Source organism: Haemaphysalis longicornis, unplaced genomic scaffold (genome assembly GCF_048455015.1).
Source record: "Haemaphysalis longicornis isolate Haplotype H1 unplaced genomic scaffold, Haemaphysalis longicornis Haplotype H1 scaffold_4, whole genome shotgun sequence".
Taxonomy (NCBI): Eukaryota; Metazoa; Arthropoda; class Arachnida; order Ixodida; family Ixodidae; genus Haemaphysalis; species Haemaphysalis longicornis.
The window spans coordinates 154737994-154882172 of NW_027526361.1; the positions used below are offsets into that span (position 1 = coordinate 154737994).

At 44.9% G+C, this 144179-nt stretch overlaps 2 protein-coding genes across 2 annotated transcripts; both read left to right on the forward strand.

Annotated features, from left to right (window-relative positions):
• The first annotated feature begins 21841 nt into the window (after nt 1-21841).
• LOC144180054 (uncharacterized) lies at nt 21842-91905 on the forward strand. The gene is made up of 3 exons (XM_077708462.1): nt 21842-24410; nt 87977-88031; nt 91571-91905. Exons 1-3 carry the CDS (start codon nt 22155-22157, stop codon nt 91903-91905), a joined length of 2646 nt encoding a protein of 881 aa, XP_077564588.1. The 5' UTR covers nt 21842-22154.
• A 4993-nt stretch (nt 91906-96898) lies between these two features.
• Nucleotides 96899-98998, forward strand: LOC144180055 (uncharacterized). Its single transcript, XM_077708463.1, has 2 exons — nt 96899-98859; nt 98963-98998. The coding sequence occupies exons 1-2, from the start codon at nt 97039-97041 to the stop codon at nt 98996-98998; spliced, it is 1857 nt and encodes a 618-aa protein (XP_077564589.1). The 5' UTR covers nt 96899-97038.
• The last annotated feature ends 45181 nt before the right edge of the window (nt 98999-144179 follow it).

Sequence of the window (144179 nt, forward strand, 5' to 3'; positions counted from 1 at the left end):
TATTTTTTAGTTCGATAAGGAATGGTTTATTTACCATAATTAGTGCGAATTGTAGGTGGGGGAATTAAAGGCTTGCGTTGGGTATGTGGCTGGGTTCGTGGCAAGTACGTTATGTAGGCGGTTTTTATGATGTGTTGTAATGGTTTGAAGTGAGAGATTTCATCAGCTATAAGCACGTTACAGTTTATAAAGAGTGGGTCTGTCCTTAAATTTTGTTTGTTTCCCTGGTAGTTCTCACGTAGGAAAAGCATTTTTACTGCAAAATAATCAAGCTAATATAGTTGTAGGCTCTCCTGGTTCTCCATAATAATATTCCATAACTCAGTCTGGAGCAGAAAAGAGAAAGGTAGAGTGTTTTAGTGAGGTGGTTATCGGATGTTAAATTCGGTAGATGCTTCCCGGTACTCGTGAAAACTCCGCTTTAAGTTTGTTAGCGTGAAATGATCGTGAAAGCTCCCCAGAAAACCAAACACCAAAAAAGTTTTGATGAGCCACTTGTTCCAGTGCGTTACCTTCATACGTTAATTTATAGGGCTGGAATTTTGTATACGTGCTGGCTTAAATATGATGCACTTTCTGTTAATATTATTAAGGCTTAACTGATTTGTTTCTCACCACTGTGATAGCTAAGACCGGTCCGGTGTCCTCAGTGGTAGCGTAGATTAGGTTGGCTTGCTACACAAACAGTTATTGGCCTACGACGTGGGAGGAATGAGGCAGCTCTACGTTTGTCGATTAGGATAAAGCTCGGGTCTTTCCAAATTCCAATCAGGGTAGGAAGTATGCTTAGTCGCAAATAACAAACAAACGCGTTTGTTTCGTGCACTCCATGGAGGGCGTGCAGCTTCGCATGTCATTCGTTTCCACAGAGTGGAAGTGCGCTAAGTTTTTAAAGCGACTTTTTTACCTATTCCTCCCAAGGGTCCTGTCACGACCGTTAATATAAACACAAAATTCTTGCGACCAAATAAATGAAGGTACCGGAACCACTAGGAATCAAACTTGGAAGGAATAGAGAAATGGAGCGAGATCCCGTTGTCTTACCGATTGAGCTACGAGGGCATGCGGAGACAGCGGACACAGACGGTGCACTCACCGAGCAGACCTGCGGGTTCGCCCCCAGAGTATCGCTGAATGCCACGTCATAAGGCCACGCGACCTCTCGCACAGCGGTGCGCTCAACCGACGGCGCGTCTAGCGGCCATGTGCTCGCCTTGCGCATGCGCTAAAAGTTATTAAAAATTCAAGGAATCTCGCGCCAATGCATGGCATCTCACTTCTCGTCCGTCTGTTTCGCCGATCACCTCGCCACCGTCGGCGGTGGCAGAGACGGAAGTGAAGTGAAGTCGTCTAACAGCAGATGTGAGCTCCTTTTAATTTTATAAAAATGTTTGCAGTCATGTGCTTCACCAGTACAGCTCAACCAACCACCATTCATGAATCATGCATTAATTTAACGTTATCAAAGAATATCTCTTTGAAGTAATAAAGGATGTAGATAAGTGCATGTCATTTGTCTTTGCAGAGCCACGTGTGTGAATTCAAGTGGCGTCGCATTGGTTATCGTTGTGGGTGTCGTTTAGAGCTTCGCTTTCCAACCAACTTCTCAGGGTGGATTTTTGCGCATTTTCTTTTTTATGAACTTTACTGCCTATCAGCGACAGATTGCAGAAGAACTGTAGGGTAACCCGCAGACGTCAGACGGGAAGTGGGCTTTTTGAAGCTCTTCCACGGCGTGTAACACGATTTTGTCAGACGACGTGTAAAATAGTGCTTGCCGATCCCTCCTCGTTTTGTCAGCTTTGACTGCGCAGACTGAAAACTTTAAATTCGCTTCAGGCTACGCCGGTAATGGACACAACATACGTGATTGGGTGAAAACAAGAGCCTTAATTCAAGGAACTTCATTGTCCACTCACTGAAAATTTTATGTGTCAACGCGACAGGAGCGAGACACTTCTCAAATTGTAACCGACGAAATCATTGAGTCGCAACACATAGTTTCACTGAATGACAATTGCGTTTTCAAACCTTCTGTTTCATTAGCAAAGAATGAACTGCAATTTTTATCATGGCCGTAAGCTTTATCACGCACGTGCGCTCCTGTACAGCGGCCTTATCACACGGCATCCTTCTTCCCCCGAGGCTTTTAAAGCGAAAGCTTTCTTAGCGGGAGCGATGGCGTACTGTCAAAAAAACTAATGCATTATCCTATAAACCGGTTGCTCGGCCGCAAAGATCTGTATAAATATGTAATATATCTGACAAATATCTCTATAAAGGTCTATCATCCCCACTCGGCGGATGAGGGCGAAGGGTGCGAAGTATGGGGACTCGAAATGACATCCAAGTTGCGCCCCGAGTGACATCCGAATTGCTCCCCGACCGTCACTCGATTTGAGCCGTGAGTTGCACCTTGATTATTCCCTAATTTAAACTCACGGCTCAAACTGAAAGACAGTCGGGGCACAAATCTGGTTGTGTGTACACGGATGGACTCGGACGGGCATTGGGAGGTCCTATTGTACTCCGCACCATTACAGGAGAGGGAGTAAGCCATAAAAACATGTAATTTTAAGAAAATGTCTTCGACCGAGACGTTTCATTTACAAAACTAAATCCAATAAAAGCCATGCCCCGCTAGAACCCTCCATAAGCGTTACGTTCCCAATGTTGTATTTTCAAAAAAATGTTCCCCAAGTTTTTCTTCACACTTGCGTCATTTAAACGGCGCTTAAGCAAGAAAAGTGTTGGTCAAACAACAAAATTCCCATAAAGGAAACTTATCTCAACATCTGTGTAAAACTCCGATGGAAGTTGTAAGAGGAATTTATCACCAAGCTACCATTTTTATCAATTTGGGCAAAGTTTGCCTTCACTGCCAGTGCACAAAAGGACGCAGCAGCCAATCAATATCAAAAACTTTTCAACAAGCGTGAGAAGTTTCATGGAACGTTGTTGTGTCAAAAAACGCCTTGCGATCATGATGAATTATGAAAAATTGCCGTGGTAAATATAGGGCCGACGAGCGACAGAGACGGAAAGATGCCGAAATGAGAATCGACGGCACTCTTCTCGCGTTGAAACCACATACTAGGCACAAAAATGCTCGGAAAAATTGGTAGTAGTGGAAAACCTAGACACGAATGAGTATCTTATTATCCGGACATAATTTTGTTGCTTTGCCTTGCCTAACTTACGCACACAAAAAGCAGAGCTGCTGTGAAATCACTTGAGTTTTAAAACAAACTTCCCAGAAGAAGATAAGAATCGGGAGGTATCTCTCAATATTTTCTTTTTTCAGCGCTATGGCAGAGCTGGCGCTATCAACACTGCACACTTTTTGCCAAATATGTGGCTGTCATAAAAGATCCGCCTTGCCTTCGTTGTGTTAAAAAACAAAAAAGCTACCTTTGAGACATTGCAACACTGGTATCTCAACTGTTGTTTTACTAATGTAACTACTTAAAGAATTAAACAATTTAGAAACATAAAATCGTAGTAAGTATAGCCGTAGCTGACAACGCACAGGGTTCTTTGCTTCCAATTTTAATATTTTTGGCATTGTTTCGTTACAAACGAAAACCAACCACACAAGAGCAGCATCTTTTTGTGATTTTTCTCAATTTCTGTAGATTTTATGTGCTTTAAGATTTATATTAATATATTGTTTCCAAGCATAAACTGCCCAGCTGTCAGCATAGGACGAGTTATCGTAGAGTACATGACAAACTTTTTTGTGTATAATTTACTTTATAAAATATATTGCGTAGTATATTTGAATTATGGCAGTTGGCGGGAGAACTACTTTCTGATGAGAGAAGAACATGCGAACTACAGACATTATTCATTTGAAGCGGCGACTGAATCGTGCGCCTAAAAGAACGCCAAAGCGAAGTGCCGAAATAGCTACCTTCAGCCCGCAAGTTAGAAAGGAACTAAAACGGGCAAAAGCGACCTTTTTTCAAAAACACTGGTGAATTACTTGCAATACTCGCATCAAAAATTCAGCACCTACTCATGGGACTCTACGCGCAGCATTAATCAAATCAAGGTAAACGTAAACGTCTGTAAGATGCCAGTTTTGATCCCTCAGGCTTTTAACAAAATGTTTAGTTCGGTATTTACAACTAGCAGTAATGGGCACAGCGCAGATACGAGATATGCTTTGTCGCTGTGTGGAGATACAAATGATATTGATATTTCCCGAGAAGGCATTGAAGCGCAGTGGTTATAATTAGATACCAAAAAATCTTGTGGCTCCGATGAAATACCTAATTAGTTCTTGAAGCGCTATTGGGAATGGATATCCCATTTTTTGTCTAAAATTTTCGCGGTGCCATTACGCACTGGAGGCGTACCACAAGACTGCCTCCTTGCCCGCGTTGTAGCTGTTTTTACAGCGGGCAATAAGTTATCGCCGGAAACCTTCAGACAAATTTTTATTACATGCACCGTCTGTAAAATGTTGGAACACACAATATCGAAACATCTAGTTGAATACATTGAAAATAACAATTTATCCTACGAAAAGCAGCATGGTTTTCGCCGACGCTTGTCGACAGTAACGCAGCTTTCTGAAGTGTACCATGTATTCGGCGTCGCAATTAATAACGAGCAAGAAATTGATGGTACAGCAATTGATTTTCAATGTTTTTTGATCGGATGTCACATAAAGTTATTAAGAAATTATATAAACTTGGAGTTCATTTATTTATTTTATTTATTTACATACTCTCAGGGCCATTCAGGCATTACAGAGAGGACAGGGTACAAAATACAAAAAAAAATAATAAAGTAACAAGCAAGAAATGGATGAAAATGGCAAACGATCTCAGGTTATACAGCCAAGAAGTCTGTTTTTGAAAATGGAATGATCTGTGATTGATACAACAGAGGCCGGAAGGTGGTTCCAGTCCCTGCTGGTTCTGGGTACAAAAGAATCATAAAAAAGGTTAGTCCTGCATTGGGGTGTGCCAACTTTCAAATCGTGGTCTATGCGAGATGATAGGTAGCTGGGACGAGTGAAAAGACTTTCTTTTAGGATTGCATTGGTATAAGAAATTTTATGAAAGAGTGATTAACGAGATAGTTGTCGGCGGGACGAAAGATCTGGAAGATGTAATGAAGATTTTATTTGCGTGACACTAGCTAAACGGGAATAATTTGAAAGTATAAGTCGTGCTGCGCGATTCTGGAGTGCTTCGAGTGTGGAAATGAGCGTGTTAGTTGGCGTATCCCAAACTGATGATGCGTATTCTACTTTTGACCGCACTCGCGTTTTATAAAACAACAATTTTAGTGCGGTAGGGGCGAGAGAAAAGTTTCGACGAATAAAACCAAGCATCCGGTTGGCATTGCTGGTTATGTTCTAAATGTGAGTGTGCCAGGTGAGGTCATTAGTAATGTAGACACCAAGGTATTTGTAACTCTTAACGGGGGATAAAGGCAAGTCATTCAGAGAATAAGCGGGGTCATGAAGATTAATCTTCCGTGAAATTCTCATTGATTTGCACTTGGAAGTATTATTTTCATCATCCAGCGGTCACACCATGCACATATGTTGTTAAGGACAGATTGAAGGCAAGAGACATCAGATTGGTTAGTAATTTTTTTATATATTACGCAACCATCAGCGAACAGCCGTATGGAAGAGGAAACAGATTCAGAAAGATGATGAATATATATGAAAAACAGAAGTGGGGCTAAAACTGACCCCTGTGGCACACCGGACGTCACTGGGTGAAGGTTGGATTGGTAACCATTGACACTGACATATTGGGTACGGTTATGTAGGAAGTACTCAATCCATTTAAGTATGCTCGCGTCTAGGTTAAGTTTGCTCAGCTTAAAGAGAAGTTGATTGGATACGGTGTCAAAAGCTTTCGCAAAATCGATGAAGATGCAGTCAAATCGTGATATAAATTCATGCGTACCATACAAATAGAAAACAATATGTCCAAATAGCTGGCGGGCGATCACCTTTTCTACCTGTTTTTCCGGGTGTGCCGCAAGGGTCGGTTTTAGGACTAATTTTGTCTGTTTTGTATGTATATTACATTGCTAATGACATTGATTTTAACCTTGAATTACGTCTGTTTGTGGATGATTGCCAGATTTACTGTCGCATTAGGAACGTTCAAGTTTGAGTGTTGTTGAACGAAAGCTTTCAAACAATTTACGACTGGTGTATTACATGGGACAATAAAAGTAATTTTGATAAATCGGCTTACATGACAGTATCTAACAAATAAACCCAAAAGCATTTTACTTACACAATAAACAATATTCCACTTCATCATGCCAGTAAGCTTAAGTACTTCGTGGTCACAATAACGACCAATTTGAATTGGAAAGAGCACATTGATAAGAACTGCGGATCTGCTCAACGCAAACTTCTTGCGTTAACGTGAATGGTAAAAGATGCTACTCTTGAGGGACCAAGCTCAAAAAGTACCAATCAAGTATACGACCTACAGTGGAGTACGACCATACAGTTTGGGATCCGCACAAAGTGGGTTTGTTAAATAAATCGGAGCGGTTTCACAAACTAACCGCACGGTTTATCGTCGATGCTTACCGAAGAACGCAGTCTGTATCTGCGTTATTATCTAGTGGCGGTTTGCCCGATCTCGCAGTGCGCAGAAAAATAGCTAGGCTGAAATTGTCCTATCCACTGTGTAATGATAAATTCAAATTAAATTCCAGACTATATTTGCACCCTTCAGGGCTAGTGTCGCCATGAACCAGAGTGACTCTCATGCAGTGATGACGTATCTGCCAGGTGTAGATATCTTCAAATTTTCTATTCTTGATAAAGTTATAGTTGAGTGGAACAACCTTGACGCACATGTATTTATTGATACACACACAACTGAATCCTCTGAGCGTAAGCTGTGATTATGTGTTTTCCAAACGTACTGCTTGTGTATCGCGGAACTGGTGTTAGATGTTTGTGAAAAATTATTTTCCCCCCACCATGTAAAAGCCCGCAAGGGCTAACAGTATCAGTAATAAAGAGACATAACACTTGGATCATGAAGAGTAATTGTGAACTTCTTGTGGCAGAAAATTGTAGTAACGTTCGTTTGTGTGGCATTACTTTTTAGCAGTACACCATAAAAACTATTAAGCTACAAGAACAGACAAGAACACGTTAACGATACAGCTTTTAGTTGGATTTGAAATACAATAAGACCGGTTACAAGCTCGAGCCCTTCACTGTACTTTTTATTTATTTATGGAGGACTCTACCCTATTTTTAGGACTCTGCTTTTATTTGCTTATTTACGAGTGGCTGTCAACGCACTCGTCAGGGGTCCACCGCCAAAGGTAACACACAAACCTTCGTCCCCTTTCCCACTTCTCTATACCCTCACGCCAACTAATGTGTTCACCCTCTCTAATGAAGTTCTCTTGCATTATCCTATAGTTTTTTTATTTATTTTGAATTTTTTCAAGTACCCTGATGGCCGATGCAGTATAGAGCTATAAATTTAAATTCCTGATTACATATAGCATACAGTGTTAAATCTCTAGTCACACAAAAAGAACAAATTGCACAAGAATTCACCTCTAAACAAAGTCGAAACATTTGTACACGACCTGTCGGTAACTACAAGAAGCCAGCAATGATCCTATACAGTCGGTCAATTAGTGACAACTGGCAAAGATATTATTGGTACATAGCTACAAGAGTGCTTTTCATTGCTAAAAACAAATCGAAAAGCATTAGTGTCTACAATATTCGAGTTTGCCATCGGAGGGCCGTTAAAGTCACGTATTGTTAATGGAATAAATGAACAACCGTATGAACATGTGTAATTCATAGGGAAAGCAACATTAAAAACGTTATCCCAAGGGGATGACACAAAACGTTATGTAAAAATAAGGTGATTGCTTTAATAAAAATTATGAGTTCCCAACCAGTTTTTAGCATACGTGGCCATACGAAAAAATGAAATCGGAACGTTGCTAATTCCGTCCGTTTAGGATGCCCAGAAAAATAAACAGAAGTAGTTGCGCAGACCATCGGAATAAGGTCGTTCGTAACCACAGCGTTACACTGTTTGCGAATAGAAGAAAAAAATGACTTCGAATGTAAAATGAATGCAGCATTATAACATATACATGACAACTAAACGTCGTAACTGGAGACCAAAAATTAAACTGAAGACGTTCTTTGGCTGTTTTGACTTAATACTTATCTCTGCACAAAAAATGCATTATTTACACTAATGCTATTCTTTTAATTCAAGCGTTCTAACTTTCCACATGATACTTTTCCCATCGTTATTGTACTTTTCGCCGAGAGTGCTTGAGATGGATTGCTGGTCATTACTTTTCTTGGCAAAGCCAGCCCGCCAGTCTTGAGGTGGTAAAAAGTAATTTTCAGTGTTTGTGAAGTGTTTCGCATTTTCAGGAACCTTCGAGAACCAATGACACAGGCTAATTAACAGCTCTCGAAAATGTTAAACGATGGTGGCCCTTAGTCCTCAATTGAAGCTCTGTCACTTGTAGGGGTGCTTGATTGATGGATTAACCTTCTTATTAATCTCAATGCTGCAGTCGCAATTCATTTTTCAACCGGTTAATCGGTTGAAGTCATGTGAGCGAGCTGAAACAAGAGTGTCATGTTGAAATTGAATTTGTGCGAGAGCATACCGATTGATTGAATAAACTTAATTCAAGACAGCATCCGCGATATTAGGGCGTCCGCCCGGTGAGACGGGTCCTCTGTCCAGGATGCCTTGGAGGTCACCCGTTAGCGTTGCCCTCACTACCAGCATGCGCTGGGTGGAGGTGTCGGGGCTGGCCAGCACCACCACCCACTGCTGTGTGTCAATGTTGGGGAGTGGTGGTTGGGCAGCGTGTTGAGGATCATATTCCTGTTGGAAAGTCATGCACTTCTCCTTTTAACGCTGACGATGGTTGAACGCGAAACTCATTCTTCGGTAGGACGATCCGCATTCCGAGTATGTGCTACTATGGAGGTGCGCACCGATTTTCTAGAATACCCACAGTAGCTCTAGGGTGTGCAGTACGTAGGCCTAACATTTGGATTTGGGATGTACGGCGCGAATCGGTACCTGATTCTTGGCGTTAGTTTCGACCATGTCGAAATGGAGCCATTAGATAAGTGCTGGCTTCACAACGCGGGGACCAAAATTCTATTTCGGCAGAGGATAGCGTGTTTTTTTTTTCACTTCACCCACGATAATTCATCATCATCTTCAGAGAAATTTGGCTTTCCTGCACGCCGTATTGGCGTACAACGGCATTGGTGAGGACACCAAAGCCTCGCCTTAATAATTTGTCTGACGTCCCAACACAACACAATGGGCAGTGCTTATTCTGCTATTCTGTATAAGAGTGGACCTGGAGACGCTCATGATTATGATAGGGATCGCGAAAACTGGACAATGTGCAACGTTTTTCTATGATCCGGACCACAGGGTAATGTTCAGGTTTGTTCTTCCGACCATACCGCAGTAACGTTGATCCTTATTCCTCTATAGCGACGTAAAATATACCAATATACAATTGTTTACATAAATAATGCGTAGAATTGACTTAAGAGAACAAGTTACGGCAAACAATTCACTTAGAGAAAGGAAACATCATATTGGCTGGGACTCGAACCAAGGCGGGATCGCCAAAACTGAAGGCTCAACGAGTGCGCCACGGAAGCCGACGAGGGGGGCCCCACTAGCAATAGCTGAAACCAGAACATAACCTTGCGGTCTGGGCGCACAAAAAAGCTCAGCAATATTTTGTTGTCTGGTACAAAGAATAGGCACAAAGAAAACGATGCAAGTATGCTCGAAGATAACAGTGAATAAAACCGAAAGCCTATATGCAAAACAGACAAGAAAGTGGATAGTCTTAATACCAAATTACACGGTAAAAAAACCGGCGAGTGGGCACTCGCCCAATTTCCCCCATTTCCCCGAGGGGGAGAATGTGAAAGTGCGAATGCACGGTTGTCGGCCCGCTTGCGGCGCTTGCGCTCGGCCCCCGCAGCCCACCGCCTCGCCGCCTTCTCTTCCATCTCTTCCACCGGGTTTGTAGTATCACGTGTACACCACGCAGTTATCAAGCCGCTATAACGCCGCTGAGTCGCCAACGCACGCCGCTGACGACGTAGTTTGAATGCGTTAAAGATATAAGGCGCGTTGCTGACAATATCAGCGTCGCGTCCGTGGCTTATTCGGTAGAGCGTCGGGCTGCGGCCCGCAAAGTCCTCGGATCGAAACCTGGCGCCGGATGCTGTTTCTTCTTTAAATATAGAGGAGCACTGCGGACGCCGACGCCGCCGACGACGCCGGCGGTGGATGGTTTGGGGTCGCTTATAAAGTGCATTCGCACTAGATAAAACCGAAAGCCTATATGCAAAACAGACAAGAAAGTGGTAGTCTTAATACCAAATTACACGGTAAAAAAACCGGCGAGTGGGCACTGGCCCAATTTCGCCCTTTTATAAAGTAACTCTGCGATATGTTAACTGCGATCATCTTGCGTCTTCTGCACAGTAGGCGAGTGCCACTGCTCCTCATTCTAGGAAAGTGTGAGTGGTGAACGCGGTGATAAGCGTCTCATCGGCGTCAGCGCCATGGTGGTGACTTGCATACCTCATCTTGAAGGTCTGTGAACTGGACGACGAGCACATGTATGCCATTTATAAGTTTTATATTTAATATTCTTCTAACGGCATTTTTCTTCGTTGTTGTTATAAACCAATGCAAGCCATTATTAGATCAATAACGGATCAAAGAGAAGCAATTATCCGAATTAAAATTTTTACCCGGCGCCAAGCCCCAGTCACTTGTAGTCCCTGCGACTTTGTATAACCTGATGACCACTCTCTGAAATGGGTTATTATTGACGTCATCTTCAAGGAATCGTCAACTCTATTTGCCCGGTCAATACGAAAAAACACAGCTAAAACGTTTCCTTATAAACTGTGGGGCCGGTCGAAAGCGGCACCCGTTACCCCTTATTGGTGCGTTTGGTGTCGCCGTTATCAGAGAAATGTTCTGTCGACCAAGGCAACGCTAAAGCCAGCGAATTCCACCTTAAAATAACGGCAACGAAGTGATATAGAAGAGAACGCGACAAGATAAACGAAGAAACGTGCAGCGGAAGTGTGGCGGGAAGAGAGTATTGTGAGAGGGCGATGAGAAAAGCAAACAAGAAGTGTAAATTGTAACACGACCGCACAAAAAACGCGGACTGCACAAAAAAGAGACCTAGACAAGCGCAGTGTAACGACGTAATTAATAACGACTACTTAACTTAATCTCTTGACAAACTTGCAAACACAGATAGGAAGAAACGTTCAGTGAACAGACACACCGTGTTAAAAAGGCAGGGTTTACAACGACGATGCTGCGAACAGTTAGCGAAAGGCTATTAAAACGAGTAAAAATGGAGGACAAGTAGAATAATAAAAGAAGTAAAACATGAATGTGTTTTTTCTGCGGAAAACAAAGTTTAACTAGCTACCCCAGCGGTTAACAGACTAAATACGCAAGCATGCAGTAAGGCTAATAAATGTACTACGCGTCACGCGTACAAATTTTTGAGCTGCAGAAAAAAACGTTGTATATAAGATTCCGTTCCCATGTGGGCGCCAATACGTCGGTCAAAGGAGTAGATGCACAAATGTAAGACTCAGAGAACATATTACAGCCTTAATGGTCGGCCATACACGCATCTGGCTGCGGATAGTGCACAGCGCCCAAGAAGCAAATGCGGTTAATGCTTGATCAAACGACGACGGAGTCCCGCCACCAAAATAGGACTACACGGGAGGTAGCGGAATCCTGACAAATGTCGAAAATAACAAACACGCATAAATCAACCTTCAGTTGCGCTGTACGATAAGAAAATTAAGTTGTTAGACTCCGCTGGTCTTCGTGTCTTTTTTGTTCAGTCCTTGTTTTTCGTGCACTCAAGTTAGAGTCATGAAGTCTCACCAACTAGCCCGCGCTTCAGTGTTAAAAAGTATAGAGTTCTTGATAGGTATCCCCCTTTCGGGTCATTTTATACTACAGCCGGCCGCTTTACAAAGGACGTAAGTACGGTTACATTTAGAGTATTCGCTGCATAAGGACGCTGGTAGTGTTTCATTCTAGTGACAAAACAGTCTGAAAAGAGAATGCGTGGCGGAATAAATTTTAACTTCATCGGGTGGACTAGGACGTGAGAGCCGTAGCATCAATTGTTCCGAGAGGGCGGTCGAAGAATTTGTCGTTTCAATATGGCACATCACAAACGGTAGCTTGTTGTGGATTCTGTATTGGCTGCTTTAGGCTTCAGGCTGATTTGAAGGCGTATATATTACAGTCGCCAAACGTTTTTTTTTCGATCTGGATGGTAACCGCCGACAAGTCCAAATAATCGGGAGTCCAAAAAAAAGGATTCACTGAAAAACAAAACCTTCATTGGTCCACCGGCTGGAAAAACGTACGTATGCGCGTCTGCACAACGCACACCTACCCGCGAATCAGCCCGCCTGTATTTCCGCTAGTGCTTGTCCGTTACTGTAGGTAGACTGGGGCACTGTAAGGGCTCGAATAAATAAGGGGCGAATAAATAAGAGGGGAGTGAGTGTTTTGAATTCAATAAAACAACGACGGCCTCGTTGAGCAAGACCGGTGATGAGCAAATGGAAAAAAAGCTACCAAATTGGAGAAATTGTAACAAGCTCCTCCAAAGAGCTCCTGAAACTATCAAGATCGTTCAATGAACTACTTACAATCAATTGGGTAATTTACCTTTCTTTTTAATTATGCTGCAGCAAATTTATTTTCCAATCATAGGTTCAACTTACCAGGGAGTGTATTGCGCTTGTAATGCGTCAGAAGCAACGGTACACGTCGTCTTGACACGATGCTGGCGCTGCATGGGTGCCACCAAATCATTGTTTCGTACAAAAAATTATGTTTTCATACGTCATATCGAATGTTTGTGACCTATCAGCCTGTATTTTGAATGTGGTGCATTTCCAGCCGCGTTTTTTTACTGCCCCTTATTGTCAAGTGATTGCGTTGTCGGGCACCTAATACACCTATGGCCCAAACTGCCTCTCACGACGCTAAAACTTCTACAAAAGTCCGTATTACGCACAAAACGAAAACATATTAGCTCCGGAATGAAGTACAAGTTAGTATAATAAAAGCCCAATAAACTCAAGTAGTTGAGTACCTGTTTGCCGAAGCAACCAGCGCTGCAACATTCGAGCTACAGTGGAGCGATAGAGCACCCTCAAAAAAGCCACATTGCCCAAACCTCGCCTCCTTGCTGCAGCTGCCAAAGCTGGGTACGTCACCCTAAATGTAAGCGAATCGCATCAATCGCATTTTGAAGGCACTTTAATGCCGCCTTGAAATACGCCCATAACGTGTGCAGGCGGGTACAGAGCTCGTCTCTGCTCTCGATACGCTCAAACTCGGGCCTTCTGGAATAGCACCCCCGTTTGACTCCTCACTGACATAAATGCCATTTATATCGAATGCCCAAGCATGGTAGCTCATGTATTGCACAACCTGAAGCCTCAAAACTGTAACTTGTTTACGCCGTCAATAAAAAGCAATGAGCGCGGTTCAACAAGCAACTAACACTGTTCAAGCAAAAGACAACTGTGGTGTGAAGGTCACATTCCTTTCGAGGATTGTGACTTCGTTGATTTTATTTTTCCCTCTGCAATTACGTGAATAACATAAGGGGGATGAACGTAAAAAAGGTGCCCTTGGACGGATTGTAGGCTACGCTGTGGGCACAGAGTTACTTCTAAAAGGATTCTGGAATGATTGATTGATTGATTGTGGGGTTTAACGCGCCAACGCAACGCAGGCGATGAGGCGCGCCGTAGTGGAGGGCTCCGCATTAATTTTGACCACCTGGGGATCTTTATCGTGCACCGAAATCTCCAACACACGGGCGTTTTTGCTTTTCGCCTCCATCAGAAAAGCGGCCGCCGCGGCCGGGAATCGAACCCGCGACCTTGTGCTCAGCAGCGCAACGCCTTAGCCACTGAGCCACCGCGGCGGGTATTCTGGAATGTATTTTCCGGGTCTGTATTATCAGCTAACATTATACGAATGCTGAGATGCTTGTAAATATAAAATACGTGAGATTGCGTAAATTCTTTGTAGTGTCAATAAAACGTTTTCAGAATACAGATTGCAGATACAGGCAGAAGTAGCAAAATACTTCCTTTCCAGAAGCCCAATGACAGAATACAATTTTAGGCAGCGGGAACTATTAAAAACGAAACACATATGTTCCGATGACAGATAAAAGGTGCAGATAGAAGGCACAAAAATCAATCACTGATACAAATGAGTCGTCAAAAAAATAGGCAATTTTGTTTGGCGCCCAATTAGGCGGCATTACCATGCTTGAGAACGAGCAGCATAAAGGTCTGTGTAGGCAATCGTCTGTTTCCTCGACGTTTGCTTTTCGGGCAGTTTTTTTATCAACCACTAATTCTCTCTAATAAATACGATTAAAGCAGCCAAGCTGACAATAAACACAATAATATTGTAACCAGAAAAAATGGCGCGGGAAAACCCGGCAACATAGCTGATTGCTCATGCCGTTCAGTCCTTAGACTGAAACACACGCCGGGCAGCGTGTTGTGCGCAAGTGAGACAAGCCAACTAGTACAGGTGCTATCGTTTCTGCTTAAGGAAACTCCAAAATATCTGTGTAATTTTACATACACACTTCTCTTAACAGCAGAGTTCGGGTAGGTATGCTTGCCCGCAACAATGAAGGAAGTCTTTAGGGTAAAGTAATGATCTCCATGATGTTTTGCCCTACCTTTTGAGCTCCGGAGACGTGTATCCAACCTGCGCGCCGAAGAGTCCACTTTGTTTTGCCATTTGTGCCAGCACTTAAAACAGCACGCGTACTCCTTCCTTATGGTAACAATTACCAACACGACGGGTACCGTGATGCCGGGTTAATCTGACGCTACCACCGAAAAATTGTAGTCAGGTGCACTAAAAATGCAAGCCTATACCAGAGTCAAAGCATTGAAGGACTCTGCCTATACTAAAGGGAAAGGTACACCTCCTAACTGCTCCTACCTGACTGATGTGGTGATCAGAGTTTTGACAGGGTTTGGAATTAACCAGAAATCTTGAACATATACTGATGAAATATACAAAGGCAGTTATTTATAGCGTTCGTAAAACACCATGTGACACTGAAGGAATGCCGCTGAAATGTCAAACTTTCCGAACGCCCTGTGTAGAGCTGACACAAATTGTATTAAATCTTGGATTGTTACACATCAAATGTATTAGCTTGCATTCTTTTGTTCCGAAATCAAAATATCCTGTTCCTTTTGTGTGAAGACGATAGTTGTATATAAAGTACCCAAATCATTTCCGGAGGCCTTGAGCTGCTGAGCCTAAGAACGGGGGATCCATTTCCGCCCGCGACGTTTGTTTTTCTGGTAGAGTCGAAAAGAGAAAACGCCCGTGCGCTCGAAATTTCGGCGCGCGTTAGAGATCTCCACGTGGTCAAAATTAAACCGGAGCCCACAACTACGGTGAACCTGATCACCTGTGAAGCGTCAGGCAGTTAAACATCATAATGCAATAAGTAAATTATTGGAAAGTGCTGGCAGTCGCAGATTTTGTACCCCAGTTAAAAGAGTGGGTGCTTCTGTCCATCCCATGTTAAAAACTGGCGAATGTAACCGCGATCGAAATTTCGTTGCTCGCAGTAGCTAAATATAATGGATATTTACTGTCCCTTTTACTGAAAAAGATATGGATCTCTGTTAAATTTCTTGTGTTCTAGGTGCGAGCATGCGCCATGATGTTTGGGTTACACATGTTGCACTAAACAGAACTGGACGTCAGGGAAACTTATGGAAACCTCTGCTTTTTGCGCATAGTATTTGTATTGGGGAATACACGAAACACTTTGAGGATTCGTCTATTGGCACACGTTCTTTTGAATTATCTGAAGGCTTCACGATTTCCTTCTCTAGAAGCAGCGCGACTTCTAACATTCATATAGGTTGTCAACGTTTTCATAGCATCTCTTAGAAATGCCTACACACTAATCGTATGAGGGTTACTTTCGTAAATCTGAATAGAAAATCAGTAAAATGTAGAGCTTAGTGCAGAATATTTCCAACGAACACGCCACAGGAACAAGGAAGACTTGGAAAAGCGCGAGGGAAGAAGGTCCGAAAAAACGTTTGCAACACGCCTGAATTACTGCCTCCTCTTTAGAAAAAATTCGGTGACAATAACATGAATGGGTTAAGCAAAATCAAAATGTGGCAACGAAAACTTATGACCTTAGAGTAGTTTTGCCTGCTCATGGGTGATAAAAATCCTGCTAGTGCTGGTCGAAAATGCAGACCTTGTTTGCTCAAGCACGGCGAGTAAAATAAACAGGTGAACAGAGATCACTCCTCTCGGGCTTCAGATACCCATGCCTTCATTTCGAGGGGTCTTTGAGGCCACCAGAGTGAGTCTCTTTGCGGCCGTCTCTTTCGTTGCGTAAGAGGGTCATTTGTCATTCCGCTCAAGTCAGCGACACCAAAACATTTGTCAAGCTGCGTTGGGGCCCATCGAGAGGGAAGACGTTGGCTCGTTTGACTTAGGCTGGCCGGCGCGGAAAATGGATCAGTAAGAGTACGCAGAAAATACAGCCATTGTTGTAACAGCCTTCGGTCTCGGGGCTTTCGTCTTTTATATCAGTGCCTTTTTGTTATCAGTTTTGTTGACACTCCACCATAGCAAATGGAAGAAGAATTAAGTCTGGAAGGCGTAATATTTCTTATTCGGAGAACGAGGTTTTAAGCTTACATCACCTCCGAAAGTTCGAAACATGGCATTTGCACGCAAATATAAGTAATCAGGGTATCCTTTTGAGCGGAAGATTTGTTCTGCGACCAATTATTAATTGTTGCTTTTATTTGAACCTATTTACAATGCACGCCAACCACGTTTACAAGTGATACTTGTCCTTTGAAGTTTGTAGCAGTTCCCGAAAATATAACGACAAGGGCTTCACTTGACGGTTAGCCATAACACGATAAAAACATTCGATATCTAGAAGTTAGAAACTAAAAAGAGAGCTCGCGAAATTCTAGCCGGAATAGTAATAAAGAAACATCAAACTCTGTACAAAAGTTATTATTCAGCGCTGATGATTTGTTGTTCAGAAACCGCAACGCGGAACGGACTTGAGGAAGTATACCTTAAAGTTTTTGCGAACCGCTGTAATCGCATTAACCTTTCTCTTCGCCAATGATGAGCGCAATAAATCGAGACAATAAACGGGAGAGAAAAAGGGAGGACGGCGCTGCTCTCGCTATTAAATTTATTCTGGAAGAAACAACTGCTTATATTCATGTTTCAGTCGTCCACGCAGCGCTAATTTATAGGAAAACAAAACGAACACGATCACTGACACGGCGCCGCAATCGTAATCTGTTCATTGATATTGCTACACAAGGGTGTCATTTATGTATGCAAATTCTCGGCCGTTCAATACTATGGAGGGCATGATGATGCAACCGTCGGCAGGTTGTCTTTTATGGTACGCCTTGATTACCTGCCTAGTTGTTTTATCACTGTATTTGGACTTCACCGTGGCATCATAAAAAGCCAGCACACGGCCGCACGTGCCATAGTGTTTTGCGAAACGACGGCGCTGATTCTCATGCTGTGATCACTGGCTCTCTGACAACCTAGCGTTTCTGCAACTTCAGGGTTGCCCCACGCATATGTGTGCACACCGAACTGGCTACATATACAGACCACCGCACACGGATGCCAGGAATGCAGGTCTTGGTGCGGTTATTGTGCACTGGCAATATAAGGTGCCGCGAGAGTAACTGAATATGGGAACAAAACTCTATCGGGGTAGAGAATAACTACTTGGCCACCCATAAAAAATTCCGTGCTTTACTTTTGGCCCTAATTAAATTTCGAGCGTACCTGCATGGTCGTGCGTTCACGGCCACCAGTGACCATCATTCTCTTTGCTGGCTTACGAACCTAGAGCCTCCATCTGGCCGTTTAGCATGCTGTAGTTTAAGACGCTCAGGATTTGACATGACCGTCGTATCTAAATCCGCAACATGCCATTGAGACGCACACTGCCTCCCAAGAGGCCCCATTGCCTCTTCCCCAACCTACGACCACTACGGCAACGACGCTGAACGCATGGGAGTTTTGCGGCACACCCCGTTCTGCACAGAAGGGTGAGGATGCACAACTACGTCCTCTCCTTGATTTCCTGGAATGCCGCACTACGACAATGCACAACATATTTGCTAGAGGGCTGACAGCCTTCTGTCTGCGCAATGGTGTACTATACAAAAATGTCCCCTGTAATGGCAACAACTATCTGCTTGTCGTTCCCAGTCCTCTCCGAAACCAAATTTGCGGGCCCACCACGACGAGCTGACCACCACGTACTTGGGTTATCCACATACGCTGCCTGGCATTAAGCAAAACTATTACATGCCCTAGCTGTGGGAAATTGTGCGGTGCTATGTGCGAACCCGTCGCGACTGCCAGCGACAAAAAGTACCGCCTTGTGGGCCTGACAGACGGTTCCAGCTTATTCAGGTTCCAAGCACGCCCTTCAGCAGATACGCATAGACTTTCTCAGTCCATTCCCAACTTCTGCAGCTCGGATCAAAAGAATAGCAGTTGCCAGCAATTACCGGACCCAGTACGCCAAAAAGAAAGCGTTTCCGTGAGCTGCAGCCCGTCATGTTTCGCAGTTTTTTCTCACGAGGAACGTGCTTCGCCATGGTGAATCCGCAGTAGTAATTACCAGCCGTGGTACGGCCTCCACAGCGCAACTTCTCAAGTACATATTTTTAGTGGCACGTCTCACAGAAAGGCAAGAGCGTACCACCGTCAGAAAAACGGCCTAAAAGAACAACGATGCGGAAAACTTGTGGTGGGAAGTGGTCTTGCATTTTACTGAAAATTTGCCTATAATACTCCCGGCAAGAACCGACGAAAATGACGCCATAAGCACCCCTCTATTATGTTTGTTCGCACTGCTCTACAATATGGCCCGACGCCATTCGCTCACCTCTACAATACGGCTAGACAAGAAACGACGCAAATGGCACCATTCGCACCAGCCAAAACGCTTACCGCCATGCTGCTACCGGACCACAATAACGACCAAAACACCACTGTTCACGATTTTGTGCCTCGCGCCAAAAAAGCGCGTCACTGCGGCAGTGGTTGCGGTCCTAGTGCACGCTTTTTAGCCGTTATTCTACGTTCCACGGGAGAAAGGATGCCCTTGGCTGTCATCTGCCGACGAAGCTATTTGCTGCGCGATACAGCTCGTGTACCTTAACGGTTCTCCGCCGGGTGCGTCGTGGCCCTGTTGCATGCCAACGGATCCAGGCCAGAGCGCCTGCGCCGGACCATCGCTGCTTTAAAACCTCCCGTCGGCTGGACAGCATCATCACAGCGGCAGCGGTTGCGGTCTAAGTGCGCGCTTCTTAATTCGGTCTTCTTCGTTCCACAGGTTGGTCGCTATTGTATCATAACTTGCAACTTCTTGCCGGTCTCTTTTGTATTTTAACACACGTAGCTAATGAAAGCATTGTGATGACGTAATTGCTTTCCCGGCGTCGCTAAATCACCACTTCTCCATCATATGTGTCAGAGAAACTTGGCTGAATTGAGTTTATAGCAACCTATTATCTTTTTCACCTTATACAACAGAATACTTTCACCACAGCGACAAATGCCATGGCAGTGCAGCTGTGTTTATTTCCATGGAACTACAATCATCGATGCGTGTGCACTTATCAAATAATCTAGTAAATTTGGAGTCAGAGTGAATTGAGCTTGACGTCTCATTTCTCAATGTAGATGCCGAAAGCTTTATTGTCGGGCCAAATTATCGCTCTCCTGAAGGGGAGCGGTAAATCGTCATCAACTGTGATGAACACCACTTTCTGATTTTTTTTAGAGTTAAAGCAGGTTTTGCACAAGCTCTCAATTGAACGAAAGAACATCATTGTTGTGGCTGATGTCATTATCAATATATTAAACAATCAAAATTCATCACAGACTGTTTATACACATACTTTGAATGGAGATGGCCTTAAATCACTTCCTGCTATAATGACTAGACAGTATATAACGCGACAGGATGCATTAATTGATCATGCGTTTGCCAACCGCTTGGTTAATCCTGGATCCGGTGTCCCTGAAGTTTCAGTAACGAATGATTACCCAATATTTAGTCGTATCGAGTGTAATGTGAAAAGTCAGGATATGCACGTTAAAAGGAAGAAATACCGAAATGGCTACATTTTCTAATAAAATTGGCAATTCCAACTGGTGGGCCATTACGCCAAAAAAGAATTCTGAAGTTGCTTTGGAAATGTTTAGTAACATAATTTCTTACGCCATTTCTGAATCAACCACAATAACTACGAGCAAAAAAAGGTTTGCTTCACCATGTCCATGAATGACCGATAGTCGTCTGAAATGTGTGCGCAGTGAAGGAAATCTTTACAAAAAGACAAAAAAAGGTAATTGAGTCTGACCCTGTTGGCGCGTTACAAGCGCTGCTGGGATATTATGAGTAGCCATCTTAAAAACGCTCAGAAAAAATATTATGAAAAAGAAATTGACCGTGGCGGCAATGATTCAAAAAAGCAGTTGAAAATAATTAGCGAATTTTTAAATAAAGCATTCTCAACCGCCCCTCCCCCTTGTGGGTTCAGGTTGGTGAGCAAATGTTATATAATCCGCCAGCCATTGTTAATGCCTCCGTCAATTCCTTCTATCCTGATCAGGCAGTTGTGTCCCTTCCAATTGACAACGCTTATCACCGTCTGCTAAACAGTTCCTTTCTCAGTCCAGTTTTCCGAAATGATGTGCGCATGACCATTCTGAGTATAAACAACACGGGCGCTGGTTTAGACAACTTTAATTGTTTTCATGTGAAGCTCATAGCACATTTTATGAGTAGTGCACTTTCCCACATAATAAACCTTGTTTTCAAAACTAGTGTCTTTTCTAGGTACATAAAGATAGCCAAAATAATTTCTGTTTTCAATAAGGGTAGCGAAATTTTGTCAATAAACGACCGCAACATTGCTTTTCTATCTTTCTTCAGCACATTAATTGAAACATTGTTTCTTTTACGTTTCGGCTGCTAATTCTCAACATTTGGTGTTTTGTCATGTAATCAATTTGGCTTTCGACCTGGTTACTCTGCTGAATTGGCTCTCACTACTTTAACTGATCATCTTAAAACAGCTATTGCTTTAGGTAAATTTGCCAGTGCGCTGTTTGTTCATTTTTTTCAGGCGTTCGATTAATTAAGTCACGACATATCGTTTGCAAAACTAAACAATATAGGTGTATGTGGCCACACGCTTCCTAGTTCACAGGTACTTGTGTGATGGGGAGTATGTGGTCTCTATTTTTGACACTGATTCTTGTTCTAGACTAACATTAGCGTCAGACAGGGATCAATTTTGGGACCCATTTTATTTGTCGTATAAATTATTGACCTTCCAGACCAAACGCAACATTCCAGTTGTAGTTTTTACGCTTATGACACGACCATTTACTCTTCCAACACGTGTTTCGATTCGCTAATATGTCACTTAAATGCTGGTGCAGCTAAAACTGTTAACTGGTGCACTAATGATATTGCCGCGAACCATACATTGGGCTTGTTTATTTGTGTTTTGCTTTTACCGCAGGGCTGCGCCGGTCTGTGTTATCTCTGCGCCAAGGGAAGCGCGTGTTCCATTCTTTCTTTCTTTCTGTGCCGCATGTGTTATCTGTTGTGATAGGGAGAGCATTCCGATCTAACGTGAACAGCCCAGAATAATCTTCTTGGATCTACTATGTTCTCGATGTGAATCGACGTTTCGAGAACCACGCGCGCCGAAAGATAAAAAGCCTGCAGTGCGGACGCCGGGGCATTCGATTCTGCGACGCTCGCCGACGCACGTACGTCACTTTGTTGACCACTGCTTCGCCGCCTCTGTATTCTTTTCAGTTGTTAGGGGAGCGCAAGTTCGCTCCAATAAACTTGTTTCCTTTCCAAACAACTGCTTCGTCCTTGGCTACGTGACATCTGGTGGAGGTGCGGGGTACGCACCCTTCATGCCCACTACAACCTCTGGAAGCCGCCAAGCCAGTCCAACAAGAGCCAGCCTCCGCGTGCAAGATTTACCACCCGAGGTCGGTCTACTACCGGAGAAAGCGAAGAAGAAAGACTTCGCAACCAGCACCATGCCCAACCAAGCCAATCCTCCCGTCGTTCTGCAGCAGCCACGGGAACCGCCATCATTCCGAGGAGCCCCCGCAGAAGACCCAGAAGAATGGTTGGAGAAACTGGAGCGCGTCCGGAAATTCAACAGGTGGGACGACGCAGAAACCTTCCGGCATGTTTTCTTTTACTTGGAAGATTCGGCTCGCACTTGGTTCGAGAACCACGAGAACTCTTTGACAAACTGGGCTCAGTTCAAAAGCGAATTCACTAAGACCTTCACTACCGTCGTGCGGAAAGAAAGAGCCGCCCTTTTGTTGGAAACGCGCACGCAACACCCCAATGAAGGAGTCGTGATCTTCGTTGAGGAGATGAAGCAGCTATTTCGCCGCGCGGACCCCGCAATGACGGAAGAAAAGAAGTTGCGCTTCTTAATGCGCGGAGTGAAGGAGGAACTGTTTGCTGGACTTGTCCGAAATCCGCCCAAAACCGTCGCCGAATTCGTGACCGAAGCCAGCACCATTGAGAAAACCCTCGAAATGCGTGCTAAGCAGTATGACCGCAACTTTGTTGGCGCGGCCAATGCGAACGACTTTGGCACCACGCGGATCCCGGCCGACAGCCTACGCGAGACTATCCGCGCAATAGTGAGAGAGGAGCTGCGGAAACTTCTCCCAACACCGCCGCAGCCCCAAGTCGCTTCCCTCACCGACGTGATTAGAGAAGAAGTGCAAGAAGCGTTGGGAACTTCTACGCCACCCGAGGTACCCCGAGAGCCACAAATAAACAAGCCCAATGTATGGTTCGCGGCATTATTCGTAACGCCAAGTGGAACGTGCACATCACGCGTCACCATAGGCGGCACCACGTACCCTGCTGAGTTCGTTATTTTGCCTAACTGCTCCCGCGACGTAATTCTCGGAATGGACTTTTTGACGGACAACGGCGCAATAATTGATCTGCAGACCAAGTCGATAACTTTTTCCTCCGATTACTCCACGACGCCGCAGCCGAACCCCGATCACCGTGTTGCTGTCAGGATCGCCGACGATCACATCACCCTGCCACCCCGGGCAAGCTTGATGATCGCCGTCTACTGTGAGGATGCTGCTTCTGACATCGACGCTATCGTAGAGAGTGATCGAAGGTTGCTTCTCGACCGCGGTGTCTCCGTCGCAAGAGGGATTGCGCACTTTAAGCAACGCCAATCTCACGTTTTGGTCACTAATTTCACCGAAGAGTACCAGCATTTAAACAAGGGAGCTGCAATTGCGTTCCTCGAAAAAACGCAAGAAGCAAGTGATGTGATCGCGGTCGCCGACTTTGAACGCACACCCGATGACACCTTCAAGCTTCCGCAGCCCTTCGACGTAAATCCGGCGCTACAGCCAGAACAACGGAACAAATTATTGGCTTTGCTGCGTCGCTATAGCGAATGTTTTTCGTCGAGCGCAAAACTACGTCAGACCCCTCTAGCGAAGCACCGAATAATAATCGAAGATGGAGCCCGACCTACCCGACAGTCACCGTACCGCGTCTCTTCACACGAACGGGAAGCCATCCGGACTCAAGTCGACGACATGCTCAGCGACGACATTATACAGCCATCGAAAAGCCCCTGGGCTGCGCCCGTCGTACTCGTAAAGAAAAAAGACGGCACATTAAGGTTTTGCGTGGACTACCGGCGACTGAACAAAATCACGAAAAAGGACGTGTACCCCCTCCCCCGAATCGACGACGCCCTCGACCACCTCTGCCACGCGAAGTACTTCTCATCGATGGACCTGAAGACCGGCTACTGGCAAATTGAAGTGGACGAGAGAGACCGAGAGAAGACTGCATTTATAACCCCAGACGGCCTATACGAGTTCAAGGTGATGCCGTTTGGGCTGTGCACAGCACCAGCGACGTTTCAAAGAGTCATGGACACTGTGCGAGCTGGCCTTAAGTGGCACACCTGCCTCGTATACCTCGACGACGTAGTGGTATTCGCCCGGACTTTCGACGAACACCTTGCAAGGTTGGAGTCTGTACTCGAGGCCATTCGTACGTCGGGGTTGACGCTGAAGCCTGAAAAGTGCCGTTTCGCATACGGGGAACTCAAGTTCTTGGGCCACGTCGTCAACGCCGCGGGAGTCCTACCTGACCCGGCAAAAACTTCAGCCATTGCGAACTTCCCAAGGCCGAAAGACAAGAAGGGCGTGCGAAGATTTCTCGGGCTGTGCGCATACTACCGGCGCTTCGTCGCAAACTTCGCACGCATTGCAGAGCCACTCACGCGCTTGACGAAAGATAGCACCCCTTTCAGCTGGGAAAACGACCAAGAAAAAGCATTCTGCGAGCTGCAAAAACGCCTGCAAAGCCCGCCCGTGCTCGCTCATTTCGACGAAAATGCCGAAACGGAAATGCACACGGACGCCAGTGACATAGGCTTGGGTGCCGTCCTTGTCCAAAAGCAAAGCGGCTGCGAAAGGGTAATCGCCTATGCCAGCCGTGGTCTGTCGAAGGAGGAGAAAAACTATTCTGCCTCTGAGAAAGAGTGCCTGGCTATTATATGGGCGATTTCAAAATTTCGCCCATACGTGTATGGAAGGCCATTCAAGGTTGTAACAGACCACCATGCGCTGTGTTGGCTCGCCAATTTGAAGGACCCCTCTGGCCGTCTTGGGCGGTGGAGCTTGCGCGTGCAGGAGTTCGACGTTACAGTCGTTTATAAATCCGGCAGGAAACACTCCGACGCCGACTGCCTGTCCCGCGCCCCCGTCGACCCACCACCACAAGACTCTGATGAAGACAGCGCGTTCTTCGGGATCGTGACGGAGAGCGACCTAGCCGCCCAGCAGCGTGCCGACCCCGACTTACGCGTCATAATCGAGTACCTCGAGGGATGCAACGTTGCCGTTCCTAGGACCTTCAAACTCAGCTTACCAGCATTCAGCCTGAGAAACTCCGTCCTTGTGAAGAAGAATTTCAGCCCCGGAACAAGAGCGAATTACCTTCTCGTCATCCCCGCGGACCTTCGTGACGAAATTTTGGAAGCGTGCCACGACGACCCGTCTTCCGGACATCTGGGCACAGCCCGCACTATTGGAAAAATTAAGGCGAGGTACTACTGGCCCGGCCTTACCTCTGACGTCACCCACTACGTCCGGAGCTGCCGTGACTGCCAGCGACGAAAAACGCCGCCGACAAGACCCTCCGGACTTCTGCAAACGATCGCCGTCCCATCGAGACCATTTCAACAGATTGGAATGGACCTTTTAGGCCCGTTCCCTACGTCACGATCACAGAACAAGTGGATTGTCGTAGCGACAGACTACATGACGCGCTACGCAGAGACCGCCGCTCTTCCGAGGGGGACTGCACAAGAAATGGCGAAGTTCTTTATAAGTCAAGTTGTGCTGCGACATGGAGCCCCGGAAGTCCTAATCACAGACCGCGGAACGGCATTTACTGCGGAGCTGATGCAAGGAGTATTACGCTACAGCAACACGGATCACCGAAGAACGACGGCGTACCACCCCCAAACGAACGGACTAACAGGACGTCTGAACAAGACAATCGCAGATATGCTGTCAATGTACGTTGACGTTGAACATAAGATTTGGGACGAAGTGCTCCCGTATGTCACGTTTGCGTACAACACGGCTATCCAGGAGACGACGCAGCTGACGCCGTTCGAGCTTGTCTACGGTAGAAGGCCGACTACGATGCTCGACGCCATGCTTCCGCACGTAGAAGACGACGACCTCAACGCCGACGTCCACGGATATCTTCAACGTGCGGAGGAGGCCCGCCAGCTCGCTCGAGTTCGTATAACGGACCAGCAGCTGGTGGATGCGGGCCGCTATAACCTCCGACGCCGAGACGCCGAGTACCAACCAGGGGATCGTGTGTGGGTTTGGACTCCCATTCGACGACGCGGACTCAGTGAAAAGCTCCTGCGACGGTACTTCGGACCCTACCAGATTCTAAGACGTGTTGGGCAATTAACCTACGAAGTGATCCCCAGTGGTGATTCCGGCACATCACGACGACGCACGCGACCCGAAGTCGTCCACGTGGTTCGCTTAAAACCTTTCTACGGACGATGACGAACTTTTATTTTCATTTGTTCGGACTGTCGCTTATGTTAGCATCGGGTCGATGCAATCTTAGAGGGGGGGGGGGGGGGTAATGCCGCGAACCATACATTGGGCTTGTTTATTTGTGTTTTGCTTTTACCGCCCGGCTGCGCCGGTCTGTGTTATCTCTGCGCCAAGGGAAGCGCGTGTTCCATTCTTTCTTTCTTTCTGTGCCGCATGTGTTATCTGTTGTGATAGGGAGAGCATTCCGATCTAACGTGAACAGCCCAGAATAATCTTCTTCGATCTACTATGTTCTCGATGTGAATCGACGTTTCGAGAACCACGCGCGCCGAAAGATAAAAAGCCTGCAGTGCGGACGCCGGGGCATTCGATTCTGCGACGCTCGCCGACGCACGTACGTCACTTTGTTGACCACTGCTTCGCCGCCTCTGTATTCTTTTCAGTTGTTAGGGGAGCACAAGTTCGCTCCAATAAACTTGTTTCCTTTCCAAACAACTGCTTCGTCCTTGGCTACGTGACAATATGCTCAATATTATCGGTAGTCATTATATATTTGTAATTTTTTTCATCCCCGCCCAAACCTGTACCAGGAAAACCACCCATAGTGGCCTTAGTCTGAATTTGCTTCATGCTATTGATCATGCCACATGTCTTGGAGTCGAAATCGACATTCATTTGAAATTTTCAAATCACATATCCTTATCAACCTTTAAAGCGGCGTGTGGCCTGAGAATACTAGATTGAGTTTGATCCTATTCTAATGAATGCGTACTAATTTCACTTCACAACGCATTCCTCCACAGCCATATTTCATTTTGCATTTCTTCTTGAGGCAGCCCATATAAAACTCACTTCGCACCTCTGCAGCACACACAAAATCAAGCTATATGAATAATTACTTACAACCATTTCTCATGTGATGAATTGTCTTTACTCCGAAGATTTAATATCTTGTCAATTGGTGATTTAAAAAAAGGTTCTCTTGGCGTCCTACCACTTAAACTATTTGAAGGAAAGTTACCTATTTTGTTAATATCTAAAAACCGGACTCCGCAGTTTGTGGCCACTCGATGCTCACACACAATAACTATCTTTGACCAAAACCTAGGACTAACATAGTAAATATACTTTAAACTTTTTGGCGACATCATTCTGGGATTCTATACCCAAACTATGCAATGGTGTCCTTCAATTTATTTAATTAGGAGCCACCTTCGCCCCATCATTTTGGTATTGTGAATGATATTATATACGTATATAAGGGGTATGTGTATGAATATCACCTTTATGTACTTTTTCGTCTAATAATTTTGATTGTTATTAATATATTTCGCTTTTTCTGTTCTTGTGTTTGTATTTTGTAGTACTTTGGATTGTTACTGCTGTTAACCACTGAAAGTGTGTGCTATCACTATGTGTAGCATCTATGACTACCCAGTCTATGACTATGGGACCACGTATAGCTTTTTATGATCTGTAACATTTCAACAGCAACAATAAACCGAAATCTAAACTGAAACTGGCACGCCAGCTAATACAATAGCACCAGCAGTGCGATGTCGCTTGAGACGATCTCCGGCAGCAACACACCACCTATTCTCCAGTTGACCAGGGCTGAGCGTGGACTCCAGTCAGGCGCCGCAGCAATATTATTTAAAAATGGCGATACTGCATACCGTACTAAAAATGCATTGAGAAAGTTTGTACTGATGTTTTCACATCCCGATGGGCTTACTGACAGAGCAATATACCGCGAAGCATTGCTTCAAATTTATGCTCCCAGTTTGCAGAGCAACGCTGTTCTCTAGCGAGTACCCGCAAGGTTCTACCCCAATATTCTGTGGTAGATGCGGTATCCAGCTCGAAATCTGAATTTGTTTATTACTTGCAGGGAAGCAATCCCGTTTGAAAGTCTTAGTTCTACAGCACTGATTATAACGTGGGGTAAACGCTGCTCAGGGAGTTTTACGTCATTATCATAATCAATTGTGATTTTGTGCGGACTTGAATTGTGCCATATGAATTCTTACTAAATGGCTGAAGAGCAAAGCTCGAATGAAAAAAGTCCACATGAGCGAACCAATTTATTTAAATTAAATTTGGGGCTTTTTATGTACTTCCGTTTGATCGGGGCGCATTGCAAACCTGTAAAAGGAACGAAACATGGCTATTTACAATTGCCCATAAAGCAGGCTTCTGAGATGGTTAGGTTGATGGAATTCGGAAGGACTACAGTAGTATCTTAACAGATTCGGAAATGGGGCCACACGCTTAACGGCGGATTTGGAATGCTGCTGGAATGGCTTTGAAACCACGACATCGCTTCATTTAAAATTAAACTGCGACTAACACATATTTTTTTAAGGCCGAGGTAAATGTTCACTGCTCTGCACCGACAGAAGTAGGTGTAATGCTACTCGTCTACTTTTCTGAGCATAAACCCTTCAAAATTATTTTATTTTTATTTTATTTTTTTTACAAGTACCCTAAGGGCCGAAGAATTGTAGAGGGGAGTCGTAAGTACAAAAAATAAAAAAAACGGTGAACAGCGAAAAATACTGGTACATTTAAAGTAGTATCAAAACAATAACAGTCGACAAAGAAGTGGATTTATACAGTGCTAGTCCAAAAAATACAACCAGGGTAATTGTCAAGAAAAATGTTATAGAAAGCTAGGGGTTTGAATTTCAGTGGTGACCGCAGACCTGAATTTATTAACGGCATCTATAGCAGCTGTGGTGGCGGGAATGCGGTTCCATTCAGTCGACGTGCGTAGAAGAAATGAATCAGTGTGAAAAACGACCGTGACACGAGGGGACAACCACTTTGTGGGCATGGTCAAGTCATTCAGACGCGTAAGTAGGGGCACAAATGAATTCTGGTTTCAATAGCGGATGACGGTAAATTTCGGGCGAGAGACACGGGCGAGAACGTTTTCTACGGAGCGCTAAAGCTTGTAAATTAGGTGTTGATTTCATACCAAATTCTGCTGGCAGCTCTAGTGTAATTGCAAAGAATGAAATGGTTAGAATTGTTTTGAATCATTTCCAGTTTATGAATAAAAAATGCGGGGTCAGGATCATGGGTTCAGGCGGCATATTCAAGCTTTGACCTTATAAGCGTTTTGTACAGTAGCTTTGTGAATGATGGGACTTGGGAGAAGTTACGTCTTATAAAGCCCAAGGTACGGTTAGCGTTAGCGGTAATGGGATTGATGTGCATATCAAACTTCAACTTATTAGTGATATGGACTCATAAATATTTATATTACGCGTTTGCTTGTAATGGTATCCCTTTAACAACGTAAATAGGAGTTGGCGTTGAGGTTCGAGTTATTCTCATTGCCTTTCATTTAACAGTGTTGAGCACCATTCGCCAGTTATAACACCATATATTATCTAGGTCTGCCTGCAGGGTAGTTACATCGCTGCTATTTTTAATTTCACGAAATACAACTGAATCATCAGCGAACAGAAGAATAGGGGATGAGAAACAATTAGCAAGGTCATTAATATATATCAAAAATAATAACGGGCTTAAAGCTCAGTCCTGTGGGACTAGAGATGTTACTACTACAGGGTAAGAGTTGAAATTGTTATCTCAAACAAATTTGTGCCGTTTAGTAAAAAAAAACATTCTATCTGTTTGAGTAAACTGCTGTCGAGTTTTAGGCTACGAAGCTTTAGCATTAGTAGTCGGTGGCATAACTAGTCAAATGCCTTCGACAAGTCCAGAAATATGCAACCTGCGGAAGAACGCGCGTCAAGAATAACATACATTTTGTGGGTAAATGATAAGAGTTGCGTTTCTCAGGAATGGTGTTTACGAAAGCCAAGTTGAGCAGGATGAAAGAAAGAAGTAGATTCGAAAAATCGGACGAGGCTAGAGTAAATGATGTGTTAGAAAATTTTACAGGGGATGCTGGTGAGCGATATCGGAGGATAGTTGCTAGGTTATACCATGCTACCGAATTTAAAACTGGAACAACCTTAGCCGTATTCCACTCAAAAGGCAACAATCCTGATTCTAAGCATTGTTGAAAGAGCCTAGCAAGAAATATCGAAGAGTGCTGGCATGTGCTTTTTAAAAACTTCGCATTGATTTCGTCAATGCAAGAAGAAAAATACATTTTCAAAGGATTAATTATGTGCACAATGACTCCTGCGCATATCAAGAGAGGCAGCGTAGGAGAGCATTCGTAAACGGGAATCTCTGGAAGTTGACAGGCATCTGTAAATGTGCGGTGAGAGAAATTGTTTTTGATAGATAAATTTAAGGGTGTTGGACGATCCTCGTCTGGAACCTTGTTTCCGTCACTATCTATTAACGAGATCACTTTACTATCAGGAGAAAAGACTACCCTCTTTAATATACAAAATTCCAAAATTTTGGGGTTTTCTAACATACAGCGCAGCGTGTTTTGTAAGGAGTTAGCTTTGGCGGTTTTAACAGCAGAAGTGTATGACTTAGACGCATCATCATACGTCAGCTTGGCTCATTAGTTGGGGATTTTTTCGCGGACCGGTAAAGACGTTTTTTTCGGCTTGACAATTGACATTCCGGTTGTCCTAGGGGGCATTGGGATTTGAAAATATTTTTCTTAATGGTATATATTTAATCCTTAGTTCGTGCACCTTTTTATTAAACATATCCCAGTTGTCTTGAACATGACGTGCTGGAAAGCCAGCCGTAAAGATACCAAAAAACTGGGCAAAGGTTCGGGTTAATTGCTTCAGACAGCGGCGTGGTAGTCCCTAATAAAATTAGTGGTGTTTTTGGGGGGTTTAACATTGCCACTAACAGTAAAGTTCAAGAAACAATGGTCACTAAGGCCAGAAATAGATTTTATATCTGAAGAAAGGTCAGGGGCTGTGGTTAACACTAAACCCAAAATGTGGCAAGCAGTCGCTGATGTCGTGGTAGGCTTAATGACAATTTGAGAGAAATTGAATACCGAGTATATATGAAAGAAGTCCTTGGCCTGTGAAGGACACGATGGGAGAATGGCTACGCTGCATTGCTGGCCCATTGAATATATAGAAAATTAGTCTCCCAGAAGAAAAACCGGAGACGTCGGACAGCGGGTGATGACCGTATCAATTACGTCATGCAGCTCGTCAGTAAACGCGGCTGGGGCACTGGGGGGCCTATAACATACTCCAAATATTTTTTTCTACTGCCGGTTTCAATGAGTACCAAATTTGTTTCGAGAGACGAGTAAATATGTATCGGTGATGACGTAATTATACTTTTTACAGCGATAATTATTCCTCCTAGAACGGTCTTCAAGGTCGTTTGTGGCATAGGCCAGAGAATCCTGCTGTGTAGCTAGGTTTGAAATCTCAGGTCTTGCGTGAGACACTTCTGCGGAAAGACTGTCAATTACCAGCGATTTTTTCAACGTTGGTGAGACTTCCACTCCTGTCATCTAATTTCAGCCTAATGTCATTCTTGCAGTATTTTATGTCGCGAACATTTCGAGCTAGTTCGTCATGCCTTGCCACCTGATCAAGCCAGCCAGCCAACCTGAATGCCTTTCAGCAGCCGTATGATTTCGCAGAATTCCGAGGAACTTCGGGCATATTCCATAACTTCAGGGGCGTCGTCGGTTGCGATCACGTCTGTTCCAGAGGCAGCATCAGAAACTCCCGAACGTAACAGAAGAAAACCCATATAGATACACTCACATGCCAAGTCAAAGAGAACTTGTTTGCACGGAAGCAACACTAGACCAACATTTTTGCTCTTTTTAGCGTACAAGAAATGCCTTTCACTAACCTGCAAGACGTGAAATTTCAGAACGTCAGCCTGAACGCACGGTAGCTCCCGTGCCCACTGAAGTGCGGCTGAGATGGCCATTGGTTTATATACGGAGCTTGCGATGATGGCTGTGTCGATGAAGTAGCCGGGGGGTACAGCCATGTGAAGTAGAGAAATATTCGGTTTGCTTCTCTGTAATATTTCATTGCAATTAGGATTTGTTCCCCTTTAGGTCCCAAAAAATAGTAAAGGGACGGTAAAAACAAATTCAAAGCTCCATCTTATATCACTAACCTCAGTGTCAAAAAAGTCCTTGTATCTCAACTTTCTATACAGAATGTTTTAAGGGAGAAAGTGCTACTTTTACACAGTGTAAAAAATATTGAGTGCGTGGTAAAAGCATTTTTAGTTAAAACCCATTGGCAGGTATGAAACAATCCCAAATGTTTACACAAACACAAGCAGCGGCCTGTTTCAGGCCCATTCTGGCACAGCATGATTTGAAGTACACTTACAATTAGTAGAGCATAACAGCAACAAAAAGAAACATTTGTACATGTATGAACCGTGAATACGAGAAGAAAAAGACACCAAATTATAAGTACTACCTTTGGCATGTATTCTAAACTCCCCTCGAAAATTTATTTGTGATCAACATTTTGTGCATAAAATTTATTAAAAGACGCGGCAACATGTTCGATACACTTTGCAAACCGTAACCCGTACGACAAGTAGAGACCTGAACGTGTGCCGGGTTTCGGCTGGCATAAGCAGGTTCATTCGCACATAGCCTGGTAAGCGTTCGTACATTATAAAGCCCCTTGTTTTATCTCTTGTGCACGCGTCGATGAGCCTCACATAGTACATATCAAATATCTCTGTAATGTTATGCATTTCTAAAAGTGTGGCCTGCATGCCTATAACCAAGATTGTGATAGGAGCGGAGCGCTCGTTTCTGCAAAAACAAAACTTTCTGTGCTTATTTACCATAGTTGTTGTTCCCCACACTAAGTGAGCATACTTCATGTGAGACATAAATAAGGAATTATTTAACAGCATTTTAACTTTTTTCGGTAGTAAGTAGCGGTGCCGGATGATGATTCCTGCAATTTTTAAAAGCTTGCAAACAACTTTATTAACAAGCTCTTCCCAGGTTAAGCGGCTATTGAAGATTACACCCAACACTTCAATTTCTTCCAAAACATCTATGGTGTCACGACCTAGCCGTACATGAGTAGTAATCACACCTGGTTTGTTTCGCAGTCGAAAAACACTGCCTTTTATTTTTTATATCTATTTAACTTGGTAATTTCAGACCAATGTTGCACTTTTTTTACTGTGACGTCGGCTGCTTTAGTGGCATCCTCAATAGACTTCGAGGAAAACAACAAAGTGGCCTCATCTTCGTATAATATACATTTCAAATTGGTGACAAGTTCTACAATATCATTATTATACAACTTAAACAGAAGCGGCCCTAAAATAGTGCCTTGCTGCACGCCTATGAGAAGTTGTTTAACTGGTTAAACAAGTTGTCTCACTAATACCAACCCAACCAGATTCGCTGCAAACTACAATTACTTGCTTCCTTCAGTTTCAACAAATTATGGCAAAATGACTTCGCATTTTTCCGCTATTTCAAGCTGGAATAGTCTGCCGGATGCAATTAAGTCACTTTCTTCTTTATCGCTATTTAAAAAGCAACTTAAAGAATTTCTTTTCCAGTTTTGATTCGTTCACAGTAGTTGTACGAATGTGTAATTTTGCGTGTGTTTATCTTTTTTGTTGTTGTTGCATGGTTGTTCGCGGTTTTATTGAATATGTGTGTGTTTGTGGTTTTGTATTGCTACTAGGATACAATTTTTTTTTTCTTCAGTGTCAGCTACATTCCCATTCACTTTGCTCATTTTTTTTCCCACTTTCTTTTAAACGTGCGCAATACTCGCCCTTTGAACTGCGTTAGTTTTTGTCCTCTCTTGGCATAAATTCTTTAGAGATTTCGCTTAGACGCACTATTTCGTCTGTTCGTTTTTCCTGCACATTCTGAACTGTTGTTTTGCTTTAAATTGTGATTTGAAATGCAATACAGTGTAGTGCGTCCAGTTTCTCCTATTTTCCTTTTTTTTTTCTTCGTTCCATCCTTTTTTTTCTTTTCTTCTCGTTCTTTTCTTTTAATTTAATTTAGTCTGTCTGGTAATGTTACATCAGTTCTTGGATTACATTGCTCTGTTGCCATTTTGGCTCTGCAAGTGCAACTCTGAGACTTGTGATTATTGAAATTGTCTTTAGCTGCTTTTATTGTATTTTTCTATGTAATTATGTATCGAGGGTCCCGGTGCAGTATCAACTATGGGTACCTCGTCTGGATATATCTTCACATGTAACCTTCTTCTTTTACAATAAACTTCTTCTTCTTCTTCTTCTTCTTCTTCTTCTTGGTGAATGGTGAGTTTCAATGCAAACGAATTGTGTGCGATGAGAGAGATATGATGCAGGAAGGCTTGGAACTGAACCTCTGAAACCATATTTTTCTAGTTTACATGGAAGTCGACTGTGGGTTGTGGTATAAAAGGCCTGCGAAAAGTCAATGAACACACCCAATAGAACTTTCTTTTCTTCAAAACATCGCAAAATGTATTCTTTCAGGTTTAGAAGAGCTGCCTCTTTAGATAACCATCAAAAGGCGTTGAAATAAATTCGGGGAGGGAAAATCTTGCAACCGCTCAACATGATTCTTTGTTCTAAGCGGCTACGGTTCTAAGAAGACACCAATGCCCATAGCCATGATTTTTGGGTGAGATAGCGACTGATTCACCTGCATATGCGAGAATTTCTTGGTGCCTCTGGGTGTACCTGTCATTGCGCTACTCCGTCGCCTCTTTGAATTCTTTCTTGTTTTTTTTTGTAGTGGTGTTACACATTCACACGTATGCACCAGCGGTCCTCTTCTTTTCGCTTCTTTAAAAACTGGAGCTAAGAGTAATGGGAAGGCATGGACGACACATACCAAGTACTGTGACTGCATACTCCACAGTTACAACGTTTTTGTTGTGTGAGTATTGGTTCAATCCTACACTGATTTGTTTTTGCCTAAATATACCTGTTGAGCGGCCTGGATCCCCTTCAAAGGTTACAAAACCGTGCCATAAGAATTATAAGTCCCAGTAACCACAACGAGCCAAGCCGGCTGTTATTTCGATAGCTAAAAATACTACCCTTCGAACTTTTGCGTGAATACAAGACGACTGTTTGTGTAATAGTATTGTAAAATACAATAACCCATTTGATGTCTCGTTATTTTATTCCTCGTTTGGCCTTTTAGAAGTCTCACGTTCGGTAACTTTAACTTGGCACCAAGAAATAACGTGTATAGGGAGAGCTTATTGCAATCCACAGAAAAAAAAAAGTGGAATAGTTTGCCCACTGAATTGAAGTGATCACACGATGCTGCGGTAAAACAAAAAAAAATCAATTCTTGATCAGGCTGTAACTGCTTCTTTTTTTTCTTTGGTGGTAAACGTACTATTTGTAAATTATACACTGGCGAATCGTGTAAACCTAGCCTTTTTTCCTTTTCCTAAAACCCGTGATAGTTGTCGTGGTTTTTTGCATTTTAACTGCTGTTTTTGGGTGTGTCCACAAAGTGATCTGTCATAACTTTTTGATTGTATTGACACATGTAGTTTGGTTTTTGTGACCCGATTGGTTAAGGAGCGAAAGGCTTCTCCACTCTGTAAATGAGTATGCTCATAAAAACGTGGAAGTATATATTTACGGTGTCTGTATAGCTACATCTGTATTATGTGTTATTGATATTTCCAGCTTCTGTCCGTTACTTTTCTTTTTGAACCCTGCACTAGCTTCTTGCTTTGGGTCTAATTAGTGTTTGTAAACTTCATGTGACAAATGCTAATAGACATTCAATCAATCAATCAACCAATAAACAAATAAATAAATTATTGCGGACACCGTTGCGGAGGCCCACTTCCCTTCTACTGAGCACGTAAGCCATATACTTGTGTTGTATTTTTGTTTTTCCTGCCAATGGGAACTTGGAAGTTTAGGTACCATATTTAGGTCTATTTGGCGGCGTTTTACTCGCGGCCGTGAACTTTGCATTTATTCGGTTTGTTGCAAATTGTTATTCTAAATATTGTTACATGACGGCAGGACGCAGGAAATGAACCATGGAAGATGCGAGTGATGTATTTACACTATACTACACGATGTCGGCCATGAGGAAGCCCGCCCAGCTGGGTCTTCGTCTTCTTCTCTGGAGATTGGAGATTGCTCTCCTCTTTTTTCCGTGACAATATATTTTTCACCTTAAAAAAGAACTAAAATCCACACTTACGAAGAAAAAATAGCGTCGTTGAAGTAAAACACGAAGAGTTCGCTCATCACTCGCAATTTTCGAGCTTAGTTTGGTGAAAAACGCTTAGGGTAGATACACACGAGAGTCATTGGAAGACTAAGGCCCATGAATGCGTTTCCGACAACCAACGTTTCCCAAAAAATATGATTACTTCCAAATTACGGGTATGGCATGCGTCATAGAACCATACATGCTCAGCACACATATTCGCCAAACATGTCAGCTGAAGATCAGAGTACATATTTTCTAATGTACGTAATTTTATATATATATATATATAAAGAACAGAGACCTACGGGAGGACGGATTCCGTAAGGACACATATCAAAGTTGCAGTCCTTATTGCCAGTGCTATTTGGCGTTTTAACTGTGTTTTATAGTGCCGAATGAGGTATGATTGCCTTTTTTTAACGCAGGAATAAATAATTGAAAATTCAAGTCGAGAAAAAATGCGCCGTTTTTTCCGGAACGCCGTTTTTCCCGTTTCCGAAAAAACGGCGCATTTTTTCTCGACTTGACTTTTCAATTATTTATTCCTGCATAAAAAAAGGCAATCATACCTCATTCGGCACTATAAAACACTGTTAAAACGCAACACAGCACTGGCAATGAGGACTGCAACTTTGATATATATATATATATATATAAGGTAAACGATTAGGCTAGTGAAGGTTAAATAGTAAAAAGGGGCGCAATAAAAAACATAACAAGTTTACTTCGAAAACATAACTTTACATCGACGTTTCGGACGGGGACTGTCCTTTATCAAGCGTAATATTTTACAGAATGGAAGCAGTTTATATACAGTTCAAGCACTTGAGGATATATATATATATATATATATATATATATATATATATATATATATATATATATATATATATATATATATATATATATATATATATCGTAAGGAAACGAGGGGCTCGTTGAGGAAATACAGAAAGATGCGTCGGCAGTCTACAACACCAAAGGAGGCATAGGGGAGTGGTTAGGCTCTTTTATTTATTTTTTATTTTACTATGGTTAATGAAGTTCACTTTTTTTAATATACAGAAGAAAGAAAGAAAAACACGCGCCCAGAGTGGGGACCGAACCCACGCCTTTCGATTAGATCTCGAATGCCTTACCAATTCGGCTATCTGGGCGACTGTGTTTGCCTTCATTTTCTGGGCTATTTATAAGTACTAGAAGTGTATCTGATGCTTGAGGGTGGTAACCAGCGCCACTCTGACTACACGGGGAGAAGGGGACCTTCTTTTCAACCCCCGGGGCGTGACTCCAACGTCTACAGCCTGTCATGAGCGGGTAACTGGCGAGAAGCCCTCTTATGCTACCTAGGCATCAAGTCTGCCATAACCGAGACCCTCGCTAGGCTTTCGCAGAATAATATAGTAAGGAAATGAGGGGCTCGTTGAGGAAATACAGAAAGATGGGTCGGCAGTCTACAACGCCAAAGGAGGCATAGGGAAGTGGTTAGGCTCTTTTATTTATTTTTTATTTTACTATGGTTAATGAAGTTCACTTTTTTTTAATATACAGAAGAAAGAAAGAAAAACACGCGCCCAGAGTGGGGACCGAACCCACGCCTTTCGATTAGATCTCGAATGCTTTACCAATTCGGCTATCTGGGCGACTGTGTTTTCCTTCACTTTCTGGGCTATTTATATGTACTAGAAGTGTATCTGATGCTTGAGGGTGGTAACCAGCGCCAATCTGACAACACGGGGAGAAGGGGACCTTCTTTTCAATCCCCGAAGCGTGACTCCAACGTCTACAGCCTGTCATGAGCGGGTAACTGGCGGGAAGCCCTCTTATGCTACCTAGGCATCAAGGCTGCCATAACCGAGACCCTCGCTAAGCTTTTGCAGAATAATATAGTAAGGAAATGAGGGGCTCGTTGAGGAAATACATAAAGATGGGTGGGCAGTCTACAACGCTAAAGAAGGCATTGGGGAGTGGTTAGGCTCTTTTATTTATTTTTTATTTTACTATGGCTAATGAAGTTCACTTTTTTTAATATACAGAAGAAAGAAAGAAAAACACGCGCCCAGAGTGGGGACCGAACCCACGCCTTTCGATTAGATCTCGAATGCCTTACCAATTCGGCTATCTGGGCGACTGTGTTCTCCTTCACTTTCTGGGCTATTTATATGTACTAGAAGTGTATCTGATGCTTGAGGGTGGTAACCAGCGCCACTCTGACTACACGGGGAGAAGGGGACCTTCTTTTCAACCCCCGGGACGTGACTCCAATGACTACAGCCTGTCATGAGCGGGTAACTGGCGGGAAGCCCTCTTATGCTACCTAGTCATCAAGGCTGCCATAACCGAGACCCTCGCTAGGCTTTCGCAGAATAATATAGTAAGGAAATGAGGGGCTCGTTGAGGAAATACAGAAAGATGGGTCGGCAGTCTACAACGCCAAAGGAGGCATAGGGGAGTGGTTAGGCTCTTTTATTTATTTTTTATTTTACTATGGTTAATGAAGTTCCCTTTTTTAAGTGCGAATGCACTTTATAAGCGACCCCAAACCATCCACCGCCGGCGGCGGCGGCGGCGGCGTCCGCAGTGCTCCTCTATATTTAAAAAAGAAACAGCATCCGGCGCCAGGTTTCGATCCGAGGACTTTGCGGCCGCAGCGCGACGCTCTACCGACCAAGCCACGGACGCGACGGTGATATCAGTGTTAGTGACGCGTCTTATATCTTTAACGCATTCAAACTACGTCGTCAGCGGCGTGCGTTGGCGACTCAGCGGCGTTTTAGCGGCTTGATAACTGCGTGGTGTACACGTGATACTACAAACCCGATGGAACATATGGAAGAGAAGGCGGCGAGGCGGTGGGCTGCGGCGGCCGAGCGCAAGCGCCGCAAGCGGGCCGACAACCGTGCATTCGCACTTTCACATTCTCCCCCTCGGGGAAATGCGGGGGAATTTTTTTTTAATATACAGAAGAAAGAAAGAAAAACACGCGCCCAGAGTGGGGACCGAACCCACGCCTTTCGATTAGATCTCGAATGTCTTACCAATTCGGCTATCTGGGCGACTGTGTTTGCCTTCATTTTCTGGGCTATTTATAAGTACTAGAAGTGTATCTGATGCTTGAGGGTGGTAACCAGCGCCACTCTGACTACACGGGGAGAAGGGGACCTTCTTTTCAACCCCCGGGGCGTGACTCCAACGTCTACAGCCTGTCATGAGCGGGTAACTGGCGAGAAGCCCTCTTATGCTACCTAGGCATCAAGTCTGCCATAACCGAGACCCTCGCTAGGCTTTCGCAGAATAATATAGTAAGGAAATGAGGGGCTCGTTGAGGAAATACAGAAAGATGGGTCGGCAGTCTACAACGCCAAAGGAGGCATAGGGAAGTGGTTAGGCTCTTTTATTTATTTTTTATTTTACTATGGTTAATGAAGTTCGCTTTTTTTTAATATACAGAAGAAAGAAAGAAAAACACGCGCCCAGAGTGGGGACCGAACCCACGCCTTTCGATTAGATCTCGAATGCTTTACCAATTCGGCTATCTGGGCGACTGTGTTTTCCTTCACTTTCTGGGCTATTTATATGTACTAGAAGTGTATCTGATGCTTGAGGGTGGTAACCAGCGCCAATCTGACAACACGGGGAGAAGGGGACCTTCTTTTCAATCCCCGAAGCGTGACTCCAACGTCTACAGCCTGTCATGAGCGGGTAACTGGCGGGAAGCCCTCTTATGCTACCTAGGCATCAAGGCTGCCATAACCGAGACCCTCGCTAAGCTTTCGCAGAATAATATAGTAAGGAAATGAGGGGCTCGTTGAGGAAATACATAAAGATGGGTGGGCAGTCTACAACGCTAAAGAAGGCATTGGGGAGTGGTTAGGCTCTTTTATTTATTTTTTATTTTACTATGGCTAATGAAGTTCACTTTTTTTAATATACAAAAGAAAGAAAGAAAAACACGCGCCCAGAGTGGGGACCGAACCCACGCCTTTCGATTAGATCTCGAATGCCTTACCAATTCGTCTATCTGGGCGAATGTGTTCTCCTTCACTTTCTGGGCTATTTATATGTACTAGAAGTGTATCTGATGCTTGAGGGTGGTAACCAGCGCCACTCTGACTACACGGGGAGAAGGGGACCTTCTTTTCAACCCCCGGGGCGTGACTCCAACGTCTACAGCCTGTCATGAGCGGGTAACTGGCGGGAAGCCCTGTTATGCTACCTAGGCATCAAGGCTGCCATAACCGACACCCTCGCTAGGCTTTCGCAGAATAATATAGTAAGGAAATGAGGGGCTCGTTGAGGAAATACAGAAAGATGGGTCGGCAGTCTACAACGCCAAAGGAGGCATAGGGAAGTGGTTAGGTTATTTTATTTATTTTTTATTTTACTATGGTAATGAAGTTCACTTTTTTTTAATATACAGAAGAAAGAAAAAAAAACACGCGCCCAGAGTGGGGACCGAACCCACGCCTTTCGATTAGATCTCGAATGCCTTACCAATTCGGCTATCTGGGCGACTGTGTTTTCCTTCACTTTCTGGGCTATTTATATGTACTAGAAGTGTATCTGATGCTTGAGGGTGGTAACCAGCGCCACTCTGACTACACGGGGAGAAGGGGACCTTCTTTTCAACCCCCGGGGCGTGACTCCAACGTCTACAGCCAGTCATGAGCGGGTAACTGGCGGGAAGCCCTCTTCTGCTACCTAGGCATCAAGGCTGCCATAACCGAGACCCTCGCTAGGCTTTCGCAGAATAATATAGTAAGGAAATGAGGGGCTCGTTGAGAAAATACAGAAAGATGGGTCGGCAGTCTACAACGCCAAAGGAGGCATAGGTTCGGTCCCCACTCTGGGCGCGTGTTTTCCTTTCTTTCTTCTGTATATTAAAAAAAAAGTGAACTTCAATAACCATAGTAAAATAAAAAATAAATAAAAGAGCCTAACCACTCCCCTATGCCCCCTTCGGCGTTGTAGACTGCCGACCCATCTTTCTGTGTATATATATATATATATATATATATATATATATATATATATATATATATATATATATATATATATATATATATATATATATATATAAATATATATATATATATATATATATATATATATGCTCGGAAGACAACAATCACTAACTAAGAAAGTGCATTATGAAAATGGTTATAGCACCGGAAGGAATTTAACGCAAGTGTATTGAAGTTCGAACAAATGAAGCAGGCTTACAGACGGTGAGGTAGTATTTCACTGAAAGTAAACACGTTATAACATTGTTCTGCGAATATACCTCGTAGTAGCGCATTTCTGCGCTATTCAGTATGATATTGTATATGTGCTTCCTTCAATTTCGGCGACAGGCTCCAATTTTGCTGCGTGATGTAAAGCAGCTTTTCAAACTAGATTTTACGGCTTCAGAAGTGTTTTATAAAGGCATTGTCAGTAACGCTCACTATTTCATTGTAAGTAATATTTGTATCTTCGCCTCTTCTGAGTGCTCGAAGCGGCTTCAAATCCGCTGCGTAATGTCGAAGTGGCTCCCTAAAGAAATATTTACTGGTTACTAAGCATTTTCCCAGGAGTACCGTTTTTAAGAATTTGGGAACTACTAGACTGACCTACGCATTAGCGTAACATAACCACGTGGCGGCTTTTTGAAGGGGTCCTATGAACGCCGCTTACTCAGCTTCAACCTAGCGCTCAGTAGAGCTTCCGGGCATAATGAATGCCAGAGGCACGCGTTCACAGAGTGATCTTGCAGCGCGTGCTCAGCACGAACGCTCCGTTGGCAACCGCTAGCTTCTAATGAGGCAGCCGTCTTATGACCTACGTTTGCAACCGACGTGCAAGTAATTAAGGCCGTCCTGCTGACCAAGAAATGTTATTACGGACCCGTCCCTTATTGGTGCACATCAAGGGGAGATTATACCGGGAACGTTTGGGCCGAGGAGGTGCGTTTCGTATTGCTCCCAAGCAAGCAAAGAATTTACTCCTGTGTAGGTTACGCGCACACTTTATGGGAGTTTTGTTGACGGTAGCTGCAAGCGTATTTCAGATGTAATACGATCAGCTTTACTCCCTCACGCCTAAGGTGCTGCAGAATCTTATAGTTTATTGTCTGCACCCAGAGGTACCGGACACAGTCAAGAGAAAAAAGAGTGTAGGAGCATTTCTTTGTATCACTTGCAGGAAAGCTGTGTCTTTTAGGGCAATTTCTTCTATTAGTTGATGCACTAGGTTCTTTAAAGTTGTCTCTGCAACGAATTGTAATCTCCTTCGTATAGCAGGGCTCCGTGACGAAATATGCTGGTCACATACCGACTTACATGTTGTTGGCAAACATTTGGAAGTAATTCAAAAGATTCAACAGCTGCTTTGGCGATGGCCAAACCACGAAGCAGGGAGTGAGAATTCACTCACGGAAGGCGTGCCTCAAGAATCTCTACTCTTTCTTATTCCCTTTCCTATTGATATCAATGATTTGCCTCACACCATTACAACTTCCATCATGATGTTCGCGGATTATAGTGTACTGAACCGGACAATTTCTCCAATTTACGACTCGTCTTTGCTACAGTTCGATAGTTTTGTATGACGAAATGAAACTTTATAAGCAAATACCTCTAACGTAAACTATAGCGCATCCCTAACTGATATAAAAAAACGAGCCGCCCCTCCCCTTATAACAGCACCATACCATGGAATTATCCCGATATCACGGTACATTGCACAGACTAAAATTTCCTTGTGATTATCAGCAAAGGCTTCGTAAATTTAATACTGCTCTGTAGATTCAGTGCTTTTGTTCTCACACAGTAGCTCTTTTTTTTTTCACACACGACAATTGTGTGTCCTGGGTAATGCATCTTCTGTTGACGGTTATTTCTTAAACTTCTCAAAGCATTCGAACGTGTTTTTATCATTTCATTTAGTCAAAGATGCGAAGATTATAATTGACTCTAATATTGTAGCTTGGATCGAAAAATGCTTGTCGAGCCGAACGCAATTCGTAACCGTGAAGGCTTTTGAGTTTTCTCTCTGTTCATTCACGGAAGGCTTGCCACAAGAACCTCTACTCTTTTCTAGTCTCTTTCTTATTTATATCAATGATTTGCCTTAAAACAATATATCTTTCATCATGGGGTTCGCGGATGATTGTGTACTGAACCGGACAATTTCTTCAATTTACGACTCGTCTTTGCTACAGTCCAATTTGAACAGAGTCTCTAACTAGTGTAATTACGGGAAAATGCCTCTAAATTTAACTAATCGTAAAACAGAAGAGTTGCGGGATTCTTATACAGTCTGAGGCTTCTATTTCACTAACGAAGACCGCACCTTGAAGAGGCATGCAAGTATTGTGGTGTACATATAACTCCCAACCTATCTTGGGAAATGCGTCACTTAGATAATTAAGAATGCTAATCGCACCTTAGCGTACATCCGACGTAGCTTTTCTTCTGCGCCTTCGTACCTGAAATTCATGCTTTACAAAACTCTCAACCATTCAAAAGTACAATATGCCCGTGCAGTATGGTACCCAGGGTATGGTTATCGTACGAATGCATCAGAATTCGCACCAGACCGCAGAGGACGCTTTATCTCAAGCAACTACTGTCGCATGTCAAGAGTAACATCTTTGAAACTAAACCAAAAATCGACCCTGGCATTCTTTGCCAAGAAAAGTCGCTAGATTGATCAGTCTGTTTCCCAAGAGCTATCATTATAACCACATTCGGAAATATGAACTCTAACTATTTCTCGTTACAAGCGAAGAATACGGGAACCCTACATATTCAGCGGCGCAAGGGATACGACATTGCGGCGTTCATAGAAACTACAGTGCATGCTTTCAAATTTGTCGCGGCTTAAACGCTCGTGTACTGCGGCGTTGGGCATACTATGCGCGTACAATGCAACGTGAAGAGGAAGTGGTGGTGGTGTCTCAAAAAAAACGCAGGTATTATTCACTTCTTGTTTTGCTTGAAAACGGGTAATGCTACATGCCCCATACTGACAGGGGGCGATGCCGCGTCGTGCACCTGTGTCCACTGAGGCAAAAGTCATTTGGAGCAAATCAGAATTCTAGAAAAGTGAGAAATAGAATATAGCAAATGGAATCAGGAAACGCCGCGTCTACCTTGCAATGACTCAGCCGCTGTCCCCTTTCAAAAATATAGGCACCAATAAAGTCGATATGTTATCTATGTTTTGTGACAATACCACTGACTAATCTGCCTCGAAACCTTGTCTTTCGTTCTCTGCAACGCTGCTCAGTTAAATCCAAGCGGCGATTCGGAATGTCGTTACTGAAAAACTTGAGCCAGAAGGCTTGCTTTAAATTGAACCCATTAATAATTGTAAAATCGTTTTTTTCATACTGCATTTATAGCTGTTGGCATTCTTTTGTTCTCGAGCGAAGAGCAAAGTGCGACTTGAGGGTCAGATATTTATTACTTTTCCTAATTTTAAGATATCCTGGTATTTTTAAAGGCAATTGTGGAAATTTTACAACATCGCAAAATAGAACGCAGACTGTTTCCTTTCTGTCGTTCTTTAGAAAACAGTCTTGTTAGCTGTTCTCAAATATTGGTCATATCGTCCCACCCACCAGTGTTGTTTCGCCTTTTCACGGCTTTGGTTGCGTGCGTTTTTAATTGCAAGCATTGTCGATAAATACCCAAGTGTTAATTTTTTGAATTGGAACGGTGAAAATTCTGGTTTACAGTAAGACTTGCAATCTTGCTGTCACGGAGAACGCTGATTGTGCGTAGTGCTCCAGAAGTATTTGTCGGCTACACAACAGAAGAAAAAATTGCACAGCTCAAACGAGAACCCAAACAAGTTCTATCCGAAAAATTAGTGCTCCGGGTACTTAAAATTGCAAGATTGCCATAGTTTTCCTCCTACAACAAAAAATGAAACACCGAAAGCATACACATCCCTTCTTTGTTATGCAGACTTATTTTGAGAACTATAGCGTGTGAAAGTCAGTGCAACAGGTTCTCAAAAAAGCTTTGCCGTAATTTCGTAACAATTAGCTTTTTCAAGATCATAGTATGGATAATCATAACTTTAGAAGCCAACACAAAAAAAAAATACGTTAGCTCCATTTTCCTGTGCAGCCTTACATACACTTCGTATCATTCAAAACGAAGACGTGACCAGAAATTTCGAACTTGCAGCAGCCATCCGGCCCGCTGTCAGATTTGTTCGAGATCAGCTTGCCTTTATATCGGCTTGTTGTAAGCGGGAAAAAAAAGTTAAATTGCTGGGTGAGACCCTACAGATAACAGCAAAACACTTTACAATGAGTGAATCTTTTTCCAATCACTGTGTTTGAATAGAAACATGCGTATTTATCTCTGCAAACAAATGTTATTCGAAGAAAACACAGGTGATAAACAAAGCTCTTGAAAACTTCCAAACGCGTCTACACGCACCATTCGGTCGCAAACGTAGAAGACAAATCTCAAAACAAGCTATCATCTGGAGATAGCACGTTTATCTTGAAATAGCCGTCATCTGTAAATTATCAACTTTCCCGACTCAAAAACGTTAGTGGAGGCAGATTTTTCTGAGTTGGGAAAGTTGATAATTTCGAGGTACCCTAGCATGTGGCTAGCCGGCGTCGTTCTCTGTATTTAGGTTATTTAGAGAGTTCTCTGTATTTAGAGCTGTTTAGGCGGACACAAATCCGTCCGGCGAAGACAGAAACCCGGAAGCTTCCAGAAAAAAAAAATGTGGTTAGGGAGGTTCCTCATATTGAACCTGGGACCTTTACACCGTGATACCAGCAGTCTCACCACTGGACCACCCCAAATGCCCGAGAGGTACGGGTTAGCAGCCGTGGGGAACAATAAAGTGAGCACTAAATTGGAAAGAAAAATAAAATGCTGCCCGTGGTCCAAATCGAACTTTGGTCCCTCACTTTATAAAACCGGCGCCTACCTGATTGAGCTGTCATCGTATACAGGGCGCTCAGCATATCCTTTGGGTTTGTAGCACAGGCGTTGGCTTTTACTTGGCCGCAGGTTCTTGCACGTGCTAACAGTTGAAACGGTCTTGGAGTCATGGAGAACGCCCAGTCATGGAGAACTTTCAGCGGCGAGTTCAGTAAGGTGACGACATATGGAGCAGGAATTTGGCGCATGCCTAAACTACCTGAAAGCAAACTTGGGCTTAACCTTTTTGGATGAACTGCTTCCGAGCAGTCACAAAGAGACATTTTGAAGCACTCCGCCTTTTTTGTACTAAAACGAACACACGAACCCTCTCTCTTGTAAATCTGCCCTTAGGAGTAGGACACCACCTTCCAGGGCCATAGCCAGACATTTTCGTAGGGGGAGAGAGACGGGTGAGGTTGCCGCTCGACTTTCTCCAAATTATTTTAAAGGGATTAAAAATTGTTTTAAACATTTTTACATAGTGACATGACAACGAGTAGAAAACACAAAATCTGAACGGCAAGTTGTCCCTCAGTATAAGCAATAAAGTGGAAATAACGACGCGCGCCCTTTCCGCGTTCCCAATATTCTTAATAACAAAGTCGTGTCGTCTGTCCGGCACCTGTCAATGTTTGACAGCCGATAGAAACTCGACGGTCGGTCCCACTTCAACAACTGGCGTGGAGACGTCTTGCAATACGCAGGTACAGCTGTTGACTACCATAGTTGCGATTGTGTTCCTATTTTTTGTTGCGGGAACGCCAAATGAAAAAAATTATTTTAGCCTTGGTAAAATTGTAAAACATGCGGAACGGAGCGGAGTGGATGAGCGGAACAGAAGGCGAGCGGACCGGAACGGAACGGAGCTGAACAGAAGCGCCCGTTTTGTCTTTTTCTAGTCCTCTGATCAGCTTCTCTGCGCTGTTTTTTGTCATGTGCATTACTATACAACTGTGAATTTCTCCAGATGGTTTTGTTTTTCGTTTTTTTTTTGGTTTCTGTAAATTCTGTTCGGCCAATTGTCCCTATTTACTCTGCTATACAGGTACTGGTAATTTTTGCCCCATCTTCGTTTTTGTGGAAATGCAGTGCCTTACACAATTTTTCGTCATTTTATCTATTTCTGATTCGTTTTTACAACGTTTTCTTTGTATTCTATAGTTTTGGAGTGAGGTGTATAAGGTGCATATTTTTTATTTTGACAGATTACTTTTTTGAATATTTATCCGTTATTTGTTTGTTTCTTGGTTATTTAATATTTGGTTGGATCAACTATCACCCTGTACACTGCTGTGAATATTACAGCCGTTTTTTCGCAACTTCTGTATTTTTGTCGAAATGCTAGGCGTTACAGAGTTTTCGCCATTTTTGCGATTTCTATTCCAATAGTGAACGTCATTTTACATTTGTATTTATTCTTGGGAGTAGGGAAGAGGTGCATATTGCTGATTTTGCAAAATATTTCAGTGACAAAAATTGTATCTAGTTTCAAAAATGTTGTTCGATTATGGTATTTTCATTTACGCTGGTGTAACGATTTCATGAGCATTTTTTTTCCAAATCGGCTTTGTGGGGGAAAGGCAAGGTGCTGCACGGATTTTCGTCCTTTTCGCCTTTTTCATCCACATTTTGAAGCTGATTTTATATATTTTTTGTTTATTCTTGGATTTTGGATTTGTATAAGATTCATATTTTTTTACTTTTATGAGAACTGTTGGGCAAATTTAGTTTTTATTTTTTTATTTTTGTGATTTTGATTAGTATAACACCTATAATTTCCTAGAATTTTCGCTATTTTAAAGATTACTGGTTGTAATTTCACTATATCTGCATTTTTACGAAACGTCATGGCGTTACGCATTTTTGGCTGTGAGGGGACGCTGCAAAGTACGCTACGATTTAAAAAAGTCTGCAATTGTTTTCATTCCACTACATCTGGAGAACTCCGTTACCGCCATATTTGGTTTAAACTCTGGGCATGGAAATTAATCTTCCGAAAACAGTGTTGCGGCGACACGAAAAAATGAACTTTGTAGTTTTCTAATGAAATAAATGATAATAATTGAAGTACAAAATACGAATTGGTATCCAATAAATTTAAAATTTACTTCTCTTGGTCAGACCTTATTTTCGCAGCGTTTGTAGCCGATTTTGGCAAATTCTGGTAATTGAAATGTCCACGGAGAACATCTCAAGTAAACAGCACAATTTAGGCTCATTACACTTTCGTGAGATCGAAACTCGAATACCAGATGGTTGTCTGGGATCTTTGTACCAAAAATGACATTACGAATTTGGAACGTGTACAAACAAAGCCACTTCGCTTCATATTAGAAAAACATGAAAGATTGATTGGTTGATTTAGAGGTATTAGGCGTCGACGCTACTTAGGCGATGAGGCGCGCCGTAGTGGAGGGCTCAGGATTAATTTTGAGCGCCCGGAGATATTTAACGTCCGCCAAAAATTTCAAATGCACGGGTGCTTTTGCTTTCCCCTCCATCAGAAAAGTGGCCACCATGGCTAGGAATCGAACCCGCGTTCTTGGGATCAGCAGCACAACACCTCAGCCAGAGGGTCACCGCGGCGGGTAAAACAAGAAGTGATAATTCCCCTTCACAAATAATGCATAGAAATAGAATTAGTTTACTGGAGTGCATGTGCAAAATTCGACGTCTGCAGTTTTAACATAGCATCGCTCATGAAAAAATCAGTGCGCGCTTCCATCCTCATGTACCTTTTCTGTATACACAACGAACCAGACGCTCTCAAGACACAACAAACACAGTCCCTCTCATACATCTTCTAATATTTTTGCTCTAACAAATATCGCATTAATAGTTTTATGAGCGTTCTATTAACGAATGGAATTCCCCCCCAGCCCTTAAAGTTTTACGGTCGGCAAACCAATTGTAATTTTGCAATTCATTTTTCTAGTGAATTATAGTAAGCAAAACCAGTGTTATGATTGCTTTTACTTGGTTAAAAAAATTACGGATTATTTAGTGCTCCTAATGCTGTAATATTGTTGCGGCATCGCGTTATTGCTTATGTGTCACTTCATCTGAGCTGTTCATTGATTGCTGGCATTTGAACGTGTTTGTCAGTTCTCATTACCGGCCATTTGGTTACACTGCGATGGTTCCTGGGCGCCGCCATATTGTTGTTTAGGCGTTTTAGTCGGTCAACTCTTGTAGGTTTGGCTTGTCCTCTGTGCTCTACCGCTGCGCGCGACTGATGTTCTGAACGCGAATCAAAGATAACGCGTGTAATAGCATATGAGCAGCAGAAGTGGGTCCAAAGATGAGGCAAATGCTGGGTCCCGCCTGGCCTGAAGCATACGCTTGATTTCTTACGGAAGAAACGCTCTTTTAGTGACATTAGTCCTGACTAGCATTCAAAGAATCTGCAAGAATAATCTTTACCAGGAACACGTCTTTGGGGGGGGGGGGGGAGGGGGTCCCATTGTTCACGGGCGCCCAATCATCCATAATGCGCTTTGGATTCTCGTTTGGAGGTTTTCTTTAACACATTCTGAGCTCTACCTTGTATCCCTGATTATCCTGACGCATGCGCTTGGCGTCTTAGCTCTGTGCGCCTTGGCGTTTTTATCCACTGCGATGAAATCGGTAGGGGTAGAGGTATACAGCTTTGCTGTCAATTATGCCAAGGCTGTGTACGGTCATATGCAGCTCTGGTGCATAGCTGCATCCCGGAAGCGCTTTTAAGATAATTATGACAGCTCCATTCTGCGAATGATAATGTAAGAACGAATACATATTGGCGGGTGTTTACCCTAACGGGGATCCGCCTGCTGGTGCTTTAATTAGGCAAAATGTTCAAAACAAGGGATAGGGTTGTATTTTTGTCGAATGCTTGTGACTGAGTGACACTTCCAAGGATTTGCCTTGGGAACATCGGGTTGGTCATTATCGGATACCACAATTAGTTCCAGTCATGTACACCATCATTCTAAAGTGAACGGAGCTGAACTTTGCGAAGAGATATAGGTTGGCTTCCTCTTTCCTAAACGAAAGAATTGATAGACAATTCCATTTATTAATTGTGACGAAGTTTGCACATCAAAAAGTTTAATATGCTACGATAAATTACAACGAGGCGAGTGAAACAGGCCAAATAACATACTAGATTTATGTACATATCTATAATTCTCCGAGACACAGCAGAGTACTGAAGCCCTTACATCGTAAATGGAATGGAAATAATAAATATGCACAAGAAAAAACACGCGTTTTCCTGTCTGAGTCCTTCGTGTCGATGGAAAACAACACGCGGCTTTGTAACGAGTAGCGCTAATTTAGCAGAGTTTAGGGTAAACACAGGCAAAGAACCTTTGCTTGGGAACATTAAAAAGTTTCAGAGTTCAAGCCTTAACCAGAATTAAATGTTGCGTAAATGTGCAGAGACGTATAAAGATGAATTATTGGGCTTTAACGGCGGAAGCCAATCGAAAATGTTGACCTTGCACGCAGATGCATCCTTGTGAATGACCACGGAAAAAGTACATAGAGAAACCTATGAAGAGGGGTGCGCAGCTGGCCAAAAGCCGTTTCAAGAAAGGTCTTGGCCCGGCATAGCGTTTAGTCACGCATAAAACGCGCAATACTTTCATCTGCTACTCAAGCGAGGGGAAAAGAGCTGAGCCTAATTTAATCAACAAAACGAGCGAAGTGAAGTAACGTGCGTTGAGGATGGTAGATAAATAGATGGATGAAACGGTGTGGAATATTCCCAATGATGACAACTTACCCCAGCACTGAAGCAACTATGTGGCTCAGCCATACAAATAGGTAAGTGGGAGGAACAACGTCGTAATTTCATCCAGTGGACACGAAGACCATCATGTCATGAAGTCTTTGAAAACCAAGGAAAGGTTTGCACAGTAATGGCTTTTTCTCGGGGAGACTGAAGGGGAACTAGTCGCAACATTTCCCGAAAATAAATTCGGCAGATTTTCAGAGGTACAGCAACTCAAATAGGAGAAGGCAGCCTATGGTTTCGAGAGCACGATTGTCATCACACTGACCTAGGTTGACCAAATGAGGGGCCTCCCGGTCTTGCGTTGCATACTTCGGGTGCTTCCCTACACTACGAAGCAGTGAGGTAAACATGTTGCCGCCGCTGCTCTGATGCAGGCAAAAAGCGAAAATGTGCATGTGTTCGAGATTCTGGTGCACTAAAACATGCCCAGGTGGTCAAAATTATACCGGAGCCATCCACTATGGCGCTGTTAAAGAACACTGTAAAAGAACATCAACATCAAAGCACTGTTAAAGAACATCAACAATTGTTCTCTAAAGCGGCCTCTAGAACGTTGTCTTCTCGTCAAAGAATATTTGGTTTTTTTATCGGGAAATCGAACTATGATCCCGGGTAACAAGCCTAGGTATATTTCAACAGATTGGCGCACTTGACAGCAATAATTATCGTTTATCTCTTCTATAGTAAAGGCCTTCGAGTGCTGTTTGTAATCGCCTGCTCTCTTTCAGCCAGAAATAACGTCAACAACGTCCTTTGGAACCAAAACACGTTTATTCAATCTGGAAACGCACCGGAATAACGTTCCCAAAATAGCTCTTCCTGACAACATTTTCGTCGATAGGCCCCATTCTTTGGTAGAAAGATCCCAGCTTCCTATTTCACCTTTGCCGTTCCTCTCTTTGACTGCGCCACCCGTTACACGCAGAGAACAGTTGAGGCGGGAATTTCTTCGAGAGAAGAATGTCATGACCAGCCGGTAGGAAGCCATCCACGAAACTGCTGCTCTTGACGTGTTCACAAACCCTATTTCCTTTCACGGCTTTTGTGTGCTCGCTCATGACGCTACGCGGCGCCATTCGTAGCGGACGTTTCCTGCATACACAATCTGTACAGCCTCGATCCGTGTACGATGTTATGAGAATGCTTTACGGCTTCAGGCTTTCTGGAAACCGGCTCATTGTGCCTTCTTCCACCTCGTTCGTGTCACGTACATTGCTTTGCACTGAAAGTACACGTTGAATTGTACCGGAAATGAATTTGTGCACCGTAAGTACACCTTAGTTGTATTCCAGCCTTTTTCCAGCCTAGCGCTCATGAAATCAAAACTCTTTACAGATTATGCCCACCCCGTAGAAGCCGTTGTTTGTATTTTCTTTCAGTGAACGTAATTAGCTTTTAAAGCGTGTCCAAGACTCCTGTGATTACGCATTGTCACCAAGGTTTTGTTACTTCCCTTGACATTGCGTCCCTTTTAAATGCCTGCCAAATGCCCGTGAAAGTCGAATACCCTTTCATAAAGTGTATGAGCCATATATAAAGGTAATTTAAATCCTGAACATTTTTAATAACTTGCTTAGTAACGTGGATGTCATGTATTGTCAAGAAACATTTCGTTTAGAACCGACATGGTTACTTGGCTGTTGAAACATTAAGAGGAGCTTATGAGGCTGGGAACTTTCAAACTAGTTTTTAAAAAACGTGACGCAGCAGCAGAGCGAACGAGAAAAAAATGTATTGAATTGAGCAAACCTTTTGTGTATACATCATGGTAAGGAGAGAGCGCGTAAGAGTATCATTTGTAGAGGCATTGCGAGGAGAGGCAGCCGGCCGAGGCAGCGCTAGCCCATCGTTTTTTCAAGATATCTGTAATGAAAAATCAAATTTTCTGCCAAGGCTTTCTGTAGCTGCTGCATGTGGGTTTAACGTTAAATGTGTCTTTTCAGGAATCAAATTGCTGTGGGTGGCGATGGCTCTGGGTCTGCCCCAGTGCAAGGAGCGCCGCACAAACGCATGCACGCACCCGTAATCCATTATATTAATGATCACAAGGGACACCAGCGTTATTTTTGGGGGGCGTTCCTAAGTCTCTTAGACTAACACTGCTGTTTACCGTCATCGCTCCATCCACCAGAATCCTCCTGCGTACGCTTTTAGTATGTTATCTTACCTTTCCCAAAACCGCTTTCAATATGGCAAAAGAAGCTGGCTGCTCAAAATGGTTTCTGTAAAATGTGCCAATCTAGCTTAAAAGCTCGTCGGTTTCAAAACAGCATAAAAGGACGTAGTAATTTATTAGCACTCAAAGGCAGACCGCCGTCAACGGAGTGCAGGTTCACCTTGTTGCAACTAAGATTTAGTGTCAACAGACCAACATTTGTTCTTCTACGGTGACAGCAATTTTTATGTAGTGCTCTCCTTACTGTGTGCTCTCATGAATTGTTTAAGACGACATTTCTTTCAGCTTGATGTTTTTAATGCGTGAAGGGGTCCGGAAGGTAAACAAGGAAGATCAACACGACATTATTTCGGCCGCCGCTGAAAGCCCTTATCGATTTTTCATAATGCTCTCAACAAGTATGCTCGAAAAACATTAAGAATAAAAGGCGCGTCCAACAAAAACAGATCCTTGCGGGGCTCAATAATCCCCTTGGAACAACGCGCACCGTAAGTGTAGTGGGTACGAGAGGTAAGCTGTAGTGATAGCTTTTGTCAGAAGGATTTACATTGCTTATTCAGGATTGTATGTAAGTTCGTTGAGCGGAATGATACATGGTAGTGTGTGTGAACTTGTTTCGGCTACTTTTGTTTCTGATCACCGTTTTTTAGCATTAAAATATTCAGGACGGGGGCTTGTTTCAAGATGACTGCACAGGTTATCTTCGTAGCCGTACGGCGCATTTAGGGTTCCCGCCAAAATTTGACCGCTAAAATAATGAAATTTGCAACTGATGTCAACGGTAAGCCTGAAAACGAACTTTATTTAAACTACCCATCTGTCTGTGTACCTGCATGTGTTGATGAGCATTAGCTTATTAGGCTTTTAATAAGTAATTTGTCTGGTTTAGTATTTCGCGTTTTTTAATGGCGTAGAGTTTGAAGTTATAACAAATTTGTAGGTTTTTCAAATAATTTTTTATATAGTGGTACCACCGAAAATACAGCAGATTTTTTTTATTGTAAGGCTTATATTAGCCTTCATACTACTGTTGTAGAAACCCATGTATTAACAGCAGTACAATATACGCGTTGCTTACAACTGCCCCAATAACTCACTACATAAGAAAAGTAAATGAAGGTAAGGAACTATGGATTCCTCGAGCTGCCCATCATCACCCAATGTGCTTAAAGATAGTTAGGATAAAGCAGAAATCACAGCCACGTTTTCTGATCATACTTGTCACGCTGAAACGCATGTATTGACAGCTGACGCATATTTCGAACTGTTTAGAGCACCTTCGTGAACGTGTTAACAGAAGCAAACAAAACGGGACGTAATGACATGTATATAATAGCGGCAGTGCCGGTATAATTTTTTCGAGGTACTTACAATTGAGGAAAAGCTTCCGATTCATCCGTCGGGTTTTTTGCGTACCTCCCTTTGGCCGTTTTGTGCATCGGGTATGGCTATTGTGACCTACTTCGTTAACTAATTGTTTCATAGTAAAATTCACGAACAAAATTTACCACCGTTTTTTTCTGAGGGACCAAGAAATTATCCATTTTATAAATTAGGACTGACGGCACCTTATGAAGGCGGTTTATGTTTAATGCTCGTGAAGTTATGCAACAAACCAAAGCCACAAGTGACTGTAAAAGGTGTTTCTGTGGCGTGCTTATGAAGAAAAACCAAAACTTGGATCTCCATACTGCCGTGTCGTGGTTTTGAACGCCCTCCACGGGCGTATGTGGCCCGCGTTGTTTATGAAGTTTCCACTTGGCTGAAAGTTAGTAACAGCGAAAAATTTATAGAGTGCTGTTCTCTGAACCCAAACCCTGTGGGTTCTCACTGTATCCATACGCAAAGTGTCGGAAGCGGTAAACATTCTCCCGAACGTTACTCCTTGTGTATCCACTTGCGCTGAGCAAAGAAATATCAGAGCAAAAACAAACTTCCAGCTTAATTTCCTGTAGCACTTGCGCGCCTTTAGTATGCATTTGAAGCATCAGCCGTACTGTTGATCCCCTCAGCATAGATAGTACGCCAGAGTTTACAAGAGTGGTGCCTGGATCTGTGCATGTCTTCCCGCCATAACGGTTGCAATCACGCGAACCGCTTTTGGATGTAGAATTCCGCGCCATACCCCCACGGGCGGGTAACATCGGCTCACAGTCAGTAGGCAACCGCCCGTGTAAAGTTACTTTAATTATTATTTATTCCATTCTTTGCCAACTCGCTGACGTGGCTGTATGCGTGACCATTCCAAAAGTCCGTGTAGCGCCGAGCAAAGATTTGTTTACCCTCCACGAAACGGTATAGGGAGACGAACTGGTTCAAGGGTTGATAGCGGGAGTGAGGGAGTGAAGGGGAATAAAAGGGTAAAGGGAAAGGGAGGACAGGGTTCTGGAGGGTGGACAGAGCAAAGGAGTGTTATAAAAGGGAGGACGAGTGCTATGTATGCAGTTCCTAAACAGAACTGTTTGACACGTCCAGACTCGTTCTGCCAGCGAACACCTCCCCGCATCTCACGGAATGACCGCCAGAACAGCCGACATACATCGAGATACCGCTGTTGGGATGTTGGGGTGCGCAATAACTCGTGCGGTTTATGTTTCGTCCTGCCGTTAGTCGGCCACAAAAGTGGGGTGGTGCCTACCTTTACAGGACAATTAGTGGTGGACGTCCCCATTGCCCACCCACTGCACAATAAAAGGACAATTGCGTTTGCATGCCGACTTACAGCTCAAAAGATGGATGCTGCGTGAAAGATTTTTGTACCGGAGAGTAGAAAAGAACAAGACTTTTTTGGTCTTGGAACTTGGAACTGTGATTCAGAAGCGGAATCGTGTTGACGACCAATCCTTCGCATAAGAACGCCTCTTGAATGGGCAGCCTTGTCACGTATCCGCACATGCACCTCAATCTGTGAATTTGGACGACCGTTAGCAGAGGGAGGCCGCGCGGCGGGGAAGAAAACTGGCCCGCAGTTTGTGCATAACGCATGAGCCCGCGCTGAAGCGACCGCCAAGTTTGCCGACAACAAGACCTTGTAAGGGTTTTCGGTGTTGTCGTTGTCCGCAGCCCCAACCCCTGAACCTGGAATTGATGGTGCCAACCTCCCGTGTGCGTACTTCTATCCCCCGTCCCATTTTTGCCATCCCATGGGCTGCTCAGCCCTAACGACCTTTTGGGGTATCTGTTATGAGAGAACAAATACGTTTAAAATTAAACGGTGGTCTTAGCACTTTCCTTCGCAGTTACGTGGGGGGGGGGGGGGGTGCTCTTCTGTGAAAACCACAACCAATTTTGGGGCACGTTGGTACTTTTTTAACAGACAGAAATGTAAAATGGTTTGTTATCATTTCAAGGAGCACTGGTTTCCGGAGATAAACAATGATTCGAAATGGTGCTGCACAAAAGTGAATCTCGGTATCAATAGGGCTGCGGCAGGGTCATCTGCTAACTTCGAATAGCTTTCCTTCTAGCGGCGTGAGATCCATAAACCCCTGTTTGGCAGTACTGATGCGTACATGACTTGTTACATCTTTAAAACACTCATCATTACAGTGCCAAACAATAGAAATTATTTTGTGCGCAGGTACCTCCTTTTATAAAGTTTATACAATGCAAATAGAGATTCTAAGCGTAGTCGGTCATAATATTCAGCGCACAAAATTCCGAATCGTATGCATAGAAGACATTTCAAGAGGAGGGTATGATGAGTCATGGCACCTTTAAATTCATCTCACCTTTTGCAGAAAACGGGCGGTGATTGGGTCCGACAATTTATGAACTCTTGTTATGATATCCTTGGTGCAAACAGCCTTGTTATTGTGTACTTAAATGTAATTTAAAAAAATTGACCTGCGGGGTCACAGTGGGCGTTTGTAAATGTATGCACTATTAGTTGAGCGTACGCCGGGATCAACGGCCGGTTCTCCTCCAGCTCGGTAAAGCGTGCGTAACGGCGGGCCATTCTGGGAAGTTCTCGGTATAGTGCCTGGAATATACAGGCTAGTGTTCGGAGGGTGGGCGCTGAGAAGTCCCCAACGGTGATGACTTGCGGCGGCGCCCGCTTGGTGCGCTCCTGTGCGAGAGGGTGCATCTGCGCGCGGTATGCCCAGCGTTCCGCGCGCTCCCCAAGCGCTGCGAAGCTTAGAGTTTGCCGAGTAGCGGGAAGCACGCGGTCACTTTTTCCGTGTATTTGGAGCGTTTGTTACAAAACGCCACGTTATATAAGAAATACGGAAGTGCATTTACAATGCACGCGTTTTACAATACCAATGTAGATAAATTTGTGACGTAAACCTCGCCGCCTGCTTCCACCCGCAAAAAATTGTCAGTAACCACCCAACCGATTTTTACTTTACCTTGCTCCTGAGACCAAGAAATATCACAGAAAGTTTAAAAACCCTTAACACATAGCCTGCATTCGGCTACAGATGAAAAGAAAACAAAGAATGGCAACAATATCAACCAATTAACCTGACACTTGTAGGCAAGTTTGAGATTCAGAAGTGCCTTAAATGTTGCGCTGTATATCGGAGGTGAAATGGGAAACATTACGGCAGCGACATTTAAAGCGACACCTTCGATTAGTTTTAAATGAACATTATTATTTTTAAATGTCTCCAAAGGACGGGGTTTGGCAAAGTCAAAGATTTAACAATCTATACTTCACCTATTGCGGCAATAAATAACCACACAGAACATGTTTTAAATTTTAAAACTCCTGTCATAATGACAATAATGTTTGCGTTTGAAATTTCGGAGCTGTGCTATTGTGCTTCACAAGGCAGAAAATTAAAAACATTGTTATATCTGCTACTTTAAATTATTTTCCATGAAGGGCCTGAGCAACAATATTAACCACGATTTATTATACGTTACAAATCCCAAAAATTTCCTCGTGATTCAACTAACCTACTTACCAGTTATATCAGTACATATGATATTAATACTTGAAGCACTATATTCAATGCAGCATGTTGAGGCTGGTTTATGCCAACACCTGTCAACTATTTAACCTGTTTGTCTTTTCGCATCCTAAAAAACTAGCTTTTTCTGAGAAAGCCTTTTTTTACAATCTTGTTTAACTGCTCTGTCTCAATAAGTCGGGTCAATGAATTAGATTTAAGGGCATCTGGAAACTATAAAAATGACAGAAAAACATGAAAACAAAAATCTGTGCAAGTATGCAATAAATTTACTGCTGACATGAAACGAACTATTTTATTTACAGAACACGGAACAGAATAATTGAACATTGAACATTGAAAAACCTTTATTTCCTGTCTGAGCGAGAGGACACTCGCACTAAAGGCACAGATAGGTCCATGCGGTCATCTATACATGAAATCGGAAGGAGCAAATAGTTCTTACAAATAGGGGATTAAGAAAAAATGAAAAAGCAACTAGGAACGGAGTATGAGAAATCTTGTTAGCAAAAAAACACAACAACGAAGAATTACACCACAATTTAGAGAACTCTGCGTCATCAAAAAATAAAGAAAAATAAATATTCGTGTGCGCACAGATATACACACTTATACACAGTTCGTCACAGAAAAAAACGCGCTCAACTACTAACTGCAAGGGAAAGACAGTAATAAGAAAAATTGTAGGTACCTCGAACAAACAAATCAGGTGCTCAATAAAGGAGCCAAACGAGAACTATACACACTTCACACTACTGGCAGCGGTGCAAATTGAGGTGTTTTTGTCGAAGCCTTTGACCTTCTCTTTCCTTGTTCAGGCCCTTGACATAAAATCTGAACCTTAACAAAACGTAGAACTTACACCGAAGTCTCCTCGCAGTTTGCTGTTAATAAAGAATGGAACTGCTTTTCCACAGGTAAGAGGAGCCTGCAGGCACTGGACATTGCAAAAGGTATCCATCTAGTCGGGCTGGCACATATCTCCCGATGAGCTTGGGCAGTTAATTTCATATGCGAGCAACGAAAGGTTGCTCTTCAGCGATGGGCATGGAGAAACTTCAAATTCGTTAAAACTTTTAAGGTTCATTGCCAGATGTTTAGGTTGCTGTTAAATTTTTTTGTGCTTGCGGCTCCCGAACTTCACAGCGAACGGCATTCAGCAAGCTGAAATCTAGCAAAAAGCGCTCTGTCAGCGGTGCTCACAGCTGCCTCAGCGATTTGTCGCTGCTCAGCGTGAGGTCGGAGATTCCTAAAAGAGGTCAATGTTGAGAATATCACCAACAATCCAGAGAGGGAAACGGAAATTAGCTGTAGAAACGTGCAACTTTTTATCTTTTCTTACAACATGAACAAAAACAGAAAGCATGGTAATACGTACACATGCCCCATTTCAAGGTTGGATTTCGGCGAAACGCGCGTAAGGTAGAAAAAATGTTGTTGATTTATTTATATTTCAACAGCAAAAGCGCCGTGTGCAATATGAATGTGTTTTTTTTTTGTTTTAAATGTAGATATTGCCTGCAAATATGTAAATGTGTTACCTGTTTAAAAGGGAACTATGTTTTATTACAAAAGATTTATCGGAGAGTTCGGTATCGATGTCATTTTCTAGGAGCGCAACTTGTTCTAAAAGATTTACCTCCACGAAGGTTGAGAATCGTTTATTATTAAACCATTGAAATTAAATTTTTGCGGGCAGTCGGCATATATAATATACTGCCATACTAGAGCTTAAGTTCGGGTTTCTGGACGAAATCAAAAAATAGCCGGACGATTGGTAGCTTTTTACTGTAAGGATGGGCGAACAGTTTCTGAAAGAGGACTACCTGTTTACTTCGGCATTGCACACTCGCCGCTGACCAACGCAAGGGCTGCCGAATAAGCTTCGCGACAGGGGAGCTTGGAGGCTTTCATGCACCCACTAGGAGGGCAGCGCCCCTTACCTCCTCTGCGCGCAGTCATCGCCGGCGGGGCCACCCTCTCCCGTACGGGATGCGCGCGCTCCGCACACTAGCCAGTATATTCTAGGCACTATAGTCTCGGCGTGCAAAGACGCTTTCGTAGTTGCACCCGCCTTGTCAAAACGCAAAAGTTCCGGATCGCCGGTTCGAAGCATAGCCCGTTGCGTGTTTTAAGTGCAGAGAACTTTAGGGGCTCGCCTTGCCGTCGTAGCTCGCTCGCTGGACCCAAGTAGAGCCACACGCCGTTACGTCGTCGCGGCATAGCCCAGAGGCTTCTAAAGCCAAACTGTTTATATAGCCACACGCTTTCGGAACTCGTGAACCGCTGGCACTTGTCATACATCTCCCCGACGTTTAGCAAGAAGAAACCTGTAAGTACTTTTGGGGCAAAATATTCGTAATTAACCGGCAGCGCCCGCGTTCATTTAGTTAGGAACGCTCGTTGGGTTGGTTTTTAGGCGAAAAAAATTGGAAGTGCAACGCCGGCAGGGGCGGGAAGAAAAGCCAGCACAAAAAGAACAGAACTCCCGCTTGCGCAGCTTCAGGCCGGGGGCACGCGAGCACTTCGAAGGCGGGAAATTTGAGTTGCATTGGGTGGTAGAAGTGAGCTGATAACGGTGCTACCACACATTATGGCGAATAAATGCTCTGCACTTCCGACATCTTTCGCATTGAGTGGAACGGCTTCAATTTTTTTCGGTACATGACAATTTCTTCATTCTAGTAGGAATACACACCATCCACGCAAGGTGAACCCGAACGGCCCCCGAAGAAGGAGGCGGCGTACGCGTGTGCTAACCGCGGTGGGGAAACCCGGACGGTGTTTAGTTTATGAGGGAGGTTCCTTTTCAACCACTCAAGAATGTTTGCCTAAGACGTCGTCACAATGCTGGATACAAGCTGAGATGGTTGCGCCACAATTTGTCGCGCAATCGGTTCGTACTCGCACGCTATAACCCCTAGAAAGTGAGTAAAATAAATTCGTACAAGACTCCTTGAGTTAGGGCACCAAACTTAGGAGAAATGGTTGACAGCTGGTGCCAGGATATTTACTGTTAAGTTTCATGCGTCGCATTCTCATCGCATGCCATGCTCAGTATTCGCGGCATGCTCCTGACCAATGTCGATACTCTATATATTGAGTATTTCGAGCCTTGCCTCTTGCTTGGAAACATTGCCGCTGTGGGGTTGAGTAAGCCAACCAAGATGGGAATGTGGCATCTAACTTTCAGACCGAATCAAGGTACGCGGATATCTTTGCAATTTTTCCAAATGCATACAGTGGAAGCCAATATTAGTCTATGTGCCCACGCACTCTGCCCAGATGGTTAGCCACAATAGCTCGGACGTTCGGCCGATGCTTACTGTTGCCACACTGAAGAAGCAACGCCCATCGCCGCCGTTATCACTTGAGCAGTGACTCACATAGGAGCTGCCTGCTCGTCCGTTCCTCTGCATTCAACCCAGTCTACCTCTCTGCACTTATTTCTAATTTCTCTCCAACGTGTTTTTCCTTTTCACGCATCCTTATAGGTTTGCGCCGGAGGAATTTCCTACGCAACAGAACCGACCGATTTTGATGTCACGTAGCCGTACAAAACCTTGCTTGAAGATTCAGTGACATTGCAATCCATGAAGTAGGTTGACGGCGGAGCAGGACGTAGTGCAAGGATCGCAAGATAGGAAAAACGTTTGTTTTAATTTGGTACTGAGCTTACTTCCTAGCTAATTAGGTACAGTTTTACTCAAGGAGTCAAACGTGGGGTTGTCCGTTTCTCCTCCGGCGTCGTGGGCATCCCACTGTCTGTTTAACTCACAAAACTAAGCCGCTCGATCACGTTGGATAGGACGCACATTGCACTGCGCTGTGAGAGTTCTACGTTGAACTCTCCCACCAACCAAAGGGCACGCCATCGGTCAGGGAGTAGTGGCTAGCTGAACGCGCACGTACACCTCCAGTTCTCACCCGCTCATGGGAAGCCAGGCGGCCAAAGATGTGGGCATGCTCAGATATTTTATGCCGGAGAAAATGACCCTCTGCAAGCCCTTCAAGCCGAACAAGAATTATTGGACCTCGTCAGCTTACCATACTGGCAGGTTGCACTTAATCACGGAGGGATTCTTAGCCACTTGATGAGGTGGAACTTCAGGCGGCAGTGGCGGATTCGGCACGTTGTGCGGCAGTGGCTTTTTCTTTTTCTCGAGCGCATTCGCCCATGAGCGCCGAAGCTGCGCCCCTTCGTGCTCTTCCGCCGTGTGAACGACACGCGTCCGTCCAATAGCGAGTTCAAAGTGTACTGCTATCATGGCCTTAGCGCCATTATAGGCGATTGCGCAACTTAAGAGCGAGGTAACGCTGCTGGTGAAGAGTGAAAACTTGGGAAGGTAGCACTGCGATTGCGAGGAGAAGCGGAGACCCCGTGCTGTGTAAAGAAGCTTCACTAAAATGAGACTGGGGGAGAGGGATATAATACACAGCTTTGCTGTAAAAACTTGCCCAGCAACTTTGCTTCTATAATAACGTATAATTGGAAAACTTCTTAATACTCTCTGGGATGCGGTAACGTCCAGGACAGCAACAAAACTATTTATTACCGAAGCGATTTTTTCCGCATCTCTAAAACGCAGGCGCGATCACTTTTAGACGGCTGTGAAGTCTGGGCTACGGGTACCGAAAATATGTGGCCATTTACGCGTCACCTTTGCAAATGCGATTACAATAAGACGTCTACGTCCTCAATTCAGTAAATTGCATTGTTCTCTACTATATTGATTACGTACTCCGTTTTGCTATCTTCTTATCAGTGTTGGTGTTTACGCACCATTTAAGAAATATCTGAAGACTTGCTGGCCATTTCCTAGCAAAATACGAGTCTTTTTTACTGTCATTTTGATAAAGACAGTTTTCATATGTGCAGTATTTTTATATGAATATCAAATTCAATTTTTAACATACATGTTCACACAGTGGACGCTTGAGAGGTCCAGGAACGATGTATGTATACAACGCCAACCAGAAAAATCACGGCAGCACGATGTACACCCCTACAGCTGCAGCAAGCACGACTACTTTGCATAAAAATACGAACCCACAACGTCGTTAGGACGTTTAGAAAACAGTTGATGAGCTCAGCAAGTCTGCATGGGGAAAACTAAAACGTTTTCTGCGTTCCAACATAGCAGCTGCCTTTAGGATATTCACAAGGTTATCTGCGATTCGAAATAATAAGGGAGGCCGTAGATCAGCAGTACGCCAGCCGTACATCGCTTCCGCCCCTTCCACAAATAGAAGGGTTAACATGCTGGGATAGGTCTCCCGCTAACAAATACACTAAAGGCTTCATAATGCACCAACATCGCTGGTAACTTTGTAGCCACTCCAATTTTTTTGTTGAAACGACAACTTCAAGTAACTGTGGCAAAACCTAATCTTTGTCCCGCTTTCAAAAAGTTACAAAAGAAGTATTTACGATTAATGCGCGTGGACAGGCATTAAAAGACAACCACAATGAATAAATAGAGTAATCAGTTGTTGCCGTACTCCGCCGTTGAGACACATGCGGTTAAATCAGAAGAAAGATGGGTCGGGTTTAGCACTTGTAAACCTAGTTATCATGGGCGAAAGGCCTCGTGAACATTGTTTTGCAGCACCGAAAAACACAGGGTTTCCCAAAAGTTGGGTCTCACATGCCACACGTCTGCTCTGGCGGCGTAGTGCTGTACGTGGAAAGAGTAAGCCCCGAAGTGCCCCCGAAGCAGTCGTTACACCCTCCTCTAGTCACGGGATGCAGCAGCGATGAGGCTCCAATTGAGCGCAGCTACGAGCTCTCACCACCGGGGCTCAAGGGGCATGACCTTACATCTGCCACACTATCTCTTTCGGCTGTGCAACGTCATTGTGACGCGATCGATAACCTTGGGGAGAGAGTAGTGGAACCTTCACTTTAAAATCAGATTTATCATACACACAACAATTCTTTCAGATTATATTCAGCAGGGAAGATCAAGTTCAATGCTCTTCATCAACGTACAAGGGCTAACCACGTCAGGGTTATATCAGAAGTTTCCTCTGTTGCTATATTTTTAAAAATTCAGTGATCCTCAACTCTGAATAACGGTTACCAGCATACGCCTGCGCAGACAAATAAGTGCACGAAACAAACACGCAGTAGAAAAGGTACGAAAAAAAGTTCGTCCTTCCAGGCAATTTCAGTATTTTTTTCAAATTACCCACATTTGCTACAAATGTACGGAGGATTTTTACGAAGCAGGCTTTGCGGCCTGATTCAGTTTTGCCTGACGCCACTTTCGTCAGTGCGAGACAAGTTTGACGCTTCGCTTCGGCTCCCCGCTTTGGAAACTCGGTGTCTGCGTGTCGTCTGCGCTGACCTTCTGTGGCTGCTGCTGGCGCTGTGCAGAGTGCAAGGAGCGAAAGGTCGTGCGTCGGTGGCGTACCCTCTCCCACTCCACGCGCACTATGACTGGTTCGCTATCATCCTGCTGAGACTACGGCGACCTCAGGAGTTGGGTTCGCCAGACTGCCGGTGTGTGTCACAGCCCGAAAGACGACAACGCTCCACAATGAACAGCGCCGCTGTTAGAACAAGGCAGTGCTAACGTCCCAGTAGTAAAAGTTTACACAAGCATCGATGCCTCACGAGCAAGACGGTGCTTTCGTATTGGCGTGTGCAACAGAACACAACGCCGCACCGAGACATTTGCATACAAATTCCCCGTTACATTTACCCGTAATGCTTGACGTCGGCCACCAATCCGTGCACCTAATCAATATTATCTCATTTGCGGGTGCTCCTCCACACACTGAAAGTATTCACAAAAGACTGCCTTACACCGGAGGAATATATCCGTGTGACAGCCGAAATTGGCATCACCACTGTGCAAGAGCCGATCATAAACTGAACTAGCCCTGCCGATGCATTTAGGAAAACGGAGTGGTGAATGCGGCACCTCGGAAGCTCATCGTGAGGCAATAGGGGCAGCGGGAGCCAGCGCAACCGGGGTTGTGGCACGAGAGGGTCAAGAGCAGCAAAACGTACAAAAAATACTGAAGCTCGTTGACAGGACATGTGCGCGCACTAGCACTCACAGTGCCGCCAACTGTGCTCATACACTTTAGGAGGTGCGCCGTTGCACATCAATTCTTCTGATTCCCACTGCGTTCTAAAACTCCGCCGTTCAATCAAAAAGACAACTACAAAATACGCCGTGGTGACGGCTAGGCCTGCTTTATCCCAAGCCATTTATTAGTTGAACAAAAAACTACGATAAAATTGCACTAAATCCCAAGGGGTAAGGAAAAGCACCGAACAAAGTAAATGCACCAATGTAAAAGACTTTGTAGTGCCCATTTCCAGCTTGCCTTCCTTGGCCTCTTTTTTTTTTTGCTTCCGGGGCTTTCGGGGCAAATCGCAATTTGCTTGCGCGTACTCTAGTAAATGGAACTTGCCTATATTTCATTTCTCTTCTACACTCTTATTTAGGACATCCTTGCGCGTCTGTAAGTACGAGCGCATTGTTCTTACACCATCTTTGTGTCTCCCACCCTTAGTTTCCGCGCGTTTGCGCAGCTATGAATGCCAGCACTTCTGCATAATGGCCCACGTACGTTTTGCTCTGAAGCCATTCTTTTTTCAGTCTTCTGCTTCGGATCCTAATTCACAAAGCCACGAGGAGCTGGAACCAGCTGTCGCTCGTGAGAAGTGCTGTCTCCCCCGTTAGAACGCTTTTCAAAATCTTAGGGGGGACTGGTGCTCAGTCATCCGCGGGTGTTTTCACACCATCGGTTTCTATTAGTCGCAAAGAAACACAAAATACCAAAACCATTTAAAGGTGCCGCTAAAAGAAAAGGTCTAAATAACCTCAAGGCGCACTGGAATAAAGCGAATTAGAAGGAGAGATTGGCATTTGTGGCACACGGAAAGGGAAACGCGACTACGTAAATTGGTTGAAAAGCAGAACCCAGCGGTTTGTCTCTAACGAACCGTGATGACTGTTTTGAATCGCATTGTCGACAAAGGTTCTTTTGAGAAGCTGGCACGTCACGTCGCAGAGTCGTTGCGCTTGTGTAATGGTCTTAGCGGTTTTATGAACATGGCGAAATTTTTCAGCGTTTGGTGTTTCTGATATCTAATGGATCCATTTATTTGTACCTGCCGTGTCATTTTGTTTTTTCTTTTTTACTAAGAACTTTAAGGTGGAATGGGAGGCACCGATGCCGCAGCCCTCAGAGGGCACAAGAGTGAGCGATGTAAAATGCTGCCATGCTCGAAGGCACAGCTGCGTGGGCCGTAGGGAGCCTATTCTGAGTTTGCGCCACAAACAACGTTTAAAATTCATTATATTAACTAATTGATCGATGAGTTGTTTTCCGCTGTACTCGTTGTAATTTTAGCAGTGACATCCCATTTTTACGCGTTTTCGCAAACCACGGCCAACAACCTCGGTAAGGATACGGCGCTCTAACTTGCAGACGAACACGTTGTCTTCTTCAGGTTCGACTAAACCTAGTGCGCTTTTCTGCATACAGCAAGAAGTTTAAAATGCCATTATTTAGCGTGGTAAAACCGACTTTTGGGGGATCCATAGCTCGGCGTTCATGTCGAGAACGTGTAGTGAATGCGGACACAATTGCACTCCAAGACAAAACTAGTCGCTTCTCGATGCAGTCAGCGCTATATGGAGGAATTTGTCGTGAACCTAAATGAAGCCAGCGCCTTCTTGTGTCAGCTTTCGTGGGCACGCGTGCTTAATCTTTCCATCTAAAAAACGTTCCCCACATCGCCCCTGGGAAGGATGAGTGAATAAGCGCTGTGACGAAGCACCCACTCGATATATGGGCTAGACCTTGAGAGAGCTTGAACACCAGCTTGACGCTACGATGAACCTGCCCTTTTCTGGGTCTGTACCTGGATTATTGGAAAGGTGTGCCCAAGAGACTGTGGAATATCGTGAAAGATACTTCTGAGAAAGACCAAGAGCTGTAAGGCAAGGGGACACTGCTTCCGAACTGAGGAATGGCGTGAAGGTGACTTGGAAGGCCAATCGGTTCCACAACGGAGCGAGAAATCATCCCTAGTCCTCTTTCAGTTCATCAAATATCCGCGGTGAAGGTGTGATAGGGGTTATGATGGATTGCACCTCCTAGATGAGATGGCTATAACGGTTTCTGAGAGCTTCCGTGGTCATATACACATTCGCCATTTAAAGTAAAAGGTGGGGATAAACCGCACAAGAAGCAAGAAGAAAAGAAATGGTATGACCCACTGCACTTCTTTAAGATGGATTACCAGGAAAGGGGATGTGAGACAAAATATTTAAAAGAACGGTACGAACTTCTGTTGTCTCCATCGGTAGTCGTTGTGGGGATAGGTACGAACACACATTCGTTGTCTTTTAATTCTTGTTTTATAAGCATTTGCGTGGAGAACTACCGGCACCTTGAAGCAGACGTACAAAAAAAAAAACACCCGTGTGTTTCTACGTGCCTGTAGACGTACGCGACGAACCATCCACCATAGCAGAGATAATGAAAAGTGAAATAGGTGCGCACTCACTTAGAGTGACGTCTAAGACAGAGCAGTCTGAGCGCAAAGATGGCCGACACTAGGCGCGCAGTGGCAAATTCTTGCGAAACCTTTAGAGTAAATGAAGTGCTGACCCGAGAAAAAAAATGGCACTCAAGCAAATACACGGTCACCCGACGATTTGAGCATCAGGAGTTTTTGCTTGCGCCCAAGAAAAATTGAAAGAACTGTAACTCCAAACTGCTTCACACTAAACGGAAGGAGAACCGGCAGAGGACGAAGGAACCGGTGGGGAATAGACTGGTTTAATTAGCGTGAAAGGATTCTTTTTTTAAATTGTTGAACGTAAACAATACGCACTGTTTCGGGCAGTTTATCATAAAGAATTGCAATTCTCTTCATAAAAATACAAAATAAACAGAAATTGAATACAAACTTTATTACCACGTGAAGGTTGAGGATTTGAAATGCTCGACACCCCACTGCTTTTTGAAAATGAATCGCAGTTTGCTGATTTTTTTACGGCGTACTTTTTTCCAACAAGAATTCAACAAATTGTGTCTAACAGTGACCTGACATCCGAGGGCAATAGCGAGTGGCACGAATAAGTCGCGGTGGGCGGTCACCACGACATAGTTTCAACGCCGGTGAGCTTCTTGTCCTCTGTGAGCGTGACGGAGCAAACACCCATTTCGGTGAACACCAGTCCTACAAAAGTACCTGCTGGTAAGTCATCGTTAACTTTGGTCCCAATGAAAATTCTGAGCAGACGGAGAAATGTAACGGTCAGCGGTATTCTAAACTTCCGGAACCACCCCCGGTAGCCATTTATGGCCCAGGTGTGCTTGTAGATGTGTTTCAATTCTGTATTTTTTAGGTGACCTGTAGCTGTAAAGTACTAGCAAAATACCTATTTCGGTTTGCATCACAGTATGTTCCAATGGCTATGGATCACTTAAAAATGAATTGTAGGAGAGGAGAGAGCTTTTGTCGACGCTCATTCTGGCCCACCAAAATGCTGCATTATTTTCTAAATAAGATTCACTCGGGCTGCCCTTCCCAGGCTGATCCCTGGTATAGGTCAACTCCAGACGCTGTTACCGAAATGGTTAACGTAGGAAAATCATTTGCAGTGGGTTGTCGTAGGTCGTAAAAATAGTATCCACATCTAAAACAAGATAAAAAATAGAAACAAGCCCGGCTGAAATAAAAAAAAAAAGATTATGCCGCATGGAGTAGCGACGATTCAGATTAAAAGGGGTGCTATTCCTGCTCTGAAAAGCCCGCAAGGAAATGTTGGGGAGCCCCGGGGAAGTTACGGCAGAAATATGTTTCGCCTTCATAGGGAAGTAACAAGAATGTTTTTTCTAAAGTTACGCGGTAACGGCACTACAGGCCATACAGGCTTGCTTTTGGTAAGGTAGCTTTATTTAGGTAAAGAAAGGTAATTAGGGGCAAAAGACAAAAAAATGCGATGCCCTCACCCTTTCTCAAACTTTGATATAATAGATGCTGTCAAAAAGCTACATATCATGCAATCCTCCCCCTGTCATAAACGGGAGATATTTTAGACTGTTACCCCTACAATTATAGTTATTGTACTTCGTTTAGGAGGGGAGACTCAGCATATAGTCTGCGCAAGCTAATACGATAAAGCAGATGACGCCGCCTACATTTTCTTGTCTATCCCCGTGGTACGTGCGAAACGCCACAGGGTAACGGCGTACTGTTTTGGGTGAGTTTGGTCCAGAGGAGGCGATGGCCACTCCTGATGGGTCTGTATGTTCGGCAGTAGATGTGCACTTCTCTCCGCCGCCAGCCCCGAGCATTCCCACAGCATGTGCTTCATTGTGCTTCTCGTTGACGCAGGACACGAGGAGCAAGACACGATGGCCGTCTCCCGGCAGTTTTGGAAATGGTTGCCTCAAGTGTCTTAAGCACAGGGGAAAGTATGCCGGCCACTTTGCGAGCACGTCTTCCATAACACGAACACGCCTCTTATTGTGTGTACTAATACCCCTCTTCCACACCCCCCCCCCCCATCTGCAAACTCCTCCTGGCAGTGTTTTTGGGCCATGGAGTACACTGTAAAAACAATCGGTACTTTTACGAACAAATTACGGACCAAATGGTCGTAATAAAACAGAGCCGTGTTCCGTTTGATGCAGAACAAAGAAAACCCCCGTAATTTAACGGAAGTGCACTCCGTCCCTCAGTATACACATGATCTCTCCGTTACACGTCAAATGGATTCTTTTTCTGCTTTGCAAAAAACGGCCGTTTCCACTGTATGATGCCGAATAGGAACAGATCAGTTTATTAATAACTGCAAGGAATTTATTGTCGTGTCGATCGTCGGGAATCGACCCAGAAGCGCAAACTGCACCCCGACAACATTCGTGGCGTAATGAATGCGGCTCTGTTTCGTTAGTTTCTAAAGTGTAGTAAACGTATAGAGGACCATGAGGCCCACACCGTTCAATACGAGCGCTGTATCTTGTCTTTACGACGCTCCGGCGAGGTCGCTGCCCCGGACCTGCAAACTGCACATGCGTGTGTGACCGGCACACTTGTAGAAACTATAAGGTCATTTGCGTAGAGAAGCAGAGTTGCTGAAGGTAATTTAGTTGTTAAGGAATCAATACCGGCCAAAGTATTAACCCTAAAGCTTACAACCAAAGTACAGCAAGTTATATGTATGCATTGCGAAATCGCAGCCGCAGCAGTCACACATATTTTTGCGAGCGCTTTCTCGAAACAGCGGAGTTGATGGCAATCAACTATTGTGGGGACTTCAACCTTACTGCGGAAGCACTATTTAAAGAATCGCACTTTATCAGCCAGGAAATCTGTAAGCCAACTAGTAAACACCGATGTATGGCACACGCAGGGTGGGCATCCATGTAGTATACAGGTTGTTCGGCACAAGTGCAGCGTTCGTGCGGTGGTGCCGTGGTCTCTAGCGTAGTGCTCATTCGATCAATGTCGCGGGTTCAATTTCGCGTCGAAGTATTTTTTTTTCTTTTCTGAAGGTTCTATCAATTACGGCAAAACATGCTTTTTGAAACGGATTGTTTGTTTTGTTACGGCCTTTCCGTATAACGGAATGTCCGTTCTTAAAATTCTTTCCGTTGTCTAAATTACGGAAATGTGTCCGGCAACATTTTACAAGCAGCTTTCTCCGTTAAATCGGCCATTTTTTTAGAGTGTACCGTGGCGCGGGCCTTCGCATTGTTCTCGTTCTTGTCAGTGGATCTGCCATACGTGCTAGAGGAGCTGGGTGCGATAGGTGTGCGTCCGAGCGGGTACTTGCATCGTCACCGGCCCACTCGTGGGCAACATCGTTTCAATGACCTGCACGTGCCCGGCACCCCGTCTACCCACACGGTAATTTGTTTCGTGGTGCAAAGTCCTTTCTTTTATTGCGTGAGGCTATACGGCATAACAGGAAGTTTCAATGGTATAACATGTCACCTACTTCATACAAAAATCTGTGGTAAAACGTCTGGGGTGCTGTGGTCCCCACATTGAACCGTTAAGACTTGGGAGTCTGCTAAGATGGAGTTCTGTGCCTCAAAGAGGTGTTGTATTCGGTTGTTTCTAAGACCTGAGCAAGTTTATAAGAGCTGTTGAACGGCTGCTTCTGACGTTGGAGTCACAAAGAAGGGGCAGGTGTCCGCGAACGTGGCGTGGTTTCGGGCAGGCGAAGCGTGGGTAACTGCTTGGGATAACGCCGCCCAACTGGAAGCCTTCACAGCAGGATAGGTCAGTTCGACGCGGTGGAAGTAGAGCACGCGCGGCGCGGTAAAGGTCTTTCTTTTCCACCAACAGTTCTTCTACGGTAGGTATTTGAAGAAGTGGTAATGTCCACGTGAGGTGTCTTCGGCGGTGGGCGCGATCTTCTGCTGGGTGGCGTTGCGACGTTATCATCCCGCCTCTGACAACCGCCTGCTGCACACGGGAAGGCGTACCCGAGGCAAGCTCCGTCGCCTCCGGCGTGCGTGTGGTAGCGTGGTGAAGCGAGCGGCCAGCCAAAGTTGCTGCCTGGAATAAGAACAGAAGACCAAGGGAGACGTAACTTGTTCACTGCATGGCGAGAGACGGGCCGAAGCCAGACAAGAACAATGCCCCGACGGGCGAGATTACGGTGCGGGACTCGAGCAGAGTGACAGCATTGATTCACTGCTCTAATAGGAATGAACTACAGCGCTTGGCGGAAGGGGGGGAGGGGGGGCAGTCTTATTTATACCCAAAGCGCCAACGGTCAAAACAAGCGTTCCCTCTAGATTGTGCACACGACACAACCAGCACAGACACAACACTCTTTCCAGAGTTCGTGAGCGGGCGGTAGTAGCGGCGCATGCTTAGTCCGAGGGAGGGGAGAGAAGAGGTCTCCGCAGCGGATTCCGCGTCCGAAGGACGCGGAAGCGTGTCGCGTCGGCTGCCATCGAAGTTTGATCACGCCGATAGCGAGGCGCCTTAGATCTAGGCATGCAGCGACGCGTTTGGTTCTGTCGGCTGCAAGTGTGAGTCTACGACAGAAAGGGCCAGCTTGAAAGGCGCACGCAGTGGAGGCTTAGCCACACAGCCGAGCAGTGTTGAACAAAGCCCTGCGGCGGGCTAATTAGTTACAGAGGGCAGAACTCACGCACAGTGCATGAGTAGAAGTCCATAATCACGCGAATGCATGCAGCCTGGCTTGTACACCGCGCAACGTGACGTAAATTCCGAATCGCTGCTGTTGAGTCTGTGCAAATTTCCAGCTTCACCCCACTAGTCATTGTCTATGCAAGCACCTGCAGAACTTCCCGAATGGTAGGAAGTCTCTTCGCAGTCGTCTTTGCCAGCTGGCTTCTGGATCCCAAAATGAGTGTGCCACCGAGACGTGCCATCGCCTCTCTGCTGTTTGTTAAACCTACAATAAAAAAACTGAAAATTACATAGACAGGACTAAAAATGGCTCCTGGACAAGTGGTGAATGAAGCCTTGTAGCGTTTTTTTTTCTGCTGAAAACTTTTTTTGGATACTACATAGATACATTGAATCAACATCTTTCGTATCGTAATTAGTAGTATTACATTATTAAACAAATCGCAATTATTCTAAAATATCTTTTATCTCGATATCAACACCAAAGACTGCCGAAGAGCAATAAGGAAAACCGTCGTACTGTGAAGTGCCGAGTAACCCTGCCACAAAAAGCCTATTGCCTTATTTCTGCACACGAATTCGCAATGAGAAAAATAAAGATATTTGATCACCAAAAAAGGGTAAATGAAAGCACCAACAAAGAAATAAGTAAACTAAAATTTATAAGAAACTAACGAATTCACAAAGCGGTATCTAGTGAGCCGTCTTCACTTGAGTACAGCAAGAAAGACCTGCGTCAAAAAAAAACAGAAGCGTCAGAAAAAAATTCTTCAAAAACACCACCCCCTAATACCTTAATTGGTTTTTTACATAGGCGCACGACTGGTGAAGTTAATAAATTTATAACATAATATCGTAACAGTTGAATATTCATAGAACAAAAACAAAACAACAACACGGAAAATAGTCTTACACTAACAAAGCAACAACGGTATATTTATCAAAGTGCTTTTTGATTTGGTTTGAATACAGGCGCTGCTGTAGAATTTTTCTTTCGAGACATAATCTGAAAGTATGTACGAACAACACAGGGCGCTTCAGAGTGCCGTATCTTTAAATGCAAATATTGCGCCTAGCAGTCTTGTTTTGCGTGCCATTGATTTAACAAATTAGTAAATTGTGTTTTGCCAAAATACCCGAAACATATCTCGTGAACTATGCTATAGTCTCTTAAGCATGTGCTTCCAAACTATGTGCTTCCAAACTTTTGTATAGTATTGTTGGCCTTAATAGTGATGGGCTGGGTAGGTTAAAGTCAAGCGTACAGACTAGTACTACTGGTGTGTTTATTATAACTCTTGAACAAAATAGCTTATAATATTCCAAAAAGTTATTGACCTCTGTACCATAATTTATTTGCTCATTTGGCCGTACCTGTTATGTTTTAGGCGTTACTATAGACGTCGACTTTATCTTTGTAGTCCAAATTAGGGTTATTTTGAATTATTGAATGTATGCGCGTGAAAATAAAGGACCGAGTAGAAAATGATACTCCATCTTTCCTTGTAAATTGATAGTGCTTTTGTCTCTACAGAACAAAATATTAAAAATCTCGCACATCAGAAAAAGTAATATGAGGCTCACAAACCATCCACACACAAACCAGTGACATTAAAAACCACAGTTTAGGCTGTTTAGGAATGTTTAAAAGTCAGCAGATGCCGTATAAGTGTATCTCAAAGAAAATCGGCACAAATTCAGAGAATTTGGTACTAACGCGGAGCATTCTTATGCAGCTTGTTTGGATTGAGAGCACTTGCAGCCAATTACGCTTACGAATACTGAAACACGCTTCATTATTATAAAACTATTTGAAAGTTTTATTTCGTTCCTTTGAGGACGGATGTAAATATATGCCACTATAGCGATGAAGGGGCTTTGTGCGCTAAGTATATTTTTTTTATCGATGATGCAAGACGTGCTGCAGAGTTGATATATTTCCGCTATTTCATACTTATTTGCAACGTTCTTTTCCCGACTCTTTTGTTTATTCCTCGGTTTGGGGCGGACAGGTATAAAATACACGTTTTATTTGGACAGATCCGCAGTGCACAAATGTGTTTTTGTTTTATTTTTTATTTCTGGTTATACCAAAATTCGGCTCAGACAGGCATCGCATACACGCTGTTTTAACGTTTACAGATGTAACTTTTGCGAAATCTGCAATTTTTGTGGGAATTCAGGGCTCTACGCGGTCCTGTTTTGCCTGGGGAGTGGGGGGTACTCAGCAAAGCATTCTATGCACTAAAACAACAGTCTATCAACAGTGTAGCGAATGTTCCGTGTAACAAGTACTAAGAAAACAAATTGCTGCACGTGTTGTTCTTTATTCTGCCGTCCTTTGCTTCCACTTCCTTTGTATTGCCTTTGTAAGGCGCCAGCTTTCGTCATAAGAAGATAATTGCTTACAATAAAAAACCAATGTGTTTGTAGTTGTTCCGGAAACAGCATAGCATCGCACATCATGGAAATGATCTCCTCACGCCGAAACGACGCATAGGTGGTGGCCCACAGTTTTTGAACCATTTCTGAAGAAAAGATAAGGTTAGGAAAGCACCACTCAAAAGACCCAAAATGCCCTGGCGCAGGCACGCCCGGGAAAGAAAAGCCTATTTCTCATTATTCCCGCAAAGGTCTGCTAAGGTGGTGTCATATTTACGTCCTTTCTAGTTACTGTGCAGGTCTGTGCCACCCCCACGACCCTTTCGCGCTCATTCTCAGTCGTTGCTCCCATGACGGCAGCCGCTACCGATGCCAAGCACACCAGGCCTTTAGGAGTTGCTGCAGTGAAACGTCTCGACATATACTCGGTTCACTTTTAACGGGAATGGCATAGGGACAAATTATTTCCCGAGTAGGGAAATATTCACCAAACGTTCACTCTTGCTAATATGCATCTTTTGTTTTTAACTCAGCGCACTACGATACTTTTTTCAAATCTAAAACACAAATTTGAAAGCACCGCGAGCCATTAAAAAAGCACAAGTGGTTCGAAATGTATAAACCAATGCTTTCGACAACCAACAAAAGATGCACCCGATTTAATTTTACCCTGGCACAATGCACCACATGTCTTCTTTTTAAATGAACATGAAAAGAAGAACAGGAGGGAGCCCCTCCTTCTCAAAGAGGTGAGCCAGTAAAACATAACAAATGTTTCTTTTTTGCTTTCTGCAATTTCATAAGATGAATTCAGGAGCCTTCGTGGCCAATCACGCTTTCTGGAGAAGCACTCGCTTGCGGCTTGGGTGGTAAAAGAAAAACTTTAACCTCCTGTGTGTAAAAACAAATTAGCAATGTGCTGGGCTTTGCACGCTGAGTAAAAGACCCTAAAAGTTTAAAACGTGTTATCCAGCGCGACACCAAGCGGGAGAATAAGGAATAAAGCGAAAGTGCCATACCGTTGTACGGATCATTTATCCAGGACGAGATTTCTGTGCGGACTGAATTTCTGTTGGGTGTACGGTTTCTTTCCCTCCACATCTTTAAAAGGGACATTTTTGTCAGTGTACTTTTTTTAGCTTCATTGTAAGGTTTCTGCCAAGGAGAAAAGAAAACATAAAAAACTTATATTTTCAGGAAGCGGCGAATAACAAAACTAAAGCGCAGAATTCGAGAATGGAACGTGGAAAACATTCAGATTAGGTCTCATTTAAGTAGTTTTAATTGTTTTTATTACCACAATTGATTGAAAACAAGGACACTTGCATTTCCCTATATATTACTCTTAGTAACCCGATCTTAGTTTCCGATCCGATACTCTTAGTTGCCGATCGCCCACCTACTAAAAATAAATGTTCAAGGCGATAAGAAACATAAAAGCATAAAAACGTTGTTATGTCAGTAGCATTCACGTTCTCCACCATAATCTTTGTCCTTTGCCTTGAGCGAATTATAAACTTCAGGAAGACTGAGCGAGCAATGGGACGGGAGATCCAATGTGTAACGTTAAGGGAAAAGTCTGCGGAGTGGGTCAGGGAACAAATGAGTTTTAAGGACATATTATTCCAAATTAAGAAGAAGAAATGGGTGTAGGCAGGGTATGTTATATGAAGGCAAAAGAACCGTAGGTCATTACTGGTAACAGAGCGGATACCTAGAGGAGGCAAGCGTGGCAGGGGGCGGCAGCAATTTATATGTGTAGATGAGATCACCAAGTTTGCGGGGATAAATTGGTCGCAGCTACAAAGGACCGGGATAATTACAGACCCATAGGACAGGCCTTAGCCCTCAAGTACGCGTAGATAGCCTTAATGACTATGAGACTGAACAATAAAATCGGTGCAAGGAACCTGGTAATGGAGTCATCTCGACGACTCTGACGTGGCAGGCCCTGGGTTCAAGGACAGTGGATGCCGAGAACCTACCAATGCTGATGAACACGTCTAAATTCCCAAGAGCTTATAAGAACTATACAACCAACTTGAAGTTGACGACGAGGTGCTCAACCTCAGAGAGTCCGCACGGAACCCATATGATCGGACACCCCGATGCCACCAACTACTCCGTCCTCTCATTCCGGATCTACGCTTAGGCTGATAAATCCCTCCACTTAGAACAATGCCACTTCTCGCTTGGAAGTCCACGCGGGAGTTGCCCCCAATCAGGTCAGCATGATCCTTAGCCATCCCAGCTTTTACACGACCACGCCGTGCTCCTTATGTGGTTGCCATGCCATCCTGGCCCACATTATGTCGTTATGTTGCCAGGACGCCTTCCCCAGAATCAGTTTCTAGGAGTGGGGGAACGCCTGCTTCGCATTCCAGTCCAACGGCACACGTGTCCGCATGGTCAAGAGGACGGAAGACAGCACCTGAAGGCATGTGGCCCACTGCCACGACGGCACCGCCAAGCCCACTAAACGAGACGTCCTGGAAGAGGAGAACCTTCAGCCCTTGCCCACCGCCAACATCAGGACTTCGATTCTCCTTGGCGCGTTTCCTCAGCCGAAGACATTTCGCTCTCCCTCTCTCTCTCTTGGATAGTGAGTCCATAGCAGCAACTTCGACTTTAAAAATGTAACGGCTGCTGCCTAAAAGGAGGACAGTTCAACACTACTTCGTGTCAGTACTGTACCATAGAATAACACATTATACAAAAATAGCCCTTTTCTAAGAACACATTATTACAAAAGAAGAATTTTCCGCGCCAAACTGTCCACCGTCTAATGACGTAGAACTCAACCGGACCTCCACTCAGTCAAAGAACACAAAGCCAATCTGAAATTGCCAAAGAGCTTGAGGCGCACAAAGCCACCGAATGTCCCGACAAAAACTTTGCTACACGTTTTTATTCTGAAGAGGTTACAGTAAGCATACAATCCACATTACAGTGCACATTGCAACAGAAAATGAAGAAAGAACGTCCCCGCACTCGGTGAATATTACCCAATGTCTGCCATTCTTTAGTACTACTCAAGCCTGCAAGCAACTTCTCCGAAAAAGACCAGTCCCACATCATTCAGTCATGACACCACCGCACTCGATCACACACCTCTCTCATATAGTTTTTACTGAAGACCCCACTGACCATTTGCAAAAAGCAAGGCGTTTATCCAATTGTCACTAGAATTCAAAGTAGACGCCCAGCGAAAGTCACCAACCGCACAGTGAGTCAGCTTTACCAGACCATGGTTTGAAGGAATTTCCACAGGACACAAATTACGATGTTATTTGCACTTGATGTGCCAAAAAGGCAGAGACCACAAAGAGAAACGTCGAAAATCTATGTGAACATTACTGCTCCCCAAGAGTCGTAAGCAACAAACAGGTGGGCTACGAGGCACTTAGCCTGTTGCAAAGTACAATTGAAAAAGCTCATGAATTGTGCGATGACCGGATATTTGAGAGTATACCAAATGCTTGATAATAATAATGGGCTGTTTAATTGCGCCAGGGCAGCTACGCAACAACGCAAGGAGCTCGAAAAACTACCGCACCCTCGAACAGGTGCATCAATCAAAAGACCCCCAAGGTGACAGAACAAATTGGCTTTTTTTATACCCTTACTCCCGCCATCGTCCTGCTTTCGGGATGCAGTGACTAGATTGTAGAAAAGGGGCCGCTTCCACTAGTGGGGAAAGGCTGGAGAAACAGCGGAGCTGGCGGCATCTTTTCCTTCGTTGGAGACCTAGCTGTTCCTCCTCCCATGGATTTCGAAAATTGCCACCGAAAGTTCTCCATGACTGGCAGGCCAGGATAGCTTTGTCCGCAGGCTTTCGCATCTGTCCCAAAGTTGACCGCGCTAGCATATAATGTAGCGGTGGCAACTGTCCTTGCTAACTCGGCGTACTTCTGGCGAGCATGCACGTGAACTGGCGAGAAGTAGAGCGTACGAGATATCACGCCGGGCAGAGTGTTCTCCAAGATTGAGAACACTGGCACGCGCGTTGACATCGCCACGTCGGCTCAGTGACGTCCTAGCTAGGCGAGGCTTGGTTGGGCCTACGGAGATAGACGAAGGTCGTACCGGCCGCATCGAATTGGGAGAGTTGGATTTCTTGGTATTTTTTTCTCCATGCCACCGGCCAAGTCCAAGCTTACACAGCTCTGCTGTTAAAACTAAACCAAGTTGTTAATAAAGGAAACGTATTACTAACATGACGTTGGAAACTATTTGACCGATGAATAAAAATTGACTACCCATCTGTGAAAACGAAAGCGATGAGGCAACGCAAAGTTTTCCAAGATCAACTCCTACAGGAAACGAACCAACCCAGAAGCGAGAGGACTCTATTTATTTTAACGATTAGTATCAGCGAGCTATCAGATATTGTCGACGGATAGGCGCACTTTCTGAATATTTTTACACGTCCATGCAGCCCTCTCCAAGTCTAAACTGCTTCGACTATGCCCGAACGTGAGCAATGGGATCGACGTCGGCGTGGGAACGCGAAGGACCAATCTTAGAATCCTACTGCGAGAAGCTTTATTACTTTTTTTTCTCACTTCACCCACGTTCATTATATTTATCAAAGAAATTTAGCTTTCCTGAAGCGCGTTTTCGTGGAACTACAAACTACGCCCGAGAGAAGCTAAAAGCTTCGCTTTATTACAGTGTGGTTTTTCGAAATATCAGCGTATTCAAACATTTTTTTGTGAGGAGGGAGCCCGTCATTCGTTCGCTCTCAAATTTTACAAGAACATCAAATTTAGTTTATTTGGCTTAATACAAGAACAAGGACCACACTAACGTGCTTATTCATAGAATAAATAAAAACCAATTTCCCCTGTGGACACCTGGCGCCACCCCGGCCATTTTGACGGCACATCTACTGTGTCGCCAACTCGCGTATTTGGCCGCAAACACCTGATCCTCTGCGGACCTGCTGCGTACCAGCATCGGGTGGCTTGTGCTGGGCACACCAGGTGGCGCAGGACAACTGGTGTCAAAATTGCCAAGATGTCACCCAGGTTGCCCAAGGGCAGATTGTTTTTATTTATTGTATAAATAAGCAGGTAATTTACGTTATGATCCTTTATGTTAAATAAAATACACCGCGAAATCCTACCTTTCTGTCAAGTTAGAGCGCGAACGGAAAAGCGGTTCGCCAAGAAACAGATTTTAAAAACCCGGATGTGTCGATGTACCACCCTGTATAAACAATGTGCTTCAGGTGTGCGTGCAGTGGCTTTACATTCAATGCCGCACAGGCGGCTTCTCAGCACATTGCAATCCTTTGCGTGCTCTCTATTGGCCAGTGCTACCGAATAAAAAATCTGGTATTCGTTGCGTGTATGCTACATAAACTTACAAGAAACAAATATTTTATTTTTTTTATTTTAGCCTCGAGTTCCCGCCAACCTTATCCTATTTTCTATTTTCGCCTCAAGAGAGCAAGGTACGAGCACTTTCCTGAAAACGCACCTGTGCCATACTAAATTTAGATATTCAGCCTGCCTAGGTAGCACAACTTTACCCTTGTCGTTCTATTTCGGTTGCTAGTGTTACAACGGTGCATAAGTGAAACCGAGCATAGATCCTTCGTAGTTTAGTTTTTAAAAATCTGATAACTTATTTAATCAGCGTTCACTGCCTAAGGGGAAGGAATTCATTCAGTATTGGCACGGTTTACGTAATTTTTTACTACTATGAGCTAAAGCAGTTCACATTTGAAGTGGTTTGCTACACATTAACATTTGAAGTGGGCTGCTAAAAAACCGCTCATCGGTTCTTTTGTTGCGCATACTGTTTTAGAGCAAAGCTATACCTCTACACATCAACAGTTTAAACTACGTAGGCAAAGTCTCCAAAGGGCCACGGCCTTAGACGCCGAGCGCATACTTCAGGCTAATCTAGTCAGGTATACAGGATAGAGTTCAAAATTCGGTTAAAGAGGTCGCAAACAAGCATCGAAACCGCGTTATTGATGATAACGCGCCTGTGAACAATGGCACCTTGCGTACCTGGTAATGATTATGTTTGCAGATAATCTTTGAAGGTTAGGCTGAACTAGTGTTACATAATGGAGCAGCTCTTAATGAAGACGCCGAGAGCATGCGTCAGGCTAGGCAGGACCGAGCATTTGCCGCAACAGAAGCGGACCGTAGCGTCAGTATATAAGGTAATTGAGTACTGCCAACGTGGCGCGCTAGTCAGCAACGGCGGCCATTTTGGCATTTATCGGTGCTGTGATATTTCCGCTTCTACGGCCTCGTCGTGAACCTCCACCGGGTCGTTTGTAGAAACACTACCACGATGCAGCAAAACGGCATCTTTAGACACACTTCTGAGGCTGAAATGCTGTTTCACGTGTTGTTTATATTCGCATTCGGAACGACGTCCTTCACGCGCAGCCAGAGAACAGGGAGGACAAGCGAAGCCTACCAGAGTTGACCGACTAAATTGCATAAAGAACTAAAGGGCCGCGCCATAAGCCGTCGCGGTGTAAATAAATGTCACCTAATGAGAAATCACCAATGGCAAGAGCGGCGATACGGAAAATAAAATTCCACCTCCCCTCGCGGGGACCCCTGTGAAGATGCGACGCATAGGGGGTTCACGTTGCAGCGTTGGACAGCGGAGGAACGGCGCTGGAACGATGGAGCGGAGCGGCGCAGGCACCGCGTTTTATAGCGCGCATAACGGTGAGGGGAGGCGCCGGCGCCAGTGCGTCTGCCGCGGCTATGACGCAACACAATCCAACACAATCCCCTTTAATCCAATCCAATCCAATCCCATCCAAATCCAATCCAATCCAAGCCAAGTCAAGCCAGGCCAATCTATTCCAATCCAATACCCCTCGCGAGAGAGTGTTCGCTATCGGAGAGGAGAGGGGGTGAGCGGCGGAGAGCGCAGCTGGCGCGGCGAGGAGAATGGGGGAGGGGCGGACGCCGACAACGCCGGATGCAGGGACAAGGCGAGTGAATGAAATGCAGTCGCATCTAAAAATAGGATAAAAGGCTGCCTATTCTGCGTACCCTTATCTAGTTACACTAGCCTAGCTCAGCGACAGGCAGGCTGAGATGACGAGAAACATTTCATACCAAACTCCGTCCCCATTTGCAGTGGATTACACCCGCTGTACTGGACATTGATTCTCGCAGGCGCGTCTATTCTCCCATTGGCGACCAATTTTGTGGTTGTTCACAGCTGAAGGAGGACATATTAAGGCGAAGGCTATCAATGGCTTGATATTACTTAGCGACATTGTTAGGCTGGGTGTTGGGTTGGATTCCTATTTATAGGGTCACTCTAAATGCGGTTTAATTTGAGCATGATCACGCAGCCGAAATTTCTATTGAGGTAATCACAGGTCGCATGAATATTCAAAAATATTTTTGCTGCTCACTTTTATTTGCGAGCCCTAAAAGGGGACTTACAGAAACATTATTGCGGAGAGCGCTTTGTAGACGAGGCCTCTGTCGGAAAAACTATTTCGATTTCTTTGGTGATTGCTCGTATACTTTGGACAGCCAAAACGGTCAACGTTTAATTCAGATTGCACGTCAGGTCCACGCGTCTGGGTGTGCGTCTGAAGAGTTCCGCCGAAAAAAAGCAAAGGCTACAGTACCCTCCTGCTTGACGAGCTTTTGATGGAAGCTTGAGGCCCGGTGGTCGGGCAAACACACGGGTCCTTTCCGAGCAGCAACAACAAAAGCAAGGCCGAGCCGGGCTTGGAAACAACACCACAAGGTCATGTATTGATTTGTGGCCGCCGACACGCTTCTAGACGAAGAAAGCGGCATGCGACACCACGCACAAGCTGAAGCTAAGGTGCTGCTGTGTGTTAGAAGTATGGAGAAGTCTGCTGATAGCCGGATGCCCTTATCACTACCAGCCCAGAGCGTTGTGTTCTCGCATAAGCTGTGTTAGCTTAAACAGTGCCTCACAAAGCTTTTTAGCATTGCCTGTTGTGTTATTTGCCGTAGTCTCCAGTGCTTGCTTTCATAGACAAGGGCCGCCGCAGCATCAGTAAACTCGAAAAAAAACTGACAACGAAATTAAGTTGCCATGGCATTTGGGTCTGTTTGAGAACTTTGAAGACGCGAGTACCTTGGTACTTATCAATGAATTCTTTATTGGTACATAGTATATGCATCTGTTTCCTCGCTTTGGCGTCATCATGTTCTGAATAAATTATTTCGATAGGTTTGTTTCTGCTACACCATGATTGCATGTGTTTGATTGCTTTCGTTTCTTCGTCCTACGTAGTGAATGACTTCGTCAGCAGACTGGCACTACGCCACAGCTTTTCTAGAGGCAGAGTTGTAGACGGCTGGTATGAACAGGTTTCACTTAGGTGCCTTCACATTCAGGTGTCACGCGGACTGCACTGTTGAATAATTTTCACGTTTCCAGTACAGAGATCCGCGAAGTGAGCCTATAAGCTTCGCAAAGCTCTTGATACCCTACCAATCCACGAATGCGCATGCTACGAATGGACAGGCACAAGAACTTTTGTTTCTGCTGTGCCAGCGTGTCGTGATGCGGTCTTCATCGAACATTTTGCAACGAACTAGTAAAGAGGACATAAGCATTACTCCTAATACAATCGGTTTTTCTGACAGGTGACATGAGATGTTTAATTTGTAATGAGATTGTATAGTTTGTGGACGTTTCGCAGGAGTGACCGGCATACGCAAATCTCTTGGCTGACGAATTTTATATTTAGGGTGGGGGCCGCGGAGGCACAGAGATTTTATGCGGCCCAAAGCGACCCACCAGAGTGGCTGGATGTTTTCGATGCGCTTGTCTGCATGACCGAGTATTGACGGGATCTCAATTTTAGGTACGCTGACGTGCCTCTTACTTTATTAAACGGGCTCATAAACTGATACCCTTCGCGTTCCACCGAGGAATAACGGATAAATTAAATAAATTGAAAATGAATGTCTGGATTTCGATTAAAAAAATGTAAAAAGGTAATTAAACACGATACTTACGTAGAAAATGAATGGATTACTGTATACTTCTGTATTTTAATGTGACCCTGAGTCTTCATTGAAATGGAAAAAAAGTACGGGTATATCTCGGATGTTAGCGAACACGGCTGCAACTTTGGACCCCTGTTCTAAACCCACCAGAACTCAAATTTACTTTTGGATCGGTTTTTAGAGCTGCCGCCATCATAAAAAACGGCGGTTTCTCGCACAGTGCGAAACTTCGGCGTTTTGTATAGAAAAAAAATACTAGTGAAGGCGACAGAACGCCATGGCTTTATCTCCCCTGTGTCGTGGAATAAAATCGGGCGAACGTAGTTGAGACCATCGCCCTTCACAAGATAATTTTTTTTTTGCGCAGCTGCTTGCATTCGTGTACAGGAGTACCGTACATTTATTTGTCAGTCATGGCACCTTAAAAAATTTAGCAGCCGAAGTGTGAGGTTTTTGGTTTTTTACTTTTCATTTTTGAAAGCGCCACGTCGCCGGTTGGCTGTAACATTTCGCTACACTTAGCACGCCGATCAAAGATTTTTGGTACGAGCGATAGGCTTTCTTCAACCACACAGCGTGAATCCTGGAATGTTCTGTAATCATAAAAAATGCTTAAGTAAACTGGCGCCTAGGATTTAGCGTTCCCGTTGGATCCCACAATTCCTCATTTTAAAGCAATTCCAGTGCACTATACATAACTAAACCATGAAAACAATTAGAACAACCATGTGTTTCCGTGCTTAGAGCACAAGGAACCTATATATGAGTTTTCATTGCGTGTAAAAAGCACACAATTTGTAAAAATGGTTCAACAGAATATGCAGTTACCCCTTGGTTCAGAAGCAAAAGTTCAACAAAATTTTTAAATGTGTAACGTTTTCTGTAAGACGTTGTAAATGTAAGACGTTTTCTATTTGTTGAGTAATTTGTTATAGGTATTGTTATCTTACTTTCTGAAGCACTCCGATTTTAGAAAGCCGTTTCTGAAAAATACGACGGAATGGTGGCATCACAAAGACACACGGAGCGTACGTTTGGAAAACATCACGCACAACTGTTCTTCATGGATCATTTATTAGGGAACTAAGTAATTCCGACTAAAGGCCACGGCAATTCTTGGTACAGATGAGAAATCACACAACTACGCAATCTACATAATACGAATTGTAAACTGTTATAAAACACATTTTTAACGTCTCCAGATCGCACGGCCACATCACAAAGCAGTGTCACAGTAACAGTATGCAGCAAACAAGCGTGGCTATGAAATTCCGGAGCTCGCTTTTGTGCAAGAATACCTTATTTACACTGCACTGTGACGTAATCTACTATTCGAATAATGACGCTAAAGCAGAATACAATTAAATCAGGCGATTAAAAGCGACCAGCCATTGGACTATGTTCATGCATGAATGCTGATTTGAAATATGTATTCAGCATGGTAAGGTGCCGCTGTTCAGTACCCTCGGCATTCCTTCTTTGTGGTTACCAATCAGTGGACGCAACAGTAAAATAATTCAAATCAATTTGCCTTACCGTACTAATGCATCGCAGGTTTGTGGAGCCTTTCAAAAAATTTAAACAAGCGGTACCAACTTCCCTCACCTGAAGTTGTGTGCTAACAATTCCCCGATAAGTAGATTGTTCTGTGTATAATAAGAGCGTAGAAGAATCAGGATTGCTAGAAATATTTTGCTGTGTGCTCTTCAACATAGCGGCACAACTTCGTCACTGCAGGGATCATAGGTTGCTTGTATCGTCCGTTGTTGCTGTCAGTCCACCCGATGTCAGTCCATTCAGGTGGATATAATATGAGCAGTCAGTCGGGCCTCCCTTTATCCTCCTTGTTTTTTGCTTCAGCGATAATACCATGCCAAGTAACCTCGAGTTCTTTGCCGTCTATTTTTCTGTAAATAACCCCAAAATACGAAGCTAAGCAGCGAACATATATATAAATAAATAAGGCACGACCTCGGAAGACGTTCAGAAGTCCACAATTTTTAACTTAGAGTACATACGCTAGCTGAAGTATGTGTATACGGATGCGGAGCCTTGTCATTTCAAGGGCAACCGTTTAATTTATAGGTCTTTGGTTTATAGGACCGCAGTACTGTCTACACAAAAAAAGAGGAAAATATCAGTTGGAAGTGTCAGTGTGAGCCGAACAGACAAAACTATAACACTTGCATAATTATAACACATAAAGTGTTAACGTTTCTGTGCGGCTGTGTTTTTTTACTCCCTTAGCTTTTAAAAAAGCACCGATATCAATAGCAAAAAAAAACGATTTTTACTGCGGCTTTTAGGAGCCAAATCCACTTATGGGTGGATAAAAGAGGCACTGCCGTTTGAGGAGGAAATTGGATGTTACTGCTGCGTTTAGATAAATTGCCATTTTTTGAACGTTAATTCCTCAGTGGCCACTTTTCTTTTGTGTTTCTATCTCTACGCAGTGTACATTCCGCTGTTTTGGTGTAATTCCGGAAATATAAACCAACAGACCTACTTTTCTACGTTAGCTATGTTCCCGTAGATGCTTACTTCACCGGTGATGGTACAGGGATGGCTACCACGTATCGCTAAACTGGACAAGCACTGGTGACCAGGTAGCGCAAGACAACATGAGTGTATCGTTCAAAATTATTGGTATATAAAAATTAGCCGTTGAATTTGTGTCGCAGTGACAGCATAGTTTCAACGCCCTCATAAAGATGTTAAGTTGTGCAAGCAATGGCAGCAATTTTAGGAGTGTTGTACGGTCTGCCCTATACAAATGAGTGACTAGCTTAGCGTGTAAAAGCTTTACGTCACACTAGTAGAAACACTCTCGCCTAGAATATACCTTTGTTTGTACCCAGTCTTTGCGCATCATTTCTACATTTGTAGGAATCTGTCTGTTGGCTGTAGCGCATAAACATTCCCATAAAAATTGCATAAAATGCTGAAACGAACAGAAGAGCAGTCAGCAGTCGAGTGGCTACAATCCTAGCTTAGCACTCAAATAGACATTGCAATGCACGCCTAGTGGGCTTTTGAAAAGTCCTAATGAGATTTGTTGGGTGCCCAGTGAGGTCTTTCATACAATTTTGCACCGCACACTGAAGAGCTTGTTTTCGTTTGGGTTGTGGCAGCACGGCACAGCAACAGGAAAGCATTCACTAATCCTAAAAGCTGTACCAACTTTTGAGTAAGAGATACGGGCTATGAGGGCGTAAGCGCTATTTTCTAAGCGGTATCACGCCTCTGCCTCCATGCAATTACCGAGCAATATTGAAACCTCTGCTGAAATACCCATGGTGGACGTCATGGAGATGGGTGCTTGCCTGTCACACGTGATGGTTGTTGCTGCATTAAGTTGTCCTTAAGGGGAAGGTGGCACTTTTTTCTGTTAGCAAGTGGTTCAACCTTTTCTAAAGCATCAGCTAAACAATCTGCTAGAAAGACATGGTGTGTTGCGACCGAAGTGCATTTCCGGGAAGGGTAAGAGAGGAATAAGCTTACGGCTAAAACCGGTGTCTGGATACGTCATCTTGAAATGTACGGCTAAAGTAGAATCTCTGCTAACTTTAAGAGGCCTCTAAGCTAAATGTAGGTGACGCGACTTACATCTGTCGAATATAACAGGAATATAACTAGAGTGAGCATGTATTTCACTAAGTAAATCCGAAGGGTGGAGTTGCATTTCCTTGCTTAGCGGCATCAATTTCCACGCACCGTATTCTTCTCCTAACATAACACTGTATCTACCTAACACTGTCCTAACGATGCTCTTTTCGGCCACATTTTTTTTTTGTATAACGCGCATCAAAATGTACATTGTTTCGGCTTTGGCTAAACAAAGTTTATAAAAAACTTCAGTAGCACTGAACATTAGGGAGCTGTCCACTGTTGAAGTAGGTCGCGGGTTCGATTCCCGGCCGAGGCGGCCGCTTTTATGATAGAGGCGAAAAACAAAAACGCCCGTGTCTACGAGATTTCGGCGCACATTACAGATCCCCAGGTGGTTAAAATTAATCCGGAGGCCTCCACTACGGCGCGCCTCATCGCCTGCATTGGAGGCGCGCGCTCGAGACGCTCGTGAAGAAACGTGTCTCCCATGAGTTCCACGTTTTTTGAGTTAAACCTGCGGAAATTCTACATCTTGTGAAATTCCCAGTGCACCATCGTGCAAATATCGTCGAAGGGCATCATCGGACACCAGGCTCAGTCCGGTGGGTGCTTGTTTTCAAGAAATAGAACCTTTCTTCCCGAACGAGCGAGCTAAGCCTAACCCTGCTGAAGTAGGCTCAGGCACAACTACGGCCATGAACCAAGACTCGCCCGGCGGAACCGGGGCTTGCATCGGCGGCGACGTCGCCGCGGCCACCGCGGTCGTCACTTCCGACTCGGAGGAAGACGAAATGCTTCATGACACAAGCGATGAAGAAAGTCGTGAGGTTTCAGCGCAAGAGCACGACACTCAGTGGACCGACGTGATTTCCAAGGCGCAGCGTCGACGGAACCGAAAGGCCGAGGTCGCATTAGGCCTAACTCCAACCACGCCCGACAACAAGTCCCTGTCAGCATCGAAATCAAGACCGGCGCCCCGCAATTCAGCACCCAGGCCCACTCCCCTCCCCCGCGATGACTTCAAGCTAGTCCTGCGACCCCAGAACGGTCTGAATTTAAGCAAATTACAGCCTTTAACTCTGTCGCTTGCTCTCCTTCAAGCAACGAACACAACATGGAGGCAGGCCAACCTCCGCCTTCAGATTGACTCAACCCAAAACACCGCCACGGTGAGCACTCCTTCGAAAGAAGTAGCCAAGTTATTATTCAAGCTAAAGCAAATTATTCTAAACAACGCAACCCACGCTGTTATGCTGTACGGGCTAGCGCCGGACGACGCGGTAAAGGGAGTCATCCGAGGAGTCCCCGTCGAATTCTCCGATGAACAAATCATTCAGAACATCGACCAAGACGGATTCGAGGTATACTCGTGCAGGAGAATAGGCAAGGAATCCTCGACGGTTATTCTGACATTCGCGGGGTCTAAAGTTCCTCATTACGTGAGACTGTACGGCGCGGAACACCGCTGTACGTTGTATAAGAAGACTGTTGCGGTTTGCACCCGCTGCCACGAGTTAGGTCATCGCAACACTGCCTGCCCTCAACCAAGCGTCACGGTCTGCCATCAGTGCGGCACGAGGGACCCAGTTCAAAACCACACCTGCGTAGCCAAGTGCTCCCTATGCTCGGGCCCCCATCTCACGGCATCCAGGGGGTGCCCAGAGCGCTTCATCACACCCCACATCATCCGGCAACGCAAGTTCACAAAGCAGCAGCAGTCGTCCGCTCGAGAATCACGGCGGGACCAGACCCCCAGCAGTGACCGGGCCCGGTCTTCCACCCCCCGTGGACGGAGCCATGATCATTCCAGAGGCCGTTCCACAGACCGGTCCACCACATCAGATAAACGAAGAGGATCTCTAGCCCGAAGCCACCGTCCGAGATCGGGGACAAGGCAGCCGTACCAACACAGGCCCCAAGAAAGCGATGCAACCAAAAAGGTGAGCTGGACAGGCAAAGAATCTACCATTGCTCTCGATTTTGCAAAAGACTTTCCCCCGTTAGCTAAAGCATCAAGCAGTTCATGCCACGAATGTAACCAATTACGCACTCTCCTTAAGCAACAGGCAGAGCACATCTCCAAGCAAGCCCAGCAAATCGAAAAGCAAAATGAACTAATCCAGGCACTCCACACCCGGCTGGAGGCGGTAGAAAGGGCACAACCACACGGGTCCGGTGATAAACGCAAGAAAGCTCGAAGGGAAAACCAGGCCGCACAACAAAACTGCACTCCTGAAGGAGGAGCTGACATGGACACCGAAATTACCGCACAAACCACGGAGGGGCTCGAATGTGGAAAGAACCCACTCCAAACGATTCTGGATGCCGTCCAACTCATGGCCGAACAGATGAACTCTTTTCAAAAGTCCTTGCTTGAGGATAGAACCGCCAGCGCACTGGGGATAACCAACCTCGAAGCTAGCGTTAATCAAGTTGTCCTCAGCCAGCGTGCAGTCAAAAGGGCGACTCCTTACAATAAGCCAGGTACTGATTGCAAGTTGTCAACCGGTAACAATCCCCTTTCGCAAGATGAGGCCGCGCACTGAACGAGTCGAAACAACGAGTATTTTGCAGTGGAACTGCCGCGGCTTCAAAGACAAGGCAGGAGAATTGCAGCAACATATACAAACCCTAGAAGTGAAACCAGACATCATTGCATTAGAGGAAACGAACTGCAAACCCAAAATCCCGGGATACGTCTCGTACACCGACCCATCGGGCATGGCTACTGCCATTCTTGTTCACAAAAACATAGCGGCAACGCAGCATCTCACGGCCCAGAAAGGGTGCGAGCACACCCTGGTGGAAATTCACAACCGTCGAATCGGCAACACCGAAAACATTTTTATTCTCAACTCTTATTGCCGCCCTTCAAATCGAAAGCCCGAAATTATGGAAACCTTTCAAGACACCATGCGCGTTGCTAAAGACGGGCCCAACTTTCTATTAGGAGACTTCAACGCCCCCCACACATTATGGGAATACAAGTTCTGCTCCAAAAGAGGCAAAGAAATTGCCAACTTCATTGATCAATCCAACTTAGTCCTCCTTAACGACCCCCAGACCCCCACTCGCCAAGGTACAAGCACAGCCAGAGACACTACCCCCGATCTTTCACTGATGGTTGGCTCGCTAGATGTTGCACGGACAAACACAAATGTAAACCTTGGCTCCGATCACAATATAATCAAACTCACCGTACGGGGGAACTCCTTCAGGGCCAAGACAGGGACAGTCAAGATAATCAACTGGGACAAGTTCAGAGAAGACCAACTCAAAACATCATTCCCAGAGAGGCAAACCTACGAGCAGTGGGCCGTGGAACAAGTAGAGCTTATGAAAAAGCATACCCAATCTATTGTCACGACGCACCAGACTCCCTGTGTAGACGCCCGTCTACTCCACCTGTGGGAAGCGAGGCGATGTCTCACAAAAAGATGGAAAAGACAGAGACATAACCGCAAACTCCGCAAAAAAATCAACGAAATCAACAAGGCGGCAGCGGAATACGCCTCCACTCTGTGCAGAGGTAACTGGCTCCAGCTGTGCGAAGGCCTCCAAGGCACTCTGTCCACTAAGAGAACATGGCAGCTACTGAGGCATCTTATCGATCCACTCACGAGTAAGGGCGAGATCAACCGCAGGATGGTTCGCACGCTTTACAACTACGGAGGCGACACCGAGAAGCTAACGCAGGACCTCCGAGACAGGTATCTCAAAACGGAACCTGGAGAAGAACTCCGACCCTATTCTGGAAAGCCCAACGAAGAGCTCGATTGACCTATTTTCCTCCATGAACTCCGTGCAGCAATAGCCGAGAGCAGGAAGTCCGGTGCCCCGGGACCGGATGCCATTACCTACAGACTACTAAATAACCTTGGAGACGACTCCTTAATAAATCTGTTGGAACATCTCAACACTGTTTGGGAGACGGGACAGCTCCCCGCTCAATGGAAAACGGCCAAGATAAGATTCATACCCAAACCTGGAAAATCTCCCCACATAGATAATTTACGGCCAATATCCCTGACCTCCTGTGTTGGGAAAGTCATGTAGCGGATTGTGCTCAGCCGCCTTCACAAACATTTGGACGACACAGAGCAAGTGCCCACGACAATGTTTGGGTTCCGCAAACATCTAGGAACCCAGGACATACTCCTTCAACTCAAGGAGGAGGTACTGAAGCAAGCTACGCGCCACTCCCCCCGGGCCATCCTGGCCCTCGATCTCAAGGGCGCGTTTGACAACGTGACTTACGCAAGTATATTGAGGAACCTCAATGCTACGGACTGCGAAACGCGGACGTACGAGTACATCCGCAACTTGCTCTCGGACCGCACTGCCGCACTCAGGATAGGAGATGCCACATCCGACACGATAAAACTAGCAGCTAGAGGCACGCCCCAGGGATCTGTGCTGTCACCGTTGTTATTTATGTCGCCTTGCTTGACCTCCCCAGAAGACTCGACGCCATAGATAACCTTGAACATGCTCTCTATGCTGACGATATCACCGTCTAGACGGGAACCGGGTCCCTCGGCGATATTCAGGACACACTCCAGAGGGCAACGGACGTCATAAATCAATATGCCAAGGCCTGTGGCCTCCAGTGTGCGCCACAAAAGTCTGAACTCCTTGTTGTCCGCCCGAAAGCCAAGAAGAACATCAAGGAAGACATCCAAGTCCAACTAGAGGGACATGCGATAATTCCTAGTCCCAGCATTAAAATCCTAGGAGTTCACCTACAAGCAGGCACCAAGAGTGACATCTCCCTAAAAAAACTCAAGCAAACTACCGATCAAATAATGCACATGATTAGGAGGGTGTCAACAAGGAAGAGAGGAATGAAAGAGGCGGATACCCTGCGTTTGGTCGAGGCATTCGTCATTTCAAGGATAACCTACATCACGCCGTACCTCTTACTAAACAAAAGCGACATAAATCTCCTCAATATACTCATACGGAAGTCAGTCAAGCATGCCATAGGACTACCCATGAGCGCGTCCACAGACAAGCTGCTCAGGATGGGAATACACAACACCGCAGAAGAATTGATCGAAGGTCATCTATCCAGTCAAAAGGCCAGACTCAGCCGAACTAAAGATGGACGAAAAATTTTCCTCAACATAGGGTGGGCGGCCCTCGACGCGATCCCGCAGGTACAGATACCATCCTCCTGGCGCCAGTCTAATTATTCACCCACTGCCAAGAAACATGCACCCCACCCATCATGAGGCGAGAAGAGCAGCGAGAGCTCGAGCACTAAACACGAGCTTTGAAAAAGACCCCGGAGTCGTATACACAGACGCCTCCCACTGTAGAGGCAAGCTATACGCAACAATAGTGGTATCCACCAAGAAGAGTCTCCTTGTAAGCGCAACAGTCAAGACCACGGACATCACTGAAGCGGAGGAGATGGCAATTGCTCTGGCCCTCACACAGATGCCGGCACAAACAATTGTCACCGACTCGCAGCAAGCATATCGGAACTACCAATCAGGATGGGTGTCACCAGTGACCTTTAGATTGCTGCAGAACAAAATAGCAAATAGAAAAATCAAATTGGTGTGGACGCCTGCTCACGCCTCCATGGAGGGCAATGAGTTTGCCCACCAACAAGCCTGCGCACTCGCACCCCAGGCTGCGGAGGAAGGCGTGGAGTACTGCCCGCTTATCACTTTCAGAGAAATCACGCAGCACTATCGGCTAGAAAGAAAGACACTCCCTCCACCTCATCCTAGCCTCTCTAAGGAGCAGCAGACAGTATTTCGCCTCATTCAGTCTGGATCCTTCCCCCACCCAACAAGGCTACACCTCATGTTCCCGGAGCAATACTCTGCCGAATGCAAATTTTGTAAAAAACCAGGATCACTCCGCCACATAATTGGGGAGTGCGACTTCAGCTCAGAAAATCCACCCCTCCTCCATCCCCCCCCCCCTCTTTTAGAGAGCAATGGGAGATTTTGGTGTCCAGCTCCTCACTGGCGACCCAGCTAGCGCTGGTCGACCGGGCGCAGGCGGCCATGACATCATATGGGCTCCAGTGAATAAGGAACGACTCCCAATTTAGACGCTCAATAAATGTATTCTCTCTCTCTCTCGCCTGCATTGCGTCGGCGTGTTAAACCCTACAGTCAATCAGTCACTGTTGAATTAACTAGTAAACCACTTGGCTGGAGGTGGAATGTTAAGTGGACGAAGCAAGATAGTGTCACAAATAGTTTAAACTCGTCCTCACATATTGATAAATGATTTCAAGGGGTAGTAGATTCAACTGCAAACAGTAATGTACTTCTCCCCAGCAGAATAGAAGAGTCCATGTTATAAAATTTTCTTGCCTATTACGGAGAATGCGTCTCATCAAAAACAGCTCACCTGCGACGCTTTCGGTGTGCTATCCGCGGCGATTACAGAGATACCTTCGCAAAAAATAAGCGCACCAGTGAGGTTTTCGTCGTTCTATCCTCCAAGGTGATCTCCCACGTCGCCTGGGAAGTGCTCGCGGACTGGCAAGTACGCGAGGCTAAAGTAGCTGGATAATTACAATGTTCAGCGGGTAAAACCTTTGGAGCATAAACAAACCTGAATTTTCGGGCCTGAAATTGATAAAAAAATTGTATTTCTTGGGCTTACAATATTGTGAAAACCTATTGATATGCAGTGTTAAAGCCTAGTATGGTTTCTCATGGAGCTGCCGCGAAAAGCACGCAACCTGTTGATTGCCGCGCAATGCAGACCTCTCGAGTACACCCATGCATACGCGTGGGGGTGTTTGTGCGGCCGTGCACAGAGTGGGAGGAAGCTATGAGTTTCTATTTATTTTTTACATTCTCACCCTGCCATTTCCATTTCCCCAATTTTATTGTCGTTTTAAATGAGGGGCTGTATACACTTCTACACTAACCTCTTTTATTATCGTAACATTTACAGCACCATTTTACTAAAACATCATTCGAAATGATCAACCATTGCGTTGGCGCTCTCTGGCCATCGTTGCCCTTGCGTTATAAAACAAACAGATACTACTTGTGCGGCCGTGCAGATGTTGCTACGCTAGCACTAGCTTTGATCTCACATTTTTGGAGGAATATGATGGGAGATTGCACAGCCAGCAGCCTTGATATCGAAGCCGGGCTTAGAATAGCTTCCACAACGTTGCACCGCAGTTACCCAGCGTAATGGAAAACGACAGCACAGCCTCTGTCGTATTGTGGCAATGGGTTCACGAATTGTCCGTTTACGACGGCATATAGCTGTGCGGAATGCTTTAGATACACGAATGTTCACCACCTACGCCCCAAAGGCATCTAAAAAAATGAACGTAATCTGCCCTCAACCAGTCGTAGTGGCATCAGCCGGTAAACTAAATGCTCGCCCTCTCGATGCTCCGGCTACCTCTCCAGCAACGCCTACATTACACAAAAGTGTAGAATGGCCGCTTCGTAATATTCTCTGCCAAGGAACGTTACCGGCTGTGATTTGAACTTTTCTTTTGCTTGACGGAGCATTGTTACGGTGAAATTTCCGGTAGAGACAGCCACACAACACTGCAGCTTCACAGCAAAAAAATTAACCGGATCACATACGGCTCATTGAGAGCATTAGCTCAGATCTGATGGAATTCCGTGTCAATGCAGGAAACAGGCAATAATGTATCAGGCGTAAATATTCCTACTACAAGAACTGTTCGCCTTAAATGTTTTTACCATAGCAATGTAGCATTGCTTTCTGCATGTGTATTTGTTGATATATATTTCAATTTCAGCCTCTCATGATTTTATATTAAACACGTCATTCGGTAGAAATTAGGTTCGTTTTTAAAGTGTACACAAAAATAAAAAGTTCGGTGCATCCGCATTTATTCTTGATGTAGAAGAAGAAAAAAATGTAGTCAGTGTTATCGCACCTACCTAAGAAACATAGAGTAGGCTGTTGCGTCTGTTATTCTTGACGTCCTTGGGATCTCCCTTCTTATGAAACAGAGCAATGTTGGTGTTTTTCCAGGCTACGGGCACTTTTTCAGTCTTCAAGCATTCCAAAAACACTAAAGCAAGCGTTTCCAGTACAATATCTCCTCTTTGCTTCAAAAGATCTAGTCTTATGCGGACGTCCCCTGCATCTTTTTCTATTTTCGTGCCTTTAAGAGGCTTTCCATCTTCCTCTTTAGTTACTAGATGGACATCACGAGTTGAGCTTGTATCATCAGTAGTTCCTGCGGTCTAACGTTGCGGGCATACAACCTGGTGTAGAATTCTTCCGCTACCGTACTTATATAGTCCACGTTGTGCGTAATGTTTTCCTGGTTGTCTCAGAGTACGTACATTCTGTCTTTGCCGACCATAGCTTTCTTTTTGTCGCCTTCGCGCTTTCCTTATTTGCAGCGTTTTCTGAATAACTTTCACGTTATATGCACGAACGGCATTTGATTTATTTCTGTTAATCAGTTTTGACAGCTCGGCCAATTCAATCCTATCGATTCTACTTGACACTTTTTTGTTATTACGTTAGGCAACTAGTTCCTTCCTTTTCTTAGTTTTCCAGTTTGATCTCTGCATGCTGCTTCTCCCACAGCTGCTGCTGATTCTGTGAGTGACGAGGTTACGGCGTCATTTAGCCTGTCTATACCAACCTCGTTCTGATGGTTAAAAAGCGAAAATTTGTGTTGAAGTGTTATGTAAACTTCAGCGATCCGACTGTGACTGATTCCATGCGGGCTTACTTAGTTTTCACGAGCTTCATTCTTTGTCTTCTTAAAGTCAGCCTTAGCTTGCATCTAACGATCCTGTGATTGCTGCTCGTAATCTTACTTAGCACCTCTAAACTTCTACGATACCCGCATTGTCACGTAGAGGGAAGTCAATTGCGTTTTTTGTTGTACCCTCAAGTCTTTTTCGTGTCAATGTTTTGTTCTTCTGTTTGCAGAAAAATGCGTTCATTAACGACAGGTTATTTCTGTCTGTAAAGCCCTGTCTGTAAAGCGCTGAACCCTATAGTAATCCCCTTAATGCCAGAAAGCTCCTCTGGTAATACAGCTGATGATGATGATGATGGTTGGATGTTTATGGCGCAAGGCCAACTAGGGTAAAGAGCGCGAAAGCAATGGTTATGTATGACGGTTGAAGATGTAACCCCTAAGATTGCTCAACAAGAGCAGAGATTAAAATAGTAAAATCAGTGAGGCAATGAGGATGGCTGGTGTAAAAGGCCAGGGTGTGATAGTGCAGGGCATGAAACTATGTGCAAGAATTACGCGTGATAGGAAATAAGTTGTAAAATTTTGATTTCGCTAAGAAACCTAAAAGTGCGTTGTAGAGGGACTATGGGATCATCCGCTAAAAACAGTGCTGGATGTGTCGTGTTATCTGTTATCTCTGTTGCGGCTGCGCACCAGGGTGCGCGGGCCGAGGTGACGTCACTGGCTGGATTGTATAAAACGCGGCTGTGAAATAAACACGGGGCTTTTTCTTGTTTGCGGCTACATCGGAGTGGCGTCAGTCTTTTGCTCGCATCACCGCTCCCAAAGGAGCGGACACGACATGGTGTCAGAAGTGGGATGAGCCTCCTCTCCCTCGGTGGCATTGCGGCATTCACCCTGCACTCGTTCGTACGATGACGGACCAGAAAGCGGCAGCCAGCCCACCGGCGGCCGCCCTGCCACCGCCTGCGCCGTTCAACTTCGACAGGACTTCCGAGTGGCCAGAATGGATTACGTCCTTCGACGACTACCGCTACGCATCGGGGCTCAACGACAGAACGGAGGAAGCCCAGGTGAGGACGCTGTTGTACACCATGGGCAGGCAGGCCAGGAAAATTTTTCAAACGTTCGGCCTGACGGAGGAAGAGTCCCGAAGCTACGCGGTGGTGAAGACTAAGTTTGACGCTCATTTCGTGGCCGCCAAGAACATAGTCTACGAAAGCGCTAATTTTCATCGCCGGAAGCAAGAGCCCGGAGAAAGCGTGGACAAGTTTGTGACAGCCCTGCATGAGCTAGCCGACCGCTGCGAATTTGCAGAATTCCGGGAGCGCATGATCAGGGACAGATTTGTCGTAGGCCTCCGAGACGCACAGCTGTCAGAAGCTCTCCAGATGGATGCCACTCTTACGCTAGCGACCGCTCTAGCGAAGGCCAGACTCAAGGAAACAGTCCACCGACAGCAACTGGAACTTCGGGCCGACAGCAACGAGGCAACGACTGGAGAACTGGGCACCATTCAACGGACACCGAGCGAGCCGTTTATCAACCGGGAGGGGCGCACCACCGAACAGCAACGACAGTCGCTGCAGCCATGGTCACGAGAAAACCGCCGACTACCAGGGTGCCGGTTCTGTGGACGTGAGAATCATGCGAGAACCCGGTGCCCCGCACGGTTATCACGGTGCCACCTTTGTGGAACCAAAGGACATTTCGCCGTGGTCTGCCAGAAGTCCAAGGAAAACAACCAGGTGGGCGTGTCTGTGCTAGAAGGCGAAGGACAAAATTTTTTTCTCGGGACACTCGGCAGCTGTAATGCTAGATACGCGGAAGTGTTTATTAACAATGTACGCGTATGTGCAAAAATTGATGCGGGAGCCGAGGTCACTGTCGTTCCGCCCGATTTCCCCGGTGTTCCACCTCGCATAGACAAATCACAAGCTGTGTTGAGAAGCGCCGCAGATGAGCGCCTTGATGTTAAGGGTTCCTTTCCTGCTGAGATAGTTTGGAAAGGCAAAACCGCGCGACAAACAGTGTACGTTGTTGAGTCACTGCAGTGTGTTTTGCTAGGGCTCCCAGCAATTGAAGCCCTCGGTGTGGTCAAATTTGTTGATGCTGTTGATGATAAACAGTACGAGTACTTGTATCCGCAGCTCTTTCGTGGCCTGGGCACGATGCCCGGCGAATACACCATTCGCATGAAGGAGGGCGCGGTTCCCTTCGCAATTTTTACACCTCGACGAATACCCATTCCGTTAAAGGACCCTATCAAACTAGAGCTGGACAAAATGGTCGAAAGTGAGGTCATTCGGAAGGTTGACGGTCCGACTAAATGGTGTGCAGGAAGAGTGCCAGTAGTAAAACCATCCGGGGAAGTGCGAATATGCGTGGACCTAACCCAGCTGAACAAGAGCGTCCTACGTGAACAGTTTGTGTTGCCAACTATAGACGACGCCCTTGGGCAATTGGCGGGGGCCATATACTTTTCGAAATTGGATGCCAATTCCGGGTTCCACCAGGTTAAGTTGGCAAAAGAAAGCCAGGAGCTGACAACTTTTATCACTCCGTTCGGTAGGTACTGCTTCCAGCGACTGCCGTTCGGTATCAGCTCGGCTCCGGAATACTTCCAAAAGCAAATGGCTGAAATCTTGGAGGGCCTCCCAGGGGTGGTGAACCTAATGGATGACATTTTGGTTTACGGATCAACGGAACAGGAACACGACGAACGGCTGCACGCAGTACTCGAAAGGCTCGTAAAAGCTGGCGTGACACTTAATCGGGCAAAGTGTTCTTTTTGTGTCACACGGGTAGCGTTTTTAGGATACGTGGTCGATTCTTCAGGAATCAGGCCAGATCCCAAAAAAGTTCACGCCATAAACGAGATGGCTACGCCAAAAAGTGTTGCGGATGTACGCAGGTTTTTGGGCATGATCAACTATCTGGCAAGGTTTGTGAGCAATCTTGCTGACGTATCAGCACCGCTCCGCAGTCTGCTCTTGAAAGACAGAGAGTGGCATTGGGGCCCGCCTCAGCAAAGAGCATTCGAGGCTCTAAATGCATTGATCACCTCGGCGCAATGCGTCGCGAAATTCGACCCCAAGCTGCGCACCATTGTGTCGGCCGACGCATCGTCGGTAGGTCTCGGCTGTGTGCTGATTCAAGTGCAGCCGGACGGCGAAAGGCGGCCCGTTGCGTACCACTCTCGGTCATTAACACCAACGGAGCAACGATACGCGCAAATAGAAAAGGAAGCACTGGCGCTGACGTGGGCGGCAGAAAGGCTCGAGTGTTTTTTGATAGGGCTGGAATTTCAATTTGAGACAGACCACAAACCGCTTGTATCGCTGCTGGGGCAGTCGCCGATTGATGTGCTGCCCCCCAGAATACAAAGGTTCCGATTAAGGCTCATGCGATTTTGCTTTTCGGTATCTTATGTCCCAGGAAAGCAGATCGGTACCGCCGACGCTCTTTCCCGGGCACCGTGCAAGGAAGCTGGTTTAGCGATGGGAGAGCTAGGTTGCAGCGAAGTGTCGAGCCACGTAGAAGGCTGTATTGGCGAACTCAAATTTTCAGCACACTGGGACAAAATGAAGAGGGCGCAAGAAAAAGATGAGACTTGCAAACAACTTCGCTGGTATTGTAGGGCAGGCTGGCCCCGTTGCGCAAAAGTAAGCAGTTGGCTGAGTCCTTACTGGTCGCAAAGAGCAAACCTCACGATATGTGGCGGTGTTCTTCTGCATGGGTCTCGTTTGGTGGTGCCTCGGAGTCTAAGGAGCGAAGTTCTCCGTTCATTGCATGAGGGACACCAGGGCATTGTGAAATGTCGCGAAAGGGCTCGGGAATCGGTGTGGTGGCCAGGTCTCAGCGCCGAGCTGGCAGCTTTGGTTAATAGTTGTCAGGACTGCGCGACGCTGCGCGTTCAAAAAGCCGAACCGATGATGCAATCAGAGTCTCCCGGCTTGCCTTGGCTAAAGCTAGGAGCTGATCTTTTCCACTTTCGCGGAAGAGACTACCTTGTGGTCGTAGACTATTTTTCTCGTTATCCGGAGCTCGCCCTATTATCTTCCACAAGCTCTTCGGCGGTCATTGCACAAATGAAGAGCGTATGTGCCAGGCACGGGATCCCAGAAATTGTTGTGACTGACAACGGTCCTCAGTTCGCGTCTGCAGAATTTGCTGCGTTTGCGGCCAGTTACGGCTTCCATCACGTCACATCCAGCCCCAGGTACCCGCAATCAAACGGGGCAGCCGAGCGTACGGTACAAACTGTAAAACGGCTCTTGGAAAAATCGGTTGACCCGTACCTAGCCCTCCTGGCGTATAGAGACTCCCCTGGCCCGTTGGGCACAAGTCCAGCCCAGCTACTGATGGGCAGGCGCTTACGCTCTACGCTCCCGGTGCATCCGAAAAAACTTGTACCATCAAAGGCTCGGGGTTTCAGGAGCCTTCAAAGCAGAGACGAGGCAGTTCGGAACAAGCAAAGGATCGACTACGACCGTCACCATGCGGCTACCCCCTTGCCACCCCTCGCGCCAGGAAACCGGGTGTGGATAAAAGACTGCAATAAGCCGGCAACGGTGTTGAGTTCAGCCCTGAGGCCTCGGTCGTATAGGGTGCGGACCGATGACGGAGCGGAGCTGGAGAGAAACAGGAGGACATTGGTTAGGTACAGTGAGCGAACCAGCGGGCATGCCCCGTCTTACGACTTTCCTGCCACTCCCAACGCTACGGGGCAATCCGGGGAAGGCAACGCCTCTTCAGAGCCTTCCACGTTGAATCTAACGCCGGCCACTCCGCTGAATAAACAAAGGCCGGGCGGTTATGTGACATGTTACGGCCGCGAAATAAGACCGCCAGAGCGATATGGCTACAGTTGATACGTTCACTTGTTTCTGTTGGGGCTTTGTAGATTACTTTTGTGTTGTGTTGAAAACCCTTTAAAAAAAAGGGAGATGTCGTGTTATCTGTTATCTCTGTTGCGGCTGCGCACCAGGGTGCGCGGGCCGAGGTGACGTCACTGGCTGGATTGTATAAAACGCGGCTGTGAAATAAACACGGGGCTTTTTCTTGTTTGCGGCTACATCGGAGTGGCGTCAGTCTTTTGCTCGCATCACCGCTCCCAAAGGAGCGGACACGACAGGATGTAGTGGGATGTGTTGTCTGTATAGTCGTGGGAAATATTTGCGTCTTGTTCTGTGGAGTGCTCTGCATGTAATGAGAATGTGAATTACGGATAGGCCCTCCCCACACCTGCTACACAAGGATCTTGGAGAACCAGTGAGCAGATGGGAGTGTGTTGCGTGTGTGTGGCCTATCCGCAATCTAGCTAGTGCAACTTCAATGAATCTGTTGTGTGAGTCAGTAGTGTATGATCCTAGGTGTGGTTTAATTAGGTGTAACTTGTCTGTCTGTGTGCTCCAGTCGGCTTGCCAGGTTCTGCGAAGGTGTTCTCTTATGTATGGCTTGAGGTCGGTGTACGGTAATTTTGTAACGTCCACTGTGGTCGTGTGTGCCACAGCGGCGGCCATTTAGTCTGCGGTCTCATTTCCTGCAATGCCACAGTGACCCGGTACCCAACATACAATCACTCCCAGATTTTTGGCATACGCTGACACAAAAGTCTTAAAAACTAGATTTATGACGTGATTTTTAGAACGCTTTTGGGATGATAATGCACGTACAACGCTGAGTGAATCTGTGTAGATTATGGACTTTTGAATGTGATGTTGAACAATATGACCAGCAACAAGAAAAATGCCATACGCTTCCGCCGTGACGATGCTCAAATTTACATGCATCGATGTAGAGGCCGTAAAGTTGGGTCCGTGCGCAGCACAAGACACCGCGATGGAAGTTTTTGATGCATCACTAAAAAATTCTGCAGCCTGGTATTTTTGCTGCAGATACTGAAAATGTTGTGAAATCGTGATTTGTGGTACCCTGCTTTTCTGTAATTGTGTAAACGACAGGTCACACGATACAGCGCGAAATAGCCAGGGGGCTATAAAGTCAATGGTAGATGTTCTGAACGTGTCCAAAAAGGAGATTGACAGTTCAGAAGCTTCCCTTCTCACCCTAAGTGAGAAAGGTAGAGACAAAGATGGGCGATTTAAAAACAGCTGTGACGTGGATGAATAGATAAAAACAGGTTTAAAAGGATGGTTGTCGATTGATGATATTTTACAAGCATTTAAAAGATCAACATACATTCGCTGGTACTCCAGGCACCACTTGTCACACTCCACATACAGGCTTTGGACAGGGCTTGTACGGAAAGCACCACACGAGAGGTGAAGCCCCAGGTGCAGCACTGGGTCGAGCATTTTTAGCGCTGTTTTTGTAGCCAACCCGTAGACAACACTACCGTAATCCAAACGAGACCCTACCAAAGCGGTATAAAGTCGCAGCAGGAGTTGTTTATCTGCACCGTATGATTGGTGAGACAGGACTTTCAAAATATTCATTGTTTTTAGACGTTTTTGTTTGAGTTGTTTGACGTGAGATATGAATGTGAGTTTTTCATCCATCACCACACCCAAAAACTTATGTTCCTTTTTAACAGGGATTGGGTCACCATTGAGGTTTATTTCAGGATCTGGCCGTATTCCACGTCTCCTTGAGAATACGACACAGGTACTTTTTGTGGGATTAAGTTTGAAACCATTTTCGTCTGCCCAGCGAGAGAGTTTTTTTACCCCAAGCTGGTCTTGACGTTCACATAAGGATATGTTACACGATTTAAAAGATATTTGTACATCATCCACATACACTAAACAGGAGATCGATGGAGGCAATGCTTTTTGAAGCGAATTCATCTTGACGATAAACAGCGTGCAGCTCAAAACACCGCCTTGAGGCACGCCATTTTCTTGAATGTGAACTCTGGACCGTGCCGAACCGACTCTCACATGAAATGTTCGTTTGGACAGGTAACTATCAAGAGTGTTCAACATATTACCTGTTACACCATACGATTTTAAGTCTGCAAGGATGCCGTAACGCCATGCCGTATTGTACGCTTTTTCGATGTCAAAAAATACGGTCATGCAATACTGTTGGTGTATAAAGGCATCTTTGATGTATGATTCTAATGCAACAAGCTGATCATTTCTGGATCGCCCTGCCCAGAAGCCTGCCTGGCAGCCGTCGAGAAGACCATTGTACTCCAGAAAGTACACGAGCGTACGGTTTATCATCTTCTCGAGGAGCTTACATAGGCAGCTCGTCAGGGCGATGGGACGATAACTTGCTGGAGAGGAAGGGTCCTTCCCCTCCTTCAGAAAGGCCCCAACTATGGCCTCCTTCCAAGACCTTGGAAGCTGCCCCGAAAGCCATATTCTGTTGTAGAGGTGTAGGAGTGTCTCAAGAGTGTCTGCATGTAGGTGTTGTATCATGGTGTATGTAATGCTGTCTTCCCCTGGAGCTGATGGCTTACAAGTGGCAACAGCAACCTTCAGCTCATGAAGTGTGAATTCAGAGTTGTAAGCAGAATTCGACTTGTTCTTGTCTTGTAAGGGCTTCTTTTCTGCAGATGTTTTGTGTTTCATGAAAGTGTGTAGTGTGCTGAACTGGACACGTGTTCGAAGTGTTGTGCGAGTGTGTTAGCCTGGTCTTCCAGTGTGTCCCCTGTTGTACTAACCTGGGGCAGGCTGTGTGTCTGTTGTCCTTTTAGTTTTCGTATTCGTGTCCAGACTTTGTGTCTATCAGTGTGTGAGTTGATGGAAGTGAGGAAGGTGCGCCATCTCTCCCTTTTCGCCTCACGACGCACTCGCTTCCCAAAAGCATTTGCCCGTTTAAAAGAAATTAGGTTATCTGACGTGGGGTACCGGCGAAGGACACCCCACGCCTTGTTCTGGGCCTCTCACGCCCGCCTGCAGTCCTCGTTCCACCAGGGCCTCCTTGGGGTGCGGGACCCACTGGAGGCCTGGGGAATGGACTTTTCGGCGGCGTCGAGGATGTGCGCCGTGACGAGTTGGGCGGCTTCCTCCACGTGTAGGTGTTTTCTGGATGTGTGGTGTAGTTGAGATGTTTGTGTGAATGTGCTCCAGTTTGCTTTGGATTCATTAAACCTTTTATGGGAAGATGGACTGCTCGAGCCTATACGTATATACGTTAATGAAGTGGGGAAATGGTCACTACCATATGGGTCTGTGCCCACACCCCACTCAAGACATGGAAGGAGAACTGCGGAACCAATAGCCAAGTCAAGATTCGAGTATGTATTGTGTCCTAAGTTATGGTATGTAGGCTTTTTTTTGTTGAAAAGGCATGCTCCGGAGGATGTAAGAAACTTCTCTATCAGGCGACCTCGGGCATCCGTTCTGGAGGAGTCCCAAAGAGAGTTGTGCGCATTAAGGTCGCCTTTTAGTACGTATGGTTCGGTCAGCTGGTCAACCAGTGCCTCGAAATCAGAGCTCAGAAGTGCATCATCAGGAGGAATGTAAATGGAGCATACCGTTACCAACCTAATAAATATTATTGTTCGAATTGCTACAGCCTCGAGGACAGTGTTCAGAGTGACAGGGTGGCATGCTAATGATTTCCGGGCGATAATGGCCACACCTCATGAAGAGTGGGTGCAGCCAACCCTGTCCTTTCTGAATACCATGTACCTATTTAAGAAATTTGTTTGTTTAGCATTGAGGTGGGTTTCCTGGAGGCACATGATACTTGGCTGACTGGCATGCAGAATTTCATACACATCGTCAAGATTTTTAAGGAGGCCTCTGCAGTTCCATTGGAGGATGTTTTCTGTTCCCATTATTTAAATTTAAGAATGACTGGAGTGTGTGTGTTCGTGTGTGTTCATGTGTCGTCTTTCGGGGCTGTTACTCTTGGATTAGGCTTTTTAGGCCTTTCTACTGGCTTGGCCGTCGGAGGCCGCTCATTGCGCTGCGTTGCAGGCAGGAACGGCGCTACGTCCATTTCGTCATCAGATGTCCGGGGGGTGCCCGTCAAACCGGGCTGCCCGGACATGGTCCCCCTGCGGGAGCCCTTCGTTTGAACCGCCACCGCCGCGGGCGTCGGGGACGCCAGAAGTGGCACGGGCGGTGCGGTGACGGTGGGAGCCGTTGCGGGGCCCCCGATTTCCATCCCCTCGACACCGTCCAACGCACTGGAGGACGGGGAGGAAGCGGCGGGAGCGGCACCGGTCCCAACGGAAGAGGTTGGCACCACAACCGCTGCTGCCTCAGCAAGCGGCGTGGTGGCGGGTTGGGCTGCCTGAGGCAACCCAGGGGGGGCGGCGGAGGGACCAGGTCAGACTCGCTGAACTGGGTCCCTGTGGAAACCAGACGCCGCTCTGCCCCCCGGCGAGCTGCGTCGGCGTACCTCCCCAGGGGGAAAGAGGCGAACGTCTTTTGCGCCTCTGGGAAGGTGACGTTCTCAGTTACCTTGATGTTGATTATCTTTTTTTCAGTTTGAAATTTTTCGCACATGCGGGAGTAGGCTGCATGCGCCCCCCCCCCCCCCCCCCCCCCGCAGTTTACACAGGAGAGGGTGTCGGATGGACAGTTGTCGCTCGGATGGTCATGCGACGCGCATTTTGCACACGTCGTTCGGCCACGGCAAGAGTTTGTACCATGCCCGAACCGCTGGCACTTAACGCCGCGGGTTCGGGTTGTAGGGACGGATGGAGCAACGGATAAAACCTGCATTTATGTCTTGTGGAAGAACTGCGCGGTCGAAAGTCAAGATAATGTGTTTGGTAGGACTCTCCTTGTCGTCTCTGCGGATAGTGATGCGTCTCACGGCAGTGACGCCCTAATCCTTCAAGCCGGCAAGGAGATCCGCATTCGTTTCGTTCAAGAGATCCGTCTCGGATATCACACCTTGCGAGCTGTTGAGGCCCCGAAGGGGTGTGACCCTGATGTCTAGATCAGCCAGTCTAGGCTGAGCTAGAAGCTTCTTGGACTGCTGCTTGTCATTTACCTCAATTAGTAGTTCACCAGACCTTTGTTTTCTGCACTTATATGATTTTCCTATTATGGCTTCAAGATATTTTGCGATCAAGAAGACTGACTGAGATGCAAGAGGGTGGGTTGGATTGAGGGACTCCATGACAAGAAATCGAGAGTAATGATCTGGTTCAGGAAATGTAAAAGATGGCAATGAAGGAAAACATACTTCGGTGCGGCCCCTTTTCAGGGACCGATCACGTTTGTGGGGGGGGTTTGTAATTACCATAGGGCATAGTATAAAAGCAGGGAGACGGGGGTACGTTCTTCTTTGACCTTACCCTGGTAGCCAAAGAGGTCCCAGAGCTCCCTGCCTGGTAGACAGGGAGCCCATCCGCCGGAGCTTGACCTGGGCTCCGACGGCTACCGTTTGAGGTTTCTACCCTTCACCTTAAAACACATCACCACGGTTGGATCCAGCTTATGTATGGGGGCTCGGCGTCCGCGGTGTCGCCAACACCGTCATCAAGATTGCTCAAGGTGCCCCGTGCGGGGGTAATACAGCTGAGCTTCACTCGCTACACGGAGAGCGTACACAGGGAGGGTGAAATTTCAATGGCGGCCTGGCCACACCCAGAGATTCTTAGCCCCCTCTGCTGTATCGCTGTTCTGACCGCTGCCGTGGCCCGTTGCTCTACAGCTGCTGGGAACTGAGGGCCGAGAGATGAGATGTTTAGTCATGAGAGGTGGCGGCCAACTACTACACCAGGTGGCCAGACTCTTCTCTAGTGAGGGTGTGCTGTTTGTGTTTCTAAGAGCCTTCCTAGCATCCTTGAACCTTGCTAGTGCAGCCCCTTAGGTATCCGGGATGATGGTTACTTCCCGACCAGGTAGAAATTCATACCTGCATGGGTTTGGCACAGAGAACCAGGTGAAAAATAGGAAAGAGAAAAAAAACATTTTCATTGACGACGTCCTCGCACACGCCTGCAGTGACACCGCGCCAGCATTTGTCGCTTCTGGCGAAGTAAGCTGACACGCTGCGTTCCAGATGAGATGCACTAACGCCTGGCCGTTGGAAACCTAAGCTCTGCTACGCTCGAGTGTATTGCTACGAAAATATGGGTAGTTTGAACCTCAGCTGGTCAATGAGAAGCTGGTGAAGACAAGTTGGGCTTCACAGATAACGCTCAGCTGTCTAGTTTAAAGCCGAACTTGCGCAGCTCCGTCTAAACGTCTCTGTCACGAATAGAAGCTTCTCGAACGTTCGGCACATGTCGTGTTTCGGCTCGAACGTTTGCAAAAAGCCGCCTATCGAGCTGATTTAACTTGTCAAACTACCGGACCAGCAACGCTATAACGTGTGAATGGCCTTCAATGGCTGCCTTGTCGCGGAAAATAGCTAGGTTTGTTTTGCTTGCATGCGACACAGCGCACGCGGCCGTCCCAGCACCGAAAATAAAAGAGAACGTTTATAACTGTAAAATATATTGTGCTACAAGGTTCACATTTGATACAAACGTGCTCCAGAGCATTATGAAAGAGTAGTGTGAAAGCAAAGTAACTTCCATTGCAGATTTTCTGACAAAAATGGGAAAATTTGTGAGGCTGTGTCCAAACGTTTCCGCTCTGTCCAAATGAGCCCTCTCAGTTGTTTGCAACTTATGTACCAAGGCTGTAGTTATCCGCATAGGTGACAGCTTGAATTTCCTGAAACCCAGAAAGCAGGCTGTATTTATGCGAAGGTGCTCAACCATGAATCACATCCATGCCGTCAACCAAGTTAGAAAAAAATCCGCAGAGTGCAATAAGCCCCTTTACAGGGCACCTAAAGATTACGAGAAAGAGTTTGATTCCGAGCTCAACGTGTCCGTTTTAGAAGCAAAAAAAACTCAAGGAATAGAGGAAGATTACAAAAAGACTCCTAGAATGCATATGTCAGAGAAACCCGGGAAGGAAAACCCTCGAAAAGCCACAGCGATATATTTCCGACCCAAAAGATAGTAAGATAAGGTGATACCAACTCGCCAAAACTGTTCACAGCCTGTCTGGCGGGGGTATTAAGGATAAACGAGGAATACTTGGGCCATTTTGAAGTTTGCGGACGACATAGTCTTCCTGAGTGAGACTGCAGAACACTTGTAAACAATTCTTGAGGAACTACAAAAAGAAAACACGGCAGCGGGGTTAAAAAAGGTATGAGTAAGACTTATTAATGGGGAATAATAACGCAAAAATGTCTCGTTCAGCTCAGAAAACGAAACGCCGGATGAAGAAACCCAAGATAACTATTTCGGACATACGGTTAGTGCTGACCCCAAACACGAGAGAGAACTCCGGCGTAGAATAGCTATAGAATAGGGAGTAATCGGCAAGCACTCCGAAATTATAAAAAGTAAGCTACCTCTTTCACTCAAACGAAAACTCTCCAACCAGTCCACACTGACAGTGATGACATACGGAGCTGAAACTTGGCGCCTTACTATCAGCTAGAAAGCAAACTGAGGTGGCCTCAACGGGGCATAGAACGAATATAGTTAAAAAGAACATTGGGGAACAACAAACGAGCTACCTAGATCAGAGTACAATATAAACTTGAAGATATCGTACTTGAAATGAAGAAAAAAAAATCCTCTGTCGCATGCCCCCGCGCGAGGGACACGAGTAAATGCAGAGCATTGGGGTCGTTTTCGTGGCGTAGGGTTGGTGGTGGTGGTGGTGGTAGTTGTTGGTGGTAGTTGTTGGTGGTGGTAGTTGGGTTTGACAGAGAGAGAGAGAGAGAGAGAGAGGAGAGAGACGTAAGTAGGTAACGTCCACTTGTTGTTATTTATTGCCATCACTTGCACCCCCCCCCCCAATCGGTGGGATCTTTATTGTTTAGCTATCACGCCGCTAGCACGCCGCTGAGCCGCCAACGCACGCCGCTGACGACGTAGTTTGAATGAGTCAAGGATATAAGGCGCGTTCGTACCCATTGATTCTGTGTCGTTTTGTGGCGCAGTGGGTAGAGCACCATGTACCTTGCGTTCCGCCCGCAGGGTCGTGGGATCGAAACCAGGCGCCGGTAACTTATTTCTTTTTCTTTTTATAGTGTAGGGGAGGCCGGCTGCTGCGGACGCCGACGCACCGGTGATATCGTGAGTTATACAAATGCTCTGGATTTAAAAGGACTTGGGATGCCCATGCAGTGAGACGAAGTGACAACCGCTTGACAATTAGAGTCACAGAGTGGGTACCAACAGATGCGTTAAAAAGAAGGAGAAGGCCATAACACGATGGAGTGATGAAATACGGAAATTGCGTGTAAACTGTGGATTTGAGTAGCACAGGGCAGGAGCGGTTGGAGGTTAATGGGGAGGCCTTCGTCCTGCAGTTGTCCTGAGCAGGATCATGATGATGAACCTGGAAACTAAGCTGACCTTGTTGGACAGGAGCTGCTACTTCCGAAATAACTGGAAGCGATGTTCGTGTAATTATCACAAGCTGAAACAGCTTCAGAAATAATTAGGGAAATCTCCACGTTTGGCATTTTTATTGTGTAGCTCACTGGGACCAGTTTAGCAAGCGTCCGCCCCTGTGTTTAGACATCAGTGGAAATTGTGTTTTTACTTTCATGTAGGATCGTTATCACGTGCTCTCTTTTTATTTTTGTCTTGAGTGGCGCGGTAAGAACGAATCCTTTTGTTTGTTCTCTGCTGGCTGATGCCGAATTTACTTCAACAAGGCGGGGAATCTTGGCTGGTTCGTACATTTGAAAGGAAAGCAGAAACAGCCCAATGGACGGGACAAGGAATGACAACAGGATGATGCGCTGTACCGCGTCGTACTGTTTTTCTTCCTTGTCTCGTCTCTTGCAGTCTTTCTGCTGCCGCATTTAGGCTAAAGAAAATAAAAAAAATTACTGAGCATTTAAGCTAAAGAACACTACTGAGCAGAGCACAAAAAAATTTGTGAGTAGCACTGTGCGTAAAGTGGTGTTTTCGTAGGCACAAGCCGGAAACCCTGGCATTTTTATGGCAGTTTTAAAGCCTGGTCATGCTTGCGTTTCCAACCGCACAAATGACTATACATGTTTCTCTGATAACAAATAACCGCCTAAATCTCACTGTGGTTTGAGACGTTTCTTCATGCGAACCATGAAAGCCAGGTACGGCAATGGCTGCAACGAGTCGTCTTATAGGGATGGGCAGATTAGAGAAGGTGAAGACTTTATTTCGGAATTCTATATCGTTTAGGTGTGATGTAAAGTTTACAATCCCCTATAAAAGAAGCTCAGAGCACAGTATAACCTTGTGTATATGACTCCAGGTATTCTCAAAATTGAGTGGTAAAAATGGAACGGGAATTCCGACTAAAATTCACGTGTATTTGCCTGTGTCGGCCTAGAAGCTGGGACATGGTATTTTATGGGATGGGTTGAATTCTTCCAAAAGATAGGTTTGAAGTGAAAGCACTAAGACAAAATTTTGAGAAAGAGCACTGTTCTTGTGGTGCTTGCTGCCTAGTTAAGAACATGACCGCCTGGTGTAAAGACTAAATAAATAAAAAGCACATGGCGATCCAATGGGTCCGAAACTGGGTGGGCAAAGCAGCAGCCAACTGCTCTTCTAAGCGTCCTATCTCCGCATTTTGCCACCGTGGAATAAACGTTGTCCTTTTCTTTGTGGCAAATAAACACTTGGTGTACTGGCCTAAGACCGGTACCTCTGAGAGGCAGCGTGCCCGTTTCACGAAATTCACAAAACTGAATTTGGAACATCACATTTGCAAGTTAGTGCATGACCTGTGACACGTGAGAATAATTGCACATCAGGTGCGCACCTCCTGCGCAGAAATTTCATTCTACGGAAGATTTGGCAAGTACAATTCTGCTTGCTGACGAAATTCATGCCGTTGCGCGAAAAAACGAAAGCGACAAAGAGACGCATAGGGTCTAGCAAAAAAGACATCAACCGAAGTAATTTGTAGTTACGTCTTTGTCTTTGTCTTAAGCTAAGTATCTGTTTCTGTTGCGTTGTATTGTTAAGATGGGGATAATAAACATGCGCCCAAATCTCAAAAGCACGGGCGTTTTTGCTTTTCGCCTCTGTCCGAAAAGCGGCCGCCGTGGCAGGGAATCAAACCCGCGGCTGAGGAAAATTCAAGCAACTGGGTATCACAAGACAACCTTTTCTGAAGCCATGCTCATTATTGGGAAATTGCTTATTTTTCTCGAGGTGTCTGAAAATGTGCGATGCGATTATAAGCTCAAATAACTTGCGGCAAAAGCATAATAATGAGATGGGTCGATAATTCTCACGTGACGTTTCAGTACCATTTTTGAATACGGGAATGACTTTAGCTATTTTCTAATGTGTGGGTAGCTGACCTGAAATTAATGACTGTTTGAAATATGACATAACGCATGACTTGAGGCGTGTACTGTGTTTGCCATTGTCTTAGTGGTGATGTTCTGAATGACACTAGAAGCGGATACTTTTATATTATTAATAAGAGAAGAAATGCCTTCAGGGGTGATATCAATTTTTTATAGAAAAGGGTAATCAGGGTCGATAATAATCGGCACAGTGGAATGATCTTCTGTGGTGAAGATAGACGTGGAAGCGGGTTGAATGCGGATGCGCACATTCCATAAGAAAGGGAACTATCCTTGTCAAACAAACAAATTTTCACTTTTTCATTTTCACAAACACAAGGTCAAATCCTTCGCTAAAATTTGCTAGGGTTGTTTTTCAGTATCGAAGGAAGATCCTGTGTAAAGTACCTGGTTTTATCCCTGTATGATTCCAGCTTATATACTTTCAATTAATCGGTGTATCTTCTCCAAGAGGATGTGGAAGGCGCATTCTTTGAGTTTTTGCACAATCTTTTCTTTGTATTTAGCAATGTTTGGACCTTTATCCCCGCATACTTTTTGAGCTCATCTGCACACCTAACTCTCTGCACCTGCTCCGCCCCCCCCCCCCCCTGACACGCTTGCCTTCTCTAGATATCCACTCTGTTACCCTCAATGACCAACAGTTATCTTGCCTTCGCATTATTACCCTGCCCCGGCCAACTTCCCCTTCGTAAATTCTACTAATAACTCCTTAACACGTGTTTGTTTTCTCTATCACTGAGTCGTCCTCGATTCTTGCTCACTGAGTCGTCCTCAATTTAACTTGAACCCTATTAGTGAGCCTTTAAGTGTTTTCCTCATACGTTAGTGCGGGTAACTTGCAGCTGTTATCCACTTTGCTCTTCAGGTACAATGGTAGGCTACCATTCCTTATCTCAAAATGTCTGCCGAATGCACTTACCCGAATTCTTATCCTTGGATTTATTTCTGCCTCATGGTTGGTATCCCGTGTCACTGTTTGGTCTAAGTAGATGTATTAGCTTACCCCTTCCACTGCCTCTCCACATATCTCAAACCGCAGTGCGGTTCCGGGGCTATTGTACATTACTTTAGTTTTGCGCATAATAATTTGCAAGCCCACGGTTCTACTCTGCTTGTCTAGAGCGGTAAGCACGCTTTGAAATTCGTCTGCCAAGTTAGATAGCAAAGCAACCTCGTCAGCAAACATAAAATTACTGAAGTATTTATTGTTGACACTTATGTTCCCCGTTCCCAATCCAATGTTCGGAATACCTCTTGTAACCATGCTGCGAATAACATAGGAGAAATTGTGCCTCCTTTTATGGCACCCATCGTTAAAGGTATGTTACGGCTCTCCTTATGGAGAACGATGGTAGCCGTAGACCCATCGTAGATATCGTCTAGTACTATTACCTTTTGCTCCTCTACACCCAGATTCCACAATGACTGCATGAGTGCTGATGTTTTTACCGAGACATGTTTTTTAATTGTGTGTGAAGGCTATATATACGAATTTAGTATGCTCGTCACATTTCTCTATCATCCGATTGATCGTGTGAATATGCTCCATTGTTCAATAGCCTTTACGAAAACCTGCTTGTTGGTTAGGTTGAATAAAATATAAGGCGGAAGAAATTCGTTAGCGATTGCCTGGGTAAGTTAATTGTACACGACTGCCAATAGCTGATCGGCCTGTAATTTTTCAAGTCCTTAATGTCACCTGTCTTTTTGATTAGGGTTATGTTCGCGTTCTTCCAAGATTTCGGTACTTTCGCGGTCATTAGGCATTGCGTACACAAGTTTGCCAGTGTTTCTAGTACAATTTGCCAGCCATCCTCCAAAAGGTCCGCTTTTATCTGATCCTCACCAGGTACATTGCCCGCATCAATATATTTTAAAGCATTCTTTATTTCTTCTGTCGTTATTAGGTGGGATGTCCACCTCCCCTGAACTCCTTCCTCGTTGGGTATTATCCTGGATCTCGCGACTACTGCACAGCTCTCTGTAGAACTCTTCGCCTGCTAAAATTATTTTATGCCTATTTGGGATGACATTCCCTTTCTTGTCTTTCCCCCATGCCTAGGCGCATCTCCCCTGGTGTCAGGCTGCCTCCGTTCTTTACAGCCTGCTAGTCGTCTCCATGTTATACTTGGGTATGTAAGCTGCTTTACGCTTCTTAAGTCTGAAAGCTCCCCTAGTTCTATTCTATCAGCTGATGTGGATACTGCAATGCTTCGCCGTTCCTTAACTGAATCTTTTGTCGAATGGGAAAGTTTGCCAGTATCCTGTCTATCATCATCATCATCATCATTATAAGCCTATCTCGCTCTCTCTCTATCCCATTAAAATCCAATTATCCTGGCCCTGTGCTAACTGCGACCTATTATTTCCCCGCCAACTTCTTAATATCATCTTCCCATGCAAGTTTCTGCCACCCCCTGCCACGCTTCCCTTTTCTAAGGATTCACTCTGTTAGCCTTAATGACTAACGGTTATCTTGCCTTCGCATTAGTTGCCCTGCCAACGTCCATTTCTTCTTAATTTCTACTAGCATGTCCTTAACACGCATTTGTTCCCTGTCCCACTCTGTTTTCTTCTTGTCCCTTAATGTTACACCTATCATCTTCTGTTCCAATGTTCGCTGAGGCGTCCTCAATTTAAGTTAAGCCCTTTTTGTTAGCCTCCAAGTTTCTGCCCCGTAGGTGAGCACCGGTAAGATGCACCTGTCATACACTTTTTCTGTCAGGGACGCTGGTATGCTGCCATTGATTATCTGAGAATGCCTGCCGAATTGGCTCTACCCCTATCTTATCCTTCTAAGTATCTCTGCCTCATGCTTGTGACTTGAGGTTGGGATCTGTCTATTGTGGTCACTTTATCGTAACGCGCACTATAACCCCCAGACTGTGGAGTGAGAACAAAAAAGAAACTTTTGCGTACATATTTAGCGATGGAAGCCTCATCCAAGCATAGAATTTACCGTTTGAGTTTAGTGTGCACTTGATGATTATGCTTTTGAATGCGTCAGTGCACATGATGCTACGCAAACATCACTCTGTGTGAGCATAAAAAACTCGGTTGAGGTTCCAGCAGTGGTGCAACGCTGGAGAAACAGCCGATCAGAGAACCCCCTCTTTTGGTGGGAGACCTGCCTGTTGCACCTGACACGAACTTCCGAACTTGACGCTGAAAGCGCTCTATGACTGGAAGACTCGGAACTTTTGTCCGCAGGTTTGCCATCTCTAAGTGTACCACGTTGACACGCGCTAGAACTGGTGGCAACTGGCTACACGAACTCGGTTTTAGGATGCTAAGAGAAGAGCATGCGAGAGATAATGCCACGAACGCTGATGAGAGTGCTCTCGAAGGTATAGTCGCACGATGGCGAGCCCTTGTCACGAGGCGTACGCGCACTTGTGCTCGATATTTTTTGGTATCACTTGTGTGTGTTCCTGGACGCTGCAGCCAAGAGCGTAAACAGCTCTGCGGTTAACTTATCGTGAAGACGGGACAGTGCTGAAGAGGACCGTGATTTGAGCCGGTTGGGAAACGTTTATAATTAAAAATTAGCGCGAAAAAAAACACAGCTCAAGAAAGGCATCACAAGTAGATAGGGAGCACTGTCGTGTCTACTTCTCGTCCCTATTTGTGCTGTGTTTTTCTCTGCGCTGATTTTCAGTCATGTTTCAATGCTGGTAGAGACTAATCACATCCGATAGCACTCACAACTGATCCTTAGTTTTAGCGATATTTTTCTGTATCAAGTTATTCAACATGTAGCAAAAGCAATATTTTTTGTGCTCAGCAGAAGCATTTGGGGGTTGGCTTAAACGACAACCTTTGCGGCCGCCCATTTATTTAAGCTTGGAACACTGCTATGCCCAACCAACCAGAAAAAGATAACCTGCAACATTCTCAAACGTGATATTTCACAGAAGCCGATGCACTTCCCGCATACAGGCGCAGATCTACAGCTCCGTCCGAAATTAGGGGAATCCTTGTTTTTTTTTTATTTTTGTGGTCTTCGACTACATCTTTTCTGGCAAGCGGGTCAAAGAACGGCAATGCGATCTCAAACAAGAGCGATTCGTGGCTGGACAGCCATCAGTATGGTTCGGAAAGAAATAAAGAATGTTGTATGGATATAACAAGCAAGCGCTCGCTTCTTGAAACTCGGTGTCAAGCCTTTTCATCCTGCGCTGTTTTAAGGTCTTGGAGCTTCATGATATCTGCGGACTCTTCGCTGTGCCAGTGAAGGGGACCGCGTCTTCTGCTATTTTCAGAAATGCTTAGAGAAAAGCCAACTATATTTTGCTTTTCGTGTCAATCGTTACTTCAACGTCACAGACGTTTCTGTTCTGTCGCTGCAGTTTACTGAAGGTCCTCGCCACGTCAATTTTATTGAGTATAACACAGCACCACTGGTGTGCTTGAAGGAATCGGAAAATTGTCTCCCTTCTCGACATGTTTTTTTCGAGAAACCGTTTGACAGTTCTTGTTAGGAGGCGCGAGTGACACGTGGGTTCGGCTGGATGGAAGCACATGTAACGAAACGTCGCCTTTTCATTTTGCTCTGGATGATGCAACGTAAACACGCTGCTTGTCTCCAACTAGAAAGGGACAAGGAGGCTTAGATACCTTGAGAAAGATGTCCTATGGAAATTTCGTCCTCTTGAAACAAAAATGATGCTTGTCAGAAATCGACAAGATGGTTTGATAAAGAGGTAAAAAACGCGGTCAGAACGGCTGCCGTCTCCGTTAAGTTTTTATAATGACGCACAAGTCGCGCTTTAGCAAGGCATAAATGCTTTCAAAACGCCAAACGCTAATGAACAAACCAGTACAGCTCCATTTCTTTCTTTTGCTTTGAAATAGAAGTGCAAATAATGACAAATTTAAGAATACTCAAAATGTACATAATTGAAATTTTGTTTACTGAATATGAAGCCCATAGTTGCGTCGTGTGATTGTTAACTCCGACAAACTACATGTGTGATTCGACTGCAAGAAAAGGTAAACTTTTGCAGCTAGTTTGCTAGTCTTCGTACCTGCACATAGCAGGCGCAATGCAAGTGCATTTTGAAACGTACTTCATAAATACATTACAAAAAATAATGGCTTGTGTTGAGGAGTGATATCGCTAGTCGCTTTTACGGCACTAGTTACTGTGTTGGAAATAATAACGACGCTCCGAGTCTTTCCATTCAACGCCTTGGGAAGCACGTTTTGATGATTTGTTTTCGTTAAAACCGTGAAAGAATTTCTTATAGGGTGTCCGAGCGTAGGGAATTTTTAAATAGGCTTCGAGAGAATACCACAAATCTCAGCGTTCCATAATATTGAAATTTCCTGAAGTACTCGAACTACGGCAGAGAAATACGAAGCAAGGTTTGGCACAAAATAATTTAGAGAGCATGTTATTTACATTGCTTGAATAGTCCTGAAAGCTGGTCTCTCTGAGTAGTAAATCAAACAAACTGGTATTTTTGTAATCCTCTTCTCCACGCAAAATTCGTAATTTGAGTTTAAACACTAAAGGTCTTCCGGGTGTTCTTAGGTTCCCAGCCTTTTTAGCAGCGCTTTTTAAGAAAACATTTTTGGAATACCCATAAACAACTCCCCTCAGACCACCCTCGTCACCAGTGGTAAATGACTTCTGCTAGCAAAGGTATCCCCCTTAAATGCGTAACTTTCTGTGAAGAGATTTCTTTCGGGTCAGCAGGACGACATAGGCTTGCTATGTGACACTCCACTCCTGCAAATATTGCTTGAAGAACTGAAATCAGGAAGCATGGTTGTGGCACTAAAAATATATGTGAATAAATCTAAACGGATGCGGAATGAGCTTGTCGAAAGCTCCCACTTCAGCTTAGTAAACGAATGGATGAAAGAAGTAAAAGAATATAACTTCCTCTTGCAGATGGCTAATGCCCACGGCGCAGAATAGGTATGAGCTGGGTAGCACTGGGCAAGCCCTCCCAAATCTTCTAATGTAAGCTACGTAAATCATTCAAAAGAAAACTAAAACAACCAGTGCTTACTGCTGGTGCTGATATGCGGAGCTGCAACTTGGCGCCTTACTCAACAAATGGAAAGCAAACGTAGCTCAGCTCAACGGACGATTGAATGAATATTGACACGAGTGACACTCAGGTACAGGCAACGATTTTTCTGGATCAGGGACCCGACTCCAGTATATTACATCATAGTAGAAGTAAAGAAAAAAATGGGCTTGGGCTGCCCATGTAGTGAGAAGAAGCAACGACCAGGGAAAGCATTAGGTTAAGAGTGGATACCAAGAAACTTTTCTCGAAGAAGGGATGGCCAATAACACCGTGGAGCGATAACATCGAGAGATTGGTGGCCAACAGTGCACTCGCGCTGCGCAGGACAGGAGCGTTTGGAAGTCAAATGGAAAGGCCTTCGCCCTGCAGTAGGCATAAGCAGGCTGCTGTTGATGATAATGAGGATGAGGATGATGATTCGACGCCAGACGTCTCATGTCTGGCGGTCGACCCTCACCGATTCACGTGCTGCCAAAAAGCCCTGGTCGTAATTTTGCGCAGAAAAAAAACTTCTCCCACGTGACAAACCCCTGAATATGCGGGGCTTGTGCCAACAGCATCAATTTTCTAACTTTAGTTAAAATATTCTTTAGTAGTTCGAAACGTGAAACTCTGGCTGTGCCCTATGATTACCTTGTCTCTTCGGTCAGTGCAAACTCAAGGTTCTGCCAAAAGATTTCCCTTCGATGTTGCTGAACGAAGACAACTAAAATAACAAAATCTCCGCAATTTTTAAAAATACCTTCCACTAAGTGAAGCGAACCAAGGAAGCTTTGTAATAAGAATCCTTGGTGCACATTGTTCCGAAAATATTTTTAGAGCAATCAAATAACCTCTTTTCAAAAGTAAATTGGAAAATGTGCAAAGTCACGTTTGTCGTACATTAAGCGAAAAATTCGTCGTGTGAGAATATTTATAAAAAATACTTGGGATAGTTCTTTGACTACACCTAATGTTGGACTTTCATGCCACGAGAAATGTGAACAGTAAATTTTGTTTTAGTCTAGAAAAGTTTTTTGAAGTTTCATTCTCCCGAATTCGCTGTATTTTGCCTCCATGGGTGCTTTACTGGCAACTGCACCCACACCGCTTTGATAATGAGCACGCAACGAGCTTTACGGCTGTAAAAGAAGTCTTGCCGATTACCCACTGCTACTGTCGCGATAAAACACTAAACTCCTTCCGTTTCTGCGGGTGTCCCTTTTAATTGAGGAATCAAACCGCCAATTCACCGCACATGAACATAATGAAACCTTTCACCTTACAGAACAAGGAACGTATTCGTGCCTTAGTTGTTTACATGCGTGAAAGTGCATTTTTAAGCGCAGGAAATTTTACGGAAAAAATATTTGTCGCTTCCCTTTACCACCGCATCACGTGGACATCGGTAGCCCTTACCTAGCGCGTCTCCTCAGTATGAATACGATGATCGGGGTGATGTTTATTTGCGCGATTGACGCCTCATCTTCTCTAGCGGGTGTCGTATAACGGCCTACTCAAATGTGAATACATGCAATGCGCGAAAATGTGAGCACAAGGCACGGAAACAAACCCCTTACTAATTTACCCGTCCTGTCTCACGCATGAGCACTCTGCATCCGATCATCGACCGGGTGTACCAATGATAGATTTATTATTCCCGTGAGGCTTGCGCTGTTCTGGGTGATCCCTCTTTTTAATGGCTCGATGCTAAAGCAACACTCCGCCAAGGGCAGGACTTCTCTTACAGCCTCACAGCTGGCTGCGTGCCCATAATGCACAGCAGTGTAGGCGCAGTTAGCACTGAAAGAGCTAAGAGAGGCAACTTACAAAGAATGCCGTAGGACCGAACTAAACCAATGTTTTTCTTGCCTGATTTTCAATTTACTCTTCCTATTTCTAGTGAAATAAAAGTCCAACATAAATTGTAGTCAAGAAGCTATCCCACGAATTTTTGTAGGACATCGTTCGCCACAACATGTGCACTGTCCTTGTATTGTTCTAGGCCCTGGCCTACGGAATTACAACGACAGCATGCTCTTTTTTTCGACCACCGCCAAACCTGCATGATCTAGATACCTCGGCATTGATTACCTGGCTCCCTGAAATATTCCCGTGCACTCAAACAAAAGCAAAACTACCTATTCTGCTCTGCTGGGGTGCTTTCGTCACCTCGCCACATGTTCCTTCGTCTACGTGATCTGTCACGGGACCTTATGACTGTGCAGATACGCAGGATAGCCACGCAGGATCGTTCCCCACAACATGTTTATCACCTTTGCAGCGTTCCAGCTTTGTTACTTTATTGTTCTACAGAAGAAGCAACCGTTTTCTTGCCGCTGTGTCATGCCACAGCGACATGAAGGGCAGTAGTGGTCTTTGTCTGCTAAGGGATGGGCTTGCATACATTGGCTCTCTGAGTTGTTGCGGTTACTGTCAGAAGATGTGGAGGTCAACCCTGGCTTCCTAAACTTGATATCGCCTCCCTGTATAATGCCGTTAAAAAAACTTGAAGACGGGCAAGCAGACATTCCTGCAGAACTAGTTCAACGTAAGTAGCGCTAGAGACGGGACACAGAAAAGGAGACACAAACGACGGTGTGTGTCTCCTCTTCTGGGTCCCGTCTCTAGTGCTACTTACGATGAATCAAAACCAACTAGCCCAACTGTCAATTTTATTGAACTAGTTCAAATCAAGTCAACTGAAACTGCCCATTAACAGCTGAAATCGTCAGTGAGTAACCAAATCAACTTGCTAGAATCAAAACAATTCGAGCCAACTTCTAATAATCAATTATGTTAAACTTCACAGATCAAACATGAACTCGAGGTTACGAAAGCCGCCCCCATCGACTCGAACAATTGTCTACGCCGAAATCACCTTTTTTTGGTCTGGCTTAATGACTATGAAAAATAAAGCTGAGCAGAATCAGAACACACTGTTCTACAAATTTGTTCTAACACTTAGTACGTAAGCTGACTTGAAATGGCATTGAACGGGTTCATCGCCTTGAAAGGCTCATAACAAAGTGCGCCCTGTAGTAATATAGCCACACCATTTAAAAAAAACACTGATAAAAACATTGTTAAAAACATTGTTAAAAAAACCAAAAACTAAAGCAACATCTTTTAATGAAAAAAGCAGAGAACCGATTTTAACGATAAATGCAGCGGCACAACTTGCACGTTCTAAGTAAATCAAATATATTCGCCCGCGAAATTGCGAGTTCAAACTGAACTCGATAACGTCCTCGTAGGCTGGAAGTGTTACTTTTATGACCCTGCTTTTGACGCAGTCATTGAGGGCTCTAATGAAAGTATAATTTTCTCTTCAAGTCATCATCACCATCATCACCAGCCTATCTACGCCCAATGCAGGGCAAAGGCCTCTCCGATTATTCTCCAATTATCTCGGTCCTGTGCCAACTGCGACCAATGTATCCCCGCAAACTTCTTGATCTCATCTGCCCATCTAACTTTCTGCCGCCGCCTGCAACGCTTGCCTTCTCTTGGGATCCACTCTGTTACCCTTAATGACCAGCGATTATCTTGCCTTCGCATTACATGCCCTGCCCACGTCCATTTCTTCTTCTTAATTTCTACTAATATCTCTTTAACACCAGTTTGCTCCCTGACCCACTCTGCTCTCTTCTTGTCCCTTAATGTTACACCTATCATTTTCCGCTTTATTGCCAGCTGAGTCGTTCTCAATTTAAGTTGAACCCTCTTAGTGAGCCTTCAGGTTTCTGCCCCGTAGGTGAGTGCCGGTAAGGTGCAGCTGTCATACACTTTCTTCTTCAGCGACAATGGTAGGCTGCTATTCATTATCTGAGAATGTTTGCCATATGCACCCCACCCCATTCTGATCCTTCTAATTATCTCTGCCTCATGGTTGGGATCTGGGGTCACAACTTGGCCTAAGTAGATATATTCGCTTACCACTTCCACTGCCTCGCCATCTATCTCAAACTGCTGTGTTGTCCCGAGGTTATTGATCATTACTTTAGTTTTCTGCATATTGATTTTCAGGCCCACGGTTCTACTCTGTTCGCCCAGTGCGGAAAGCATGCTTTGCAATTCGTCCCCCGAGTTACTTAGCAAGGCAACGTCATCAGCAAATCTGAGATTACTGAGGTATTCTCCATTAACCCTTACTCCCACATCTTCCCAATGCAACGTTCTGAATACTTCTTGTAAGCATGCTGTGAATAACATTGGAGAGATTGTGTCTCGTTGTCTGACACCCTTCCTTATAGGTATTTTACTGCTCTTCCTATGGAGGATGATGGTAGCTGTAGACAACATTGCAGATATCCTCTAGTATTCTTACATAATGCTCATCTACCCCCTGGTTCCGTAATGCCTGAATGACTGCTAGGGTTTCGACCGAGTCAAATGCTTTCTCATAATCTATGAAGGCTAAATATAGGGGTTCAGTATACTGAGCGCACTTCTCTATCACCTGATTGATCGTGTGAATATGGTCCATTGTTGAATAACCTTTACGGAACCCTGCTTGTTCTTTAGGTTGACTGAAATCTAAGGTTGCAGAGATTCGGTTAGCAATTACCTTGGTAAATACCTTGTAGACGACTGACAGTAAGCTGATCGGCCTATAATTTTTCAATTCCTTCATGTCGCCTTTCTTATGGAATAGGATGATGTTCGCGTTCTTCCAAGATTCCGGTACCATTGCGGTCATTAGGCATTGCGTATACAGGTTTGCCAGTTTTTCAAGTACAATTTCTCCCCCATTCTCTCTTCTCTTCAAGTACTACACCACAAATTGCCGCAGCTAACGATCAATGACAAGCTACAAAATATCTTTCACATGTTCCGTTTCACCAGTCGAACCCATCTCTTGCCCATCTTCTATGACCGTGAACATCGCGTTCACTAACGTAAGCGGTGTTATCCCGAAACCTGATGTGTTTTGTAGATTCATTCAAGATGTTTTGGCAGATATAATTCAATTAACAGAAGCTTGGTTGCGCAAGAATATAGCCGATGGCGAAATATTTCCCGTCAATCTCAGTTTAATGCTCTATCGACATGATCGCACCAATTGACGTGATGGCGGTGTCCTAATTGCCGTAAAGAATACCTTATCTTCTCTTATCTTTCATAAAACTCACTTTGAAGTATCATGGATGCACGTGTACAACACCATGGTCAAGTCATTTTTGGGGATCAGTAACTCCCATCGGATCATCCCTCCTATTTCTGTACCTTTCTCCGTTCTTGGCTTATTCGCGTTGGCGATGATTTCCCAAGTGCACCCATAAATCTTGTCGGAGAATTTAGGCTTCCGGAAATTTTATAGCCTTTCCTGACAAGGACCCAGGATAGGCCGCTATTGGAATCAGAGTAGTTTATCAACCTAATCCTGGATTTTAACCTTGATCACCTCATAGCGTTGGTTAAAGTTGAGATAACTAAAGGGAACTTTTAGAGAAGATAATTTCTGAATTGCGATCATTCGCAATGTGAAATTGCAGGGCAGATAAGGAAGAATTGAAAATTGTATTTTAGCGCAGATAACAGTCCTGCCATAACAGTTCAAAACGTAACGGTTATTCAAAGCTTGAGCCACCAGAATCTTATCCATGCTCACATCCCCTGCATAAAAATACACCATCAAAAAACTTCATCTGCGACTACAGGAACGAAAACTTTGAAACAATAAACTTGGAACTAGATAAGTCTTTTGAAAACTTAAACAAATTTATGCCTAAACCGTTTTGTGAATGTAAACTTGGAAATTTATAACACTGACTCCCTGAATTTTAAAAAGAATGAAGAAAAAAACTTCTTCCCAACACCGATTCAAACATTCCCTGGTTTATTAAACACTTGAAATCCCCCCTCCATAAAAAAATTGTCTCTAAAAAGAAATTACGCCAATCCCCTCTGTGAATGTGTTTGGAAAGCAAAGCTGTAAATGGCACCCATAATGCTTACCAATGCGATGTCACATAATTCACTCACTTCGCTCTACAAATATTGAAACCAGAGAGAAGTGAAATTCACTTTGCATACCCTCTACCCTCTACTCCTTCAAACAGATGTTCTTATTAGGGTTAAATTAATGCATGTAGCATGAACGGTGGTTGGTTGAGTTGTATTAGTATAGCACATGAGTGGAAACTTCTTTCACGAAATTAAAGCTGAAACCCGGTGTTAGACGATCTCACTTCTCCGTCTCTGCCGTCGCCAATGGAGGCGACGAGATCAGCGGCAAAGACGGAGCAGGAGCAGGAGGAGGAGTAGGAGATGCAGAAGGAGGAAATACGTTTATTCAGATTCCTGAATGGGCCAGAGTGTGGTCCAGGGGAGTGGTTCCTCCTTCACTGTAGCCCATATTGAGTCCGCGCCACCTGTGCTCTCTCTACCACCTGAAGATGGAAGGCAGACAGGGGCTGGACAGCAGCATCTCCCATGGCTCTTGTTTGGTATTTGACGGAAAGAGAGGAGGGTCCTCAGGATTAAAGTAGCACACCCCAATTATGTGGGAGAGTCTTCCTACTTGCGAGCAAAGTTTACATTCAGCGTCGTAGCGATTCGGGTGCATTAAGTGAAGACGCGTCGGGTGTGGAAAGGAGCCGGATTGTATGAGCCGTAGGGTAGGTTGTTGTTCTATGGAAAGGTTAACGTAAGGCGAAGGTAGGGTCTGTCTCAGAAGGCGATAATGCTGGGTTACGTCCCTGAACGAGAGAAGCGGGTTACTGTCATCATTCGGCTCCATAGCAGGGGGGCGAAAAGTACGGCTTGGTGGACGTATTCGTTGCCTTCCATGGAAGCATGAGCGGGCGTCCAGATGAGCTGAATGGAATCATTTGGGGAGTGGTTTTTTAGCAAACGCAGTACGCGTCGGGATACCAAACTCGACAGGTAATTCCGGTAGGCTTGTTGGGAATTGGTGACTACCTTACGAACCCATGGTTGAGTGAGAGCCAAGGCGATGGCTGCCTCTTCTGCTGCCGTCATGTCTTCGGTCTTGAGTGAGTTACACTCAAGGAGGTTGGTTCTGAAAGTAGCCACGATGATGGCGTACTGCTGCCCTCGATCTTGGGAGGCGTCTGTGTAGCTAACTGCATGATCCCGCCGAGGGTGGTGTTGAGCGCTTGAGCGCGTGCTTATCGGCCACCCGCGTAGCCTGAGGGGTTGATATTTCTAAGCAAAGGAAGCATCCTTGTTTCTTGTCTCCAAAAGTCCAGGAGTACTTCAAGCGGAGTGACATTCTGTGCTGCCCAGCGAACCTCGTGAAAGATAAGGCGATCCGCCGCAGTTCTGCTCATTCGGAGCTTCTGGACGGAAAGATGGCCCTCTATCAGCTCTTTCACCGTGTTGTAGAGCCCCCTGCTAAGCAGGGTCTCTGTGGAAGCACTCATTGGAAGACGAATGGTTTGCTCAACCGCCTTTCTAATCATTTTGACGACAGTCATCAGTCGTCAGTTGAGCAGACGTGCATGCTTCATCGTCGCCCTTCACAGGTGACTGCATGGTCCACGGTAAGATTTTCTGCGAGTTCATCCCATGCATCGTATTCTTCACTATCTTCTTGCCCCCACTGCCTAGCACGGCGGCGAGACCCCTCAAGCGCAGGCGATGGCGATAGAGCTAACACGCATTTAGTATGCTCCTGATGGTAGTTGTACATGCCAACCATTAGTCGCCGTTCACACCAGCACGAGTAATTTTGTACACTCGGAACTCGCTATTTTGAAGTGTTGTTTTATATCAGGATGATAAAGTTCTATACGTTATTCTGAAACATTCGGTGTTATGAAATTTGTAGTAAAATATTTTTGCATAGAAAGTAATGGGGATTTGGTAGGAGAATTTGAAAATGCTCGTTAATCTGAAAAAAATCATTAATCTGAGGTTTGCAATGACAGGATTTGACTGTAAACGATTTGCCGACTCATACTACAACAAAAGTACGATTATTAGCTGACGAATGCGTCCTTTATAACCAATTAAATCAGTTTCAGTAACCCCTGCCACCACGTACAAATACCTTGGGTTTTATCTGATGTCATCGATGTGATGGCTGTCCCATATCAAATCCATCTCCTTAGACGCTCCACGCACCGTTGGTTTCCTCCGTGACCGATATCAAATCCGCATTCACCGCAAATTAAAAAAAAAGCTTGCATATCTGACGTTCGTTCGACCAAAGCTAGAATATGCACAAAACATTTGTAACCCCTTACAATCATACCTTTCCCACGATTCGTAAACCATACGCGCCGCGGTGGCTCAGTAGCTAAGGCGTTGCGCTGCTGAGTACGAGGTCGCGGGTTCGATTCCCGACCGCGCCGGCCGCTTTTCTGATGGAAGCGAAAAGCAAAAATGCCCGTGTGTACCAGATTTCGGTGCACGTTAAAGATCCCCAGGTGGTCAAAAAAATGCGCAGCCCTCCACTACGGCGTGCCTCATCGCCTGCGTTGCGTCGACGCGTTAAACCCTACACTCAATCGATTTGTAAACGATACAAAACTGTGCCACCCATTTTATAACATCACAGTACTCGCAAAGTCAGTCTGACGTCACTGAGGCAGTCCAACCACCTCTGCACCTGCGCCATGCGCCAGATTATCGCTTCTTTGCGCCTTCTGCACACATTTGACCACCTGTAACAATCGAAACTTGCTTTATTTACGCCACCGCCAAGAACTTCCGCCCGCCTGAACCACAGTCACACCCTCTCCAGAAGGCGGTGCCGCACATTATAATGAATGGTTTTTTTCTTTCCTTACGCAATAGCAATTTTGAATTCACTGGCTGTAGGCTCAGTTTCTTGAACTAAGCACAAAAAATTTCAGAGTTACCTTGAAATTCTTAACCTATAAGCCTTCACGTGATACTTCTTCCCAGTTGTGCGAATTCCGTTGTAATTTCGTTTTTCTCTTCTCTCCAGTCCATCGTGTTTGCAATAGTTGGCTAGTCTTAGCTGCTGTTGGTTTCCATTCTGTATTTTGTTGTTGCTGCTCATTTCACTGTATGAGTTTTTATATCTTGGCACATGACCCATTAAATAACGCCCTTGGGCTTTAGGGAGCAAATAAATAAAATTTTAAGACGACGAATCTCGCGCCTGACTGTACAACAAACTACATTTTTGCACATTTGTGAATTATTCGAAAAGCGATTCTCTTGAATGATGTAAAAAATATTTTCATAGCACTGTACATCAAATCGTCTACATTAAAAACTTGTTTAGGCGAAGCTTTCTTCTCCTCACTGATGCATTGTACGCCAATACGCCATGCGGGAAAGAGAAATTTCTTTGACTATGGATGGTGAGTTAGCATGGGTGAATTGAAAGAAAAAAATTAAAGCCGGTCGACTCAACGCGAAAGCCGTCGGAAGTGCAGATCAGTAATTCGCCATAATGGGCTTTAGCGCATTTATCCGCTCACGGCTACCACCTAATACAATTCAAATTTCCTGCTTTCGTAGTGCTCGCGCGTCCATTTCCTGAAACTGCGCCAGTGGGAGTTTTGTTATTTTTGAGCTTGATGTTCCTCCCGCACGTGCCGCCGTTGCACTGCCCCCTTTTTTCGCTTACTATCGTGAAAACCAGCCCAACGGGCGTTCCTAACTAAATGAACGTGGGCGCTACCTTTTAATTGCGCATGTCTTGCCTGAAATATACGTACAGATTTCTTTGCGCTAAACAACGGAGAGATGCATGACAACCGCCAGCGGTTCGGAGGTTTCGAACGCCTATGACTATATAAACCGCTTTGCTTTAGAAGCCTCCATGACTACAGCCGCTACGATGGAACGGCGTGTGGCTCTAATTGGGTACGCCGAGCGAGCTACGACGACAAGACGGGCCCCTAAAGTACACTGCACTTAAAATGCTCCCCGTGGCCGGAATGGGGCCTGCGGTCCCCGCGTTACGATGCCAAGCGTCTATCAGATTGCTTCATTTCGATAGGGTCGAATGGGTTCCGAAACATCAGATGACAGCCAAAGAATCGGTAACGAGAAGAATGGCGTTTCTCTGCATTCCGTAAGGCAGTTAACCACAAGACATTAGGCGTAGCTTCCTATTTTCAGGTTTAGGACACTAGGCATAAAGTCACATCTTGGGGTTTAACACTTCAAACGATGATCCACTGAAAAAACTGTTCACCGAATGTCTGGCAGCAGGTACCAATTCGCGTCTCACAAGCCAAACCCAAACGTTAGGACGGCGTTGTGCACACACGAGAGTTACTGTGAATATTGTAGAAACAAGGTGCGTGCCACCAGAGAAGAACGTGCTCGTAGAGTCGTATTTACCAACCAAGGAATCCCTCACGAGAAAGCTTCCTGTTCACCCATCGTCGTCGTAATACTGAAGGGTGCAAAATTTTTTTGCTTCCCTTCACCTTGAGAAAGACATTCTTTAAACGATATTCAAATTTTTCGTTTTAGTTCTTATCTTTCAGCAAAAACGACGGTTGAATATTTTGTCGTGAAATCGAATTTGCACTGACCGAACAGACCAGGTAACAAATAGGCCACAATCATACTTGCATGTTTTGAGATACCAAAGAACATCTTAAGTAACTTTACAAACTTGAAGGTGTTTGCACGAGCATTTTTGTAGCGTTGCCACGCGCAAGAAATTTTTTTGTGGGCAATATTACAACCAGGATTTTCGGCAACACGCGACTCGACAACACATTTTTCCCGAACAATTGCAAATGGTCGAGCGCCAGACCTGCGAGGTTTGTCGTGGGATGTCGCTCACACCCTGAACATGATAACAGTTTTATAAAGCAAAGCGGTTTTGTGATGATGCACAAATGACCTTTTGACCGGATCACAACAATGGCGACACACCCCTTGAAGCACATCGCGTTATTCGCCGGGCCCGCTGTTGGCGCCAGCGGGCGCCGACAGTGGTCGCCACCGCCGCTGCGGCGGAGGCTCCAACCTCCCCCGCAGCCTCCCATGCATTCGGCGCTGGGTCGTTTCGGGCAACGTGGCTCGTCTCGCGCCCGGCAAAGAGAAACGGTGCGTTCGCCGTGAATGAGCGCCGCCTTCGCCCCGGCAAACGCCGCTTTCGCCCGGCCTCCTTCTGTGAGCGCTGACGAAACGAACGGCTTTGAGTCGTGGTCGGCAATACAGCTAAATCAAAGGTTAACCGAGCGAAAACAAGGCTCAACCTGACTAAGCCAAGCTTTTGCTTTGCATACCCAAGGTTAGCACAGCTAAGGTGCCGCCATTTTTGTTGTATTTTTTCTGTGGTTTATCTTTGTAAGTCTAGAAGGAATGTACGCTGTCATTTTGGCTGAGTAAAATTAGAATAAAATCAATTATGTGATTTACCCACCCAAAGCTTGAGCGGCTGCTGCTAAAAGGCTGGAAACGTGTTTTCAATAAAAGAGCAACCACATAGTGCCTTGTGGCATCTTGCTTGTGTCTCGGATAGGTTGCAAACCAACCGCAGAGAGTCACCCGTGCTTAAGGCCTTCTGGCATATAGAACGTCACTGCGCAAAAAGACTGCGGAAAATTCGTGGAATGACCGTCCTTGAAATTTGTAAACCGCAACCTGCCTTTTGTCTGGTATTTTTATAGCTGTATTAGAGGGCCATTTTTATGAGAGTATTTTTTTGGACGCTCGAAACTGATCGCTGCTGGCGCGGGGTATTTCGAAATCTCCCTCTTGGATGTCGAGCCACGTGGTAGAAAGGGACGGTATACTTCAAAAGGCGTGCGCGAGTGAGGGACCGTTATAGTTTATGGGGAGCAATTCATAGCCCCTCGAACGTATGTCGAAAGATAGCCGCATTGCTCGCGCCACTCGCCGCCGGTCGAGCATTCTCGATAACAGACGCACGAAGACCATTTAAAACGGGCTGATGACGGCGTTCTCAGAGTAGAGATGGGTTTGCGGCGTTCTGACTCGTTCCTTTCCGCCATTACTCCTTCGTCCTCTGAATTTTTTAGCGGTGAGGTTTTTCTCCGTGCTTGATTTTTGTTACAAATCACCGCTCACCGGGCTCCATCTCCGTTCAAAGAATAAATTGCCCGAAGATAACAGAAGTCAGTGAAATACAAAATCATATTTTTACCAATTGCAGAAAAAAAGTTTCCGTACGTTTTGCTTGATTGCTTGCACAGCCCGCATATGTTCGCGGCAGCCCGAATTTGATTCCTGTGCTATCCTCATGCTTCCTAGCACTGTTTTAAAGTGCTTACAAAATATTCGTAGAGTGGTATGCCCGTAATAAAGCGCAACTTTCTTCTATATTTAATTTAAAACTTATTCGCCGGGCATAGTATGCTTTTCTGTTACAGTTATATCTGGTCGAAAGAGGTCAAGGTTGCAAACATATGGCGGAAGAGATGTTTGTTTTTCTCCGATATGCGATTCAGCTGAACATTCTGATGTCAGTTGTGGTGATGCGACGCTCGGCTGCAATATCAGCTTTTAGGTGCGTTGTGATGATCTATAATATCGCCTGATAATATGCTACTCCTGAAGAGGGCACAAATTGGGTTCTTGGTAGTAGGTCATGGACATGTGGAAAGTTTCAGCGAAACCACCGCGGTCACGCATAGTAAGATACGTAGGGAAATGCCTCGAAACTGAATTTTGGTGAATCGAAAAAGCATACTTCAATACTTGCAACCTATCACATGAATGACGATGCATCAGGATGACTTCAAAAGCGTCACTCGCATGCAAACATAAATATTCAGGCGATGCTATGCTAATGTGTCTAATCCCGACACGCAACATCTACAGCTAGCATGGGTTTCGAGATTGCTATAGGGGGTATTTATTGAAAAGATTAGCGGGTAGATTTCTTCGCCTTGAAACACTGATAACCGCCACGTCCGTGGGCACTCTTCCAGCGGATGCGCTTTGCGCCCGCATCTCACAGAAAAAACCAAACACCAGCTTCGATCGCCTGCTGCATTTCAACTCGATTATCGGTAGAGGCGTCAACAGATATACTATTAATGGCACTCAGGTTATAAGGTGGCGCTCTACCTGCCCTCAAGCACTTCGCACTGCCCTCTAATACGTGGTTGAGTAGAAAACCCGAATAATTTCCTTGTAGAAATGTTTCACGCTTACGCCAATTCAGCGCTGCCTTCCTTGGCGCTGAATGATTCACATTCAGCAAAACAACTTACCTCTGACATTAAAGCGCGGCGGCTGGCAATAAGATGATCTGCGGTGGCGACTTCATACGCGTCTGGCGATAGGCAGATCGTACTGCGCTGCATTGAATTGCACATAACGTTGTCGCACTCAGGAGCGGAAGAATGACTCCTCGCGTAACCAACCCTATCGCGGTACAACTGACTATCGAATCACTCGCGCACGCATTGAAAGAAAACACAAGCTCACGTCCCTGCCGAGGGCCTGCCTGGCCGCCAAGAAGGCATGGAGGAGAGGCAGGTGCCTGATCTACGCGCGGCGCCCGCAGCGTCGCCTTAGCAACCGACGCTTGGCCGCTGATATGGCTCCGCACACACAAGGTTGTCTGAACGCATTCCACGCCAATTAATACCGGCTATAGTCTGGAGCTGCAATGCGTAGCTACTCTGTCGTTGCGCTTCCTTAAAGTTATCTTAAAGCAGGCCCGTTTTCTTAAAGGAGACATGAAGAGAAATTACCACTTCGTTTAATTTGAAAGAACTAGGATTCAGTATCTCACTCAGCTCCATTACAGCCACAAAAGATGTTTTATAGCGAAAACAAAGCAAGAAGTATTTAAAAACTTTCAAATATTCCGCCACAGTCACGTGTTATGAGCAAGAATGGCGTCATACGGTCCAACGATAAAACATAATTTTTCGTTGCGTTAACTGCACGTTAGCATTCAAGTGATGCGGTCAAATGGAACTAGAGGCCCCATTACAGACGTCCAGTCATGTGTCGTCACGACAGGTCAGTTAGACGGCCGCCAATCGCAAAGAAAAGGTTCTGTGACGTCATAGAAAAGTTGCGGGAAATTGGCTACGGGGTCGCGACTGCTTCACACGTTTTTTTTATTATCTCCGTTATATGTTCGATGATTGCGATGATATTGGTATCATTGTTATCGGGACTAATCTGTCTTTCTAGTAAACCTAATTTTTAATTTGCCTTCATGGCTCCTTTAACATTTGAGAGATTAAACATATGAGCACACCCCCTTGCCCACAATAAATAGCCGAACAAGAAATATGGTGAAATATTATAACCACTCTTCTGTAGGACATACGTACTGATTTTTCTTTTCAACGTGATATCTTTTCATTCCACAGCTGATGCATATCTGTAAAGTGGGGCAATTTGGTCGACTTTTAAGTAACGCAGTAGAAACGCATTAGGAGCTTGCAGAACTGTCTAGAACATGGTCTAGAATCTAGCATGCCACATCAGAGGCACACCCTGAGCCTGCACAGGACACAGCCGAAAGTGAACGCAACTGAAGATCAATCCAAGGACCCATAGCCATAACTGAAGCTGTGTGAACTGCAACATATATCAGCACTTAGTTGCTAAGCTATTTTATGACGACCCTCGCTTGTTGACGGGCATTAAGAGGCGGAATCGATCGAACCAACTGTGTTTCGAACATGAGTCGCCAAAAATTTACGAGCACAGTTTTTTTTTTCTCTCTCGAGAACGTTTTGCTTAACGAGTCAATATTCGGGGCCATGCTTTCTGATTTGTACACATGACACCTTAGAAACAGCGGGGAAACCTGGACAAAGAGAGGGAAAACAAACATGAGCGCTCGTGTTTGTTTACCCTCTCTTTGTCCAGGTTTCCGCGCTGTTTCTAAGGGGTCATGTGTACCCAACTACACCAAAGTCAAGCTTTAGTTTCCGCTTGGTAAATACGATTCTCCTCCTCTAAGCAGAGACATTTGTTTTCATGCGCCACATTCCCTAGGGGAATCACTTTGCATGTTAACCAATCTATGACTAGCAATGTTTAGATCACGGTGATAAGCAGGATGCATTTCAGTATTTATGGAACCTGATCTCCGACAGCGCCACTAATTTTATAACCCACACGCCTTAGCAAAGGCGTCTTTATAGTAACCCAATCTCTCACTCACCGTGACAATCGCAACTATATTTAGGACGCATTTTTATTTTGTGGCACATTAGTTTCCTCATCGAGACTTTATATAATACTCCACGCCCCCTAGCGCCATCATAAGAAATTTTACCCAAGTCGATGACTCACTATCAATATGGAATGAATTCGCTCAAGGGGTTTTCTTTATTTTTCCGACGTTCTCCTCACCGAGACCATTCACAAGATGCTTCACACGCCCTAGGTGCAACCAATTGAAATTTAACGTAAATTATGACTCACCATGGCTACCTCATGGCTGTAAACAGGTACAATTCTTGGATTTCCGGCGTAATTTTCCTCATCAAACCCTCAAATTGATAGCCCACACGCCCTAACAGTAACATTCAATTTTAACCAAATGTACGGCTCACTACCCCTATGCCAGGAACCAGTTTTGCATTTGCCCCACCCGACTCCCCTACCGAGATTTTTAATTTGATACCTGACATGCCCTAGGGACGTGGTCATAAATTTTAATCCAATATATGACCCACCATGACAGTGTCATAAATTTAATCAGACGTCATTTTTTACTTGTTCCGGTTATTCCGCTTATCCAGACCTTCAATTTAGTACTCCACGTGCTCTATTGGCCTCAATTTGAATTTTAACCCAATCGATGATTCTCCACGACTCTCATAATAATATTGTGGAAGAATTCTTTAATTTGTCCCACGTGATTACTCTAATCGAGAACACACCTTAGCAGAACAATTTGAATTTATACCAAACCTATGACATACTATGACTATCTGACGACTGTAACCAGGACATTTATTAATTTATCCCGCAGCGACTGCGAGACTTATAAGAATGTTCACTGCCATTTGTTATTAATTTCGATGCACATAAAATTTATTCCTCTCCTCCTTCCCCATTACATTCCCCTCACCGGGACGTTTTATTTCATACTCGACGCAACCGTAGCGGCAATAATTTGAATTTTCTCCACGGTACCACTCACCATGACTTTTATGATGCAGCCATTATTCGGCATAAACAAACGTCGCCCGTTCGTTTCAGTTGATAGCTCATTTGACACGGAGAAGGCGGCGGCAGGTCCCGCCGAAGCCTTTTTCCCCCGGTGCTTACCTCTTCCTTTTTCAACCGAACATATCAGTAAGCGCTAAGAGAAGCCGGCGAGCCACCACCTTCTCACACCTTCAAAAATGCTCCATGAGGAGAAAAAGGCTAGATAAGCACACTTTTGTGAACTCAGCAGTCGATAGACAGGACTCGCTCAGCCACTTAAAGGTAATAGAGAGCAAAATTCAACAAAATTTGAAGATCTAGCACCGGTTTATAAGAAAATGCGCAGGGTGAATACTGTTGCATCCACTCGTAACCCGAGTGCCGAGCCCAACACGGCTGATGAAACTGAACATCCAACTTCAACAGTTTCCTCAGAGCTGACAGAAGCGCTTGTACAACAATCAAACATTAGCAACGCAAGTCTCTAACCACAAAAGAACGAGTTTGCCAAGTGGTTGCGGGCGCAGTCCTAGCGCAATCTTATAGTGCTGGAAAACGTATACAGGCTGAAGACAAGTTTCGTCCCCAAGCGAAAAGAACAAATTGTTGAACAATAAACAACGAACAAATGACCAAAATGAACATGCAATTTTCATGAGCCACGACAGCGTTGCTCAATTGGATTACACTGGTGCACTTATACATGGTGTCAGGTAAGGCACGAATTCGCTCACAGCAGCAACGGCATGTTTCGCTCATTTCAACTGATGGATGGACTTCGGCTTTGATATGAACCTTATGTCCACTACTGTTCCTATATTCACGCCGGAGCGCATTCATAGAAGGCCATGCCAACACAATTCTGGCTCAGCTCACCGTCTCACAGGGACGTGGCTTCGCAAAGTGTCAAGCGGTCTCATGTTGTCTCACTTCGATTCATGCTCAGTTGGCCTCAAACGCACTCGGGATCACTTGGACTCGAACTCAAAAGGGCTCAGGCGTTCTCAAACTCAGTAGGGCTCAGACGCACTCGAGCTTACTCGTGCTCAAACACATGATGCCACCCCAATCTCCCGCTCCCTCATACTAAAACTCGCGAGTAAGTTTCACTCCAATGATTCTGAATGAGTGGAATCATGAATGAGTCCGCCGATCTCTGGCTACGTCAACGGAGCGGACCTCAAAAGAGCACAGTGCAAAAAAACCCCAGAGCGCCCTTCCACATACCTGCCTTTGGAAATTCTGATGTTTCCGCCCCTTCTCCGCATGATACAGTTCCCACGTGCTGCTTGCTCAAGCAGTGTCCGCCTGTACGCTCTTCAGCGGGGACGAGCAGGCGAATAAGGCTTCCCTACTTAACCCCAGGATAGACAATACAAAGCGCACGCGCTTGCGCGCCTCTGCTCTAGCTCGTTCATCTACGACTGTTGCTACACATGCGGTGTTGATCGCGGTGACCTGAAGTTTAGATTCCGCAGGTGGCGTTCGGAAATGGGTTTGTGCGTCTTGCCACCATTGGTCACCAACTATATTGTCCGTGAAACGAAGTTTGCAACTACTGCAGGGGTGAGCATTCTTGGAAAGAATACATAATGTGTTCGAGGCTGAAGGTTAGCCGAAACTACTGAACGACAACAGGAGGTAGATTCTCGCGGATTCTTAACGATCCACCAAAGATGCCTCCTTTACTTTTCGTTACCTTCGTTTTCTTGAATTTGTTAGTTTTTCTCTTGCTATCAGCAGTCAAATTACGCTGGTTGCTTTTGCAGTGACATAGAATGTATCCAATCTCAATTTGTTTTGCGATTTAAAACACCGGTTTCCTATCCGCAAAGGTTACTTTTATAATAAACCTTTGCATTGCTCCTTCGGATGACCTAAGGGTTGTTTTAAAGACTTAGTGAGAGATTGTTTCCGCCACCTGCGTCATCACCAGAGTCACGTAATCATTTTGTACCTTTCTGTTCTATCTGATAGCTATTTTATTGTTTATTGTTTGAGCTTGCATGCGCAAGAATCTCCGCAAAAACAAATTCTAAGCCTGGTGATCTCCCGGGGGTTGCTTTACCACCAACAGCTTTTGCGGAATCAGTTATATTCACCAAGCTCCTCAAATATTTCAGCTTGAATACAGCGATGAATAGAAAAAGCTAGCACAACACCTAAGTAAAAGCAAAAAATGTGCGCAACCATGCGAAGATGCAGTGTTTTTACATAAGTAGAGAGGGCAGTGGGCGTCTGCTTTATATTCACAAAAATCTGGTGCACGTGTTTTGTGTTGACGGCGAGAAGCATGTTTTGAACGGCGGGATTTACATAGAAAGCACTTGAAGCGTTAATGAACTATCAGGCGAGATAGGTGAGCGCTTCTCACGTAAATGGCCAAGACTAAAATTATGTTTTAATATGCGCCGCTCGACCCCTGCTTTAAAGGGCCATCCACCACCTTGAATCCTCGTTAAGCCTTCATTATTACTCAAGAAAGGATAAAAAAAAGGGAACAAAAAGAAACAAAAACGCAAGCGTGATGTATTTGGAAAGCCACCTACTTCTTTTGAGGGAGACTTTCTGCCGTATCGCCGCTTGCTGGTAAGAAGCATCCGAACTGATTAAAATGCCTATACAGAGGCTGGTAGGTGCGTTTCCATAGAAAGCACCCATATTTCATGTTCAGTTATCAAAAATGCCTACGCATTTAATAAATGCCATAGCAGATGGGCTTCAAAAATAACTCTTATTATTCTGCTGATGTAGGTGTATTCATAATTAGCCCCTGCCGCCACGTTCGCAATGAAACCGTAGTGTCTTAAAGTCGTGGCCCTAGTTGCGGACAAATGATAGTTCGTCGGTGCTAAGTTGTGGTATGATTCTCAAACAGGAGCAATTTAAATGTTTTCTGCTGTGTATTAACAGCGCTGATTGCAGTTGAAAACAGAATTTTGTGTCCGTATTTTTGGCTGTGTAATAGCCAGATGCAGTAGCAAATAAAGGTATATCAACCTTTTTTAAACAAACTCTGTGTCATATTCATGGGGGACAAGTTACACTCTCTTTATTATCCAAATAAATAAAAGGCTTACTGTTTCTTCAAGTGAGTAAACCCTAAATGAGCATTTTGCATCGGTATATGCGTGTATCTTCGACCTGAAGCTTAAACTGTACGAACATGACAGCAGTTACAGCGACCAAACACGCGAGGCCACAAAGTGTAGACCCTTTCTTTGCAAGTTTTCCGCGACAAACATAATGTGTCCTGAAGAGATATCTTTGAGAAAGTGTAAGCCTAAATGTTTAAACTGGGATAGCAGTACAAAATGTTTGCAATGGTGTTGGCTTGTATTCACAATTCAGCTGGAGCCGGCAAAAAGAGGGAGAGATCATCCTTTTTATATAGTCACTCACTTTCTATTAAACTACTGCCAGGTGCCTTTTAAAGTCCTCCGTGAGACTGCTACACTTTAAGGAAGGTGTACTGCACCGCAAGAGTACTTCGAATTCACCAACAAACACAGGTCCTACTAAGTACGGACTAATAAGTAATATTTCATTGATCCCCGGTTGCTTGCTCAAAGACAGGCGAAAAAAATTACATTTCAACTTTTTCGATATATTTTTTTAAAGATACAATTGAGGACGCAGTAAAAAAATGTCATTATAATATAGAGAACAAATTATTCAAAATTTCCAAGTTACCCACTACACACGTCAGGTCCTGCACGTGGCGAGTTTTGTTATAATGAAGTTTTAAATTTCCGAAATAATTGACTCCGTTGACCTAAAATGTTTAAACAGCTCGCTTAAAATAAAACGTTTCCCACAGTTCATTTGAGCATCAGACGTGTGTGTTGGGTTTTAACTTCTAGGTCCGAAAGCGTTCCTGCGTACGTTGCAGACGAGGAAAGTACTTGTGCCGCCGCCATTTCGAGGGAAAACGAGATGCGTTGATAACCAACATTGCACCAATAAAAGTATTCATAATAAAGTTCATCCCCAACTAACTGTTTATTTCAAAATTCATTTTTGTAGAAGGAAAGCACATGCCAGGCTAGATATAGAAAAAATTCTGGTTACGGAACACGTCGTATATTAGGGTAGACGTTTGTACATATTTTCAGAATTAGCAATATAAACCAGAATAGCATAGATCCAGTAGTTTTAAATCAAGCAGTATATATAATATAATGCCGGAGAGACTTAAGCATCCTTTTTTGAGCCCCATCTAGGTGCACCAATTCATTTTACCCTTGTATCACAACGTCTGGCGCTCCGCGTCTTGACAGCGTTTGACAGGCGTAGCCCCTATTTCCGACAGCGCGCAATTTTCTCAGAAGTTGTTTCCGAAGCGGATTTCCAAACTTCTTAGCAGTGGCGGACCTTTCGCACTATTTAAGGGAAAGGCTAGAGATTGCGGGTTCTGCTTCCACTGTGGCCTCTCATTGCTTTGCTTCCCTCCCCGATTTTGAAACATGCTCTGTGGGACGATTCTTTAAATGAGATAGGAGGCAAGTTGCGACTAATTTTTCTGTCCTGCGATACTGCGAGGCCATTTCATCAACTAGGGTGGGTATAAAATGCAGGCCCACATTGCCTCATCTGGGTGGCCCGCCTAATAAAAAACCTTTTCGCAGATGCATTATAAAGTCAACTACTGCGAAGTACGTATGGGGCAAAAATAATGAAGTAGAATGCCGAAGCACCTTTCCCCTAAGAATAAATTATCATGTTCTCAAAGGACTGAAAGGATTGAATAAACGCAGTAAAAGGTTGTGCTTTAAAAAATGGCATATGGCATCATTTTTTCAGGTATAGGCATCGCAGCAATATGCTAAAATTGCAGCACTTTACAGAAGTGCGCAAACAACCACATGTCCGCTATTGTATTACCGTCTTCATGTTCATCCGTGCAGAAGAGCACCGGCCTCTTTTCGGAACTAAGTCTTATAGAAGCCTGTCAGACTGTTTTAGCAACGGAAAAATTGGGGATGTAATAATCAGTAACTACACAAACTTACTTGTACGACGTACTTTGTACTGTGATTATTATATATACATATATTCGTGCAAAGATAAACACTTGTTCATGCACATACTTGCATACACATATAGACCCACCGCGGTGGCTTAATGGCTAAGGCGTTGTGCTGCTGAGCTCAAGGACGTGAGTTCGATTCCCGGCTGCGCCGGCAGCTTTTCTGATGCGGGCGAAAAACAAAACCGCCGGTGTTCGCGATTTCGGCGCGCGTTTAAGATCTCCATGTTGCCAAAATTAATCCGGAGCCCTCCTCTACGCTGCGCCTAATCACCTCTGTAACGTCGCTGCGTTAAACCCAATAATGAAATCAAATCATACACATATGTAATGCTGTGAACTATATACCCACTGGATTGTTTATTTGACTGTTTTGTTATCAGCGTCTGCCGGCGCCAAGCTCTGCTATCTAAGTTAATAGTGAAACCCGCCTTTCCGTCTGTTTTGTATGCAGCGCAAGATATCCGATTTGATTGCGATTGTGTATTGCCTGTCATACCTAGAGTAGAATTTTTGCCTTTTATCGCCAACGTTCCACATCTGATTTGATAGTTCTAGAAGGGTTAACGCAGAAGGATAAATTCTAACAAGGCAAACACCGCCGTGATCGATTCACCGTTACTCGCCTGCTGACGTCACTTTGTTGACGGCTCTGTTACCAATACTATATTCTTTCAGTTCTCCCCGGAGAACACGTTCAGTCTAATCAACTTTTTGTTGATTAAATAAACCTGCGTCGTGAAAATATATATACAAATACATACATACATACATACATACATACATACATGCAATGCATGCATACATACATACATACATACATACATACATACATACACACATACATACGATTATGTGTACGTAGATTTGTGTATGAACTTATTTTTGCCCATATTGCACGCCAGAGCACCACGCACGGCGGGCATAAAAGTCACTTCGTGAAAATACAGTACATAACCGGATAATACACGGGGCAGGAACAACAAAATCACTGGCCACCACGAAAGAATAAACATTCGTGTAAAATATATGAGGCGTGTTGAGACATGATTTGTGCTCATCGGTCTGAGCGATTAGAGTATACGGCAAAATGTAAAGGATTAGTAGCAGCGAACGATGTTGTAAGTAAAAAGAATGCGCTGTCCCTTTTCGCATCTGATGAGATATTTAAATCTTCCGAACCTTGTTTTAAAAAAAAAGTACGTTTCGAATCATATCGCTCCAACATTCCGGCTGTAATTTATTCATTTATGAATATTGCAGCAGCTGCAAAAGACAAAGTGAACAAGATTTAGGTCTTTATATTATTGAAACGTATTATCTCTAAGAAATAAATTTCGTTCTTCCTGAGTTTTTATTGCTACATGTGAACGTTAAAACCACTACAACAAATTGACGTATAAAACACCTTAAACAAAACGAGAGAATGTGCCAGAGTATGTGCGGAGTTATTATGTTTCCTTTATTGTCCTACGTTGTACAATGTTCAACAGTCTTTGGATCTCGGTTTTCTATTTGCGAAAGGAAATGCCCAATTTTATAAAAATGTTTCTTTAGTGGTGAGTAGGTTTAGTCAGGCTTAGTAGTGGAGTCTCTTTTCACATATTTTTATAAATCCCAAAAATTATATTACGTTCTTTGTTAAGTAATCCTTACGACAAACGAACCCAGTCATTGTAAACAATTGCTAGTACTGTTGGAGATCTTAAGTAACCTTTCAGTCATGTCTTGGTCGTATATTATCATAACTTTGAAGTATCATGATATGTTATTGGATTATTTCAAATACAATGCCACCCCGGTTCTTTGTCTCCGGGTTTGGTGATAACCCGGGTTCTACGACGGACTTCTCCGGTTCCGGCGGTGTGTCCTAGAAACAAAGCCTTAGAAAACATCGGTTAAAGGCGTATACCTCCTGGCGATTTGCCTTGTTGCGCGATGAGGCGGTGTTTGCACTTGCGATTAGCGATGATGCGACTGCGTTCAGCGCAGCTGTTACCCGGCTTGTAAAACTTCCTTGGTGCGTCAAACACTCGCCGTCAAAGAAAATTATGTTATACGACCGTGACAAAAGCAGGTAGAAATCAAACTCAAACACTTGCTACAAACCTGGAACAATACCAAAAGCATTGCGGGTTGCAGGAGGAGCAGAAAATAACAAACTCAAGAAGGCTCTTTTCAACATATAATTGCACGAAGAAATGAACCCACTTGCTTTCACGCCACAACACTCGCATCACGGCCCACAAATTTTGCTTCTTTTCACAGGCGCAAAGGTCTTACACCTGAGAACTCTACGCGTGTTTACCACACTCGCCGATAGAAGTAGGAAGAGGCTGCAAGTCAACCTGCCGTCTCGCTACCCACCGATCTATATACGATGATTACGTGCTTTTACAATCAATACACGTTTCTCCACAGTCATGAGTTCCACGCTGTTCGTTGATTACTGCACGTGTACGCTGAAGCCACTGACCAAAAAACCGAAGCGCCCGGGAAGATGCTTGCCGGCCCGAACATAGGGGCCCAGCGATAGCGGGCCAAGCGGTCCGAGCGAGCCCAGCGGCGGCTGCTCACCGGCCGTCGTTGGCATTGCCTCATGCAAACAAACGTTTCGTTTCCGACTACGTTGGCCTACTCAGCGGCCATGATTGGCTATTGGGTTTTGCGGGGCCGTCGCGTGACGAGGGAATTCGTTCCGAGAGTGATCTGCTCCACCGTCGCAACGCGTCGAAAATCGACGACCGGCTCATCGCTTTGCGACGTCGCACTACGTCGCTTTACGAGGCGAATCGCCAGTGGGAACGCGCCATAAGCGATGCGGTTTCATGCCTCAAGCGCGGTGTCTAAAAACCCACGCGATCAGATTTACCGACCCGCGGGCGAAAAAAAAATGCCACGTGCAACTTCCGTGGACATAGAGCGCCCTCAATTGGTTTTGTCCTGCATAGCTTTCTTCACCGTCTCATCCTCCGTTTCTCTACCCTCAGCATCCGCCCGCTCCTTACACAATCGCTTTCCACCTCCTTCGTGGCGTCTCCTATTTTTGTGAAGCCGTCTAAGGGGAAGTTTGCATCACGTGTTAATTCGTCCGACTCAGCAGTTCCTCGCCAACGAGTTTGGGTTGACACTCTTAAACTTGCATATGTGTTTGTCGTGATCTTGTATGCCATGATTTGCAGTTGCTGGTGGTAATCGCGGCAGTGGACACCGGTACAATGTTTGTGTTAATACAGAGAGATTTGAACATGCACTACATTATTATTTTCGTGTACGCTTTCTTGTTATTTGTGTTTCCCAGCCCTGTAAATCAATATCTAACAATAAGCCGCGCGAAACTGTATTTATAGGCATAATTGTTGGTATTCGGATGTTACGGCACACACATTCTACAACTATTTGCCACGGTCGAGACAAAGTTGTATAATCCGGGTTGTGCTGTATATACATTGATAGGTGGAGGTTGAATCGAAAGACCAATTTTCAGAGCCACCTTTCATTGAGGTCGCTCTAGAGAATAACTAGCGAGCACGCACCATGACTATGGGAATTTACGGAGATGAATACGAAGTGCTGATACGTCATTTAATGTATATAATGATGTATAGATTAAGAGAATGACTGCAGGTAGCAGACAGTTGCCACACGAAGAATGGGTACGCGAACCAGCACCGGTGCATTCACCATGGGTGCTCACAATATCGGAGGTTTTCGGAATAAAAAAATAAGGTTACTTTGCCGGGTTAGCAGTTATCATGGGAGCTTTAACGAAAACGTCTACGTAGTGGTCACTTCCTTACCTATAATAAAACACACTCTGCTCTAAAATAACGCACTATTATAATTATTCGGGACATTTATGTAGTATAAAAACTTTTATAATTTCAGAAGCTTTGACAATGTCTGTAAAGCGAGAGATAGAAAAACTTGAATTACACAATGCTCATTTAGTTTGGTCACCAGGCTTTCCCAGAAATATCAGTTTTCAAGACATATATGTACGAATCCCCGTGTAATTTCACAAGTTTGGTAGTGTATGTATTTTCCAAACACAAGGTAATACAAGCTACACACTTTGACGATCGTACCGCAAAATTTTCAAATATTCCAAAAATAGTTCCTATGAATCTTTTTTCCTGCGTTGTTTCTTTTCATCAATAATTTCTATTTACACTAATGTTACCAACGCATCTGTAGTTTTGCTAATTAACCATTCTTGAGGAGATTGAGGACATTGTATGGTTGGTCTTTTGTGGTTTTTGTCAAATATTGGTTTCCCAAAAAAATTATTAGCATTTTGATATCCTCATCAGCACAAGGTTATTATGCGGCAGGGGGTTACCTTTTATTCGGGTGACATCGCCCTATGAATACAAAATTCAATACAAACACAGAACTCTAAACACTGTAGTGTGACTGCTAAATATACCTCTTTCGAAAATTCCCTTTTCAGAGATACCCGGACCGAAAATGGAGATGAAACGCTGCACCGCCTACCATTTGGAAAGTGGCGCACTGCCTTTCCGTTTAACGTTATGTTTTTTTATGCCGCAGTTTGTGAGTAGTCGATATGCACTGTGTCACCTAATTATGTTATGTAGTGCTGGTGGAAAGTACTAAAATAGAGCAGTTCAACCTGAGTTTCGCAATATAAAATCAGTGACAGAATTAGCGCCGGCATGCGGAAGCTCTGCCAGTAATATAGGCGATCTCCATATGCCAATAATTTAAAAGGGCCATTGAAACAAAACACAATCACAAGTTAGTTTCATCCAAAAGATCGCCTCGTTAGAATCATACCACCACCACTTTTAACGCAAGCTTCCCTCAACTAAGCTATGTAATTAGATAAAGAAGGGAATGGCCATGAAACCCAACAGCTCATTTCTCGCAACAGAACCTATTGTGTCATAGCAGCCAGCTCTGGGATTGGCGGAGGCCGGCAAAAGCAAACGCAAAGTAGGCAGATCTTATAAGCTTGCCGAACGACCTATTTGCGCTTAAATGTAGGGCACATTCTTTTGAAAGCAGTAACAATGGTAGGAAAAACAGTGGAAGTTACGAAAGTACACGTAAGCATTGAAGTACCGATGCGTACTCCTGTTGAAACTGCGCGAGCAATTCTTCTTTTAGCTGCACCGGACTGCGGGTCTTTGTGGTTGTCTCAGACGACACTGGCCGATTGACGCAAGCAACGGTGTCTATTGTGACCATATTTGTGGAGCGAGCACTATGTTTCACACAACGATTATTTCCTCCTTGAACAAAAGAAACCAGGTTTAACTACGGTGAAAAACAAATCAAAATAACAAAAGGGCTTGCCGCGGTATGTTGCGCCATCTAGGATCACTCATGGCAAAGAAGTCTTCGCAATCGGCCCAGAGCGGTCACTCAGGTGATGTCATTGCAGACCACTAAACCACATGATTTAGCGAGAAAAACAAAATTTTAACTAAAATTAGTTAATTTGTCAGTGAATAAAACTGCGAGTGAATAGTACAAAAAACAGATAGCTCAAACTGGCAGTAATGTTGGGAAGCAAGGGCGCATAAGAAATTGTTTCTTGAATAATACACAAATAAAAGTGCTAATCTTGAATTACGCCACAATGAAGACACTCCTAATAACCCTGCCGATATCGCAAATGCCTTCAGCAGGTTCT

What these genes read in the sequence shown, in the direction of transcription:
- LOC144180054 (XM_077708462.1), top strand. Translation starts at nt 22,155, where the DNA reads ATGCCCACTACAACCTCTGGAAGCCGCCAAGCCAGTCCAACAAGAGCC. An exon ending in CGGGAGTCCTACCTGACCCG is followed by an intron (nt 24,411 to 87,976) that starts GCAAAAACTTCA and finishes TGAAATTCCCAG; the next exon opens with TGCACCATCGTGCAAATATC. An exon ending in CGGACACCAGGCTCAGTCCG is followed by an intron (nt 88,032 to 91,570) that starts GTGGGTGCTTGT and finishes GCAAACATCTAG; the next exon opens with GAACCCAGGACATACTCCTT.
- LOC144180055 (XM_077708463.1), top strand. Translation starts at nt 97,039, where the DNA reads ATGACGGACCAGAAAGCGGCAGCCAGCCCACCGGCGGCCGCCCTGCCA. An exon ending in ACGACGAACGGCTGCACGCA is followed by an intron (nt 98,860 to 98,962) that starts GTACTCGAAAGG and finishes TCGATTCTTCAG; the next exon opens with GAATCAGGCCAGATCCCAAA.